We start from the raw sequence: 118,801 nt of genomic DNA on the forward strand, positions 1-118,801 counted from the left end.
AGCCATAGTAGTGGTGGTACTCTAGTTGTGTAATTTGGTTCTGAGAATTTGTGAGTCAAGTTTATTTTTATAGCGCTTTTAACAATAGACATTGTTCCAAAGCAGCTTTACAGAATTTGAATGACTTGAAACATGAGCTAATTTTATCCCTAATCTATCCCCAATGAGCAAGCCTGTGGCAACAGTGGCAAGGAAAAACTCCTTCAGACGACATGAGGAAGAAACCTCAAGAGGAACCAGACTCAAAAGGGAACCCATCCTCATTTGGGTGATAACAGACAATGTGATTATAACATGTTTAACATTTTTAACATGAAGTCAGTTTCGTTGATGTTATAACTCTTCATTAATGGAAACTTGAGTGCAAAACTGTTCATGACAACTGCAGTCCTAAAGTTAGCAAGTCAACTGTAGTCCTCAGCCATAAAAGCATTACTGTAAGTGTCCAGAGCATCTTCCAAGTGTGACTTTCAACTGTCCATATGGGGCCGTCCTCCACAGGAGCGATGTGATGAGACTCCAACCAGACACAGGGCATCAGGATGGATCATGCAGGTCCGAGGAGCAGAAGAGATCAGCATCTCGAACTCAGGATTGACATGTAACTCAGAGGGACAGATGGGGGGGGGGACACAGGTTGTTAGGTATGCCCAATGTCACCTGATGAGTGGGAACAGTATACATTTTGTGTTGAGTGCAAGCAGGGACTCCGGCAAAACTAACTGTGACAGCATAACTAAAAGGGGAGAGCCAGAAGGTAACACAGGCATGAGGGAGCCCCAGGACATAAAGCAGCCAGCCACTACACTGTCAACAAACTCGAGTGAGCAAGTGAGTGGGGGACTGACAGCATCCATACATCCCAGTTTACCAAAACACTATGTCTGAGGACCCTCCAGATCTATTCCTTTACCTCAAAAGGCTTGACTAAACAGATGTTTTCAGCCTAGACTTAAACGCTGAGACTGTGTCTGATTTCCGAACACTACTTGGAAGGCTGTTCCATAACTGTGGAGCTTTGTAAGAAAAGGCTCTGCCCCCTCATGTAACCTTCACTATATGAGGTACCAGCAGATAGCCTGCACCTTTTGATCTAAGTATACATGGCGGGTCATAGAGGACCAGAAGTTTGCTCAGGTACTGTGGCACGAGACCATTCAGTGCTTTAAAGGTCAATAGTAGTATTTTATAAACAATATGAAATTTAATTGGGAGCCAATGCAGTGTGGATAAGACAGGGGTGATGTGGTCATTTTTTAGTTCTAGTAAGGACTCTTGCTGCTGCATTCTGAACTAACTGGAGCTTGTTTATGCACTTATTGGAACATCCAGACAGTAAGACATTACAATAATCCAACCTGGAGGTAACAAAAGCATGAACTGGCTGCTGCACGTGAAGAAACAGAAAGGCCATCCAGAGTTACTATGTAATCAAAAAACTTACTTCTCGCTGCATGTGGTCCTAGTACAAGTACTTCAGTCTTGTCAGAGTTAAGCAGAATGAAGATAATAAGCATCCAGTGTCTAATGTCCTTCACACATTCCTCAATTCTATTAAGCTGGCGTCTCTCATTTGGTTTTGCAGAAACATACAACTGTGTGTCATCAGCATAACAGTGGAAACTAATACAATGTTTACGAATAATATCACCCAGAGGTAACATATATCAAGAAAAAAGCAGTGGGTCTAAGACAGAACCTTGTGGAACACCAAACTTTACTTCAGTATGTCTAGAAAAATCACCATTTACATGAACATACTGATAGTGATCAGTATAGCTTGTGGTGCTTGTGTGTTGTGGTGAACACTAGATGGGATGTCGAAGTTTGCCATGATCCCCTTGGTAGATCTGACACTTTGGAACAATTGAGAGCATGGGGCAGTATTTGCTTGAAATCCAGAAAAACATGTGTATATGGAAAATAAGTTGGGCATACACAGCAACAGAAATGTACATTGGGTCTCTATAATACTTTATCATTCACAATCTCATCTCATCTCATTATCTCTAGCCGCTTTATCCTGTTCTACAGGGTCGGCAAGCTGGAGCCCATCCCAGCTGACTACGGGCAAAAGGCAGGGTACACCCTGGACAAGTCGCCAGGTCATCACAGGGCTTCATTCACAATCATTTTGGTAATTCATTTTGAAAGTGAACAGAAGACAGTATACAAAAGATGACCATCAATGATATGATTACAACAGGCCAAGCACAGCTGCTTCAAATCACTCAGCAGACTGTTGGATTTCAATACATCACCGTTAAACTCATAAGGGAGTCAGCAAAATAAATAAATAAGAAAAATGCCAGGGTAGTTACTCATTTCCAAAGCTCTTGAAATGTTTCCCAATAAGTTATGTTTCATCTGTCAGCAAGCAGAAAGTCCATGAATGGCTCATGTATCCAAGCACCACGTAAACAACCCTGCTGGTCAGTTGCACGTTAGTTATGTTGCAAACTAGTGTACTAAATAATATGTCAACTGATTACACAGCCATAGAGCTACTGTTACATCCACTTCAACCACAGCTTGGGCGGCATGGTGGTGTAAGTGGTTAGCAACGGTTGCCTCACAGCAAGAAAGTTCTGGGCTCGAACCCAGCGGCTGGCCTTTCTGTGTGGAGTTTGCATGTTCTCCCTGTGTCTGCGTGGGTTTGCTCCGATTTCCCCCACAGTTCAAAGACATGCGGTTAGGTTAATATGGGACGGCCTTGGGCTGAGGTGGCCTTGAGCGAGGCACCTAACTCCCAACTGCTCCCAGGGGCGTTGTTAGCATGGCTGCCCACTGCTCTGGGTATGTGTGTGCGCTCATTGCTCATGTGTGTGTGTTCACTGCTTCAGATGGGTTAAATGCAGAGAGGAAATTTCACAAGTGTGTGATGAATAAAGTTTTGCTTTGCTTCCCAGGCCTTGTCTTGGAGTACCCCTTTTCCTGCACATTTGAATGTTTTCCCTGCTAATTAATAGCCCTTCCGGAGTTGAAGTACTGGATTCAATGAGGTAATTAATAGCCCTTCCTGAGTTGAAGTGAGTTTAGTTCAAAGACATGCGGTTAGGTTAACATGGGGTGGCCTTGGGCTGAAGTGCCCCTGAGCAAGACACCTAACCCCCAACTGCCCCCGGGTACTGTAGCATAGCTGCCCACTGCTCTGGGTATGTGTGTGTGCTCATTGCTCACATGTGTGTGTTCACTGCTTCAGATGGGTGAAATGCAGAGGAGGAATTTCACTGTGCTTAAGTGTATATGTGATAAAGTGTATTCTTTCTTTCTGTTCTTCTTATTAGAACAGCAAAAATTATTTAAAAAAGAAAACCCATCCATTTATCCTGTGCAGGGTTGCAGGCAAGCTGGAGCCTATCCCAGCTGACTATGGCAAGTCACCACAGGGCTGACACATAGACAAACAACAATTCACACCTACAGTCAATTTAGAGCCACCAATTAACCTAACCACATGTCTTTAGATTCTGTGTGTGTGTGTGTGTGGGGGGGGGAACCAGAGGAAACCCACACAGAAAGGCCCCCGTCGGCCACTAGGTTCAAACCCAGAACTTTCTTGCTATGAGGCAACAGTGCTAACCACTACACTACCGTGCTACCTTCTTCTTCTTCTGGCTGCTCCCGATTAGGGGTCACCACAGTGGATCTTTCGTCTCCATTGCTCCCTGTCTTCTGCATCCTTCTCTACCACACCTGCCACTTTCATGTCTTCTCTCACCACATCCATGTATCTCCTCTTTGGCCTTCCTCGTTTTCGTGTGCCTGGCAGCTCCATCCTCAACATTCTCCTTCCAACATGCTCTGCATCTCTTCTCAGGATGTGCCCATACCATCTCAGTCTCATCTCTCTTAGCTTAATTCCCAAGCTCTCCACATGTGCTGTCCCTCTGATGTGCTCGTTCCTTATCCTGTCCAACCTTGTCACGTCACTCCCATCACAAACCTTAACATCCTCAACTCTGCCACCTCCAACTTTGCCTCCTGTTTCTTCGTTAAGCGTACGGTCTCCAATCCATACATCACAGCTGGTCTCACTACTGTCTTATACATCTTACCTTTCACTTTTGCTGGGACTTTCCGATCACAAATGACTCCCGAAATCCTTCTCCAACTGCCCCACCCTGCCTGCACTCTCTTTCTCACCTCACTATCGCAGCCCCCATTTTCCTGCACAGCTGACCCCAGGTACTTGAATTCACCAACTTTCTTTACATCTACTCCTTGCATCTTCACTACACTCTCATCCCCATTCTCACTGAAGCACATGTATTCTGTTTTGCTACTGTTCACCTTCATTCCTCTTCGTTCCACTGCATACCTCCATCTCTCCAAACCCAACTCAACCTCCTTTCTACTTTCACCACATATCACAATATCATCCACAAACATCATCCATCTATTATCTGTAGCCTCTTATCCTGTTCTACAGGGTCGCAGGCAAGCTGGAGCCTATCCCAGCTGACTATATGACGAGAGGCGGGGTACACCCTGTACAAGTCACCAGGTCACAAACAACCATTCACACTCACATTCACACCTACAGTCAACTTAGAGCCACCAATTAGCCTAATCTGCATGTCTTTGGGGGAAACCGGAGCACTCGGAGGAAACCCATGCAGACACGGGGAGAACATGCAAACTCCACACAGAAAGGCCCTCGCCGGCCGCTGGGCTCGAACCCAGGACCTTCTTGCTGTGAGGCGACAGTGCTAACACCACTACACCACTGTACCACCCCTGCAAACATCATGTTCCATTGTTATTCATGTTCCAACACTACCCATCCATCCATTATCTGTAGCTGCTTATCCTGTTCTACAGTGTCGCAGGCAAGCTGGGGCCTATCCCAGCTGACTATGGGCAAGAGGCAGGGTACACCCTGGACAAGTCGCCAGGTCATTGCAGGGTTGACACACAGAGACAAACAACCATTTGCACTCACATTCACACCTACGGTCAATTTTTAGAGCCACCAATTAGCCTAACCTGCATATCTTTGGATCGTGGGGGAAACCGGAGCACCCGGAGGAAACCCACGCAGACACAGGGAGAAAACGCAAACTCCACACAGAAAGGCCCTCGCCAGCCGCTGGGCTTGAACCCAGGACCTTCTTGCTGTGAGGCGACAGTGCTAACACCACTACACCACCGTGCCACCCCCGCAAACATCATGTTCCATTGTTATTCATGTTCCAACACTACCGTGCTGCCTAAAAAGTAAATGTATCTAAATAATACAACCCCGATTCCAAAAAAGTTGGGACAAAGTACAAATTGTAAATAAAAACGGAATGCAATGATGTGGAAGTTTCAAAATTCCATATTTTATTCAGAATAGAACGTAGATGACATATCAAATGTTTAAACTGAGAAAATGTATCATTTAAAGAGAAAAATTAGGTGATTTTAAATTTCATGACAACAACACATCTCAAAAAAGTTGGGACAAGGCCATGTTTACCACTGTGAGACATCCCCTTTTCTCTTTACAACAGTCTGTAAACGTCTGGGGACTGAGGAGACAAGTTGCTCAAGTTTAGGGATAGGAATGTTAACCCATTCTTGTCTAATGTAGGATTCTAGTTGCTCAACTGTCTCAGGTCTTTTTTGTCGTATCTTCCGTTTTATGATGTGCCAAATGTTTTCTATGGGTGAAAGATCTGGACTGCAGTCTGGCCAGTTCAGTACCCGGACCCTTCTTCTACACAGCCATGATGCTGTAATTGATGCAGTATGTGCTTTGGCATTGTCATGTTGGAAAATGCAAGGTCTTCCCTGAAAGAGACGTCATCTGGATGGGAGCATATGTTGCTCTAGAACCTGGATATACCTTTCAGCATTGATGGTGTCTTTCCAGATGTGTAAGCTGCCCATGCCACACGCACTAATGCAACCCCATACCATCAGAGATGCAGGCTTCTGAACTGAGCGCTGATAACAACTTGGGTCGTCCTTCTCCTCTTTAGTCCGAATGACACGGCGTCCCTGATTTCCATCAAGAACTTCAAATTTTGATTCGTCTGACCACAGAACAGTTTTCCACTTTGCCACAGTCCATTTTAAATGAGCCTTGGCCCAGAGAAGACGTCTGCGCTTCTGGATCATGTTTAGATACGGCTTCTTCTTTGAACTATAGAGTTTTAGCTGGCAGCGGCGGATGGCACGGTGAATTGTGTTCACAGATAATGTTCTCTGGAAATATTCCTGAGCCCATTTTGTGATTTCCAATACAGAAGCATGCCTGTATGTGATGCAGTGCCGTCTAAGGGCCCGAAGATCACGGGCACCCAGTATGGATTTCCGGCCTTGACCCTTACGCACAAAGATTCTTCCAGATTCTCTGAATCTTTTGATGATATTATGCACTGTAGATGATGATATGTTCAAACTCTTTGCAATTTTACACTGTCGAACTCCTTTCTGATATTGCTCCACTATTTGTCTGCGCAGAATTAGGGGGATTAGTGATCCTCTTCCCATCTTTACTTCTGAGAGCCGCTGCCACTCCAAGATGCTCTTTTTATACCCAGTCATGTTAATGACCTATTGCCAATTGACCTAATGAGTTGCGATTTGGTCCTCCAGCTGTTCCTTTTTTGTACCTTTAACTTTTCCAGCCTCTTATTGCCCCGTCCCAACTTTTCTGAGATCTGTTGCTGTCATTCATTCATTCATTCATTCATTCATTATCTCTAGCCGCTTTATCCTTCTACAGGGTCGCAGGCAAGCTGGAGCCTATCCCAGCTGACTACGGGCGAAAGGCGGGGTACACCCTGGACAAGTCGCCAGGTCATCACAGGGCCGACACATAGACACAGACAACCATTCACACTCACATTCACACCTACGGTCAATTTAGAGTCACCAGTTAACCTAACCTGCATGTCTTTGGACTGTGGGGGAAACCGGAGCACCCGGAGGAAACCCACGCGGACACAGGGAGAACATGCAAACTCCGTACAGAAAGGCCCTCACCGGCCACGGGGCTCGAACCCAGGACCTTCTTGCTGTGAGGCGACAGCGCTAACCACTACACCACCGTGCCGCCTTGTTGCTGTCATGAAATTCCAAAATGTCTCACTTTCGACATTTGATATGTTGTCTATGTTCTATTGTGAATACAATATCAGTTTTTGAGATTTGTAAATTATTGCATTCCGTTTTTATTTACAATTTGTACTTTGTCCCAACTTTTTTGGAATCGGGGTTGTCATTTACACTCTACAGATAAACAGTAGGTGGCGCCTACCTGTATCAAATATAAACAGCTATTACATTAAACACATTACAGGACACCCTGTAGAACAGGATAAGCAGCTACAGATACTGTAATGGATGGATGGATGGATGGATGGATGGATGGACTGGTTACAGTACAAGAATGTTTGAAGCACAGCAAGTGAAAGTAGCGTTATTATTTCGTTGCTTAATGTATGGTTAGTTTTAAATAGTTTTGAATTTTGTCACTCATTAAGAGATCTAAAAAAAGAGAGAGAGAAATCTAATCAATTTTATTTCATGGCAGAAGACCAGCCCACCTACTCTAAACACGCTGTCCAATAACAGCGCGTTTCTTCAAGTAACGCTGTTCTGATTGGATAGAACACGTGTCAGTCAAAGGAGGAGCCCAAGCCTCCTGCTGACCCCGCAAACCCTGGGGGAGCCGAGTGTTTAGGGGGTTTAAAAGAAATATACGCCGGAGTAAAGCTAACTTTTGTGTGTGTGAGGATAACTGATTTAGAGAGTTTTTATTACTTTGGGAAAGGAGCGTTAGGATTTTTGTATTTTCGGAGGAGTTTTCTGTTCTTTTTGGGTGTCGTGGTGAAGGATGGATGAAATGCGGCCTAGCGGCGGAGCGGCTGGTCACCTCGGGCTCGCCTCGCTCTTTCCGCCGGGGCTGCAGGCCATATACACGGAGTGTCGGCGCCTGTATCCCGATCAGCCAAACCCACTACAAGTCACTGCCATTGTTAAGTACTGGTAAGCCTTTCTGATATGGAAAATGTTTAGTAAAATAAACACCGTGTCATGAGAGTAAATAAGCAGGTGGCTGCGTGATACAGCAATCTCTTTATTCTTGATGGAGCTGTGGAGCTAACCAGGACGAGTGTTTACTTCATTTAAACCAATGTCCAGTCGTGTTGGGTCCAAAACTACTTCTCTACGCAGTTTATCTACTTGTACAAGTCTAAGAGAGGTTCTGTCTGTTCTGAACACTGTTGATAGTTGGTATTGTGCACGGCTGTTTGGTTACGGGTTGTTTTACAATCAGGGTCCGCAAGCTAAAAATCACATTTAACACTTATTATCTTCAATATCAAAAGGCTTGACTGGATAAACTCGGTTGTTTATTGCAGCCCTGTGATAGCTCTATTTACCAGGCAAAAAAAACTTTGGTGATAACGTTATTTTTGGTGAATGTATGGCAATGTGTGTCATATTTAGCAAAATTACTCGTGTCATTTAGAAAAAGTTCTTTTTTGACCACAGGTAGCTCCAAAAGGGATGCACTTACATCATTCTTTATACCATAAAACACATATTTGGTTCCATATCATTGGAAACATGGTTAAGTTTTAATGTTGAATGCCAGTAAGTTTTCAGACTATTTTGATCAAATTAGTATGTAATTGTGTCCAAAAAAAAAAAAAGTCCTCTCCGAGACAGCTAATTTTTCAATATAAAATAACATGCACTGCCGTTCAAAAGTTTGGGGTCACCCAGACAATTTTGTGTTTTCCATGAAAAGTCACACTTTTTTTTTATTTCCCACCATAAGTTGTAAAATGAATAGAAAATATAGTCAAGGCATTTTTCTGGCCATTTTGAGCATTTAATCGACCCCACAAATGTGATGCTCCAGAAACTCAGGTGGGGTTTACATTAGACCGTATCAGCGGATCATCAGATTAACGTTTTTAAAACGATTCACGTGCACACAGCAACGCCAATACACGATTCACGTGCACGCAGCAACGCCAATACGCGGATACGCTAATCACATGACTAGACGGCACGCAAGTTGAAATGTGTAAATTTCTCCTCAGCGGCTCGGCTCCGCAGGCATCCTGCGCTCCAAATCACTCCGCCCTGAACAGCGAGTGCCCTCTGGAGGGTGCGCACTCCGGCCCTGCGCAGCTCACAGAGCGCGCGAGTGAAGCGCACGAGCAGTGATTCGGGACTGAGCCGCTGTGTGTGTCATCCCAGTGCATATCGGGCATGCGCAAGTCACTTGCCACTTGCAAGTGGAAGGATGGCAAGCCTAAAGACAATCATAACTACACAATGGGCAGTATTTGCATCAGTATTTGCAGTATTTTCATACTTTTATACTCTTTAATGAAAGGTGATACAAGGCGGAAGTCCGTGCTGTTTTTCAGCAGTCGCGTCACATGACCAACGCCAGCGAATCAGGAAGGTGGATGTCACAGTGACGTTGTCCAATGACGACGTCAGCTAGAGCTCAGCACAGCGTATCCGCGTATCCTCAATGTTTACACAGCACCGGACCAGATACGAACTGGGTTGAATACGTGGACCCTGGCGGATTCCCGTTTCCCGGCGTTTTAATGTGAACGGACAGTGCATCCGCGAAGAAAACGAGACAGATACAGTCTAATGTAAACTTGGCCTTAATCTGCTCAAAGGAAGGTCAGTTTTATAGCTTCTCTAAAGAGCTCAACTGTTTTCAGCTGTGCTAACATGATTGTACAAGGGTTTTCTAATCATCCATTAGCCTTCTGAGGCAATCAGTGTGTTTTACATGCACATCCAAATCGAGCTAAGGGTCCCAGCAGGGGTGCCAGAGAAATCCAATCCTACATGCACACAAGGAAATCGAGCTATTGTGTGAGGTACATTGTGCACCCGAGCCACAGGTGGCGCTACACGCCCCATCGTGTTTGTACACTTCCGGTTGTCGTCATGAAGAGCTATTCAAGAGTATAAACAAAGTTATCAGTTCCGTGTTTGTTTGTTCTCCTTGTTCCTCCTGACCTCTTCTGCTGCTCGCTACTACTAATGTTGTCATGCCGACCGAGGCTGTTGTGTTTCCCGCTTGTGGTCTCGTCACTTCCGGAAGGGGCAGTGCTGAAGTAAGTAGCTCGACTACGTAGCTCGATAGGGTTTACATGCACTAAGTAGCTCGGCTACAATCGCATAATCTAGGTCGTGTAGCTCGATTACGAGAAATCCAGTTCGGTTCAGTTTCAGCCGAGCTAAGGTGTTTCCATGGCATTTAGAACTTCGATTTCAGTCAAGCTACGGCAGAAATTCGATTTTCTGTATGTGCATGTAAACGCACTGAATGAGCAAACACATTGTACCATTAGAACACTGGAGTGATAGTTGCTGGAAATGGGCCTCTATACACCTATGGAGATATTGCACCAAAAACCAGACATTTGCAGCTAGAATAGTCATTTACCACATTAGCGATGTATAGAGTGGATTTCTGATTAGTTTAAAGTGATCTTCATTGAAAAGAACAGTGCTTTGCTTTCACAAATAAGGACATTTCACAGTGACCCCAAACTTTTGTACGGTAGTGTATCTAAAATTATTTTCATCCTAAAATGTGATCAAGATATTGGGACATAAATATTAGAGACAACTAACACAAAGCTTACAGCCTTGTATTTAAAAGCACTATGGAAGTAGTGGATTCTGAATTGTCAAAAAAAAGTCCTCTCCGAGAATCACTTCATTTGTTTCTCCCATCTTATAGCAGATTACACAAAACTACCATACACACGTCAAAAAATTACCTGAAATCTGTTCTTTAACTTGTCCTTCACTTAAAAACTGGTACGAGAACCAGTTTGAATCAATTTGAATTTTGGACCCCTGTGACACAAACTTTGTACCCTGATTGTAAAACGACCCATAGCCTTGTTTTACCCTTTTATTATGTAAACACAGGTTAGGCGGGCCAGATCCACTGGACTACATTAGCATGTACAGGAACGTGGGATGTCCTGCTCTGGATGTACAAGAACACTGGCACTATGTGAGTCTTGGACTGAGTGATCTGTACGGAGACAACAGAGTTCATGAGTGAGTGCAAAAAAAAACTTCATCTACCCTCCTGAGATACATATAGATACATGAGAGAACGGAGCAGAGTCGATGAAGTACTCTAATAACAACAAAAATAATTTCGAAGTCAGTATAAAGGTTTTTTTTTTGCTCCCAAATAATGTTTCATAAACATGTTTCAGGTAAAGCATATTATAAAAGCACAACCCCAATTCCAGAAAAGTTAGGAAGCTGTGTAACAAAATAAAAACAGAATGTGAAAATTTGCAAGTCATGCAAACTCTACATTTGTGTAGGTAATCGTACAGGGCCGAGTAAAATCTCATCTCATTATCTCAAGCCGCTTTATCCTGTTCTACAGGGTCGCAGGCAAGCTGGAGCCTATCCCAGCTGACTACGGGCGAAAGGCGGGGTACACCCTGGACAAGTCACCAGGTCATCACAGGGCTGACACATAGACACAGACAACCATTCACACTCACATTCACACCTACGCTCAATTTAGCCCCTGTTTACATTAGACCGTATCAGCGGATCATCAGATTAACGTTTTTAAAACGATTAGTGTGCACACAGCAACACCAATACACGATTTGCGTGCACACACCAATACACGATTTGCGTGCACACAGCAATACCAATACACAGATACGCTCGGCTCCGCAGGCATCCTGCGCTCCAAATCACTCCGCCCTGAACAGCGAGTGCCCTCTGGAGGGTGCGCACTCCGGCCCTGCGCAGCTCACAGAGCGCGCGAGTGAAGTGCACAAGCAGTGATTCAGGACTGAGCCGCTGTGTGTGAGATCCCAGCGCACAGCACTTACCACTTGCAAGTGGAAGGATGGCAAGCCTAAAGACAATCATAACTACACAATGGGCAGTATTTGCATCAGTATTTGCAGTATTTTCATACTTTTATACTCTTTAATGAAAGGTGATACAAGGCGGAAGTCCGCGCCGTTTTTCAGCAGTCGCGTCACATGACCAACGCCAGCGAATCAGGAAAGTGGATGTCACAGTGACGTTGTCCAATGAGACGCCAGCTAGAGCTCAGCACAGCGTATCCGCGTATTCTGAATGTTTACACAGCACCGGAGCTGACACGATCTGGATTGAATACGTGGACGCTGGCGGATTCCCGTTTCCCGGCGTTTCCAGGCGGTTTAATGTAAACGGACAGTGCATCCGTGAAGAAAACGAGACAGATACGGTCTAATGTAAACGTAGCCTTAGAGTCACCAGTTAACCTAACCTGCATGTCTTTGGACTGTGGGGGAAACCGGAGCACCCGGAGGAAACCCACGGGGAGAACATGCAAACTCCGCACAGAAAGGCCCTCGCCGGCCACGGGGCTCGAACCCGGACCTTCTTGCTGTGAGACAACAGCGCTAACCACCACACCACCGTGCCGCCGCCGAGTAAAATTTAAGGATTAATTTCATGAGTGATTTTCGAAGTTTTGAAAATTTCAAAACTGTGAAATTGATCCTTAATTTTATGAGGAACCATACAATTACTTGTTTATAATATATTGGGCGGTGTAGTGGTTAGCACTGTCGCCTCTCAGCAAGAAGGTCCCGGGTTCAAACCCAGCGGCCGGCGAGGGCTTTTCTGTGTGGAGTTTGCATGTTCTCCCCGTGTCTGTGTAGGTTTTCTCTACAATCCAAAGACCTGCGGTTAGGTTAATATGGGACGACCTTGGGCTGAGGTGCCCTTGAGCGAGGCACCGAACTCCCAACTGCTCCCCGGGTGCTGTTAGCATGGCTGCCCACTGCTCTGGGTATGTGTGTGTTCACTGCTTCAGATGGGTTAAATGCAGAGAGGAAATTTCATAAGTGTGTGATGAATAAAAGTTGTGCTTTTTTTTTTTTTTTTTCATACTTCGGAAGCCATTCAAGTTCATAATATTTGTCATTCACGTTTTCTGAACCAATCAGGGCGCAAGACTATCTTGCATGTTCGAATCAGTTTCTAAAGCGTCTTTCGTCACGACATGAGGATTTTGAAAGTGGTTTACAAAATTTTACTGGAACGTCTTTACAAAAGCTGATTGCTAAATGCAAGAAAACTCTGTGCTTGATCTAAAAGGAGAATTTGCTAATTTTTGTAACCATAACCAAGCAACGAACTAGCCAATAGCATTTCAGAAATACGGGCCAGTGTTAAGGAAAAAAGCCCTCCTTGATTGGTCAATCAGAATTGAATAATTTGGCCCTATGTATTATAACATAGTACAAAGACAACATGTCAAATGTTGAAACTGAGAAATTGAAAAATGTATGCTCATTTTGAATTTGATGTCAGCAACATGTTTCAGAAAAGTTGGGATGGGGCAACAAAAGATTGGAAAAGTTGCGTAATACAAAAAAAAACAAAAAGCAAAACCCTTACTTGGTAAATTGATACCAGGTCAGTAACATGATTGGTTAAGTGTATCCCGGAGAGGCTGTCTCTCTTAGAAGTAAAGATGGGGTTCACCGCTCTGTGCAGCAATTTAAGAATACATAACGTTCCTCAGTGTAAAATTGCAAAGAATTTGGGGATCACATCTATGGTACATAATATTAAAAGATTCAGAGAATCTGGAGAAATCTCTGTATGCAAGAGACAAGGCTGAACATGGACATTGGACACCTGTGATCTTCAAGCCCTCAGGCAACCCTGCATTTAAAGCAGACACGTGTCCTTAGGGGAAATCACTGTATGGGCTCAGGAACACTTCAGAAAACCGTTGTCTGTGAAAAGTTCATTGCTGTATCCATAAATGCAAGTTGAAACCATATACGAGCGCAAGTCAAAAAGTTCTAAGACAAATTGAAGAAGAAAAATCTTTATTTATGAAAATAACAAAGCTATTTCTTTACGTATCCTTCATTTAAGTCTGAAGACTTTTGCAAGCGGTGTTTCCATTGGCGAATTCCTCCTTTGTAGAATTCTGGGGGATGTTTTTCACACTTTTTTTTTTTTTTTGAAATTATAACATCTGTCTTAGAACTTTTGGACTTACACTCATATAAACAATATCCAGGGACACTGCCACCTTCTCTGGGTCCGAGCTCTTTTACGATGGACTGAGGCGAAGTGGAAAATTGTCCTGAGGTCTGACGAATCAAAAGCAGAAATTCTTTTTAGAAATCGTGAACACCACATCCTTCAGGTTAAAGAGGAGAGGGACCATCCGGCTTATCAGTGCACGGTTCAAAAGTCAGCATCTGTGATGGTATGGGGGCGCATTAGTGCACATGACTTGGGTAGTTTGTACATCTGGGAAGGCATCATTAATGCCGAACGATATATACATGTTTCAGAGCAATATGCTGCCGTCCAAACAATCTTTTTCAGGGAATGCCTTCCTCCTTTCAGCAAGACAATGCCAAACCACTTTCCATACATCTTAAAACTGCATGGCTCCCTAGAAAGAGTCTGGGTGCTAAACTGGCCTGCCTGCAGTCCAGACCTGTCTCCCATTTAAAACCTTTGGTGCATTCTGAAGCGCAAAATATGACAAAAGAGACCCTGAGCTGTTAAGTAACTGATTGATTGATTGTAGGTCAGGCAAGAATGGGACAACATTTCTCTTTCAGAACTACAGCAACTAGTCTCAGTCCCCAAAACATTTCCAGAGTGTTAAAAGTAGAGGTGATGGAACACTGTGGTAAACATGTCCCTGTCCAAACTTTTCTTGAAATGTTATCAAATTCAAAACGAGTATACATTTTCTCAAAAAACAATTAAATTTCTAATTTTCAACATTTGATGTCTTTGTACTGTGTTCAAATAAATATAGGGTTTCCAAGACTTTACAAATGATCACATTCTGTTTTCATTTACTGTTTACACAGTGTCCCAACTTCTTTGGAATTGGGGTTGTATATAGATGTACATTGTTCTGTTTCATGTCATTTTATTGCAAAACCGTATTGCATCTGACTGTGGGTTGTTTTTTTTTTTTTTTTTAAATGTGTTCATTTTCATAGATTCACTGGCCAAGAAGGTCCAAGTGGATTTGGCTTCGAGCTTACGTTTCGGCTGAAGAGGGAGCCTGGGGAGACAGCCCCCCCGACCTGGCCAGCTGAGCTTATGCAAGGTTTGGCTCGGTACGTCTTTCAATCAGGTATGAAACTGGATTATCATAGAAGGCTTAGCACGGACTGCGTTTCTTCGTTTTCTTAGAAATGCTACCTGTTCCAACTAATTGCACCAAACCTAGGTGAATGAGGCTAAATTGTACATCTGTAAAACACTTCTAGCCAGTCCCCTTTAGACTTAGACAACCTTTGTCATTCAGTATGCAACAAGTGTACACCGAATGAAATTTTGTTGCAATTTGGCTCAGCACAGAATTAAATATGAAGAGTATTAAATTTAAATTATGCAGCAGCAAAAATGTATTTAAAAAGTGCAATAGTATAAAGTGACCTGTGGAATTAGGAAATGTTCAAGTTATAAATAGAAGTTTGGATTTGGAGTTCAACAATCTGGTGACCTGGGGGGAAAAAACTGTTACAGAACCTGGTGGTCCTGCACCAAATGCTGTGGAACCTCTTTCCAGAGCCGAGAACAGTCCATAGTGAGGGTGTGAGGGGTCACTGATGTTACTGGCTCGAAACATGCAGCACCTTGGTGCAATGTCCTGAATGGAGGGAAGAGAAGTCCCAATGATTTTCTCTGCTGTCCTCACCACTCTCCTCACATTCTTCCAGTCAGAAGCACTGCAGCCTCCACACCACACAGAGATGCAGCTGATTAGAACGCTCTCTATGGTGCTTCTGTAGAATGTAGTGAGGATGGGCAGGGGCAGGTGGGATCTCCTCATTCTACGCAGGAAGTGCAGACATTCTTTACCAGTGACGCAGTGTTCACAGACCAGGTGAAGTTATCTGTGATGTGCACCCCCAGGAACTTGGTGCTATTGACCACCTCCACGGCTGTGTTGTTAAGTGGGATGGCTCAAAGAGAAATTAAGTCCCTCAAAATATTTTGATGGAAAAATGCACCATACTAGAGTAGTATTTCTTTATAAATATTCTTTTCAGTAGCAGGGAGCAGAACTAGGAGCCCTTAATGTTTAAAGAAGAAGAAGCCTTTTTATTTGTCACATGCACACTCAAGCACAGTGAAATTCATCCTCTGCATTTAACCCATCTGAAGCAGTGAGCACATGCATGTCCACACATACCCAAAGCAGTGGGCAGCCATGCTACAGTGCCCGGGGAGCAGTTGAGGGTTAAGTGGCTTGTCCAAGGCTGCCTCAGATTAACCTAACTACATGTCTTTGAACTTGGTAGTGTTTAAAGGCTTTAAACACTACCAAGAAGATGCATGGCCTGGCCAAAAAAAGTCACCATTTGGATTTAAATAATCAAAAATATAGACGAGCCTTTGATTTGATAATTACTGCAGTGTTTAATGTGTTTTAGCTGGCTACACTTCTTTTAACCCTAACTGATGCAGGGAGTAGCTTCTTATTTTTTAAACAAACATGTCGAAATATGTTTCCTGTGCCCATGGAAAAGATGTTGCTGTGTTTCAGAAGGGTCAAATAATTGGCCTGTATCAAGAAAACAACTTGCTGAAATGACTGGAATTGGGATAAGAACTGTCCAATGCGTTATTAAAACCTAGAAGGACAGTGCTGAACCGTTAACGTGGGGGGGAGAGAATGTGGTTGGAAAAAGATCCTGACTGACCATGATCAGAGATCACTTAAATGCTTGGGAAAGTTGAATTGTGTAGTTTATATATAAAAAAAAAACCCAGTAGAACTCACAGCTATGTTTTAATAGTTAAATTAAGAGTATTTCCACATTCACAATGTGGTGAGAACTCGCAGGATTGTGACTAAACAGCTATGTGGCCATAAGAGAGCCATTTGATAGTGAGATTAATCAGGAGAAAAGGCTTCAGTTTGCTAGGGAACATAAAGATTCGACTCTAGAGCAATAGAAAAAGGTCATGTGGTTTGAGCAGTCCAGATTTACTGTGTTCCAGAGTGATGGGTGTGTCAGGGTAAGAAGGAAAGCACACAAACCAATGCACCCGTCATGCATAGTGGCCACTGTAAAGCCTCTGGAGGCAGTGCTATGATCTGGGGTTGCTTCAGTTGGTCAGGCCTAAGCTGAATAATGTTATGTGGCAATAAAATGAAGTCAGCTGACGACCTGAATGGACTGAATGACCAGGTTATCCCATCAATGGTCTTTTTCTTTCCTGATGACACGGGCATAAAATTAGGGCTCGGATTATGAAACAGTGGTTCAGGAGGCACGAGGAACCATTTTCACACATGAATTGGCGGCCACAGAGTCCTGACCTTAACCCCATTTGAGAATCTTTAGGATGTGCTGGAGAAGACTTTACACAGTGGTTCGGCTCTCCCATCAGCACAAGGTCTCTGTGAAAAAGTTAATACAACTTTGGACTGAAATGTTGTGACGTTACCCAAGTGTACTGAAACAATGCCATGGCGGATTCACGCTGTAATCAAAGCTAAAGGCGGGCCAAGCAAATGAGTGTGCAACTTTTTTTTGGCAGGACAAAGTATGATTACAATGAAACAAAAATGTCAGTTATGGAGGGAATTGAGATGTATTTCAGATTCATTTGATTCCAGTTCACATCTATGTAAATTATAGATTACTTGTTCTGTTATGACTGAGCACTGCATTATCTGTTCATTAACATTTAATGAAAAGTGAATTGGTTGGCTTTAAACACCCTGTTGGAGCCTGTGAGAGTAATTTCTGACTCTTGTATACAAAATTAAGCACTTGTATTGCTTTTATATTGGTGGAGAATGGAGGTGGTACAGTTCTCAGTCTTTTTTGAGGATGGACTCATTCTTTGATTGGCTTTATCAAATCCGTGTCACCTACTGGAGATGTGTATGGAGCTGTTTTTATAATCCCAGTCCGATTACTTTATCATGGTATAATGTTATGTCCCTTCAGTTTCTCAAGGAATATACATACCATATTTTGATTCCTTAATGAACAAATGCATCACACTTAGCTTCATTTATTGTTTATCTTGTTTTGCATTGCTTGTGATGGGCATGGTTATCTCCCACATATGATGTGAAGGATCAGAATCAATGAGATCAGGTTTTTTTTAAATCCAGAAAGACCAACATGTTAACCAGTAACAATCCAGAAGCTATATTTATAAAAAAAAAAAAACCCAGGCAAGATGCTTACCAGTTCTGTAGATGGGGAGACGTGTGTTCTAATAACTCCTGAATATTTATTAAGTTACTGAATGACTATCATAAGCAGTAGTGCCCCCCCCCATCTATTTATTTATTTAAAGTTGATGTTAGATTCAATGTGTTTGTAGCACATGGATTTGGATTTTCATTAGTGCTTCACCACTACAAATGTGTTTGGATAATTTGTCTCTAACACTGTCACATGAATTTGTTTGCTAACTGACCAATGATAAACTTGTGGGCAAGGATAAAGTTTAAAAAAAAAAAAAAAAAGGTTGCTGAAATGGTCACATTGAGTAGATAATGTGTTTTGTGTGGGGGCTTGGGTTAAGAAAATGCTTAGCATAGGAATAAATTATAGGATTGTTCATACTCGTAATGCATCAAAATATGCCATGTCCATATTACCATATTATTGGTGATTTTTGGATGAAATGTCTTCTGCATAAAACTCTGAACTGTATCCAAACCGTTTAAATGTGTTATCCTTTTTTGGGATACAGAAAACACATTCTGCAGCGGTGACCACATTTCATGGCACAGTCCGCTAGACAACAGCGAATCCCGAATCCAGCACATGCTGCTCACAGAGGACCCGCAGATGCAACCTGTACAAACCCCCTTTGGGCTGGTCAGCTTCCTTCAAGTAAGGCACAACAAAAATTACATTGTGCTTTCATTGTTCTTACACACTAGTGCTATCCATTATTTTTACAACTGTTCAGTGCAAGAATACAATGCTTCAGTAAAGGCAAAAGAATTATTTAAGCCTCCATCCAGCATTAGTATACTGGAATATTAACCCTTACCTGACCTCTTCTTCAAACTGGTTGTCAAAGATGTGGTGGTGGTGGTGGTATTATTTTAAGGTAAACTTACTGTGTCTAGTTGGCAAAGCTTATTTACAGATCAGTTTGACATTTTGTTTTTCAGTGGCTTGGTTCCATCTGATTGTGTGTGTGTGTTGAATAAGGAAGTATTTTCATGTGATTAGTTTGAACCAGGGCTTTGAACCGGTTCAAGGAACGAAAACGAAAACCGGGAACTTTTTCTATTTCACATGGAACAGAAACGAAACCAGAAACTTTATTTTTTATGTTCCGGAACAGAAACGCTTATTAAAAATAATGGTAACCGGTTAATACCGGTTTTTATTTCGTTCCTCAAAGTTTCCGTAGCCTACAAATAAAAAAGCCATTCTTCTCCTGCGCAAGTTTCTATGACCCGCTGGGGTTCACTTCCTGTGTGACGTTCGCTGACTGAATGGAGAGAGTGGGAGGGTGGACTACTATCACGTCTCCATGTGATAATAAGTGCATTACTGAGCGTCTAAGCAAAGAAGAGCCTGAACGTTGCAACCTCCCTACTGGCTGTTTGTAAAAATGTATCAGTTGTTGCCCTTCCCACGGGAATCATCGCGGGCTCGAGAGACGAGACCTGACGAGTTAGTTCGTTGGTAGCAGAACAAAATGTCTGGACACAAATCGGGTTTTCAGAAAAGGAAAGAAAATAAACGGAGGGTTGAAAATACAAAAAAGGAGGCAGAAAATGCAAAACGAGTTTTAAGGTAGGACAAATGGTTACTTTTTAAGGCAGCCCGCCGTGGCTGCAGGCTTTCAGTTGTCATTGAATGGTTACTTTTCTGAGGCAGCCCGCCGTGGCTGCCTGCAGGCTTATTTATTATAGCCCATTTGGTTAAAATGGTTAATATAAAATGTTAGTTATGTGATGGTTGTCCTGATTTAGACTGGGTTTTTTTTGGGGGGGGGGATGTTGCACCCGGGTCCAGATTAGGGCAGAACCGGCCCTGGCTACATTTCAGGTGTAGTTTGTTTTCTGTATGTATGTACTTGCATAGATGTGTACTTGGTCTTCCAATATGGCGCCTAACAAAATCTCGCGGCGCGGTGACATCATGCGGTAGCCCTCTATAGGGCCTGACTAGCCTTTGGTAACGCACTAAACGAATTATCTTTCATTTTTGGCACTTTTTCTGTTTGTGTAGATGGGAAGACATACTGAGAATCTAAATCGCCAACATTTGAAATAATTGTTTTGAATTATTTCTTGTCTTATTTAATGAAGGTTGTAATAGAATTAGCCTACATTTGGCTTAAGCTGGATGAGACAGAGACATAACTTTATAGCCATTTGTTAAACAGCTGACAGGGAACGTAATTAACCGTTCCGGGAATGAAATTTTTTTGTTCTAACCGGTTCGGGAACGTCTATTTAATGGTGGAACCGGAAACGTTAAAATTCCGTTTCTGTTCGGAACGAACCAATAGGAAAAAAATTCTGGTTCAAAGCCCTGGTTTGAACTAATACTTTATAATCGGTGTACAATACATTGGGCAGATTCTCACCTTCTGTGAAGTTGAGTATGGGATTTAAAAAAAAAACACTTAAGAGGGGTGGCTTTTTCTACCGGTATCAGCCTAATATAACAAATGACCTTGCAGATGTTTATATTCAAACGAACAACTGTATGGTTATTGCTGCGGGATATTTTTGATGTACCACGGAACCTATCCCAGGAACACTGTACACAAGGCAAGATTATATACCCTGGAATGGACACCAGTCTGTGTACCAATATGTTTTTATGTAAATATTTTCTTGAAGTTATTAACTATGTTCTTTTGTGTTTTGAAGATCGTGGGGGTGTGCACAGAAGAGCTGCAGGCAGCACAGCAGTGGAACGGTCAGGGGATTTTGGACCTGCTGCGTGGCGTGCGTGTGTGAGTATTCTCAAAAACCAGGCCCAGTGTAAAGTAAGGATAAACCTTTGGCCCTTTTGTACTGCATGGTACCAGCTCGACTCTACTCACCTTTTCTGGTTTTCCATCAGGCCAGAATTGTTGATGGTACCTAGCCCTTTTTTTTGGGGGGGGGGGGGGTGTATTGCTTCTGTCGAGGTTCCAAGTGAGCTGAGGCGAAAAAGCTGATGTGAAAACACTGCGGACTATTGATTGGTCAGAGAAATCCTTGTGCAAGATGGGATGAACGTGGGTTTGTGTCTCTGCGCGGCATACTTTATTTGGGGAAAGTTTTGCTGCAGGTAACTGATTTAAAATTATCCAGCGTGCACTGATTTTTGTCTAACCCTCTGTTGGGGAAAGCCAGGGAGTGTATGTGCACTCTGCTTTTGATCTCTGCAGTCAGTAAGCATTTTGAAGCAAGCCTCAGACTGAAGGCTCCTGCCTTCATAAACCATTCGAGACCATAACTTGTAGTAAGCTAGATGGAATCCTGCTTCGGGCTGAGTAATGCCATGCCATGATTTTTGATTTATTACAAAACTTTGATCAACCTGTAACATTACCGCATAATGGTTTTTACCAATGGAGTTAGGTAAACTCTCCGTACAGGGTGGCTAATTTTAAACGAGTTAGTAAAACTTTACCCAAATGAAATGTGCAGAGTAGGGATACAAACCTGCGTTCTGTGATTGAAAGCCCTGTGCCTTCACCATTTTAGTATTTATAGTGCTGCTTTTTATGCTGTTACCAGTATGTCCTAACTGTTTGGATGGCACCTTTTTGTTGTGGGGTGGGTGTTTTTGAGATTTTTTTTTATTATTTTAAATAAGCGCATTAGAAACATGAGTTGTGGCAACTCCAGCTTGATATAATGGTGTTTGCCTGCTCGTGCACACTAGTAGTAGCAATACTAATGTTCCCATGTCGCGTTGAAGATGACGTCACAGCGGTTTCATACGGCATTGCTATGATGGCCAGCTCTTGTGGAAAACGAACTCCTGATACCAAAAGCGAGTGGAGTTGTCAAGGCAGTACCATGCAGTGGAAAAAAGCCAAGTGGTTTTTGAATGAGCACTGGATTTAATGTGAAGAAACATGACCACTGCCTGTGAAGTGTTGGTCAAACTGAATGTTGCAAGTATTGGAATTATTGCTGGATAGTTTGCAGACTTTAATTTTGTGTTGACAGTGTGTTGTCTTTTCTCTGGGTAAATGGGTCACTGACCCTGAGATGCCTTTTTTTATTTATTTATTTTTAAAACCCCTCCTTGTTCATTGACACTGTAAATGGGCTTCTCCACCTCCTGTTCTGTTTGCAGTGCTGGAGGTCCGTGGTTAATCACTGACATGAGGAGAGGGGAGACTATATTTGACATTGATCCTCACTTACAAGTAAGGCTTTATTTTGTTAGTCAGTCCTTTCTTCTTATTCTGTGTTGTCTTTCACCGATGGGTGATCCAGGTTTTAAATGTGGAATATTCTTCTGAAAAGAGGACACTTTTTATTGGTAAAATAGTTGGGTGCCCTAAGAGCTTTTCCATGCTGGTTAACTGAAATCAAATAAAAAAAAAAACAAACACTTTAACAGCTTGTTTATTTGCCCTGTCTGTAATTTCTCAAATATTTAATACTTCCTATGTTTATTAAAATTCTCAAATAATTTATGTGATGGGGGCGGCACAGTGGTGTAGTGGTTAGCGTTGTTGCCTCACAGCAAGAAGGTCCGGGTTCGAGCCCCGTGGCCGGCGAGGGCCTTTCTGTGTGGAGTTTGCATGTTCTCCCCGTGTCCGCGTGGGTTTCCTCCGGGTGCTCCGGTTTCCCCCACAGTCCAAAGACATGCAGGTTAGGTTAACTGGTGACTCTAAATTGACCGTAGGTGTGAATGTGAGTGTGAATGGTTGTCTGTGTCTATGTGTCAGCCCTGTGATGACCTGGCGACTTGTCCAGGGTGTACCCCGCCTTTCGCCCGTAGTCAGCTGGGATAGGCTCCAGCTTGCCTGCGACCCTGTAGAACAGGATAAAGCGGCTAGAGATGATATGAGATTTATGTGATGGTAAATGAGACATACAGAGTGCACTCAATGATTATTTGATTATTATATGCTCTGGGGCTGTTTTGCTGCCAGTGGAACTGGTTCATTGCACAAAGTGGATGGAATAATGAAGAAGGAGGACTACCTCAGAATTCTTCAGCATAAACCATCAGAAACTTGGGAGTTACAACAGGACAATGAACCCAAACACTCATCAGAGCTGGTTGTGGAGGATAAAGCAGGCTAACATTGAGCTTAAAACAAGCCCTGACTTCAACCTTATTGAAAATATATGGACTGTGCTTGTAAGTTGAGTCCATGCCAAGGAAAAAAAAAAAAAGAATTCTACCATGAAGTCGTGAAATATCTAACCAGAATATTTTTGACCCTGTGTTGATTTCAGAAAACCAAAAGAAAGTTAAAACATGGGCACCAAATTCTAGTGTGGGTTTTTTGTTTGTTTTTAATTAAAGATGTATGCCGTACATTCTGCCACAGAAAAACAGTTCAAAGAAATTACTGAAAGCCCAAATGTTGCCATGACGTTCATATCCAAGATATGTCACTGTATGTAAACTTCTGACCACAACTATAGCTTTATCCCACTGAAAAAAATAAGAATCAACTTTTTAATTGAAATAAAATTATTCAGAGAAAAACGTATTCCTCAGCAAGAAAATTATTTTCAATAAAGTGCCATTAATATTGGCACCCTTGCATTTAATACTTTGTACAACCTCTGTCAGTAAATCAATACTGAGTCTCCTATAACATAAGGTTGGAGATGCAGAGCAGGGCATCTGAGACTGTTCCTCTTTACACAATCTCTCCAAATCATCCAGGGTCCGAGGCCCTCTCTTGTGCTGCTCCTCTTCAGCTCACCCCACAGATTTTCAATGACGTTCAGGTCAGGGGACTGAGATGGCCAGGGCAGAAGCTTCATTCTGTGGTCAGCTAACCATTTTTGTGTTGATTTGGACATATGCTTTAGATCAGGGGTTTTCAAAGTGTGGGAGAGTCAGCCCCCCCCTCGGAGAGCAAATAAACAACAGCACCCCCCCCTTACAATTTTTGTTGTTGCTATACTTAATGTCCCATTCGTATTTTTAAAAAAAATGGTTGTTGTACACATTATTTTTTTCTTTTTCACATTTTAAACATCTGCGCTTTTTAAAACATCTTGTTTTACACATTTTAAACATCCCATAGCATTGTTAGCTAGCATCTCTTGGCAGACAACACACTGTGGCAGTGGAGCATCTTCAGATCCAGTCCATGAAAATCCAAACTTTAAATAATCGTGGTCATACTTCCTTCTTTTTCCAGTCCCCCCAGGATTCCGCGGGCCTTTTTTGTGATTGTTGCGGGCTAAAATGTCTGTTGTGGGGGTTTTCCAAAAAATTGCGATGAAAGTTGCGGTGTTTTTTAGGTTTTTGTTGCGATTACATTGCGGAAGTGAAAGTTGTGAGAAATTGTTGCAATTTTCTCTTTTTGTGATTAAAATTGAGTATGTTAAATATTAAGTTATTACTGAAAAACTATTGATTAAAAAAAACAGAGAAATGGTCCTATAAACAACTTTACCAATATAAAAGATTACCAGGACTACAAAAATACAGAAAAATAGGCTTTACTTATCCAAATGCACCTGTTGATTCAAAAGTTAAAGTGCAGAGAACCTCACAGCACAACATGAAGTTACCTTAAAATATAATATAAATGCCTCAGCTTTTATGTAAGAAAAAAAAAACCTATTAATACTACTGTGTGCAGGCAGTCTCTCCTGAAGACTAAATTAAACAATAATTATAAACTAATAAAATAAATGGCTCAGGCTTCATAGAAGAAAAAAACAATTTGAACAGAATCTCACAGTATGATGCTGAAACTACCTAAACAATGGAAAATAAAATACCATTTTGGCAAAAATGTTGGCATCCATTAACTTCTTGTATTAAATAAAAAAAAATAAAGTGCACACAGTCCTTCACTGTAAACATAACACACTTTCAGTGTTGCCAGATACTGCTGACGTTTTCCAGTCCAGTATGTTCAAAACCCACCAAAATGCACTTGAAATCGTTCAATCTGGCAACACGACGCGCATGCTGCTTCTCTTGAACACACGGAAGTAAGGCGGAAGGTAGTTTGTCGACGTCACCTCAAGATGACGCCAACGATTGGTCAAATTTGCGGGAAAGCTGCGGTGATTGGATATAATTGCAACACCGCCCTGAATTCGCGGGGATTGGTTGAATTTGCGCTGAAGTTGCAAATCGCAACATCCTGGAGGCTCTGTTTTTTTTGCTTGGCCCAGACTTTGTCTCCTCACTCACTGTAGCTTTAGGTACTAAAAACCGATCCATTTTGTCTCTCACGTTGCGCCCCCCCTGAAGAACTCTGGCGTGCCCCACACTTTGAAAAGCCCTGCTTTAGATCATTTGTCCTGCTGAAAGATCCAATGATGACCAGTTTTAGTTTCCTGGCAGAGGCAGCCAGATTTCAATTTAAAATATCCTGGGATTTCATGGGGCAAAATAAACTTGGGTCCTCTTCCAGGTGAGTTTGTAACAGTTCCAGTTACTGTTCCCTTTTTTTATTATTGCTTTAACAGTAGAAATGGACATTTTAGGCAAGTAGCCTTTTTTATTTATAGAATATATAAACTGACCGTCCCCTGACTTAGGAAGGTCACACACTTTTTTCCCTCACTTGGTTTGTGTGTTCTCTTATCTTTCCCATGTTGATAGATGGTGGTGGGAATTTGGTTTGTCGCCATATTTGTTCCCCAGTTAATCAGGAAGTCATGGATTACAGCTTGAAGGCTGCTACACACTCCAACTCGGTGTACAGTTTAAATGGGAAACGTGCTTCAGTTACATTGTGTTCACTATAATTTCCAGGGGTGGCAGTAATAGTGGCACATGTTTTTGTTGAAAATAATTATTTCTTGAGGGATTTTTTTTTTCCCAGTGCAAGATGAAGCTACTTTATCAAAAGGTGGCTCCCCCACCCCCTTTTTAATTTAAAGGGTGCCAATACTCATGGAGGTGTGTATAAAATCTTGACGGGCAGTTTTACATTCCATCCTTGCTTCCTTTGACCACATGGACCTGGAATTGCAAGGTTTCAGATCCATTAGAACTCTGACATATTTTTAAAGAATTTGTGGAACTCAAGATGGGTAATGGTAAAAGAAAATCTTGCTTTGGTTGAATATAAAATTGAATTGACTAAAGGGTCTTAAAATAGCAATACAACCAAACCATGCCCACAGGAGAGGCTTTAAGCATACTTGTCGTTTTTGCCAACAAATGAACAGAAAAAAATACTATGTGAAACTCTTTTTAAAATGGTTCTATTCAATCAACAAAACACTTCATGTGTAGCTAGTCTGTATCATTTGGTTGATAATAGGGATGGCCGTACATTGGCACTGCCAGTAAGCATGACCTGAATGGTACTATTAGGGTGTATTCAGACCAGGATAGTTCGATAGTTCACTTGCTTTGGTCCGAACCAAATTTTTTTTTTTATTTTGGTGCAGTTCGCTTTCACACTGTACATTTTAGTAAGCGGACCAAAATCTGTCAACAAAGCCACGCGCCCTGAGGTCGTTCAGCTATTGGTCAGAGACGACACGCGCACAAAGCGTTAAGTTCAAAAGTAGTCACGGAGGCTAGCGCTGATGAGCGCACATCATGTTGTGACAGTTCTGGCTCTTCACGCAAGTCGCTAGTACCGCCACTTTTTGAAAGAATGTCCCTGATTTTAATGTAGGTCTGACAGAGTTTCTTCACTTTTAGCAGACATTGTTCTGGGGAGCGCATGAACCCCTTCTCCTTCATTTTCTCACTGAATACAGCAAACACGTCGGCATTTTTGTGTGTTCTCTCCAAAAGCTCAGATATGTGGACATCTGCCCATATATCCACAAGGGTACACGTTTCTTCCTTGGCCCACGTTTGCCCCCTACTCATTTTTTGTACTCTGTAGTCTAGCCTACCACTGGTCTGAATGACTGTTGTAAGGTTCCCTTGACAACCGAAACAGTGTTTGTGCTTTGCGGTGGCGTGTCAAGACTCTGTTTCCCATAATGCTCGACAAACGACGGAAGCTCCCGAGGTACAAAAAAGCAAAACTGTCGGATTAGGTCCAGTCTGCTTTCACACCTCCAAAAGGTCCGCACCAGGGTTCCTTTGGTCCGGACCGAGTCCGACCTTGCAGCTCGGTCTCGGTCCGCTTGTTTGGTCCGGACCAGAGTTCGGTGGTTTGTATTCAGACCAACCCAAAAGGTCCGGACCAAGGGAAATTTGGTTCGGACCAAACAACGTAGGTGTGAATACGCCCTTAGTGTCTCAGTTGGGCATTTCAGTTCCTATTATTTTTATTATTATTAGTAGTAGTACTCTCTGCATTAGGGCTATGATTAACCTTTTTTTTTGGTAACAGATTTATCTATTTTTGCCTAGTCGCATTGTTTTAAAACTATACCGAATACCAAGAAATGTGTACTTAAGCATTTCTTTCTGTAATTTCTAAGGCCAAGTTTACATTAGACCGTATCTGTCTCGTTTTCTTCGCGGATGCACTGTCCGTTTACATTAAACCGCCTGGAAACGGGAATCCGCCAGGGTCCACATATTCAATCCAGATCGTGTCAGCTCCGGTGCTGTGTAAACATTGAGAATATGCGGATACGCTGTGCTGAGCTCTAGCTGGCGTCGTCATTGGACAACGTCACTGTGACATCCACCTTCCTGATTCGCTGTCGTTGGTCATGTGACGCGACTGCTAAAAACGGCGCGGACTTCCGCCTTGTATCACCTTTCATTAAAGAGTATAAAAGTATGAAAATACTGCAAATACTGATGCAAATACTGCCCATTGTGTAGTTATGATTGTCTTTAGGCTTGCCATCCTTCCACTTGCAAGTGGTAAGTGATGTGCGCTGGGATCACACACACAGCGGCTCAGTCCCAAACACTGCTAGTGTGCTTCACTCACGCGCTCTGTGAGCTGCGCAGGGCCGGAGTGCGCACCCTCCAGAGGGCACTCGCTGTTCTGGGCGGAGTGATTTGGAGCGCAGGATGCCTGCGGAGCCGAGCGTATCCGTGTATTGGTGTTGCTGTGTGCACGCAAATTGTGTATTGGTGTTGCTGTGTGCACACTAATCGTTTTAAAAACGTTAATCTGATGATCCGCTGATACGGTCTAATGTAAACATGGGCTAACTAGTACTACACCAGAGCTCTTAACAGGTCATTAACCACGATAGCTTGTGCCTGATGTTTATCGGAATCTATCACACAAGAATCTTAACTGCTTTTGATTCCCCTGCACACACCCACACCTCCTCAAATCAGACACCCAAATAAGTGCAAGGACACACTATTCTGAGTTATCCCCCCCCCCCCCCCCCCCCAGTGTTTCCAATAGTCTCATCTACTGGGTTGAGGGTCTTACCTGTATTGCAAACCCTGACTTGTTCACTTCCAAGCAGTCAAATTCCCACTGTTCAAGGGGAACTCTCTCTCTAAAACTGAAATACTGAAGCTGAATTAATTTCATTGAACCCATCCATTTTTCAAGTGATCAAGAAAATATTGGAAGGTATGACTGACGTGTTTTCTTGTTGCCCAGGTATGCCTTTAAAAAAAAAGTTAATGGCTCTTGTAGGATATAATGAGGAAAGTACTGGTCGTACATCTGCTGGCCTAATTCTTCGGTCAGAAAGAACGCAGCTGTTCTAGAGGTTGTATCTTGCCATTTATTAATTGTCTCTGTGCATATATACACATCTGTGTCAAAGGTTCTGAAGTTGTGTTGTGACAAAAGTTGTGGTTTCTGAGACAAAGAAAGAAAAAGGGAAAATACTTAACATGAGAATGCTAAAGTTATTCCCATAAACATGTCCTATTTAACACTATTTGAAGGTAATAATTGCAAGAAATGTACTGAACACACAGTAATAAAGATATGGTGATTAACAGTACTAAAATGTCATAAAACAACATAGGAAAATCGTACTGCCTTATCTCCATTATGTGCAAACATAAAACACGGTGTAGGATTGCTAACAATATTGCTGAGTCCCAGAACATGCTAGACATTTCAAACGGCAAAGAAAGATTGTCTGGCTGAAATAGACCCCTTCGCATGTTTGTAAACAAACCGACCGTTGGCAGGATGCGCGCGCAGCCTGGACCCAGAAACAATGGCGCTGCCCATAGACCGGCATTATGAGCTGTCAGATTATGCCAAACAATTGTCGTTACAAGATCGAGAATGCTACATAAATAAGTTAACGCTAACAAGTGGACATCGCCTACCGGATCCGTATTTAATTAAAGAGTGGACGAACGATGTTAGTAAGTTCCCTGGTATACAACGGCCAGATATATACTCGTACCTTATTGACAAGACTTCAGTGTACACCCACGAAAAACTTCGTGCCTACAAGTCTTTAGACGCATATGATTATGTGCAGGCATGTACAACTTGATTAACAATGGGACATTTATATTCATTTTGTTTTAATCAAATTATGCCAGTGACGTGATGGCAATGTGGCTTTAGCTACAACAGCAAATACCAACACTAAACAGCAATTTGCAGGAGGTAATGGCATGAAAGGAATGATGGTGTAAAGAGCGCAGCTAAGAGAAATCAGAGCTGCGTAAAAAGCGAGAGGCAGAGAGCAGAAATGAAACTGAACGGGGCGGGAGCTAGGTTACAGCAGTCAACGTAAGTTGGCATTTGGAGTGAGGGCACACAATTTTACCTTTCCATCCTTGCTTTAAAATTGTGATTTTCGGCAAACACAAATAATGATGGCACAAAATCTGGACTGCTTGAGTCAAGCGAGACCTCTCCTACAAACAAAATTGCATGCAAAGCTAAGTTAACATGCTAACAATATTCATTCCATTGTGTAACTATGACCCAGCTAATCAGACAAACGTTACCAAAGTATTTTGCTACATCAATAAACGAAGACTAGAAAGAATAAAAAAGAAAGATTTAATAAATAGCCTGATCTTACCTGTGATGAAGTGGGCGCTGCAAACCCGTGCATTTTTGATAGTGCTTTCATCCCAGTGTTGTAGTTAGAGTTGGATAAACCAACTATGGCTTGTAGTCATAGACGTCGGTGACTTTTTTTTTTTTTGGAATGGGTGAGATCCTGCTGGAATTCTGAACATTTTAACCCCATCACTGCTACGATTCTGACACCCGAAAACACAACAACTAGGCATTTCTGAGTCTTTTTTGGGTCCAGGCTGCGTGCGCAATTTCCGCTTACGTATGAATGACGTTTACTGTGAAGGGGTCTATACAAACTTAGAAATGGCTGTACCAACAAAAAGTCTAACAAGGAAAATAAGGGCACTTACATTTACATTCACGCACAACAGCACCGAGAGACCTTCAAACGAGACATGAGACTCCGAGAATGCGACGGCATGAAAGAGAAACGTCCGTGCCTGTTTATATATCGCAGCTCCTTAAAGGGGCGGTGCCGCATTTTCTTAAAGGCAAAGTATTTTACATAGAACAACAGGAATTTACACAGAAGAAGGCAGGGAATTTTGTACAGCTCTGAATGTCTACCCTTGGTCTGAGCCCTGGGTTTTGCTGTGAAGGCTACATTTGACGTTCAAAAGGATAAACCAACATGAGGACGAGAGAGCTGACTGTGGGGGGGAAAACAAGCCATTTTGAAGTTGAGAGAACCGATTAGAGCTATTGTGCAAGCATTGGCCATAGCCCAGAAAAAAAGTACATCACTGGTGTACTAACAACCAGACTTCGAACAGGTCTGCTAAGGAAAACAGCAGTTGATGATAAACATTGATCAGAGGTGGGTAGAGTAGCCAAAAATTGTACTCAAGTAAGAGTATTGTTACTTTAGAACAGGGCTTTGAACCAGAATTGTTTTCCTATTGGTTCGTTCCGAACAGAAACGGAATTTTAACGTTTCCGGTTTTGGGTTCCACCATTAAATAGACGTTCCCGAACCTGTTAGAACAAAAAAATTTCGTTCCCGGAACGGTTAATTACGTTCCCTGTCAGCTGTTTAACAAATGGCTATAAAATTATGTCTCTGTCTCATCCAGCTTAAGCCAAATGTAGGCTAATTCTATTACAACCTTCATTAAATAAGACAAGAAATAATTCAAAACAATTATTTCAAATGTTGGCGATGTGGATTCTCAGTATGTCTTCCCATCTACACAAACAGAAAAAGTGCCAAAAATGAAAGATAATTCGTTTAGTGTGTTACCAAAGGCTAGTCAGGCCCTATGCATTGATAGGCTAACAGAGGTTAACGTCATTTAATGTTCGCGAGCCTCTCATTAACGTGGACAAATATATTGATATCGTGTTTGAAATTGACGTTTTTGAATAACGATAGACTGCAATATTTACCTCTTATTTAAGATGTGGAGACGTGATAGTAGTCCACCCTCCCGCTCTCTCCATTCAGTCAGCGAACGTCACACAGGAAGTGAACCCCAGCGGGTCATAGAAACTTGCGCAGAAGAATGACTTATTTGTAGGCTACGGAAACTTTGAGGAACGAAATAAAAACCGGTATTAACCGGTTACCATTATTTTTAATAAGCGTTTCTGTTCCGGAACATAAAAAATAAAAGTTTCTGGTTTCGTTTCTGTTCCATGTGAAATAGAAAAAGTTCCCGGTTTTCGTTCCTTGAACCGGTTCAAAGCCCTGCTTTAGAATAATATTACTCAAGTAAAAAGTAGTCGTCCACTTAATTACTTGAGTAAGAGTAAAAAGTACCAAGTGAAAAAACTCCTCAAGTACTGAGTAACTGCTGAGTAACTTTTGTTTATTGATCAGGATGTCATAACAGGCAGAGATTTCATATATATTTCACACAAACTGTGTGTGTAGTTCTGTGTATTAACAAGAAGCTCAAGGCAGTCTGCACATAAAACCATAACACTGTGTGCACATTCACTCCGTGAAGTGACTGTTCAGCTTTAACAGCAGCTGAACATCACACGTAATATCTCCTCGTATGAAAAAGACTGGAAATAATCCTGTAAGGTGCAATCAACGATGTTAATCCTTTCATCTCCCAAAAAGTTGTTTACTGGATCCATCTCGCAGAGGAGTTAGCAAGTGGAAGTAACAAGCAAAAAGGTTGCTAACTAGCTGCCAGTGCCCAGCTTGACTGGGTGGTGGTGGTGGGGATTGCTCGCAAGCGGTCAAGCTAATGCCCTTCCTTTTGTGAACAAGCACTTGTAGACAAAACATCTCGCAGAAAAAAAAAAACCCACCTAAAGTCTTCACAAATCCCTCTAATCCACAACAAATACAGTAGCTTGAAAATGGAGATTTCACAAACGATATGTTACGCGTTTTGTTATTAAATAAGTTTTCACCAGTCTTCCATTCCCAGTTTTTGACCAGAGCCGTGTACAACTGTAACGCTATTGAGGAGCTGACATTAGGCGAGCAACCTTATTTTCATGAGCATTTTTTTTTTTTTTTTTGGTTTCACATCAATAAAGAGTGATTGTTAGGAAGATTTTTTTTTTTTTTTGTAGCTTTATTTTTTGGTTCTCGTGTGTGTGTGTGTGTGTGTGTGTGTTATCTTGCTGTCTGAGGCCGCAGTGCGTCAATACATTTCCACAAAACAATGTATTTTACAGTTATTTATGATGTTACAACAGGGCTAACGTCTGCCTACGAAGACAGCCAAAAGCACATAGCCTACTTACCGCAATGTGTTTCCTCAAATTCGGCGTTGAGTTTTTATAAGCTGAAACGTCCACTGGTTTGGGGAGACACGTGACACCGCATAACCATAACTATTTTTTTGTTGTTTGGAGAGTGAACATGGTTTGTATGTGTGGCCAGAGGTGTGCCTCTTCAGCTTGATGAGAAACGCTGGCCGCTGTCTCTGCCACTTTTCTTCTGCTTCCATGCTCTTTTCCACCTGGACTGCTCTTGCCGCGGGAATTTTGCGTGTGGGCGCGCGTGGCGGCTTGGCTCTGTTTGATTGGTGAAACGGAGTTAAACCATAGCTCCTCCCACTATGGCTCTGGCTGCTACATTTGATCGGTGAGATGTGGTCATGTGACAGAGCCTCTGCTGGAAGTCTTGACAAAACAAACAGGCCACGCATCACACGGCTCAATAAAAATAAAGTAGCGAGTAATGAGCAGAATATAGCCCACTGTAACGGAGTAAAAGTACCGCTTCTTCTTCACAAATATACTCAAGTAAAAAGTATGCTGCATTAAAACTACTCTTACAAGTACAATTCATCCAAAAAGTTACTCAAGTAAATGTAACGGAGTAAATGTAGCGCGTTACTACCCACCTCTGACACTGATAGCTGTGAAGTCTGACATCACCAACTCTCACAGGGCAAGGGTGACAGTATCACAAGCCACTATTCAGACAAGACTTAGAGCAGAAATATAGAGGCCATACCACAAGATGTAAACCACTTGTTAGCAGTAAGAATCAAAGACAAGATTGGAATTTGCAAAGAAATGCAGAGATGAGACAAAAGTTCTAGAACCAAGATTAATCTCTACCAAAGTATGGAGAAATAAAGAATTGATTCAATCCAAATCATCTGTGATCATCAGTTAAGCACAGTGGAAGTAGTTTCATGGGTTAGGCTTCCATGGCTGCTTCTGGAACAGGCTCATGAATTTTTATTGCTGTAACTCATGATGGTAGCAGCAGAATGAATTCAGAAGTCTACAGAAACATTGTCTGCTCACTTACAAAGAAATGCATCCAATCTAATGGAACATCTTGTAGCAAGACAATGACGCAAAACACACTGCCAACGCAAAAAGGACTTCATCAGGGGAATGAAGTGGAAAATTTTTTAGACTGGCCAAGTCAATCACAAGACCTTTACCTGTCTGAGCATGCAGCATATCTCCCGAAGAGGAGACTGGAGGGGGATCTCCCCCAAAATAAATAAATAAAATTAATGAATGGAAAGAAGCTACAGTAAAAGCCTGGAAAAGCATCACAAAAGGAGAATGCAACAGTTTGGTGATTCAGTTGGTTACCAGCTTGGAGTTATTGCAAGCAATGGATAAGCAACCAAAAGGTTGTGTTTACATTAGTTTAACCCCATCTGTTCTGATACTTATGCTCACCTCTAAAACTCTGATTGTCTGCAGCCAAGTTGCTTCAAACGTCTAGATCAAGTTTATTTGTATAGCGCTTTTAACAATGACAAACATTGTCGCAAAGCAGCTTTACAGAATGAACGACTTAAAATGAGCTAATTTTATCCCTAATCTATCCCCAATGAGCACGCCTGTGGCGACGGTGGCAAGGAAAAACTCCCTCAGACGACATGAGGAAGAAACCTCGAGAGTAACCAGACTCAAAAGGGAACTCCTCCCCATCCAGGCAACAACAGACAACATGACTATAATGTTAACAGTCCTAACAAAGTCAGCTTCGTTGATGCTATAAACCCTCCGCCAATGGAAACCCGAGTGCAAAACCGTTCACGACAACTGCAGTCCCCAGCCGCAAGAGTCCAGAGCGTCCTCCAGGCGCAACCCCCAACTGTCCACGTGGGGCCGCCCTCCACAGGAGCAATGCGATGATACTCCAACCAGACACAGGGCACCAGGATGGATCAAGCAAGTCCGAGGAGCAGAAGAGGTCAGCATCTCGATCCCAGGACCAACATGTAACTCAGAGGGACAGATTTGGGGGGGGGGGGGAGAAAACAGGTTGTTAGGTATGCCCAATGTCGCCTGAATAAGTAGGAACAGTATACAGTGGGGCAAAAAAGTATTTAGTCAGTCACCAATTGTGCAAGTTCTCCCACTTAAAAAGATGAGAGGCCTGTAATTTATCATAGTTATACCTCAACTATGAGAGGCAAAATGAGAAAAAAAATCCAGAAAATCACTGATTTTTAAAGAATTTATTTGCAAATTATGGTGGAAAATAAGTATTTGGTCAATAACAAGTTTCTCAATACTTTGTTATATACCCTTTGTTGGCAATGATGGAGGTCAAACGTTTTCTGTAAGTCTTCACAAGGTTTTCACACACTGTTGCTGGTATTTTGGCCCATTCCTCCATGCAGATCTCCTCCTAGAGCAGTGATGTTTTGGGGCTGTCGCTGGGCAACACGGACTTTCAACTCCCTCCAAAGATATTTTCTATGGGGTTGAGATCTGGAGACTGGCTAGGCCACTCCAGGACCTTGAAATGCTTCTTACGAAGCCACTCCTTCGTTGCCCGGGCGGTGTGTTTGGGATCATTGTCATGCTGAAAGACCCAGCCACGTTTCATCTTCAATGCCCTTGCTGATGGAAGGAGGTTTTCACTCAATCTCATGATATATATGGCCCCATTCATTCTTTCCTTTACACGGATCAGTCGTCCTGGTCCCTTTGCAGAAAAACAGCCCCAAAGCATGATGTTTCCACCCCCATGCTTCACAGTAGGTATGGTGTTCTTTGGATGCAACTCAGCATTCTTTCTCCTCCAAACACAAGTTGAGTTTTTACCAAAAAGTTCTATTTTGGTTTCATCTGACCATATGACATTCTCCCAATCCTCTTCTGGATCATCCAGATGCTCCCTAGCAGACTTCAGACGGGCCTGGACATGTACTGGCTTAAGCAGTGGGACACGTCTGGCACTGTAGGATTTGAGTCCCTGGCGGTGTAGTGTGTTACTGATGGTAGCCTTTGTTACTTTGGTCCCAGCTCTCTGCAGGTCATTCACTAGGCCCCCCCGTGTGGTTCTGGGATTTTTGCTCACCGTTCTTGTGATCATTTTGACCCCACGGGGTGAGATCTTGCGTGGAGCCCCAGATCGAGGGAGGTTATCAGTGGTGTTCTATGTCTTCCATTTTCTAATAATTGCTCCCACAGTTGATTTCTTCACACCAAGCTGCTTACCTATTGCAGATTCAGTCTTCCCAGCCTGGTGCAGGTCTACAATTTTGTTTCTGGTGTCCTTTGGCAGCTCTTTGGTCTTGGCCATAGTGGAGTTTGGAGTGTGACTGTTTGAGGTTGTGGACAGGTGTCTTTTATACTGATAACGAGTTCAAACAGGTGCCATTAATACAGGTAACGAGTGGAGGACAGAGGAGCCTCTTAAAGAAGTTGTTACAGGTCTGTGAGAGCCAGAAATCTTGCTTGTTTGTAGGTGACCAAATACTTATTTTACCGAGGAATTTGCCAATTAATTCATTAAAAATCCTACAATGTGATTTTCCTGGATTCTTTCCCCCCATTCTGTCTCTCATAGTTGAAGTGTACCTATGATGAAAATTACAGGCCTCTCATCTTTTTAAGTGGGAGAACTTGCACAGTTGATGGCTGACTAAATACTTTTTTTTGCCCCACTGTACATATTGCACTGAGTACAAGCAGGGACTCCGGCAACTAACTCTGACAGCATAACTGAAAGGGGAGAGCCAGAAGGTAACACAGGCATGAGGGAGCCCCGGGACATAAAGCAGCAGCCACTACACCGTCAACAAACTTGAATGAGCAAGCCAGTGGAGGACTGACAGCATCCATACATCCCAGTTTACCAAAACACTCTGTTTGAGGACCCTCCAGATCTATACCTTTACCTCATAAACACCATTAACAAAAGGCTTGACTAAACAGGTGTGTTTTCAGCCTAGACTTAAACACAGAGACTGTGTCTGATTCCTGAACACTACTTGAAAGGCTGTTCCATAACTGTGGAACTAGATGTAAATATCAGGAAATTAAAGCTAAAATTCTGATCCATCATCTTTTGATCTCAAACAATGTCTGCAGCAAGAATGGCTGTTCCAATACTTCTGGAGGGGACTGTGTTGTGCACGTCCATTGTAGTTTTGATAAACACCACTGGCTTGGAAAACAGGTTTAACGACTTGTTACTTGTTTAACTAATTTATTTAAATACCTTTGCTTGTGGCATCCTATTGCCCAGCGTTGCTATAATGCACATTCTGATCCACATAAATGCATTAATGTAGGATAATTATGAAGAAAATGTGCAAACACAATGAGATTGTAAAGGAGTTTTAAGTGCTAAAACATTCTTCTTGTGAACTAATCCTTCATTTCAGACATTTTCGATCTAATTAAAATAGTATAATCTTTTCTGATAGCAAAGGAAAGATTTGATAAATATGATCATAAATGTCTGAAAGTTGGACAACTCAACAGAATACTTGCCAGTTAAAGGGCCAACCTAGAACATTGCATGTTTCTCACAGTGGCTACAAAGGAATAATGAATTAATTTATTCATCAAAACGCAAGATGTCATGATGCCAACAGTGGGGTAAAGTGTTCCTGTACTTTGGAGGACTTTGTCATCTTTCTTTTAACATTCTCCATTCTTTTCCATCAAACTGTGGGGGGGGATTTTTTTTTTTTTCTAAATGGACATATTTTGCAAGTCTACACTGCATGCAGTAGACCAAACTGTTTTTAGGAAAAGTAATCCCAACCATAACTACGGCAGTGTTTTTATAGATTTGCCTTTCTATAGTCATTAAACTTGCAACTGTCAGTTTATTTGTATGCTTTTGTCCATGTCAATGTCTGCCCATGTACAAACCCAAATCGGAAAAAGATGGGATGGTATGTTCAAAGAACAGTGATTCGTAAGTAAACTTTGACCTGTATTGGACTTGAAACAATAACGGCACATTTGACTTTTTCTTCCCCCGAAATAATCATTTACTTCAAGTTTGATTCTTGCAACACATTAAAAAGTTGGGGTGGAAAGCACATGTAAAAGATGTTTAGGGTCTGAAGACACCAAGTGGTGAAGCCTTTCAGGCTCCCATTTGGCATGCAGACAGGTTTGAAGGTGTGCAACAGTATGGTGTGTTTAAAAAAAAAATCACCACATATTTTCTGTTAGGGACTGGGGGGACGGGCACCCTCTTCTTCTACAGCCATGTCTTTGTAATGTGTGCAGAATGTGGTTTTGCATTGTCTTGTTGAAATATCCCTGGAAAATGTCATTTTGAAGGCAGCATATGTTGCTCCAAAATCTCAATGCAAGTTACCGAGGGCACTATGCCGAGAGCACTAACACAATCCCATACCATGACAGACCCTGGCTTTTGGACTTGTTGCTGCTAACAGTTTGGTCTCCTTTTTTTTTTTTTTTTTTTTGTCTTTTGGTACAGAGCACATGGTGTGTCCTTTCTTCCAAAAATAAAAATCTGCAATATGGAGTCATCTGACCCCAAGACACATTTCTACTATGTCATGGTCCATTCCAGATGCCTCTGAGTCCAGAGAAGTCAACGGGGCTTTTGGAGCCGGTTAACATAAGGCTTCCTTTTTCTACAGTAAAGTTTTAACTGGCATTTGTGGATGTAGCTGTGTTGTAGTGCTTGACAAAGGTTTGCCAAAGTCATCCTGAGCCCTTGTGGTTATATCAGCTATAGATGAATGATAGTTCTTGATGCAGTGCTGTGTGAGGGATCAGAGATCATGGGTGTAGCTTAGGCTTGTGCCCTTGCCCTTTGTGCACTGAAATTCCTCCAGAGTTCTTGAGTCATTTAACAATATGCACCGTAGATGGTGAAATATCCAAATCCCTTCCTTTCTTTTGAGCGTTTTGTTTTAAAAACACTTCAATGTTTAGCATTGAACATTTGTGACTAACAAAGGTTAAATGTTAACACGGTCCGCTGTCGTCATATGTTGGGTAAAGTCTAAAGATTTTGACATTTAAGATTTTTTTTTAGAGACATGAATTATTTTATACCTCAAGATTGCGGTCTAGTATGTTATAGAGCTTCAGTATGTGTCAAGATTTCTGTTTGTGGGCTGTTATCTTTGAGCAAAGTTCTGTGTTCCAAGGGTTAACAGGTGAAACTATGGAATGTGTTTTTGTCAGCCACAAAGGCGCATTAGCCTGCTACAAGTATTTTTCCTAAGCTCACTGAAATTATTTAATCTGAATTTATTAAACTCTGCTTAGGGGTTTTTCTGTCACTGGGCCATTAGCTGAGCCTAGGAACAATTTCACTTAAAATATTTAGAGGTGTGTAACCACGACTGTGTGATTTTTTTTTATATATATATATATATATATATATATATATATATATATATATATATATATATATATATATATATATATATGAGAGTGATTCCACGCTTATGGGGACATGAACTTATTTTTAAAAAGTCACCTAAAACCATTTCTTTTTTTACCATCAGGTCACAAAACATGTAATCTTTAAAGGCGTCGTGCGGTAATTTCAGCAATCAGGCTATATCATGTGTCAAAATGTCGGGTTTGGTGGGTTATTCAAGCCCCTCGGTTTCCCGCGATCTCAGTGTCACGATGCGCGCGCTACAAGCATTTAAAGTTGACGCGCACAGCCAAATTTAGGCAGCCAGCCGTTAACTAGGTCAACTTATGTGTGACGTCATACCAGTAACCTCCCTTGGGTGATGCTGGCCTGTCGCCATGTTTTCTCTATAGCGTGCGTTTACCAGAGTTGTTTACATTGCGGATTTTGTGGATTTATTCAGTTTGTGGATAGTTTTGAACACTCAAAACACTATGAAATGATGTATTAATATTCTGTGATACAAAATGCCTAATCGGTGTATTGTGTTTGGCTGTAACAACGAACACTGAACACTATTTGTGACTGTTATCAATGGATCTGATTTCAAGGTCATGGCTAGGTATTTGATAGAAAAAAAATTTTTTTTAAAACACATTGTGGCATCGGGGGCGTGGTCAAGCGCCGGTCTGTGACAGGAGGGCGGAGCCAGGGAAGATGAGTGGCAGAATCATTACACCTGACGGTAATTAACCTGTGTTTTGTGTGTTTTCCCAGTAACCGCGCCCTATTTAAGGAGGCAGAGGGAGAGCAGAGAAGAGCTCATCCCGGGACAAGAACACAGTGTGTGTTTCGCTATCAGATTAAAACTGGCGGTTATACTGAAAAGTCTGGCAATAAAAAGCCTATTTGCATCTGAAGCGTTGTCCTGCCGTCCTCTGTGCTCCACGCACACTTCAGAGAGCTCTACAGTGGTGCCAAAACCCGGGACAAGGTGGAGCACCAACCTCGCAGCCCCATGGAATCCTCCCCGTTCGCGGACCTGGTCCACGCCCTCGCCACGGCTCAGCAAAGCCAGCACCAGGCGCTCGTCACGCTCCGAAAGGAGCAAGAGCGGCGCTTCGAGGCCCTGGTGCTGGCCCAGCAGGAAGATCGCGAGGCGTTCCGGCATCTCCTCGCGTCGGCGGGGTCCACCAGCGCCCCGGCCGCGGGCCCGTCTCCCCTCACCGTGACCAAGATGGGCCCGCAGGACGACCCCGAGGCGTTTCTCACATTGTTCGAGCAGGTCGCCGAAGCCTCGGGGTGGCCGATGGAGCAGCGCGCCTCCTCCCCCTCCTGATGGGAGAGGCGCAGCTGGCCGCGCTATAACTCCCCGCCGGCTGGCCTACGCGGACCTTCGCCGGGCCGTCCTCCAGCGCGTGGGGCGCACGCCAGAACAACAGCGCCAGCGCTTCCGAGCGCTGGAGGACGGCCCGGCGAAGGTCCGCGTAGGCCAGCCGGCGGGGAGTTATAGCGCGGCCAGCTGCGCGTCTCCCATCAGGAGGGGGAGGAGGCGCGCTGCTCCATCGGCCACCCCGAGGCTTCGGCGACCTGCTCGAACAATGTGAGAAACGCCTCGGGGTCGTCCTGCGGGCCCATCTTGGTCACGGTGAGGGGAGACGGGCCCGCGCGCTGGTGGACCCCGCCGACGTGAGGAGATGCCGGAATGCCTCGCGATCTTCCTGCTGGGCCAGCACCAGGGCTTCGAAGCGCCGCTCTTGCTCCTTTCGGAGCGTGACGAGCGCCTGGTGCTGGCTTTGCTGAGCCGTGGCGAGGGCGTGGACCAGGTCCGCGAACGGGGAGGATTCCATGGGGCTGCGAGGTTGGTGCTCCACCTTGTCCCGGGTTTTGGCACCACTGTAGGGCTCTCTGAAGTGTGGGTGGCGCACACAGGACGGCAGGACAACGCTTCAGATGCAAATAGGCTTTTTATTGCCAGACTTTTCAGTATAACCGCCAGTTTTAATCTGATAGCGAAACACACACTGTGTTCTTGTCCCGGGATGAGCTCTTCTCTGCCTCCTTAAATAGGGCGCGGTTACTGGGAAAACACACAAAACACAGGTTAATTACCGTCAGTTGTAGTGATTTCTGCCACTCACCTTACCTGGCTCCGCCCTCCTGTCACAGACCGGCGCTTGACCACGCCCCCGCTGCCACACACACGTTTTAAGTGTTTCTATGTATCAATCATTAATTGTACAAAATGATTTTCATACATTTATGTATTTGTCATATCTTTCTTTGTCACATGAAGTGTTGTCTTGATAACACAATTTTAGCAAATGGATGACAGAAGATTAATTGAAAGATTTATGCCACAGAGCTGCCTTTAACTAATAATTATCACTTATTACTGACGATTGTACGTTTACTAAACAATACAATACAAAGCTCAATACTCCCAGCCTATAACATACTGAATATCAAGTTAAAATCAACCGCAATAAAAGGAAAATGATGAAAACTGGAATATCAAGGGGTCTACTGTATCAGAAGGCCCACTGCATTTCGCGAGATCGCAAGCTGTCAAGTTGCTAGAATTCAATCTTTCTACCTATACTTTCACCCCCTACAGCTATCAGTATTACACATAATCATAGATTAATCACACAGCATTCTAATTCAAGTGAAAATGGTCTTTAAAAATACACATAAGTAGTGATTTAGTCAGAGAAACAACCAAAACAAGTCTTCAAGTCGCCGGTCTTCATTCTCGTCTTCGTTTCTGTCGTCATCAGAACTGTCCTCATTTTCTTCTGAAGATGAGCGCTCAGGTTCAAATCTGTAAGGCTGGATACCACCAGGACATTCAGCTGTCAAAATCTCTACTTGTGGGCCATTTTCTTCTTCTGTATCGGTAAAATCAAAGCTAATTTCCTCAGCATCGCTCCTATTTTCTGGTGTGTCCGTCATTGCAACTGCACCGAGTGGTTACTGGTATGACGTCACGCAGCTGTTCCATTGACCGAGAGGGGGCGCTGCGAACACGGAAAATTTCAAGTGATGGGCATGATCAAATAAGGACCGATTACAACCGCGGGAAGCTTTTGAAAAATCGACGGTCAATTTATTTCGAATCTCGAAAGCATTCTGGTGCAGAATAATGCGACTTTTATCACCACTGCGTGACGCCTTTAATGAATCTCATCTCATCTCATTATCTGTAGCCGCTTTATCCTTCTACAGGGTCGCAGGCAAGCTGGAGCCTATCCCAGCTGACTACAGGCGAAAGGCGGGGTACACCCTGGACAAGTCGCCAGGTCATCACAGGGCTGACACATAGACACAGACAACCATTCACACTCACATTCACACCTACGGTCAATTTAGAGTCACCAGTTAACCTAACCTGCATGTCTTTGGACTGTGGGGGAAACCGGAGCACCCGGAGGAAACCCACGCGGACACAGGGAGAACATGCAAACTCCACACAGAAAGGCCCTCGCCGGCCACGGGGCTCGAACCCAGGACCTTCTTGCTGTGAGGCGACAGCGCTAACCACTACACCACCGTGCCGCCCTTGCCTTTAATGAATGATATGTTAAAAGATAAGTTTAATTTTCTGAGATGTAATAAAAACATAATTTATATGCCAAAGTCAAGCCTATGAGTTCCAAAATGATGTCTGTTACATTACGTCTGTTACAAATTAATTACAATCTAGCTATATACCATGTTAATCTTATTGAAAGAATGTGTATGTTTATTAATTATATTTGCTAAAACATCACCTTCCTATGTTTCAAAAAGTAATTCTACATTGTTAAAATTGAGAATATATATGTCCACAACACTTCTGTTACGTTCTGACTTTGGCATATAAATATGTTTTTATTACATCTCAGAAAATTAAAGTTATCTTTTAACATATCATTCATTAAAGATTACATGTTTTGTGACCTGATGGTAAAAAAAGAAATGGTTTTAGGTGAATTTTTAAAAATAAGTTCATGTCCCCATTTCAGTACCCATAAGCGTGGAATCACTCATATATATATATATATATATATAATTCCCCCCCCCCCCCCCACTGATTCGTAATTGTAGAAGCACTTAACATAAACACGGACGCCTATTGTGTAGTTAAAAGCTTGATGTCCTGTGGTGGGAGTTATAAGCAGCCCTGTGTATTTTCAAACTTGGCAGGAGTGTAAGCCAATGGGAAGCCTGTGTTGGGCAGTCAATCAGTCTGTGTTCCAAGAAAAGTCCTTTTACAATCTATACTACTAAAGGAAAGCTGTCGGTCTCTGTTCACCTATGCAAATCGACACGACTGGACACACGTACTCCATACTTTGCACATGGATTGGTGATACTCCAGAGGGGCCCAAGATAACATTTTTTTGACTTTCCAAAACATGGGATTAGTGCTAATCCAGCATGCTACTCATTTCCTGTAGGCTACATGCTTGTGCTCATGCTAACACACTGCGTGCAGCCTCGGTGGGAAATCCCCTCCCTGACTTGCCTGACCTCACAATTGGCACTCCTCACCAGAGAGTTCCTCTAGGGCTGAGTCTACGTCACTGAAAAGATGTGGGGAGCGATTTTACGTCATTTTCACAGAACACAGTGAAAATGTGTCCGCTCAACTCCCTACTGGGCCATTCAGAGGAAATCAGGTTCCTGGGCAATAATGACTAGTGAGTTAGCTGCCATTTTGTTTTGGGGCGGTTCTCAGGAGGTCCCTTGCACTAGGACCGTGTTTAGTCACTGTTGTAAGTTGAAGAATTTCAGTGTATTCCAGTAACACCCAAATGCTGGCATTGGTCCTATGCAATAAAGGTGTTTTCAGGGTAATTTCTTTCATGTTAAGTGTATTTTTTGGCAACTTTTGAGGCTTAGACTTCCACTACAGAAGCTTCCTGTGAATGCCTCCAGGTGTTTTTATAGCTTTGCCCAAAAACGCCCCTTTCTTAGGGGAAAACATTGATTTTAGTATCCAAATATCTGCTTACCTTGACGTATGCTTGCCAGTTGAGTATTTTTTATTTTTGGTGATGTACAACCCCAATTCCAAAAAAGTTGGGACAAAGTACAAATTATAAATAAAAACGGAATGCAATAATTTACAAATCTCAAAAACTGATATTGTATTCACAATAGAACATGGACAACATATCAAATGTCGAAAGTGAGACATTTTGAAATTTCATGCCAAATATTGGCTCATTTGAAATTTCATGACAGCAACACATCAAAAAAGTTGGGATGGGGCAATAAGAGGCTGGAAAAGTTAAAGGTACAAAAAAGGAACAGCTGGAGGACCAAATTGCAACTCATTAAGTCAACTGGCAATAGGTCATTAACATGACTGGGTATAAAAAGAGCATCTTGGAGTGGCAGCGGCTCTCAGAAGTAAAGATGGGAAGAGGATCACCAATCCCCCTAATTCTGCACCGACAAATAGTGGAGCAATATCAGAAAGGAGTTCGACAGTGTAAAATTGCAAAGAGTTTGAACATATCATCTACAGTGCATAATATCAAGAGATTTAGAGAATCTGGAAGAATCTCTGTGCGTAAGGGTCAAGGCCGGAAAACCATACTGGGTGCCCGTGATCTTCGGGCCCTTAGACGGCACTGCATCACATACAGGCATGCTTCTGTATTGGAAATCACAAAATGGGCTCAGGAATATTTCCACAGAACATTATCTGTGAACACAATTCACCGTGCCATCCGCTGTTGCCAGCTAAAACTCTATAGTTCAAAGAAGCCGCCGTATCTAAACATGATCCAGAAGCGCAGACGTCTTCTCTGGGCCAAGGCTCATTTAAAATGGACTGTGGCAAAGTGGAAAACTGTTCTGTGGTCAGACGAATCAAAATTTGAAGTTCTTTATGGAAATCAGGGACGCCGTGTCATTTGGACTAAAGAGGAGAAGGACGACTCAAGTTGTTATCAGCGCTCAGTTCAGAAGCCTGCATCTCTGATGGTATGGGGTTGCATTAGTGCATGTGGCATGGGCAGCTTACACATCTGGAAAGACACCATCAATGCTGAAAGGTATATCCAGGTTCTAGAGCAACATATGCTCCCATCCAGATGACGTCTCTTTCAGGGAAGACCTTGCATTTTCCAACATGACAATGCCAAAGCACATACTGCATCAATTACAGCATCATGGCTGCATAGAAGAAGGGTCCGGGTACTGAACTGGTCAGCCTGCAGTCCAGATCTTTCACCCATAGAACACATTTGGCGCATCATAAAACGGAAGATACGACAAAAAAGACCTAAGACAGTTGAGCAACTAGAATCCTACATTAGGCAAGAATGGGTTAACATTCCTATCCCTAAACTTGAGCAACTTGTCTCCTCAGTCCCCAGACGTTTACAGACTGTTGTAAAGAGAAAAGGGGATGTCTCACAGTGGTAAACATGGCCTTGTCCCAACTTTTTTTGAGATGATGTTGTCATGAAATTTAAAATCACCTAATTTTTCTCTTTAAATGATACATTTTCTCAGTTTAAACATTTGATATGCCATCTATGTTCTATTCTGAATAAAATATGGAATTTTGAAACTTCCACATCATTGCATTCCGTTTTTATTTACAATTTGTACTTTGTCCCAACTTTTTTGGAATCGGGGTTGTACTGAAAAGCTTCAATTCACACATTTTGTTGACAAACTGGAGATCCTCGGCCCATGTTAGCTTCTCAAAGACTAGGCCTTACCTGGATACTGATTTTGTACCAAGTCATGATTCATCACCCTGCTTCAAATCACATTATTTAATTTCCTCATTACTAGCCCTAAATTGTCCCCGTCCTAACTTTTTTTGGAATGTGTTGCAGGCCTGAAACGCAGGAATGGATGTATATTAATAACAAATGAAATGAAAAGAAGTTGATGAGAAAATATGAAATATCTTGGGTTCATACTGTCTGCAGTGAAATATACAAGTCAAAGTAAATTTAGAAAATACTTGTTTTCCATACCACACCAACTTTTTTTTTTTTTAAATAATAATTTGGGGTTGTATTTTTGACATGCCATGTATGTGATTTCTTCAATCCAAGCAGGAGAGGGTGGATAAAGGCATTGAAACAGACGGCTCTAACCTGAGTGGTGTCAGTGCCAAGTGTGCATGGGATGACCTGAGCCGACCTCCCGAGGATGAGGATGATAGCCGCAGCATCTGCATTGGATCACAGCCACGCAGGCTGTCTGAGAAAGGTGAGTGACTTGATATATGGGAAGTATTTATCATAATCTAAGATCAAAACCATTTTACTGATCTGTAATTGTAATGGCAGATCTCTGTACTTAAGAGAATATGGTAATGCATCAACCTGATTTTTGATGACCCTTGACTGTATGATGGCCGTACAAAGGGCGTGCGTGTGAACGTGTTCCACCACAGGGAACCTGATCACAAGTGCAAGGCAACGTAGCTCATAAACACGACCACTGGACAACGAAGTTTGTATCTTTATTTGCATAAGAGAGATGGGTTTTTATCCAGCACTTTTTATTTAATTAAAATAATGTGGGATTATGTACTAACACTGTAGCAGCCGTTGGCATTATGAACGACAGCAGAGAGTCTCTGATGGGTGCAGATATGTCTTAAGGCCAATTTATGCTGACAACGCAGTCCTCGCAGATGGTGTCGCAGATGGCGTCTGCGTAGCGCGCGCCCCCCCCCCCCCCCCCCCCCCCCCCCCCCCCACCTTCGCAGACGCTCTGCGCGCACCTCCCAAAAATTGTGACCGCCGCAGAAGCCTCGCAGACAAGAGGGCTCTGATTGGTCCACTCTACATCCGCTGTACACGCACTTCCGCTTCCCTACTTTCCCGGTTTGGTTTGTTTTCACGACCGCCATTTTTAAAAACACGAGCGAAGATGGAGCAGCATGAAGAGCGGTTGATCGAGGAAGTGAGGAAGTACGTACATCTATACGACTCCAGTTCTAGTCATTATAAGTAACCGGAGGATAAACACTCCACTAACCACACCCAACAACTACTCCTAGCGACTTCGCGCCCCCTTGCGTTGTAGCGGTGAATAACATCGCGCACGCCTATTACTCCCCGCTCAACGATAAATTACAACTGTCTGCGAAAAGCTATCTGCGTAAGCCTTGTCGCAAGAGCATGCAGAGGCCTTTATTCCTCTTGAACACGAGTATAGTATCGAACACCAGACATACACCGACCACCATAAAAACTGAAGAAAACAAAACATGTAACCTGGTTGTAAACAAATGCACAATTGTCATGCTTACAGACTGTGCTCTGAACTTTACACACCTTGCTCTGCTCAACCAAGGGTGCAAACCTCTACAAGTTCACCTAACCTGCATCATTAACCTCTGCATTCAGTCTCTTGCTAAACCACAGTTCAACCAATGCACTGAACACAAACAAAACACTGAATAAACAGCACACGCACTTTAAATTGTGCATGAATGACCTCAGGATGACAGACAGCAAACTTTAACACACCGTGCTGAACTGCTGATGGAGGCACATGGTGAATATACTGTAAACATAGCAGTGAGCGTCTGGAGCATAACAAATACAGCTTTCTTGGCTGACTGCTCCACCCGTAACGTGAATAATGAGTGACTGCTCTGGCTGCCACTTCCAAACACGTTTTACACTCATCGGAAGCTCTGCTTTTAGGCAGTGGTGAAATATATCTTTTATTGCTTGTAATGTGGTGTTTTTATTTTTGGTCGCATTTGACAAAATGACATCACACTTGAGTGGTTAAGTTTGTTTGTATTTCATATTCAGACACCGAACAGATCAGGGAAGCCCTGAGGAAAGGACTGGAGATAAACAGCAAGTCAGTCTTACCCCCCATTAACAGTCAGAGACACCATCAAGACCGGCCACTGTGAGTACCTTAATTTTTAACACTGAATTTTAAGAAACTCGTCCCAAAAAGAGAATCCTCTCCTGCATCTGTATGCGTCTGTTGATGCTGAGTTGTGTTGAGGTATGAAGGGCAGTTGTTTACGTCTTCCTTCAGTGAAGATATCCGACTGATCTAAAGGAAAGAATTTGGTGTTGGATGTGGCACCTGAATTTCCACTCCTTGATTTGCGTACAGTGAAATTGACAGGGGACTTTGCCCAGAGATGATGTTCTGAGGAAAGAGCTTTACAGTTGAGAGTTGAGTGTTAAGACATGGATTGTATTTTTTTTTTTTAATACAACCATATGTTATGTGAATAATTCTCATCTCATTATCTCTAGCCGCTTTATCCTTCTACAGGGTCGCAGGCAAGCTGGAGCCTATCCCAGCTGACTACGGGCGAAAGGCGGGGTACACCCTGGACAAGTCTCCAGGTCATCACAGGGCTGACACATAGACACAGACAACCATTCACACTCACATTCACACCTACGGTCAACTTAGAGTCACCAGTTAACCTAACCTGCATGTCTTTGGACTGTGGGGGAAACCGGAGCACCCGGAGGAAACCCACGCGGACACGGGGAGAACATGCAAACTCCTCACAGAAAGGCCCTCGTCGGCCATGGGGCTCGAACCCAGACCTTCTTGCTGTGAGGCGACAGCGCTAACCACTACACCACCGTGCCGCTATGTGAATAATTGTTTTATTAAATATTTTCAATGTAAAATTTCTTTGTAAAATTACCATTGTTGACTGTGTTCATTAAATTGTGCCCCGAAATTGAGACTTTCCTTTAAAATTAAATTTTCTTTTCCCTCTCCTCATATTTCCCAAACTTGTATTCATTACTCATTAGTAGACGTTTCTGATGGTGCCCATTTAGTGGCCTGTTTGCATTTGCTATAATCTCTTACAAGACAGCTGGTTAGAACAAATTTCAAACCACATTGAATCATTCAGATTGTTAAAGGTGTTTTGCCCACATGGACGACAAACATCAGCGAAAATGATCATGTTGGAAGCAAATTGCATTTTGTGTATAAATTTGTGTCCGTGTCAGAATGAGCAAACAATGGTTTTGGCTCGTTGGCATTGCTGTTAGCTCGAAACGACTACTATTCATAATACTCATCCAAGTTAATTAAAATCCTTGCATTTATAATTAATGGGCTACAGCATGACAACATGGCTGCTGGCATTTACATGTTGATTTAAGCTAGACAAGTTTGAACCAGTTCCTCTCTCACATATTCCAAGGTATTTCTGCTTCAGAAATTCTTCATAGAGCTACGGCCTTGTTAGTTAGCTGTTGTCGTATGTTGTGTAAAGTCTAAAGACATACATCTTAACGGCAAAAATCTTAGAATCCGCAAGGATGCCTTCAGGTGTGTGTTTTTATAGCTTTGCTCAAAAATACCCCTTTCTTGGGGTAAGACATTCATTTTGGTATCCAAATATCTCTGCTTACCTTGGTGTCTGCTTGCCTATTTAATTTTCAGAGATGCCTACTAGTACGGATTGGCCGTATTTTGTACGGAAAGGTTACGTAAATACGATGTTACGGCAAACAGTGTTATTCTGTACGGAATTATTATAAAGTCTTAAATTCCAGTGGGTTGTTTTTAAATGTCCAAGCGACTTTTTCAATCCATGCGCGATTCACGGCTAGGCTATTTATTTTTACGACAACCACACATGCTGTGTGTGACATGCGCAGATTCCGCACATTTGTTCGCGCTATTTTCGATACGGTAGAATGGCCGTGCATTACACCCAGTCAAAAGGGCAATGGATACGCGCACTGCAAACTGTGTAGAACTGACATTAACATCACTCATGGTGGTCGCGATGACTGCACGCGGCATGTCAACTACAAAAAACATATGGAGTATGCTGAAATGGCGAGTCAGGCAGAAAGTAAATCTGGGGGTATCCAGTAGTTTTTACGAAATCTGTGGATGAAAAGACACGGAACGTGACACGCGGTGATGGTTGACCTATGCTTGGAGTTGAACTTGCCAATTAGTGCCATGAAATGTGAGTTAAACTTATTCAGTTTCTTTTTACATGTCTGATTTTTATTCACTGAAATATCAAACACTGGCTGTACTTCTTTAATTCAAAGTCTTTTCAGTGTTGCAAGTGCAAATGTACATGTAGTATGATCAAAAACAGAATTTTATGATTAGTGCTGTTGGGATTGTGGCAAAAAATTGATCATTCCACTGTTTTAAATACAGTTATGTCATTTTATTCAATGTCTCTTCTGAAGCATTATGCTGAAGTATTTATATATTGGGACATTAAGATAATGTCGGACTCTCTTTGGCATGAAATAAGAGATTTTTTTTTTAATTTTATTAGAATCCGTTAACAGGTAGAACATTTTGCCAGGCAATATAATATAATACTTTTGAGGAGTTACATTCAATACCAATGATTGGTAGTCAACCGTAATGTCTGCAAACAGGGAACACTATTGTATTTATAAAAATGTGATGTATTGTACGCTCTAGAAATTTGTTGAGTGGAAATTCAGTTGAGATGGCTGCTCGCGTTTTGTTTATTCAATTCACACAAAACAGTTCTTTTTAATAATTTAAATGTTAAACATATTGGTATATACACCTCTTTATAATGGAAATGCGCATAAATTAATGTTACTGAAAGTCATTCCAAAATACTGAAAAATGTTTTCAAGAATACTGAAATTCAGAATTTGGGGTAGGCATCTCTGCATTTTATTTTTGGTGATGCACTGACCAGCTACAACTCCTCGCTGATGATACCCAAGCTTATGATTGAAGTTTCTTTCAAGTTTAAGTGTTTTTTTTTTTTTTTGTTTTGTTTTTTTTTTTGGGGGGGGTGTCACTTAAATTGGTCAGATTTATTTGGTGCGTTTTGTTAACTCTTCATTGAAACACATAGATTAACTAACTTGCGAAAATGGAGTTGGCATTAGCCAGTGACACTAACTACAGTTGCGTTTGTAGTTACTGGTTCTGGCATCTGGTTGATATCGGAATTCTTCTTTATCCTTGTTGAATTTTGTACTTGTTTTAAAAAAAAAACATTGGTTAAATTATAATCAATCATCACTACATCTGGTATGCAGTGAGTAAACTATTATTAGTGCTATATAAAAGTTTATATTCACTGCAATAGTACTGCAGAGTCCAGAAAGACATAATAACTTTCACTGTGCCTCGTCTTAAACACTGAGCAGTGCCAGAAACCAAAGTACCTAATAAATTGTAAGAGAAGTGTAAATGTCGACAGTTTAAGTGAATTATAGGTGCAGCTTTTGGTTCGAGTGACTCTGTAGGGCTGGGAGAATGGCTACATGGTACAGAAATTAGTTGAGAGGTTTTTATAAAATCTTGTTTGTAGTGTTAACAGAGTAGAGGGTTTTTTTTTTTTTTTCCCCCTCTCTTTCCCCTCTCCATCTAAAGCCCCTTTTACACAGCCTGTTCAAGGTGGGAATAGGGATGGCGAAAACTAAAAAAAGAATCTTGACCAACCACCGAGCCTCATTAGCCGGTTAAAGTCGGTTAACCTATGAGTTTAACAGGGATGCAAACGGCGCGCCTTTTGGCGGATGCCGCCTTTTTCACGGCTGAATCGTGCAGATCCAATTGTGGGTTTTTTTTGTTTTGGTTTGGTTTTTTTTGGGGGGGGCGTTGGAGTGTCTGAATAATTTCAATGGCATTTGCTTATTTAGTAATTTTAATACAGAATTTACTCTGATTAAATTATTCAGACACTCCAACGCCCCCCCTAAAAAAAAAAATCGGATCTGCATGATTCAGCCGTGAAAAAGGCGGCATCTGCGCCTTTAGTTTGTGTGGAGAGAGATGATCTGCAATAACATGCATTGTTGGCTACAGACCGAAACATACTTTCAGAATGCACTGGCCAAGGCAGGACTAAACTCCATGTGCCTTCTAATAATAATTAAAAAAAAAAAAACAGAATAGTAATTTGTAAGCTAAAAAGCCTGTGTCTACACTTCTCTCGCCGAGTGGCAGCTGTTTTCAACTGGGGCGGGAGGGTGGGACATGACTGAATGGGTGTTTCTGATTTGTCAGCTGTCGTCCTTACACCGCATGGCATGCCCCAAGCATTTACAACACAGAATTCCAGGTTCTCCGCTCCAAAATCGGCAGCTTCAAAACGTTTTTTTTTTTAAACCGACAACCAAAAAAAATTTAACCGGTTGACGTTGATTCGGTCAACCAATGGTCAAACGGTCATCGGTTAACATCCCTAGGTGGGAATCTTGCACTTTTATTCTGTCTTGCATGCTGTATAAAATATCTGAACGGGGAGGGGTCTGTGGTGTTCCGCCTCTGTGTCCGAACAGTCAATAGTAAGGGGCGGAATTGACATCTGTGTAAAAGGGACAGCCGACATTGAGGAACAGGGATGTGAAATTTTTGACCTTGACATTCTTCTTTCCAAGACCAACACAAACTGAAACATCTGTGGTGCCTAAGGTCTGCACACATTTCTGCCTCAGATCGTGTCCTACTTCACTTTCTCCTCCAGCGTATTTTTGATTGCACTGCCTACAAAAGCACCAACACGCCTTTCACCTGCTGTTATTGTCTTGAAAGCTGCACTGGTATGCTTGGGATATTTTTATATTTTTGACACGTAGTGCGTTCTATCACCCAAGCCGGCTTGCATGTCCCACCTCTGGTTGCAGTACACTGACACACCGTGTAAAAATGCATGGTTTATAGTGAACCAAAGGCAAACTTTATTTGGTTCACTATAAACAACCTAAGCTGGAATATTGAGGGATTTTACAGCAATATCACAATGTGTAAAAAGGACTTAAAGGGTACTGGTACAGCATTTAAACATGATCTATATCGATAGTACAAGCCTTAATTATAATGATGCACACAAGTGCAGCCACCTGATTTAGCCATCATAAGTAGCTTTAAGTGCTTAAGTCCAAAAACATGTCAAGCTTTTTGCACATAGGCAGCCAGTATGGTGCCCAGGATATGACAAATTATTGATGGCCAGGTACTGGAACTTAAGTTTAGCTGATGTAAACATGCTTGTTATCCAGGATTTAGTCAGATGAGTGTTTATCTTCAAGTCAGTATGGACAGAAACCAGAGAAACCGGATATCCGCATGAGCCTCGGAAAAAGGACACTCCGCATCTGGGAAATTATTTCAGTGGCGAATCATGAGATTCTAATGATATCAGTGGGGATTTGTAAGTGCAAAGGCAGGAAAAAGGGTTCAGCAGCTATCTGGTGCTGATATGGAAAGTGTCAAGCAGAAAACTGACTTTGAATGTGTTTGTAAAGAGGATGAACTTTTATGCAACATACAGGCACACTTTCATTGAATTGTTTCACGGATAAACCCAGTTGAGAAATGTATGTTGCACACAAGCCTGCATTGAAAATGGCATGTCCATGAAATGCTCGAAAAACTGTATGTCCGATCGTCCGAGACAACTAGAGTATGTACAAGGACGAGTAAAACTTTAATGGTAATCGTCCGACCGGACGACAAAAGTTAGTGCTGGCAACCTAAGCAACTGCTCTGTGATGCAGACCTGAACTGTCACAGATTTTTGTTATTATTCTGCAAAGTGAGTCACGCATTGTGACTGCTGACTCCTTGTCAAAGTTCACCTGTGTCTATCAAATCTTGTTTTCCTGGACTAGTTCCCATATAAAATTAATCCTATCAAGCGTCAGAGAAATTGACTGTATGCTCACTCTGTACTAAGAGAGTGGGGAACCAATCTAAAGTTGTGTGTTTTGTTTCACGGGAAATGCATTTAAGCTTTATTCATCAACACTATGTAAAAGTACAAAAAAATTTGAGGAAACCATTCAGATCTCCTCCTTGTTTTTGGTTATAGTTTGTCGAAGTATGTGCGAGTGTACTGGAAAAGCTCAGCTCAGAGGGGTCCACGTAATTCTACCAATTGGCTAAAGGTGACAAAGGTCAAGGACATCGTGTGCCAGCAGCGCAGTTGAAGCAGGAACATGTCGAACTTGGAACTTTTAGATCATGATTGGAGTCAATAATAAACGATATCGCTGAATAATATTCCTTACCTCTCTAACCTGAGTGTATGTGGTTTATATATAAATTATTATTATTTTTTTTAAATTGCTTCTGGTTTCATATATTTCGTAATGATATTTTTATTTTCTAAATATTTATCAACATACCACCTTTGTGGCACGGGAGCCTGTGATTGGTGGACAGCTGACAAAGGGTGTCTCCCACTGGTTGTAAACCATGACATATAAAAATTGTAAATGCATACAGGATCCACTGATTGGCAGTTCACATACTGAAGCCAAGCGGAGATGCCTAGCGTCTGGTGCTGTTGTCTGAAGAAAACTACAGCTAAAAAAGCTTTACTACCAGATTACTTGGACAAAGTCAGAAAAAAGCAAAGGATAGATATATGCAGAAATTAGTTTATTAGCGGTTATGATCCCTACAAAATTCCTCGAAACGACTGGAGTGACGGTGCAGATTTGTGGCCTAGCGTTAGCTACATGTTGGAATATACCTTCTTTTTTTTCCTGAAAAGTCCTGACACGGAAGAACAGTTTATATTTAAAAAAACCTACAAAAGCAAGAAAACCTTTTGTGTTAAAGGCCTCAGAAAATCAGCTTTTGGGAACAGAATGTTGCAAAAGCCAAAGCATCTACTGTCAAAGGACTCCTAGCTGAAGGGCTGGATGGTAAACTATTCCCGCCCTTCCATGTCTCCTCAACCCCAAGGATATGTAGTTACAGAGCTATCTGCACTCTGCCATTTATACAGTGATGCTTATTATTGTTAAAACAATATTTGGAGTGTTTATTTGTAAAATAACAAAATATCTTTCTCTAGACTTTCAAACGATATTGTAAGACTTAATTTTATCTAATAGTGGATGGTAAAATAATTACAAACACTAACAATCGGCACATTCCAGTTGTAGCTGTAGTCGTACAGTAACTCTAATCACCCCTGTAATAATTCCAAGAAACTCTTAGGTGGTGTTTACATTAGACCGTATCAGCGGATCATCAGATTAACGTTTTTAAAACAATTCGCGTGCACACAGCAACGCCAATACACGGATACGCTCGGCTCCGCAGGCATCCTGCGCTCCAAATCACTCCGCCCTGAACAGCGAGTGCCCTCTGGAGGGTGCGCACTCCGGCCCTGTGCAGCTCAGAGCGCGCGAGTGAAGCGCACGAGCAGTGATTCGGGACAAATAGCAGGAAGTGAAAGTCCGCGCCATTTTTCAGCAGTCGCGTCACATGACCAACGCCAGCGAATCAGGAAGGTGGATGTCACAGTGACGTTGTCCAATGACGACGTCAGCTAGAGCTCAGCACAGCGTATCCTCGTTCCTCAATGTTTACACAGCACCGGATCAGATACGTAATGGATTGAATACGTGGGCCCTGGCGGATTCAAGTTGTTCTGCCTGTGGAGTCGTTTCCCGGCGTTTTAATGTGAACGGACAGTGCATCCGCGACGAAAACGAGACGGATACGGTCTAATGTAAACACCACCTTAATGTTCAGTTCCCTCTTCATTTATTCTCTATTCAAAGGCACAGCTGCGTCACACAGGTTGACCAGTGTGTAACGGACAATAAAAAATTTTATCCAAAATAGTTTTTCCTGCCTTAGTCAAATTATTTCCATTTCACGTGTGTGCAGCTGTTGTAAAGTTCAGAGTGTTTTGTGTAGAACTCTCTCGAACTGTAGGTTCATTACTATGGTTCCATGGTGACATTTTGTACAGGACTGTGTTCCTTTGATAACAGAAACAAAGCTCCAGCGTTATTATACTCATTCAAAACTCTCCACAGCTTAATGTACCCTAAATTATTAATTCCTCTGCTACTAGAACTTCTTTCTTTCTGAATGTGTCTGCATATATTGGTGATACGGTTTTGCGGCTTTATAATTATGCTTCACCTATTTAAAAAAAAAAAAAAAAATCAACTGCATTCTGTCCTCTCCAAAATAAAATAAAGCTCTGAGCAAGTGGCATTCTTTTTCGGGCAAGTATGTTTCGGGTGCTGCTTGCCCAATGGGCAAGTAAGGCTGGGAGATTTTTTTTTTTCGAGGAAGGCCATACTAGCAGTAAAGCCTATTTTTATTTATTTATTGTCTGTGTGAATACAGGTATAGACATGCAATGTGCCACAGTAGTTTACCATATGGTCTAAATATAGGCTGGTGACAGCTTGAAGTCGAGTGCAAGTTTATAGTGGAGTGAAGGTCCATACATAACCGAGAATATGGTCATGCATTGACCTGAATTTTGATGGCTCCTGCAACTGTAGAGTACTCCGTTGTAAGTGCAAGGCAACACATCTCAAACACTTGACAACCAGACAATGAAATTTGTGGGGGGTTTTGGCATAAGTGAGCTGGGTTTTTATCCAGTGCTGTTGCTTGCTTTTTAAAAAGTAATGTGGAATGATGAACGTTTTACATGCCATCGGGAGCTCCACTTTTAGGCAATGCCCATCAGCTTGCATGGCCTGAATCCCTTTTCCATGGATGGTGTTGGAATATTGTTGGCACAGCATCGAGTTTGAGTCTAATGTGACCTGCATAGCCCAAGAGCTCAGCCTGTACCGTAAATTCCTTTCAAAGCAAACGGGTACAAAACGGTCCTCGCAAACAGTTTCTAAAATGTGACCTGTTCCCAAGTTGTGTAGCCATTGTTTAGCAAGTCATTCACCTTGCTTAGTTGTCTGCAATGGAACACAATGTTTTCCCTTATCACGTTTATTTTTGCAACCCTAGACTTTGCACCCTGCCATTTTTCAATATTGTTTTGTACATCTGGCTACGCTGTGGTGTCGGGAGCAGCGAGAGCCAGTCAAGATACAGGAAACCCATCAACCATTCTGTCATTGCTGACCTTTGATACCGCCCACAGAATGGCAGTATGGCTATGCCCTTAAGTGAGCAGGAATACAAAAGAATTTTAAAGCACTGCTTTGTGTGACAACACAGGGGAGTCAAAATGCATTTTTGTAATATCTCTAGCCCATGTTTATTTTTCGCTGCAGGTACCCTTTAATTTTGTCTAAGCGTTCACTTCTTGCTGTTGCTGCAAAGGCTGTGATAGTTCTTTTTAAAGCTTTTCTAATATCTGTTCTGTGTTAATTCTCCTTGTAGTTAGCGGAGGTGTTTGACAGTCTATTCCAGTTCCTTGATCTCATTGCAGTCGTGCTTGGTTCAACACCTTGCGCAACAGGGGGTTGGGGTAATCTCAGCCTCCTATTGTGTTCTGCCCATCTTGTCCTGCTCATCACCTTGTCCGGTCATCATAAGCAGAGGTTCCTCTGTATCTTTATTTAGCCATGCCAGACATATACGTACTGCAGCAGAGTATGGGTATGCTTGGCATTTAAAAAGCCTAGTAGTTGGGTTTTTTTTTTTAAACCCATTTTTCAAACCCAGTGGGTCTTGCCAGCAGGAACCACAGAAGTGAAGTCAATCTAATGCATTCTTTATAAGGGTGTTTTGGCATCTATAATGCATGTACTGTATACAGAATCTAGAATACTATATAGGGAAAACGCATGCATCTAAATGTATACATTTTTGGATTATACGTGAGCAAATTTTATTACCGTTTGTGTTAATTTAAACACTTTTGGTGTTGTAGTTACTATAGCACATGCATGTTCAATTTTAGGACTGATTTTGTCAAGCTTTTAACCAAAGCTGCTTCATAAAATACTATAGAAGAGGACTGGTGTAGTTGGCTTGGTGGTATTCTAGGTGGACTGAGCCATTAATTTTAATAACCTAAAAAAAAAAGTGTACACAAGTTTTGTATGAAGCCCCATTCATGACACAAAAAGCCGTGTGTGTTTTTTTTTTTTTTTGTTTTTTTTAAAGAGAGAGCTAGCTACGGTAGCTCTGGAAAAAAAAAATTGAGACTACTGCAAAATTAAGTTCCTCTGGTTTCATTATAGGTATGCATTTGAGGAACATGAACACTTGTTTGATTCCATAAACAATTGACATTTTCCCCCAAATTCCACATGCAAATATTGTCACTTGGAGCATTTAATTGCAGAAAATGACAACTGGTTAAAATGGCAAAAAAGATGAAGTGGTTTTAGACTTTGAATAATGCATAGAAATCAAGATCATGTTCAGTTTAAAACACAGTACTAATGTCTGAACTTGAGGAGTTCACAAATCAATATTTGGTGGAATAACTGACATTTAACTACAGCTTTCATGTGTCTTGGCATTCTCTCCACCAGTCTTTCACGTTGCTCTTGGGTGACTTCATGCCACTCCAAGTGCAAAAATCCAAACAGTTCAGCTTTGTTTGATGTCTTGTGACCATCCATCATCTTGATCACGTTCCAGAAGTTTTCAATGGGGCTGGAGATTGGGCTGGCCATGACCGGGTCTTCATTTTGTGGTTCTACACCTTGATTGACCTGGCTGTGTGGCATGGAGCATTGTCCTGCTGGAAAACCCAGTCCTCAGAGGTGGGAGCATTTTGTCAGAACAAAAGGAAGCAAGTTTTCTTCCAGGATAGCCTTGTACATGGCTTGATTCATGTGTCCTTCACTAAATAAATAAATATAAAAAATAATAATAATCTGCCCGATTCGAGCCTTGCTGAAGCGCATCCCCCGGATAATTACCAAATCACCTCCACCAAATTCCAGAATGGGTGCGAGACACTGTTGCTTGTAGGACTTTCCAGGTCTCTATTTAACCATTAGATGACCAGGTGATGGGACAAGCTGAAAATCGGACTCTTCAGAGAAGAGGACCGTAGTCCTCTACGGTCCAATCCTTATGGTCTTTAGCAAACCTCAGCCTGGCTCTTCGCTTCTCATTGATGAAGGGCCCCCTTCCCCTAGCTTTGCATGACAACCCTGCCTGGAGGAACCTGTTTTGAACCGTTCTTGCCATGCGCTTGACTCCAGCTGCCATTTGCCATTCTTTTTGTCGGTCACTTGATGTCATCCTACGACTGAGGTGACATTCGAAGGAGTTGACCATCGTCCCAGTCAGTGTAGAGTCGTTTTCGCCCTCTGCCAGTCTGTAACTTTGACCTTGTTCTTGTGAACTGCCGTCTTTGAAATTTTGAGGATGGCCGCAACCCGACGCTTGCTGTATTCCTCTGCCAGTAAAGCCAGAATTGAATCTTTCTTTTTCTCATGTTTCATTTTAAAACTCTTTGGCATGATTAATAGATTTTTGTATTCCAATTAAAGGTACTACTAGCACTGATTTTGCCATCCAAACTCGTCCTATTGCAAGAGGATGATCACAGTGGTGGTTTTTAATGTTTCCTTGTTAAATAAGATTTGGTTCAGGTGATTCCCAATCAGTACCTCATTTTAAGTAAAATGAGATGTGCTTGTGTTGGAATTCCAGAACAGACACTGGAATGAAATGGCTGCCATACATAGAGATGTGTGGGGTTTTTTTTTTAGTTTGTTTGTTTTTAAAGTGGTCTCTTAATTTCTAATTTTACTTAAATTGTGGCATGTCTTAATTTGTTCTCTCGTAGTTAAAGGGCTGATGACACGTTTTTGACATCTTTGGCGATGTTTTATAACATAAAAAGTAATTCCCGATGATCCATATATTAATTCACGAAGGCGCCTATTTTACAAGTTATGATAAACGCGGCTATTTGGGCAAATTTGACGGGGCTGCAGCACCCAGGAGACGAATGAGGAGGAGGAGCTATATGACGTCAGCGAAAGAATCTTCCTCCTCACTTACCAGTTTGTTGTTGATGCGACAGGTGTTCAGTTTGTCATTATTATTATTATTATTATTATTATTATTATACATTATTTTATATTATGCCTTCGCGTTGTGTTGCCGGCTTTTGCTCCAAAACCCACAAGGATGGGGTAAGTTTATTCAAGTTTCCCAGAGATCCCGAGCTGCATGCGAAGTGGGTGAAGCAAGTCAGGCGCACTCGTGACAAGTGGGAGCCCTCACCAACATCCGTCCTGTGCTCTGAACACTTCGATTTGGATTGTTTTGACACCCTTCCCAGCTTAAAGGAATCTCTTGGGTGTGCAGTTCAGCACAAACGTGTGTTACTACCATCAGCAGTGCCTACAGTATTCCGGAGAGCGTCTACTAGTAGCTATGCCGGATCCAGCAGTCGCCTGGGACAAGGCGACTCCTCCAAAGACAGTCCTCCTGTCAGAACATGTGTTGAGAAACGACATAAGATAAAGGTACGTAGAACTATAGAGTGCTCCGACATGATGCTAAAAATAGTAACCATGCGGTCTGCGCGGCCATCTTGGAAGTGACTCGCTCCAGAGCGCTCATAGAGTACACATTCATGATAATCATAAATGTAATCATAAAGTCGGCGTGATATCAGTCATGTATTTGCTTGTGAAAGCTTGCGGCTTTCATGTAACTGCCGCCTAGCAACGAGAGGCAAAGGGTAAAGAGGGTAGGCTATCATAGATTCTATTCGGAAGAGATCAACACATGATTGCTTAAAAATTAGGTATTTTAACAATTTGCATCTGTTTTGTGATTATCGTGACACTTGTGTGTTTTATAGAACTGTATGTCTTATCAGCACATCGAGGATCTTCCACCGGAGGCTTTAGCAAGTACTCGTAGCAACACTACACTTTACCCTTTGCCATGCATTGTTAGGGAATGGTAGCAAGTACCCCGATGACCGACTTCAAGAATATGTAGAAAAAATTTAGAAATGATACTTTCCAAAAGTCATTTGAGCTTAGTGTATTGCATTTCCATTTATATTGTAGGTTCTTGCTGATGTTTTTGCGGAGTATGACGCAGCTGCTGAATCAGAAGCTGCAGAGTTTGTATGTACTAGTTGTGAACATTCACATTATTATCAATCTCATTTATTTAAAATCAGATAAAATCATGCCACCATGATCACTGCTTAAAGTACCAGTATTTGGTTGTTCTTTTGTTCAGAGGAAGAGCTAGCACTAGAGAGTTCACCGGCATTTTCATGCGCCATTTCCATTGAGTAGAACCAGAGTAGAACAGCCAGTGAACCGCAGCGTGTTCTTCCGCTGACGTCACAGCATGGCCGCGAGCCACGGACCCAGTTTTCTTGCGCTGTGCAATTAAAAGTTGGATATTCGCGTAACAACAGCTTCTTTTCATGTAATTATAACAGAAATCTAACATGTTTGCCATGTTGTATAGTTTATTTAAGAAATTGCATAGAGTCATGTTCGTGTCATCAGCACTTTAAATCTTGGAAATCTTTAAAGCAAGAGCAAATGATTAAAAACATGGCTGGGCTCAACATTTAACTTTTAAATCTGCTTGTCCAGACAGACAAGCAGCAATATTTTTCACTTGTCCTGACTATAACCTTTTTATTACTATGCATTTACTAGTTCAATAAAAGGAAAATGATTGACTTTATTAAAAAGCAGGTATAGCTGTTAAGCTTTGATTTAATTTGGTGTCACTGAAAAATTATAACTAACAATAGACAAAAACTGTCCAATGCCCCATGATGGTGCATGTTTTATAACCCATTACCTGATATGCAATTTTAAGTTAGACTCCCCCAAATTCAAAGCTTCTGGAGGAAATGAAGTTAAACCTTGATTTAATCCAGTAAAACTTTCAGTGTAAATTAACATTTTACACTTTAAAGAAATGAAACCGAAAGAAGAAAAGTTGGACATAAGGGTGACAATCATGTTGCGAATGAAAACAAACTGTGAGTTCGGCACTGTCGTAAAATTTGCATGAGATAGTTTACGCCATTTGAGATTGTTAATGTGAACCATATAAAAGAAAAATACAGTGAAATGAAGATTCACCACAGACTTATTTTATTGAGGTATTTGATCGCCATGTCTCCGAACTTGATGAATTAATAGTCTAATCTACAATTGGATATTACTACATGGGTTTTGGTTTTTTATTTATTTTTATTATTATTTTTTTTTATAAACACGCACACCTGCTCTACTCTGCTTCCCTGGAATTTCATAAACAAGAACATGGCCGGATCACTGAGGGGATTGAACTGGGTTTTGTTGGAACCTTTTGTAACCCTTGAATAATTCCTATAAAAATGATTTTCAACAAATCTTCAACTTGTCCCATTGGACAGGCAGATGTGGATTTGACGTGTCTGGACAGTCGGACTACCGCTAACGTCAAGCCCAGCATGGCTATGTTTGACTAAAACAAGGCCACATTTTACTAAATCATTATTTATATATTTCCCCCCAAAAAAATGTCGTGAGCAGTGGTCTGTAGTTTTGTAGTCTTTGCAACAAGAGGTCAATCAAGAAACTTGATAACTAAATATTTAATAGACTTTAAAATGCAGCAAAACCAACTCAAATACTCAATGCCAGATGGCTAAAAGCAGCTTTGGATAAAAAGCTTTCCAAGCATCAAAGACCTACAGTAAGTACAGTTGTTTCCTTTTAACATTAAGTCTGAAAGCTTTACCTTTTTCACTGATTGACCAGATGTCACACCAACAATCGGGCCTTAAATATCATAATGCTTTGTGGGGTGCTGAAAGCATTTCTTCCCTGGAAAATGGGGGGGGGTGTTGTCTCTTCTTGGTGGCTTTAAAAAAAAAAAAAGATGGAAATTGATTTTCCTCTCAACAGTAATGGTAAATGCATTAATTTCTCTTCACTGTGGTACAAATTTACCCCTAATTTCTCTTCAGACCAGTGAGACATTTGCAGAGCAAGCGGGCCTCAAGCTAAGAGCCAACCAATCGAGAAAGGGGGAAAAAAGCACTTCTGAAGAATGTTCCCTAGTGGAGATTTTCATTAATAAATGGTGCCATCTTCAGTATCTGCAGGTTCCAAAACAAATATGCACACAGTGCATTGTGGTCTATGTGGCACAGTATATATTATACATTTGTCAGTTGCAAAGATGAACAAAATGGTTTTGATGTCAAAGGGGCAGTTCTGTAGTATGGCGTTGGTTCCCTTTGATTCTGCTTCCCCTCAATCTGAATAATTAAAGTCTACTCTGTGCTAAAGACTGTGTGTCTGAATTACTTAGGATCATGAATGGGATGGTGCGGCAGTTTCCCTACACCATGACCCCGCGGTGCTCTAAAGCTAGGTTACCTTGGCAAACTGATGGTTTTTAAAACAAGCAACACAAACTGATGTGCAAGCAGTGGAAACAGTTCACCTTTTCAAATGTAAAAATGCTGTATATGTAGCAATTTGAGGTTTCTCCTAGGTGGTGTTTACATTAGACCGTATCCGTCTCGTTTTCGTCGCGGATGCACTGTCCGTTCACATTAAAACGCCGGGAAACGACTCCACAGGCGGAACAACTTGAATCCGTCAGGGCCCACGTATTCAATCCGTTACGTATCTGATCCAGTGCTGTGTAAACATTGAGGAACGAGGATACGCTGTGCTGAGCTCTAGCTGACGTCGTCATTGGACAACGTCACTGTGACATCCACCTTCCTGATTCGCTGGCGTTGGTCATGCCACGTTGGTCATGTGACGCGACTGCTGAAAAACGGCGCGGACTTTCACTTCCTGCTATTTGTCCCGAATCACTGCTCGTGCGCTTTACTCGCGCGCTCTGTGAGCTGCGCAGGGCCGGAGTGCGCACCCTCCAGAGGGCACTCGCTGTTCAGGGCGGAGTGATTTGGAGCGCAGGATGCCTGCGGAGCCGAGCGTATCCGTGTATTGGCGTTGCTGTGTGCACGCGAATCGTTTTAAAAGCGTTAATCTGATGATCCGCTGATACGGTCTAATGTAAACGCCACCCTATTTGGTGGTGATTTTTGCTTTATAGCCAATGCAACATTAGGGTCATTTTACAATGTTTTATGTAAACTGAAAAGAGCTTTCATCTTCGAATTGGTCTGTGGTGAAGTAACCTTGACTTTAGTTTATGGAACCTGGGCTGCTTCTCTAATGTGCTGTCAAATATACAGCTATTCTAATAAACTGTAAGCTACACATGTGCAGTTTGCCATGCTGGCAGTTGATTGACTTGCTTCCATGCAAATGTGAGGATACTAATCAGTTTATCTTATTATAGGCAAGCAAAAAAAAAGACTATTGCTTTATGCCTAAAAATCTTTAGAGCAGTCTATCTTTGTGACAGCAGAAAATAGGAGCAAATTAAATATGCAAAATTATTCATTCCTTCTCCCTTCATCTCTCTCTTCCTCTCTCTGCTCACGCCCCTCCTTTCACCCTCATCAGAAGCCGTAAGGACAGCCTGGAAAGTGAGGGCTCCTCTGCTATTGTTCCTCATGAACTGGTGAGGACACGACAGCTGGAAAGTGTGCACCTCAAGTTCAATCAGGAGTCTGGAACTCTGCTCCCACTGTGCCTTAGGTAATGTACAGACTTTTTAATCTCTCCTGCAGGCATGCTTTCTTTCCCATCTCGCACCCATGCAGAATTAAGCGCACAATAGTACTTCATCGCAGTACAGTACATTTGGGCCCTTCCTCATCCCCTTGGGAATGGCTGGTGTATAGGGAAGTGCACTTATTATGCACTACTTTTTTATTTAATGTCCTGTTATTTTGAGAACAGTTTCCTTTACCCTGACAGGGTTCTAAAAATAGTATAGCTGTTAACCGATGTCCTTAGCCAGGAAATCTTTTTAGGCTGGTTCCAGCAAGCCCAAGTGTTGGCATCAAAAGGTTTTTAATAGAAGATCGGAGTTTGAAGCATAATCTCATTTTGTTTAGAAGAAATCAAAGTCCATGCTTTTATTTAAGCCTGACCGTGACCCATGAGAATTTCATCTCCATAGCAATGAAGACACTAGTGGCTGTCATTACTAAATGAGATCCCCCCCCCCCCCCCCCCCCCCCCTTCTGTCTTCAATAGAGGTCGCCTCCTTCATGGGAGGCACTTCACATATAAAAGTATCAATGGTGACACGGCAATCACATTTGTATCCACTGGAGTGGAGGGTGCCTTTGCAACAGAAGAGCATCCCTATGCTGCTCATGGGCCATGGCTACAGGTAATGAATATCTGGTACTATGGTACACATCTGAGTGGCGTGCTCACTGAACAGCTATAACGGTGTACGTGTCTGTCTCTATTTATTTATTTATTTATTTATTTATTTTATTTTTGCTTAGATCCTTCTCACTGAAGAGTTTGTGGAGCACATGCTAGGTGACCTTCAGAATCTGAGTATTCGTGACGAGGTAGATAAGCACTGAATGCATAATGACCTGTTTTTAAAAGGAATTTATGAATCGCTGTTCTGAAACACATCTGTATTTTTTTTTTTTTTTTTTTTCCAGTCCAAGCTACCAAAGGAATACAGCTGGCCTGATAAGAAGCTGAAGATTTCTATTCTGCCAGATACAGTGTTTGACAGCCCGCTGCAATAAGACTGACAAGCTGCGTCTCCCCCACGTCTCTAGAGAAATGCTGAGCTGCAGGGGCTCTATAGAGACTCGTGCTTATACGCAGTTGGAGGAAATGGACACGTAGACACTTGACTCCTTCTCCGAGAGCTGTTGGCACAAGACACCGACTATGCCTTTTTTTTTTTTTCACCAAGTATTAACTCCATCATAGCATTTACCCTTCAAATGTTTCTGCTGAATGCATTTTGTCCCGATACCTTCATTTCATTTTCAAAAGTCTACCTGTGTGCCTGTATCCTGTGTGTAATATAGAAGGTTTTTGAATACTTTTTTTGAATATTCAAGATGGTTGTACTGTAAAAGGGCTGTCTGTGGTGTGCATTAACCCAGACTGATATTTGCATCAGGTTGAAGGATGACTTGTTTAAATGTAAACAGTAATACTTATTGATTTTATGGGAGAACAAACGGGGAGGCGCTAATACTTTAAAATAGCGTTAGAAAATGATTGTGCATAAGAGGTTGGATGAAACCATGTTTACATGTTTTAAGGGTTGGGCATAGCAAATTCATAGCCCTGCCAAATATTCCCAAACTTTTTTTTTTTCTTTGCCACAAGGAAGTACTGACGTAAATCTGCTTGATTTTAATGCTTTCTTTTTCAAAGCATTATCTTAAAATGTTCATGGTGTGTGAACAATATGGATTATGCCAAAAGTGTACTTCCTCAAAGTCAAATTAGTTCTACTGCTCGAACGATATACTGCTAATCTAAACATGAATGTTTTGTAAATTATTAGTACGTTACTGCATTATTCAAAAAAACGTGCACCTTCATCACGAAGCCTCGCTAAGAAATGTTTACTGGCTGAAGTAAACTTTTTACCAGTGACACTATAACAAACTGCTTTTCATGAGGTCAAGCTGTAATTACTTTACTGATTTATACCGTAAGTTATTAGTGTTTCACTTGCTGTCAAATTAAATACACTAGTGCCAACACTATCTTGATGCAAGTTGCTAATCTATACCAAAGCCAGTATTTAATTTCCATTCTCATGTATTGGATGTAGATCAAAAGCCCATTTTGTTATGATGGTTGTCCCCTTGATTTCTTTAACCATTTAAAATGCAACGGTTAACATTTCCACCCATCATTCCTGTTACATTGTTATTTTATGGATGTAAGCTAAAAGGTGTTTGTGGGTACAGGAGTGTGTTCATTAACTGCATTAGTTCCTTTTTTTTTAAACCGAAATTCAAACTTAAACCACAAGGTTTTTTTTTTCTTTTCTTTTTTTAAGAGATGTTTTATGTAGGTTTTTTTCTTTTTTTATATATATATACTTTCAAATCACTAAACTGCCTGTTTTCTTACCATTAAAGTTTATTTCCATAAATATTGTATATTCATATTGGCATTTTCAACTATGTAAAACACCCATTAGGTGTCGTGTAAAGAATGTGATTTTTGTGCGATTTTAAAGTCTACAGTCAAATTTGAAGATGTACAATACAGGTACAGCTCAAAAAAAGAAACTTAGAATATTATGAAAGGTCAATGTTTTCTATCAGTTATGTTAAAAAGTGAAAGTTTTAATATATTCTAGACTCATTAGGTGGTGTAGTGGTTAGCACTGTTGCCTGACAGCAAGAAAGTTCTGGGTTTGAGCCCAGTGGCCAACAGGGGGGGCTTTCTGTGTGGTGTTTGCATGTTCTCTCCTCTGTCTGTATGGGTTTCCTCTGGGTGCTCTGGTTTCCCCCCACAGTCCAAAGACATGCAGGTTAGGTTAATTGGCTTTAAATTGACCGTGAGTGTGAATTGTTGTCTCTATGGTGGGGTTTACATTAGACCATATCAGCGGATCATCAGATTAACGTTTTTAAAACGATTAGCGTGCACATAGCAACACCAATACACGGATACGCTCGGCTCCGCAGTCATCCTGCGCTCCAAATCACTCCGCCCTGAACAGCGAGTGCCCTCTGGAGGGTGTGCACTCTGGCCCTGCGCAGCTCACAGAGCGCACGAGTGAAGTGCACGAGCAGTGATTCGGGACTGAGCCGCTGTGTGTGTGATCCCAGCGCATATCACTTACCACTTGCAAGTGGAAGGATGGCAAGCCTAAAGACAATCATAACTACACAATGGGCAGTATTTGCATCAGTATTTGCAGTATTTTCATACTTTTATACTCTTTAACGAAAGGTGATACAAGGCGGAAGTCCGCGCCATTTTTCAGCAGTCGCGTCACATGACCAACGCCAGCGAATCAGGAAGGTGGATGTCACAGTGACGTTGTCCAATGACGACGCCAGCTAGAGCTCAGCACAGCATATCCGCGTATCTCAATGTTTACACAGCACCGGACCAGACACGATCTAGATTGAATACGTGGACCCTGGCGGATTCCCGTTTCCCGGCGTTTCCAGGCGTTTTAATGTAAACGGACAGTGCATCCGTGAAGAAAACGAGACAGATACGGTCTAATATAAACTTGGCCTATGTGTCAGCCCTGTGCTGATCTGGTGAATTGTCCAGACCTTGCCTCTTGCTCATAGTCAGCTGGGATAGGCTCCACCTTGCCCACAACCCTGCACAGGATAAGCAGTTATGGATAATGGATGGATGCTGCTGCCCCCCCTCACACGTTCACTCAAGTTTGTTGATGGTAGAGTGGCTGGCTGCTTTATGTCCCAGGGCTCCCTCATGTCTGTGTTACCTTCTGGCTCTCCCTCTTAGTTATGCTTTCATGGTTAGTCTTGCCAGTGTCCCCACTTGCACTCAGCACACAATGTATACTGTTCTTAACCATTAGGTGACAACGGGCATACCTAAGGATCTGTGTTTTCTCCCTGTCTGTCTCTCGCTGTCAAGTTACACATCAGTTCAGAGATACTAGTGATGCTGGCCTGTCCTGCTCTTCAGACCTGCCTGATCAATCCTGATGCCCTGCTTCTGGCTAGAGTCTCATCACATTGCTTCCCTGGAGGATAACCCCATATGGACAGTTGAAATATACACTTAGAAGATGGCTCTGGACACTTAGTTTTGCGATGATGGTTTAGGACTATAATTGACACAACTTTAGGACTGCAGTTGTCATGAACAGTCTTGCACTCAAGTCGCCATCAATGAACAGTTTGATAACTTCAACAAAACAGACTTCATACCAAAACTATAAGGAATTTCCTGGTTACACAATTGCACTTTGTGACAATATAGGACACAGTTATACTGGTAGAAGCAAGTTATTTATAATCTATCTGTTATCTCCCCAAATGAGGATTGGTTTCCTTTTGAGTCTGGTTCCTCTCAAGGTTTCTTTTTTTGTGCTAACCGAGGGGGCTTCATCTTGCCACCATCGCCTTAGGCTTATTAGGGATAAAATTAGTTCATGTGTTTCAAGTCGGGCAGCACGGTGGTGTAGTGGTTAGCATTGTCGCCTCACAACAAGAAGGTTCTGGGTTCAAGCCCAGTGGCCGATGGAGGCCTTTCTGTGTGGAGTTTGCATGTTCTCCCCATGTCTGCGTGGGTTTCCTCCGGGTGCTCCGGTTTCCCCTACAGTCCAAAGACATGCAGGTTAGGTTAACTGGTGACTCTAAATTGACCATAGGTGTGAATGGTTGGTTGTCTCTATGTGTCAGCCCTGCGATGACCTGACAGCTTGTCCAGGGTGTACCCCGCCTTTCGCCCGTAGTCAGCTGGGATAGGCTCCAGCTTGTCCGTGACCCTGCACAGGATAAGCGGTTACAGACAGTGGATGGATGTTTCAACTCTTTATTTTTCTATAAAGCTGCTTTGTGACAATGTCTGTTGCTAAAAGCATTATACAAATAAACTGACTTGATTTGACGTCTTCTCCAGCACTTCTCCAAAGACTTTCAATGGGGTTAAGGTCAGGACTCTGTGGTGGACATTTCATATATAAAAATGTTTCCTCATGCTCCCTGAACCACTCTCACAATATGAGCCCTGATTTTATGCCCATGCCATCAGGGAAGAAAAAATCCATTGATGGGATAACCTGGTCATTCAGTCCATTCAGGTCATCAGCTGACTTCATTTTATTACCACATAACATTGTTCAGCTTAGACCTGACCAACTGAAGCAACCCCAGATCATAGCACTGCCTCCAGAGGCTTTACAGTGGCCACTATGCATGATGGGTGCATCGATTCACGCGCTTCCCTTCTTACCCTGACACACCCATCACTTTGGAATACAGTAAATCTGGACTTCTCAAACCACATGACCTTCTTCCATTGCTCCAGAGTCCAATTTTTATGCTTCCTAGCAAATTGAAATCTTTTCTTCTGACTGGCCTCATTAACAAGTAGCTTTCTTATGGACACACAGCTGTTTAGTCACAATCCTGTGAGTTCTCATCACACTGTACATGTGGAAATGCTCTTAATTTCATTATAAACATAGCCATGAGTTCTACTGTCAATTTTTTTACAATTCAACTTCAAGTGTTTAAGTGATCTCTGATCATGGTCAGTCAAGATTTTTCTTCTGACCACATTTCTTGTGTGAAGTTGACGGTTCACTGCTGTCCTTCCAGATTTTAATAATGTGATCTCCTTAGTTGTTTTCTTTGATTGATGTAGGCCAATAATTTGACCTTTCTGAAACACAGTAACATCTTTTCCATGAGCACAAGATATGACATGGTTGTTTAAGAAATGAGAAGCTACTCACTGCATCAGTTAGGGTTAAAAGAATTGTTGAACATATTAATCCCTGTGGGGTGGCACGGTGGTGTAGTGGTTAGCGCTGTCGCCTCACAATTAGAAGGTCTGGGTTCCAGCCCCGTGGCCGGCGAGGGCCTTTCTGTGCGGAGTTTGCATGTTCTCCCCGTGTCCGCGTGGGTTTCCTCCGGGTGCTCCGGTTTCCCCCGCACTCCAAAGACATGCAGGTTAGGTTAACTGGTGACTCTAAATTGACCGTAGGTGTGAATGTGAGTGTGAATGGTTGTCTGTGTCTATGTGTCAGCCCTGTGATGACCTGGCGACTTGTCCAGGGTGTACCCCGCCTTTCGCCCGTAGTCAGCTGGGATAGGCTCCAGCTTGCCTGCGACCCTGTAGAAGGATAAAGCGGCTAGAGATAATGAAATGAGATTAATCCCTGTAGTAATTATCCAAAGGCTCTTCTTCTTCCAGTACTAGACGCTGTCAATCTTGACCATTATGTCTAGGCGTGCACAATAGTTAAAAAACATCATCGTGCAGAATAAAAATTTATTGACTTAAAAAACAAATTTGTACAGATAAAATCAATAAAAGCGTGGCAGCCTCATGGATGGAGTTCAGTGCCTCCTGGAAAGCCTCGACAGATGGTGCTGTGACAACGGCCTCCGGCAGCTGGTTCCACTCAACAACTGTTCTGGGAAGGAAAGAGAATTTGTGAGCATCAGATGTAACTTGAATTTGCCTGAGTGATCTTGAATTAGTTGTTCTGGACTGGCGTTTTAGTGGCTCTGGGTGGATATCGACCACAGCACTGTTGCTTAAGATTTTGTACAGAAGAATTAGCCTGGGGCGGCACGGTGGTGTAGTGGTTAGCGCTGTCGCCTCACAGCAAGAAGGTCCGGGTTCGAGCCCCGTGGCCGGCGAGGGCCTTTCTGTGCGGAGTTTGCATGTTCTCCCCGTGTCCGTGTGGGTTTCCTCCGGGTGCTCCGGTTTCCCCCACAGTCCAAAGACATGCAGGTTAGGTTAACTGGTGACTCTAAATTGACCGTAGGTGTGAATGTGAGTGTGAATGGTTGTCTGTGTCTTTGTGTCAGCCCTGTGATGACCTGGCGACTTGTCCAGGGTGTACCCCACCTTTCGCCCGTAGTCAGCTGGGATAGGCTCCAGCTTGCCTGCGACCCTGTAGAAGGATAAAGCGGCTAGAGATAATGAGATGAGATGAGAATTAGCCTGACATGTTTTCTTCTGGTCTGTAGCGTTTGCCATCCAAGGGATTCGATCATCTTGGATACGCTGGAAATGTTATGGTACTGTGAGGTTACCCATCTGGCTGCCCTTCTCTGAACCATCTCAATGCGATAAATATCTTGCTGGTAGTGAGGGTCCCAGACTGAGTATGAGTATTCCAGCTTTGGGCGGACAAGCGTATGAAACGCCTGTATTTTGATGGCAGTGTTTGAGGTCCTGATATTCCTGCGTAGGAAGGCCAAGGTGGAGTTTGCAGACTTTGTGACGTGTCCATTCCATTTGAGGTCTCTGCTGATGTCGACCCCAAGGTATTTGGCTGATGTCATAGTGCTTAAGGTCTGCCCATGTAGTTGGTATGCTGGGAAGAAGAAGAAACCTTTATTTGTCACATGCACACTTTCAAGCACAGTGAAATTCATCCTCTGTATTTAATCCATCTGAAGCAGTGAATACACACACACTCAGAGCAGTGGGCAGCGCCTGGGAGCAGTCAGGGGTTAGGTACCTTGCTCAAGGGCACCTCAGCCCAAGGCCACCCCACATCAACCTAACTGCATGCCTTTTGGATTGTGGGGGAAACCAGAGCACCTGGAGGAAACCCACGCAGACAAGGGGAGAACATGCAAACTCCACACAGAAAGGCCCTCGCCGGTTCGAACCCGGAACCTTCTTGCTGTGAGGCAATTGTGCTAACCACTACACCCAATCTTGTCTTGATCTTGAGAAGACTAGGACCTGGCATTTCTGCAGATGAAACTCCATCTGCCAGTCTCTTTCCCACTGTTCTAGGTGTTTAAGATCTTGAAGAGATTGCGCATCACTGACTGACTCATTGAGTCTGTATATAATTGTATCGTCTGCAAACAGGCGTACTTCAGAGGAGACATCATCAAGTAGGTCGTTTATACTGTATATTATATACCAAGAAGCGTTTGCTTTTGTAAATCCAAATGGCGAGCCAAGCAGTGTACAGAGGATTTCGACGTGACGTCACAGGTCACGTGACGCCCCGGTGTCCGCCATTTTGAAGGTCAAGCTAGCTAATGTCAACAACATAGTAGCTGGTATGTTACTGTAGCAATGTTTACGTTCAGTCATTTGGATGACTGTTAAAACCTTTCAGTCTCAAGTTTTTCCTTTACTGTATTTACTAGTTTACTGAGCTAGCGCGCTCAGGCAGGCTGGGAGCTAGCGCGCTAGCTCGGGCAGGCTGGGAGCTAGCGCGCTAGCTCAGTAAACTAGTAAATACAGTAAAGGAAAAACTTGAGACTGAAAGGTTTTAACAGTCATCCAAATGACTGAACGTAAACATTGCTACAGTAACATACCAGCTACTATGTTGTTGACATTAGCTAGTGCTAACAGCTAGCTGCTAGTACACTGCTACAACACAGACACCGACCCTAATAATACAGTTCTTGGTCATTGCCTGGTAACAGCAAATTTATAACGGGCCATGTCTCAACAGACTAAGAAGTTATTTCAATGACATTTAATAACATTTTGTTTATCCTGAGGACCGAAAGTAAATGAAAATGTGAATAAACCTTAGCTGTAATAAGATGGCGACCACCGGCTCCAGGGACGACCCGCTGATGTAGGCATGTTACCCAGCCTGGTTTTTAACGACATAGGTATACAGATCATGTGGGCCGAAGTCAGGTAAAGACGAGGGCTTCGTGTACTTCCGTACGTCAGTGAACAATCCTGGTGGAAGCAGGTAAACATCGTTCTCTAAGCCTGCTAACCTCAATTTTTGCAAATACCTCTCCCTCTGCTCGCCCTGTAAATGCCCTACGTCGCTAGATAGTGAAGTTGTTTTCTGCATCTCGCTCCTTTTTCTTTTATGTTTTTTCCCTGGTATTTCCCACACGCCTGACTGCAGGTCAGGAAGATCACCCGCGCTGCAGCGCTGCAAAGCCAGAAAAAGATAGCCTGGTAACGTGTACGGATCACGTACACCAGCATCATTGATTTTCTGGTGATATCGCTTCTTAAGGCCAATTTATGCTGACAACCCAGTCCTCGCAGACGGTGTTGCAGACAGTGTCTGTGTAGCCCCCCCACCTTCGCAGACGCTCTGCGCGCACCTCCCAAAAATTGTGACCACCACAGAAGCCTCGCAGACAGCGCCGCAGACAAGAGGGCTCTGATTGGTCCACTCTACCCGCTGTACACGCACTTCCGCTTCCCTACTTTACCGGTATGGTTTGTTTTCACGACCGGCATTTTTAAAAACACGAGCGAAGATGGAGCAGCATGAAGAGCGGTTGATTGAGGAAGTGAGGAAGTACGTACATCTATACGACTCCAGTTCTAGTCATTATTAAAAAAAAAAGTTCTAGTCATTAAGTAACCGGAGGATAAACACTCCACTAACCACACCCACCAACTACTCCTAGCGACTTCGCGCCCCCTTGCGTTGTGCCGGTGAATAACATCGTGCACGCCTATACCCCCGCTCAACAATAAATTACAACTGTCTGCGAAAAGCTATCTGCGAAAGCCTTGTCGCAAGAGCATGCAGAGGCCTTTACTCGCGTCATCTAGGCCGGATAAAATACTCGACAATGAGACTTCGTCATGATCAACACGTGTATCGCTACCGGTAGTCGCCATATTTGTGACCGTCAAAATGGCGGCATAAATATTGTCGCTATGGAAACAATGACGTAGGCCGAAATCCTCTACAGTACATGTACAAGCTGTTTATAACAGCAGTGGGGTCCAGCGACAGTTTTACAGCCACCATGGAATTTCCCCTTTAAATAAACAGCGTCGTTGTTCGCGCTGCCAACGTTTCATGGCAGAGTTCAAACTGAAAATTCTAACGGATAAAATGAATAAATTGTTGATAAAGAGATGGTTCACAACGTAAAGCTCCTTACGTCTCTTCGTTCCTGAAAAGCTGCTCTCTTGGGAACAGCTGGGCTGGTTAATTCAGAAGTTGCCCTTTTAAGTAAGACTCCGCCTCTCGTCCAGACGCCCCGCCTCTTTCTATGAATCAAGTCCGTGATGGATCACGTGACCAAGGAAAGGAGGGGGTGTAAATGTGAACTGTATCCTGAGTTGCAGTCTTGTGCCTGCCTGCCTTCCTCTCAGCGAGGATTTGCTTGGAAGAAAAGGAAAAAATATATATATATATAGATAGCTAGATAACAACAACAACATGGAATACAGACCGGAATACGGCGGAGATCCAGCGGATCGCTGATGGACTCTGACTTTAAAGGCTGCTCATGGTGTTCGCTCAGTCAGTGCTGTATTTCTGCTTCGGACGGCTCCAGCTTCATAAAGGAGTGTATCCACATGAGGAGAAGGAAAATAAAACACATACGCCGCTTTAAAAACCCAGGAAAACAAGATGGCTGGTGACAGAAAACGATAGCCAGGGCGAAACGCTATTGTCCCCCTTTAAGAGCAAGAAGTGTGTCTGGTGTAAACGACGTGTATAAATATTTCAGAGCGATCGCTTCAACAGGAACAAATAATGCTTGACGTGAACGCTGTTCGCTGTTTTTAAGTGAAATGACCGCGAGACGCCGCTATCAGCTGAGAGCAGGTGGAGCACTGTGACTAAACATGGACGGGCAGGACATTTCGGAAAACACTTTAACATTTAACGACTGTAGATAGCGAGAGAATAGCTTTACACGGCGGAGTTTGATCAAGAGATTTGCGCGTGCGGGCGCGCATGCGTCTCAGAGAGAGGGAGAGGGAGCGAGCGCGCGCACGCACGCACGCACGAGCTCAGTGTAAATGTTTCATCACGCACGTGAACGTTCTTAAACGTTTATTATTATTATTTATAATAATAATATTTTGCTTTCTGTGTATATTGTTCGGTTTTGGAGCACGGAAAGGCGCTTAGTTGTCGTTTTACGGTCTCAAAACCTCACGCACACGCCTACTACTACTACATTTAGATTTAAACAAGCAAACTACTGTTTATTCTCCTACTGATGTTTTTAAAAGTGTTCCTCGGCGCACTATAGAGAGGCCTGTAGTTTTAGAGAGTCATACACCGCAAATTGGATGTATAATTTATCCATGATTTATCACACACAGGACACTGAGCTCTGCTGTTTCAGGACTGGAGATATTTTGAGCTAGCTCGACTCACTTTGTCCATTATTAGATGCACCGTGTACAGTTTTAGAGAGAGAGAGTGTGTGTGTGTGGGGACTATGCAGTTATTCATCATCCGACTTCAACTTCCAGACCCGATTTGTATGTCAAAGTCACATGTGAGAGAGCTGTTGTGAAGCATAGTGCAGTTAAAATCCAGGCTTTAAAAGGTTTAAACAACTTCAGACTGTTAAACCCTGTCCTTGTATCTGTATCCGACTATAAAATTGACTGGGATTTAGTGGTAATTAATATAACCTGCGCACTTTGAGCCTCTTCAGACTCCAAACTAATGTTTCTGGTCAGGACAGAGGGATCTCATAACCTCCTGGAGAGCTAGGACTCCGGTTTGGTTTCTTGTAAGCCACACTCAGTAACAGGTCCTCTGTGGTGATCCGATTGCAACACGTTCACATCCCTGATTTGTGGCTCAGCTGTGGAATTTGATTGCTGACAAGCTGACGACGAAGGGCGGAAGAGGAGCTCCCTGGACTGTCCATGGAGACTCTTGACCAGCTGTTTATGCGCACTTGTAGCCTAATGCTGGTGTGGACAAGCAGAGTAAGAGTCACGCGCTTATTTTTACGAGAATGACTGACTGAAACGGCACACCGACTTACTGGTGACTTATTTTAAACAGTTTAATAGGCTCTCGACTGTAAAACTGGCCTGCATGTCTTCTTCCCAAGCAGCTGAGATGGCCGAGGCCTGGAAGAACTGTTTCGAGGAGGAGCTCATCTGTCCCATCTGCCTGCATGTGTTTGTGGACCCTGTGCAGCTGCCTTGTAAGCACAACTTCTGCCACGGCTGCATTAGCGAGGCCTGGGCCAAAGACGTGGGCATTCTTCGGTGTCCGGAGTGCAATCAGCCGTACAAACAGAAGCCCAGCCTCGAAAAGAACATCAAGCTGATCAATATCGTGGAGAAGTTCAACGCCCTGAATACCGAGAAAGAGCCAGCCGTCCTGCAGTGCATCCTGTGCAGACGGGGACCTGCGCTTCCGGCGCAGAAAGTTTGCCTGCGCTGCAATGCGCCCTGCTGCCAGTCGCACATTCAGACACACCTTCAGCAACCTTCTTCAAATGCTGGGCATCTGCTGGTAGATGTCGAAGACGTGCGGGCCTGGAGCTGCCCCCAGCACGATGAATACAGATTGTATCACTGCGAGACCGAGCAGGTGGCTGTGTGTCGGTACTGCTGCTTCTCTAGATGTGCAGTCGGCCATGGACATGGTGTCTGCGACGTGGAGCTGCGTCAGAATGATATCAGGGTGAGTGGGAGATGAGTCTTCTCTGGGTATCTTTTGGCTTGCATGCAAAATAGCCCAGTCTAAATGTTGGCCTGAGCTGTGAGTTCATGGAAGGAGGGCAAATTTTCTGACCAAACACTGCCAAAACAAAACTTTTTTTTCCATTCTTTAGTCTTCTGAGAAAAATAAATAACTTAAACAGTGTTAAAGTAAGCCAGGACAGTAGTTTTGTTGGGGACACTAGGCACAAACACCCTGAACAGGACACCTGTCCATTGCAGGGGTTCACATGCACACTTATGCCGCTTTTCCACTATCAACGCAGCTGAGTCGGGCTGAGCCGTGCCGTGCTGAGTGGGGCTGTTGGAGTTGCATTTCGACTACAACCTCGCTGAACCGTGCTGGCTGGAAGTGGGTGGACACATTGGGTGGAGTTAGCAAAAGTGGGTAGACGTCACGTGATATCGTTAGGCGGCGCAAACAGTGACATCAGTGACCTTTTTAAGCGGTAGTCTCACGACCCGGATAGTAAACAATAAACATGGAGGACATGGAGTCGTTAGTGTTGCTGGTCTTGGTGCTGTGGCTTGTTGTCACCGATAACGCCAACAGATACTGGCAAGAGCGTATAGATGAGGCGAGGCGCATAAGGCTTCAGAAATTCTCGTAATTTGTAATTCTTCTTCTTCCGGGTTTACGGTGTTTACAGATCCCAGCGTGCTCGCGGGGCGTGTGTGGGCATGTGAGGACACTCCTCCTCACCAATCAGTGCACAGGGGAGTGTCTGCTCATGCTCCTAGCCCCACTCGGCTCGGTTTGGCTCGCTTCAGCCCCACTCCAAAACCGTGCGAGTTTTGGGTGCTGAGTAAGGCTGAAGTGAGCTGAGTCGTGCTGCTCTGAGGTAGTCGAAACGCGAGCCGTGTCGGGCTGAAGTGAGCTGAAAAAGGGTAGTGGAAAAGGGCCATTACATACCTAGGGGCAGGTTTTTGGGAGGTAGGACTCGGGAGGAAACCAGAGTACCAGGAAGAAAGCCGTGCACAGTAGCTCTACACAGGTAGTAATTTGAGCTTTGGATTGCATTGGGAAACTTGGAGCTCTGAAGCAGCAGTGCTACCACTCTGTCACAGTGGCACCCCTTCCAGTAATCTTTTATCCGTTTTATAATAAGTTATGTTATTCTATCCACATTCACTGGATATGAGCAATCGCACGCTCTGATTGGCTATTGGCACTGTGATACTACTAGGCTATCGGCTCATATACCATGAGTAGAGAAAAACAAAATGGCAGTGTGTTGCTGAACCAACCGAGGCTGATATGAAAACTCTTACCCAAAAACAACCCCCCCCCAAAAAAAAATACACAAAAAGCAACAAAATATGGAATAAAAGTATTTTAATGGTAAGAACATTATTTTTTTATTTTTCAAGAATTATTATAGCATTTTTCACAAATTGCAACTGTCATTTCGCCAGTTTGTTTACATTCTAAGCAGAAATTATTTTGTCGGATGTTTTGTGTAAAATTTTTATTTATCAACTTTGCTCAGTTTCTCAAAATCCAGTGAATGTGGATAGAATAAAAGTTATTCCACTCAGTCTCGTTGTACATGGCTTATAGCCAATTCGGTGCTACGCGTCTCATCGGCTATCAGCTCATGTACGACTCGATTTTCATGAAATAACTGTTAAATATATTATAAAATTATACACACTAGAAAACATAAGTTAACTAAGATTGTAGTTTCACACTTGAGGTGCAGATATTTTTTTTAAAACCTTGATGGCCGAGTTGCTCTAATCGTTGTTGGTCTACTGTGGCCTTTAACCCACAGTAGCCTAGCCTGACAATAAGCAATACCGGACAATGTGCAATATCTCTCCTGCTCCCCCCCCCCCTTTCCTCCCCCCCCCTTTTTTTGCTCCCTCCTCTCTCCCCCTTCCTCTCTTCCCCATATCTTTATTCTTTTTATATTTGTATATGTAAATACTTAGGCCCCATCCACACGAGTACGCGGCCTCACCCAATACGCTGTCGTTTTGAAAAAAAAATCTCCGTAAACACGGCGTCATTTTGATTCACTGGAAACGACCCAAAACGCTGTAGTACATATGCCAGGCCTGTATGTGACGCTGTGACGGCGTCACACCAATACACTAAAACCGGAAGAGAAGCCATGGAGCATGCGTATAAAGGTCACGCGCTGTTTACAAAACAAGCTCATAACACGAGAAGTTTTGTTGCTCCTCACAGTAATATAAAAGCAGAAGGTTTTGTTGTAGCAGCCGTAATAGACTGAGTTGTTTCTGCAGTACGAGCACAAGCCTGTAGTCCGTCGTTGTTGTTATGACGCATCTAGCGGCGGCAGCTGAGGTTAAAGGTTAGAGAGGCGGGGCTTATACGTCATCGTTTCTGAAAAAATCCGCTTCGCCATCCAGACGACTCCGGGCTATCCAGCGTTTTGGGATTTTCCCACTCTGGGACCCGTTTTCAAAAAATACTGCTTTCACACCTCGAAAAAGCCAGCTCCATCTGGACGTGAGGCCGAAACGATAAAGTATTTATGCGGATTCGACAAAAACGTACTCGTGTGGACAGGGCCTTTAATTTATTTTAATTTATCTAGAAGTTTTTCTCTCTTTCTTTTCTCTGTTTATCTGTGATGATGCTGCTGGAATCTTAATTTCCCTGAGGGAACCCTCCCAAAGGGATCATTAAAGTTTTATCTAATCTAACACCCCCCCCCCCCCCCCTTTTTTTTTTAAATAAGTACCAAATACAAGATGGATTCGGTATACAGGGGATAGTATACAAATGGAACAATAGCAAAAGAGCCACGGGTATATCACATTAGACAAAAATATTATAAAACGTACAGATCAAGTGTTTGTTAGTCTTTTGTTAATCAAATTAGAAAATAGTTTGATATTGCTCAACATCCTTCAGGCCTACTGTGACCTTCCATACTTCCTCTTTGTTAGGGTGTCATCACAAGAACAACAACAACGATAACGCATTTAATATATTCTGTTTTCGTCTGGATCTCCCATTACTCCTTACTTCATACTGTCAGGTACTAAATAATGGCTCGTACACCCTGTATACTGCATGGGCACACTTCTGGTAATGCGCTCTTAGAATCTGATTGGCCCACTAACAGGAAGCAGAATTTTCTGTATGAAGGTGTGCGCTACTCTCTGTCAGAAGTGGTGATAAAGCAAAGTTAAACAAAAAGCGAGCATGAACAGCACTGTCCATGTTGGCCCTTTTTGTTTCAGTGTTTTACAGTGAGGTGTTAAGTACCGAATCAGCTGGAGCTGACAGTCCAACATCCTATGAAATGATACGACTATTCGAAATTGTGCCTTCAGTTGTTTAATCATATAGATCTAATTAAAATAAGTCCAAATGAAATGTATATGAAACTTACCAGTGTTCCTTTTTAAATCAGTCGTTACTGAATCATTTCAGAGCTCAATACAACCATTTATATTTGACACGTTTTTGGGTTTGGTAATACAAAAACATATGCACTTATTGCCGACATCTATATGTTCACACATTTACAGTTTAACATATCATATACGTAAGAGAGTCCATGGAGATGTATCTCATTATCTGTAGCCGCTTTATCCTGTTCTACAGGGTCGCAGGCAAGCTGGAGCCTATCCCAGCTGACTACGGGTGAGAGGCGGGGTACACCCTGGACAAGTCGCCAGGTCATCACAGGGCTGACACATAGACACAGACAACCATTCACACTCACATTCACACCTACGGTCAATTTAGAGTCACCAGTTAACCTAACCTGCATGTCTTTGGACTGTGGGGGAAACCGGAGCACCCGGAGGAAACCCACGCGGACACGGGGAGAACATGCAAACTCCGCACAGAAAGACCCTCGCCGGCCACGGGGCTCGAACCCGGACCTTCTTGCAGTGAGGCGACAGCGCTAACCACTACACCACCGTGCCGCCCTCCATGGAGATGTATATAATATACAATGTGTGTGTTATTCTGCCCATTGTCTTCTGTCTTAATTCGGTTACAGTTTTGTTTAAAAATCATCTCAGCAGGGATATGGCACTGTTGAAAATTATTTTGTATTGGCTTTTCCGTATTTTGTAATTAACTATGTATGATAACCCATTAAAGTTCTTTTACGTTTTCCCTTATCCATTCATGTGACAGATGGGTAGCGGTGAAAAGTAGCTAAGACACATGAAAGTGTATGAGGAAGACTACATGATGGTTCAGCAGCTGCTTTACAAAGAATAATGTGCTATTGTGAGGTGAGCTGCTGCCGGTCTTGGCAGCCTTGACTTCTGGATGCGTGGAGGAATGCTTTTCAGATGGGCAATGTGTCATGGGTCCGAAGGCAGCCAAGGCTCAGCAAACTGGGGTGGGATGAGTTGGGGGGTGAGCTTGTGCTGCTCACAGCTGCTGTTGGAAGGCACACACATCCTTCTGTTCTGTCTTCAGCAACCACACGTACGTGTGTGTGTGTATAAAAATGCACACGCTACTGTACCAGCGAAAAGTTTGTGCACCCCTACTCATTCAAAGGTTTTTCTGTATTTTGACTGTTCTCTACATTTGTAGAACAATACTGAAGACATCAAAACTGAAATATTTGAACATGTATGAAATTATGTGGTAAACAATAAATTGTTAAAGTTTCATATTTTAGATTCTTCAAAGTAGCCACCATTTGCCTTGATGACGCTTTACACACTATTGGCATTATCTTAACCAGTTTCATGAGGTAGTCACCTGGAATGCTTTTCAATTAACAGATGTGCCTCATCAAAAGTTAATTAGTGCAATTTCTTGCCTTTTTAATGCATTTGAGATCAAACAGTAGATAGTAATTAATAAAAATACAGTAAATAGCCCTATTCCACAACTGTAATAATCCATATTATGTCAAGAACCGCTCAACTAAGTAAAGTAATGACAGTCCAAGCGCTTGACTGGTAGTGTGTGTGTGTGATATCTATATATTATTATATGATGTTCGTCTTTTGGGGTGGAAGATGACCATGACTTCAATTTGGTGGGTCTGGAGGTGACTGATGAGGCCAATCCGAGCTTTGAAGGGTACATCCATATGTCGACATTCCACGTGCCAAGGTTGAGTACCTTCTCTATCATTTTGTTGCATTTTGACTGCCGAGTGGTATCCCCGCCAGGCATGGTGTGCTGGCCAGGGTGAGGTGAAGCAAGGCTATGTTTGGGGCACCTTTTCTAGCCCCTTCCTCCCTGGAGGTGAGCAGAGTGAATCCTAAACAGGGTTGCTCAGACACCCGGGGGCTGCCGAACTCCGCTGCTGCTTTGTGCACGGACACACACACGTGCGTGTGCATGCGTGCAGTCAGGTATTTGGTCAGTGATGAAATTTTCATCATTTTGCCTCTGTATACCACAATGGATTTAAAATGAAGCAATCAAGATGAAGTGTAGAATTTTAGCTTTAATTCAAGTTGTTTTAACAAAAATGTTGCATTGACTATTTAGGAATTCTAGCCATTTTTTTGCATCGCCCCTCCATTTTCACAGACTCAAAAGTAATTGGACTGATAAAAACAAAGCTGACCCATCAGAGAGATGGCAGAAACTTTAGGAGTGGCTTAATCAACAATTAAAAATAAAGATCTTAAAGAATGCACTGGCTAGCTTAGCAACACCAAAAGACCTGGACGTCCATGGAAGAAAACTGAAGTGGATGATCACGGAACTCTTTCCTTGGTGAGAAAAGTGTCTTCACAACATCTAGCCAAGTCAAGAACATTCTCAAGGAGGTAGGCCTATCATTGTCAAAGTCTACAATCAAAAGATGTCTTCATGGATGTTAATACAGAGGGTTTACCTCAAGATGCAAAACATTGGTAACACTCAAGAAAAGAATGGCCAGATTGGACTTTGCTAGAAAGCCTGCCCAGAACAAGATTCTTTGGACAGAAGAAACTAAGATTAACTTGAACCAGAATGATGGGAAGAGAAGATTATGGAGAAGGGAGGGAAGGGCTCATGATACAAAGCCTACTACATCATCTGTTTAGCATAGCAGACATGAGCAGGTCTTTGAGGATCCTTCTGTAAGTCACTTTTGTGACGTTGGCATCCTCAATAAAGATCATTTTAAAAAATAATAAATGTATGGCTACTAATGGAACTGGATTGCTGGTGTTCATTGATGTGACTGCTGATAGAAGTAACAGGATGAATTCTGAAGTGTATACAGAGCTCTGCTTTCTGCTCAGATTCTGTCACGTTCTGCAAAACTGATAAGATGGGACTTCACAGTACAGCTGGATAATGCCCCAAAACGTACCGCTAAAGCAACTCGAGCTTCTTGAGGCTTTTTAAATGGCTGAGTCAATCAAATTGAGCATGTTTTCTCTTGGTGAAGACAAAACTGAAGGCAGAAAGACCCACAAACAAACAGCAGATGAAGGAGGTTACAGTAAAGGCCAAGCAAAGCATCTCAAGGGAGGAAACTCAGCACTTGTCTATGGGTTCCAGACTTCAGGTGGACACTGACTACAAAGCATTTGAATCCAAGTATTAAAAATGATTCTCCATCTATCCATAGCTGCTTATCCTGTCCTACAGGGTCGCAGGCAAGCTGGAGCCTATCCCAGCTGACTATGGGTGAAAGGCGGGGTACACCCTGGACAAGTCGCCAGGTCATCACAGGGCTGACACATAGACACAGACAACCATTCACACTCACATTCACACCTACGGTCAATTTAGAGTCACCAGTTAACCTAACCTGCATGTCTTTGGGGGAAACCCATGAGGAGAGCATGCCAACTCCATACAGAAAGGCCCTTGTCGGCCACTGGGCTCGAACCCAGGACCTTCTTGCTGTGAGGCGCCAGTGCTAACCACTACACCACCGTGCCGCCCTAAAAATGATTCTTATATTTGTAATTGTTAGTTTGCCCAATTATTTTTGATCCTGTGAAAATGGAGAGACCTTTTTGAAGGCTGTAATTCCTGAACACAATATTGTTGTTAAACCCTTTGATTAATTCAGAAAGTCTGCACTTCAATCTCCTCTTGATGGCTTCATTTCAAATCCACTGTGGTGTACAGAGGTCAAAATTGTCACTGTACAAACAGTGTTGGGAGTAACGCATTACTGTAATGCATTGCTTTTTGCAGTAACGCGGTAATGTAAGGCATTACAGAAAAAAATCTGGTAATATTTTACTTGGTACAAATGTCAGTAACGCGCGTTACAATGCATTTTTAACCTGGAATGAAGTGGTGGGCTTTTTTTTTTTCCTTCATACAAATTCGCCAAAATCACCGCGAGATCAGCAGAGGCAAAACGTCCGCGCAAAATGTTTTGCTTCCTTTTCCTTTAGGCTAGTCAGACAGGAGAGAGCGATGAGTGAACCTGCAGCTGATCTAATGTCGGATAGCACATTCTCCAGATGGGCACACGCCCATTACTTTAAGTTTGTGAAAAATAAGGATGTGAAGAACATCGTAGTCAAATGCACTTTGTGTGCTAAACCTAAAGAACTGTCCACTTCCCGAAATAGCACCAGTAATTTAACTAAGCATTTCCAGAGGTGCCATAGTAGCATGAAGTTGGCAAGGAAGCAAGCGGAGGATGAGAGTGGCGATAAAATCACAAAGCAGCCAAAATTAACGTTCTGCCGCTCTGAGATGCTCCTTCAGCCTCAAGAGGTTAGGAGACTTGTGGCGGAGTATGTTGTTGAAGATACGCTGACAGTTTGTTTACATTTTTGTCCTGTATAACTGAGTTTTTTTTTTTTTTTTTTTTGTTTGTCTGTTTGTTTTTCTGGTCGGAAGTCAGACTAAAGTGATTGAGCTGCCTTTCCTTCAAGGGCTAATAGGCCTAAGCACTTCAATATCATTAAAAGCACTTTGATTTTGTTATTTCTAATTCCATTTTTTCGAAATGTGACTGGGTAGCCTCATATAGCTAATAGTCATTGTCTAGCTGTGATTTAAAAGGCTTGCGGGTTTTTTCCAGGCCAGTTTTATTGTAGGCTACGATTTGCCGTAATATGTTCATTTTTGTTAAATTTCTGAAATGGAGTCATATCCCTTAGGGCTAATATTTTATATATATAAATTTTTTTTTTTTAATGAAGCATAAGCTATGCTTAATGCTGTAAACTTGAAAACAAATGCATAGAAATGCTAATTTTGTATCGTGTCATATCTTTAGACATTACAATACAATACAGTTCAATTAATGTTAATATGAATAGGCCTAAAGTTACAGTATTTCTATCACAATTTGCCAGACTTTCACCTTTTGTCTGTTCTTGCGATGATTGTTCCTTGTATTGTGCCATGAGCCATCACTGTGGCTATTATATTCTAGTGTTTTTAACCATAAGCCGAGCTCAGTCAGATACCACATCACCTTCCACTGGATGTGTGATGAGCTAATTGAGCGTCTTGAGCTACATTTAGATTGCCAAATCCATACTTCCAGTTATTTTGGTGAGAGTAACTTAAAAGTAATGCAATAGTAGTGTAATGCCTTACATTTTAAATACAGTAATATTGTAATGTAACTAATTACTTTAAAATGACAGTAACAAGTAATAAATAACGCAAAACAGTTTTGAAGTAACTTGCCCAACACTGTGTACAAATACTTATGGACTCTAATTTATAGTGCGTGAGGGAGAGACCCAAGTATTGTACAGTTGTAGGGGATAAGAGTGTGAGTTCCAGGCAAAGGCAGGAAGTTCCTCCCTCAAACACAAGTGCCTTCTCATTCTTGTTATGGATGACCTCATATGAGAGCCCCTGGAGGAAGTGGGGTTTGTGTTGCTGAACCCTTGCCCTTGTCATATTTCTTTGTTCCCCATCTTCTTGTTTTTCAATTCTGCTTGTTTTGCATGTGGTTGCAGGAGGAAGACTGCCAAGATAACAGGAAAGATGATTTAAAACCTTGTGGGTGATGTTGACGTTTTACTCTTAACATGGGCAGTTGAAATACATGGTACTGTAAGACATAATTCTGATGCTGGGTGGGGAGCCAGTTCAGCATAAAATTTGATCGTCTGTCAACAGAGCCATTATCATATTTTAATAGAATTTCCAAAAGCTTGAGAAATATGATTTATGCTTCACAGAATTGTTTCAGTGGCGTTAATGAAATCTGCAGACAAACAAGTCCAAACAGCATTGTACTTGTCTTGGTAAACACTATGCAGGATTGAATAGATTTCAAATACCTCAAAACTTGAAGACTCGCAGTTATTTATGAAGGGGGTAACCATTGGTAAAACGGCAGAACATCTGATTGTTTTGGTGGGTGTGGGAAGGTAGAACATGTTGCACTTCCTTGCATTTCCTTGGTAACTTTGCTGAAGTGAATTTTAATCCTCTTTAACCCTCGCCACAGAGGTTTTGCAAGCATGTTCATAGCTGCTTAGTAATGGTTAGCATGCCGATCACAACTATTTTGTTCAACATTCAGCCAATTTAGAAATGCCTGTATTGTCCTTTTATTGCATGTTATGACTTTAACCGACTATTGTACATTATGGACATTTAGATATTAGTTTGGCTGTAAATTAGACTGCTTCCTTTTGTCATGGTTGATATAAACATCATCTCATTATCTGTAGCCGCTTTATCCTTCTACAGGGTCGCAGGCAAGCTGGAGCCTATCCCAGCTGACTACAGGCGAAAGGCGGGGTACACCCTGGACAAGTCGCCAGGTCATCACAGGGCTGACACATAGACACAGACAACCATTCACACTCACATTCACACCTACGGTCAATTTATGGCCCTTTTCCACTACCCTTTTTCAGCTCACTTCAGCCCGACACGGCTCGCGTTTCGACTACCTCAGAACAGCACGACTCAGCTCGCTTCAGCCCTGCTTAGCACCCAAAACTCGCACAGTTTTGGAGTAGGGCTGAAGCAAGCCAAACCGAGCCGAGTGGGGCTGGGGGTGTGAGGAGACACTCCCCTATGCACTGATTGGTGAGGAGGAGTGTCCTCACATGCCCACACACGCCCCGCGAGCACGCTGGGATCTGTAAACACCGTAAACCCGGAAGAAGAATAATTACGAATTACGAGAATTTCTGAAGCCTTATGCGCCTCGCCTCATCTATACGCTCTTGCCAGTATCTGTTGGCGTTGTCGGTGACAAAAAGCCACAGCACCAAGACCAGCAACACTAACGACTCCATGTCCTCCATGTTTATTGTTTACTATCCGGGTCGTGAGACTACCGCTTAAAAGGTCACTGATGTCACTGTTTGCGCCGCTTAACGACATCACGTGACGTCCACCCACTTTTGCTAACTCCACCCAATGTGTCCACCCACTTCCAGCCAGCACGGTTCAGCGCGGTTGTAGTCGAAATGCAACTCCAACAGCCCCACTCAGCTCGACTCAGCCCAACTCAGCACAGCACGGCTCAGCCCAACTCAGCCGCGTTTGTAGTGAAAAAGCGGCATTAGAGTCACCAGTTAACCTAACCTGCATGTCTTTGGACTGTGGGGGAAACCGGAGCACCCGGAGGAAACCCACGCAGACACGGGGAGAACATGCAAACTCCACACAGAAAGGCCCTCGCTGGCCACGGGGCTCGAACCCGGACCTTCTTGCTGTGAGGAGACAGCGCTAACCACTACACCACCGTGCCGCCCCCGTAAACAACATTAGACTGAAAAATAAATTACTGAATTGGCCACCACAGAAAGCAAGTTAATAGATAAATATGAATTGAGGAAACCTGAGGCCACCATTATTGCAATTGATTATATTTAATTAATTGATGACCCCAACATTGTCATCATGATGAAATACAATATACATGCTGTGAACCATACTGCTCACATCATCTCATATCCGCAGTGAAACGCTGCTAAATTCACTGATAATATACAGAATTTATGACGTCTGGAACAAAGAATGTGTGAAAGTGTGGTATCATCTTGAGGTCTTCGTTGTGCCTCAGAGCAAGTGAGCCTTGTAATAAGATTTCTTTCAACTTTTTCTACCCGTTTCCTTAGAATGAAAGGCAAAATAGTGTAAGAAAATAAGGATGAGGCGAAGGCGCATTGAACACAAACCCACACGGAGAGAAAGTCTGAGCATTCAAGCTCATCAGCCATGCAAACAGTGGCCTGTGGCAAGTCAAGGTACATAAATAGTTGTACATTGACAAAGTTGTTGCTGTTATTTTAACAGTCCACCACAGTGTATAGGAGTTGTACAGCACTTAAGGAGTCAAAATTAATTGGACAAACTAATATACTCAAGGGGCGGCACGGTGGTGTAGTGGTTAGCGCTGTCGCCTCACAGCAAGAAAGTCCGGGTTCGAGCCCCATGGCCGGCGAGGGCCTTTCTGTATGGAGTTTGCATGTTCTCCCCGTGTCCGCGTGGGTTTCCTCCGGGTGCTCTGGTTTTCCCCACAGTCCAAAGACATGCAGGTTAGGTTAACTGGTGACTCTAAATTGACCGTAGGTGTGAATGTGAGTGTGAATGGGTGTCTGTGTCTGTGTCAGCCCTGTGATGACCTGGCGACTTGTCCAGGGTGTACCCCGCCTTTCGCCCGTAGTCAGCTGGGATAGGCTCCAGCCCCTGTAGAACAGGATAAAGCGGCTAGAGATAATGAGATGAGATAATATACTCAAGTCATTTTTAATACTTTGTTGCAAATACTTTGTGGTTGATGACTGAAATCTGGAACCCATGGCCATCACTAGGCGCTGGGTTTCTTCCATGGTCACGCTCTGCCAGGCCTTTACTGCAGCTGTTTTTCTGTTTCTGCCTTCTTAGGGTGTTTTGCCTTCAGCAAATGAATTGTGTGCTCAATTGGATTCAGGTCAAGTGATTTGACTTACAATTGCAGAACGTTCCACTTATTTGTGTTTAAAAAAAGAAGAAAAAATCTTGGGTTGCTTTCGATGTGTGCTTCAGATCGTTGTCTATCGGCACTGATGCACCGCCCAGTGACTTTTGAAGCATTTGGCTGAACCTAAATACACGTCAGAATTAATCCTGTTGCATTTGTCAGTCTGATCTTCCTGTTTTTGAGGCTTACATCTTGAGGTCTACATCTTGGGATAAACACTGTGTATTTACTCTGGTGGAGTCTTCTCTCATTTTATCTCCCTGATGGGTGTGTTTTTGATTTTTCAGCCTAATGATGGCTTGCTTCACTGCCAGTGACGGCTCTTTGGGTTTCGTATTGAGAGTTAACAGCAACAGATTCTAAATGGAAATGCCACACTTGAAATCAACTCTAGACCTTTCATCTGCGTACTTGTAAGTGAAGTGAGGCATTAACGCACACCTGGCCATGGTACAGCTGAGCAGTCAATTGTCTAATTACTTTTGGTCCCTTTAAAAAGCAGGGACCATGTATTAAAAGCTTGCTGTAATTCCTGCCGTCTCATCTCATCTCATTCAGAGCGTTTACATGCACATCCAAATCGAGCTACTGTCGGTAATCGAGCTAAGGGTCCCAGCAGGGGTGCCAGAGAAATCCAATCCTACATGCACACAAGGAAATCGAGCTATTGTGTGAGGTACATTGTGCACCCGAGCCACAGGTGGCGCTATACGCCCCATCGTGTTGCTACACTTCTGGTTGTTGTCATGAAGAGCTATTCAAGAGTATAAACAAAGTTATCAGTTCCGTGTTCACAAGAAGAACGACGACGAGGACAGCAACATCAAGATATATATTCAACTCCTTAAGCTGAATGAGCATGAACTCTGTCTCCTCATTGCTCCAGAAGTGCACGTTTCTACTACTGTTGTCATGCCGACCGAGGCTGTTGTGTTTCTCGCTTGTGGTCTCGTCACTTCCGGAAGGGGCAGTGCTGAAGTAAGTAGCTCGACTACGTAGCTCGATAGGGTTTACATGCATTAAGTAGCTCGGCTACAATTGCATAATCTAGGTCGCGTAGCTCGATTACGAGAAATCCAGTTCGGTTCGATTTCAGCCGAGCTAAGGTGTTTCCATGGCATTTAGAACTTCGATTTCAGTCGAGCTACGGCAGAAATTCGATTATCTCTAGCCGCTTTATCCTGTTCTACAGGGTCGCAGGCAAGCTGGAGCCTATCCCAGCTGACTACAGGTGCAAGGCGGGGTACACCCTGGACAAGTCGCCAGGTCATCACAGGGCTGAGACACAGACAACCATTCACACTCACATTCACACCTACGGTCAATTTAGAGTCACCAGTTAACCTAACCTGCATGTCTTTGGACTGTGGGGGAAACCGGAGCACCCGGAGGAAACCCACAGGGAGAACATGCAAACTCTGCACAGAAAGGCCCTCGCCGGCCACGGGGCTCGAACCCAGACCTTCTTGCTGTGAGGCGACAGCGCTAACCACTACACCACCGTGCCGCCTAATTCCTGCCGTGTATACCTCAAACTAAAGGTTTCCATTTTGAGCTTGAATTCGTTATATAATACTGTGGTATCCACCTAAAATACTTAACTTTATCGCTGTCCAAATATTTATGGGCCTGACTGTGTCTGTGTGTCTGCCCTTCACTTCCCATGCACTGGAACAGTGTGTGAAGAGAGCTTAGATATTCATTGCTTAATCTACTCACTCGGCACATCCCATTCTAATCTTATAAGAGAGTGTCAATCAGTGCTAAGTGCAATGTCATATTTTTAGCATGCCCTATATTTTCCGGTCTAATTCATGTGGTCAGTTCTTTTGCCTGATGTCGCCTTCATCTCGATAGCCACATGTTGGTTTCGTTGACTTCTTCAGTGTGATCTCATGGAACCTGATTTGAGAATCCAATCCGTGATAATACAGTAGAACTTTCCATTTTGATTCTCCTCTAAAAGCTTTTGTAAAGCAATGAATACACAGCATGCCTGTCAGAGAATGTAGTCAGTTGAGTTCACTGATCGATGGGATTCTTCCCACAGGCCTGCTGTGAAGAGGAAGAGTCTGAAATGTGTTGACCTTTCCTTTAATACTGCATTGGGCTCTGGACATGTTTTGAGCAGGGAGTCATGGTTACTATTCATTAAAGAACAGTCGTCAAGTATCTAATTTTTCACGTCCCGTAACATCTCGTTATGAATGAATGCAGTATAGAGTGTACAGAAAAAGTGTTCATTCCCACTGTAAACTCGCACTCCTTGTTCAGAGCTTTGCATTGTATTGATGCATGACCTTTTGTCTTTGCCTGCAATGTAAGTGGGCCGTTTTGAGTCACAGGGCTCTCTCTCTCTCTCTCTCTCTCTCTCTCTCTCTCTCTCTCTCTCTCTCTCTCTCTGACAAATTGCAGAAATAAATCAACTCACTCTCAGCATTTAGCTGTGAAATTCACAGGCACCCCTCACACACTCATAGCAACCAGATTATTCTGGTCTGCGCCTGAATTCCCACGTACTTCAGCTTTAAGAGCTTAAAAACTCCACAAAAAGCCTTTTCATTGCATCACTGCAATTAAAAAGCTTATATTTATCATAAAAAAACAGCTTTTACTGTTGGTTGCGTTAAATAGTCTTTTAGATGTTACCTTAAGCCGTGTGAACAAAAGGAGTGCATAGAGCGCGTCTGCACATCTGTGAGGTTTTGAAATGGGAGAAAGTGGGACAGATGGAAATACGGTATATGGGTACACTCGTCTCAACGCTCGCAGCCTATTCTAACTGTAGAATAATATTCAGACTTCTTTTAGAAACATGCTGCTATGTGTGTTCACAGGAGAGCTGTAATTTGCTGTACTTCCCGTCACAATCAGAGCATATTTGTCATGTTCTGGGGTTTAGGCATTGTTGAGCTCCTGCATCTAGACTTCCTGTGCTCACTTTATGGTTATTGAGTAACCCACTGACTAATTCTGGTTCTGATACCACAGATGGCACCAGGCTTCGCTTGAGGTAAAGGACCGCAGAGGTCTGGTTTTGTCTTTTACTAAGCATTAAAATAATCTTGATAAGATGCTGTCTCTCGTTTCCTTAGAAATATTTTTTGTGAAAAGTTTCATGTACGTTTCAAAATAAAAAGGTCTTTCTTAGAGACCGTTTCCAGAGGCTTGATTGCTGGAGGCCCCGAGAATCTGTGTTCTCTCACTGCCTGGAAAACTAGTGACCCTACAGCCATCTCGCCAGCACGCACACGCTATAGTGCGCAGCCTGAACACTCTGCACAACGAATAATTTGCTATTGACACGGAGTGCAAACAAAAGAGAGAAAAAGCACAAGATGCAACCGTTTCTTTCCTTCTCTCGCTCTCTGTTCATGCTGATTAATGTAAACGTACATGAGCACAAGACTTGTTGTCTTGAAGGCTGCCTTCCCTTTTCCTGACCGTGGCTAGCCATCGCATGTATGGCAGATATCAGATTTCAAACTGAATTGGAACTTTGAGTACTATGTTGTGGGTTCTATGAGTGTTTTAGGAGCAACGTTTTCTCCTCCAGTCATGCTGGCAAGTCTGGGAGAGAATAGAGGGGATTATAAAAACCAGGCTTTGATTTGGTGGGGGGATGGGAAATGTTTGGGGGTTAGTGTCTTCTTCCAGATCCAATTTAAAACTTGTTCAGCCGTGTAATGATAAGGGGCAGAATCAAATGGACAAATATGCCTGTATGCTCAAAAACAGTATTTTGGATTAATTAGTCTCTTTGTTGGCAGCGTTTTGTTTTCCTCATTTGCTGTAATATGGTTGCTTGGATTGGTTGTCATAGAGATGCTAAAACAGACAGCAGGATATTAGAGGTTGCTCTGCAGAGGTGCCTGAAACTACGGTTTGTTTGGTTCTGTGGGCCTTCTCTTGAGACCTGACCCTTTTCCATGCAGGTTATTCCCACTTAAAATCCTTCCCCATGAAAATACCTTCAGAATTAATTGCAACCCCAAATCACGAAAAAGTTGGGATGGTATGTTGAAATTAACCCATTGACGCCGGATGCTGCGTCACGCAACATTGCCCCTAGCGCCGGTTGTTGCATAACGCAACATTGCCCCAAATGCCGGTTGTTGCATAACGCAGCATTGTTGATTTGTCATTATTTTCAAGATTCATCTATGTGTTAACAAATGTGTTCGTGTTAATGCTGAATGAGCATGATCCAATAAAAGCAGAGAATTTTATCTTTTAAATGCAACTTATTTCATGTCTTTATGTGCTTCAGAGGCTGAGATATATTGAATTTTTCATAGGCGTTTTCAATTAATTATTTTTATTTCAGAAAACCCTCAGGCAGATGGGGACCTTTTTCTAAAAACTGGCTTAGGCATTTGCAGATGTTTTTTTGCAGGCGTTTCAGGCGTCAATGGGTTAAAACCGAAAATGATTTGCAAATAATCTTTGGCCTGTATTGCACTCAAAACAATACAACAGCACATTATTTGATGTGTTTTTTACCTCAATTTTTTTTTTTTCCCCAAAATGAACACTTGTTTCAATTTTGATTCTTGCAACACGTTTCCAAAAAAGTCAGGATGATAAAGTATTCACTACTTTGTAATGTTGCCATTCTTTCTCACGATATGTAAAAGATGTTTAAGGACTGAAGACACCAAGTGATGAAGAATTTCAGGTGTTGTTTTGTCCCATTATTCCTGTAAAAAGGTCTTGAGGCATGCAACGTTACAAGGTCGTCGTCATATTTTTAGATTCAAAATTTACCACACGTTCTCTATTGAGGTCTTTCACCTGACGTCACAGGGTCACGTGACGCCCCGGTGTCCGCCATTTTGAAGGTCAAGCTAGCTAATGTCAACAACATAGTAGCTGGTATGTTACTGTAGCAATGTTTACGTTCAGTCATTTGGATGACTGTTAAAACCTTTCAGTCTCAAGTTTTTCCTTTACTGTATTTACTAGTTTACTGTAATTATGATCCGGCAGCTATTTACACCGGATCCAGTGTAAATAGCTGCCGGAGCGCGCTCCGGAACCTCGGCCAGAGCACTCCGGGAGCAAGTCAGAGCGCTCTCCGGCAGCTATTTACACTGGATCCGGTGTAAAGAGCTGCCGGATCATAATTACAGTAAACTAGTAAATACAGTAAAGGGAAAAACTTGAGACTGAAAGGTTTTAACAGTCATCCAAATGACTGAACGTAAACATTTGCTACAGTAACATACTAGCTGCTATGTTGTTGACATTAGCTAGTGCTAACAGCTAGCTGCTAGTACACTGCTACAACTACACCGACCCTAATAATACAGTTCTTGGTCATTGCCTGGTAACAGCAAATTTATAACGGGCCATGTCTCAACAGACTAAGAAGTTATTTCAATGACATTTAATAACATTTTGTTTATCCTGAGGACCGAAAGTAAATGAAAATGTGAACAAACCTTAGCTGTAATAAGATGGCGACCACCGGCTCCAGGGACGACCCGCTGATGTAGGCATGTTACCCAGCCTGACACAAAATATTTGTAGGCATCCAAACTCTTATACGCTTTCAGATCAATACCTGTGTATGGCGATGGGTTTTTAACGACATAGGTATACAGATCATGTGGGCTGAAGTCAGGTAAAGACGAGGGCTTCGTGTACTTCCATACGTCAGTGAACAATCCTGGTGGAAGCAGGTAAACGTCGTTCTCTAATGGCCCTTTTCCACTACCCTTTTTCAGCTAATGGCCCTTTTCCACTACCCTTTTTCAGCTCACTTCAGCTCGCTTCAGCCTGACACGGCTCGCGTTTCGACTACCAAAAACCAGCACGACTCAGCTCGCTTCAGCCCTGCTTAGCCCCTAAAACTCGCACGGTTTTGGAGTAGGGCTGAAGCGAGCCGAGTGAGGCTGGGGGCGTGAGCAGACACTCCCCTGTGCACTGATTGGTGAGGAGGAGTGTCCTCACATGCCCACACACGCCCCGCGAGCACGCTGGGATCTGTAAACACCGCAAACCCGGAAGGAGAAGAATTACGAGAATTTCTGAAGCCTTATGCGCCTCGCCTCATCTATACGCTCTTGCCAGTATCTGTCCGCGTTGTCGGTGACAACAAGCCACAGCACCAAGATCAGCAACACTAACGACTTCATGTCCTCCATGTTTATTGTTTACTATTCGGGTCGTGAGACTACCGCTTAAAAGCTCACTGATGTCACTGTTTGCGCTGCTTAACGACATCACCTGACGTCCACCCACTTTCGCTAACTCCACCCAATGTGTCCACCCACTTCCAGCCAGCACGGTTCAGCGCGGTTGTAGTCGAAATGCAACTCCAACAGCCCCGCTCAGCCCGACTCAGCACGGCACGGCTCAGCCCGACTCAGCCGCGTTTGTAGTGGAAAAGCGGCATAAGCCTGCTAACCTCAATTTTTGCAAATACCTCTCCCTCTGCTCGCCCTGTAAATGCCCTACGTCGCTGGATAGTGAAGGTGTTTTCTGCATCTCGCTCCTTTTTCTTTTATGTTTCTCGTTTGTCGCCTTCCTCGCATTCAAACTGATTCGAGCCGTGACGTCCAAAATGGCAGCCTAATGATGCATCACATGACTTGGTCACGTGGGTGAAAAACCTCAATTGGGGACAGAGGGGACAGGCACCCTCTTCTTCTATAGCCATGCCTTTATAATGTGTGCAGAATGCAGGGCTCGACATTAAGGACTGCCCGATTGCCCAGGGAAAGTGAAACATGCATTCGGGCAAGTGGGTTATGTCCCAGACATGCCCGACTGGACAAGTTGGATGAGCATATATTACAAACTAGCACCACAAAAATTAGGCTTTTTGATCCTTTATTTCAGTTCCTAAAAGCGTCCCTCACTACGTATCCGCCATTATGTCTTGGCTGTTGTCTTAGTCTCGGTTTCATTTACTGCTTTGCAAGTTATTTTATATACCCCCACTGCTGGTACATGTACTGTTTATAGACCCCTTGTGCATGACGTCACGCATCACGTGATAATTACAGCTGGGGTCAGACAGACACCGTCTTTCATGCAAGCAAGGCTTAATCTGTCTTCAATATGGTTAATTTTTGTGCTGTTTTTGCTCGTTCAAACAGAGAAATAGATAAAAGGCATTACCGTCTCCCCACTATCAAGAAAAATGTTAACAAATAGAAGCAAATGCTTCAAGAACAACAAGGAAATGAGTGGTTAAAGAATACGAAGAGAGGTGCTAAGCCTGAAAACTCCAGAGAAATTCACGAATGTATTTAAAATGTATTTTACAAAAACAGTCAGAAGGGAGTATGGAAGAGTTTGCTTAAGAATCTCTTTTCTGCTCGCATTTGAGTCAGCTCCTTCATGAAAGTGATTTTCTTAAATGTGAAGCAGCTTCCTTATTCGACACAGAAAACCCGGATTGGTTTCAAACAACTCCGACATAAAAAAATAAATAAAAAAAACCCTCTGACATGCATGATATATCCTGAACAGAACAGATTAAGAGCAGAGAGAGCTGGAGCTTTGTTTCTATTATTAGAGGAACACAGTCCTGCGCAAAATATTTATATATCGGGTTTAAAAAAATTTTTTTATATACATCATCCACCTCTAGGTTTGTGTGGGGGTTTTTTTTTAACAAACAAAAAATGCTGAGTCATGACAGACCGGCTTCACTGATTCATTTACAGGTTGCCAGGTCTGTATAAAACACCCACAACCTACACACTAAATTTTAAGCTCAAACATTATCCTGTCTGTCATGACGCAGCACGGTGGCTTTTTTTTTTTTATTTTAATAAACCTAGGAGGTGGATAATGTAACAAAAAAAAAAGATGTATAAATATTCTCAAACACAGTACTGTTAAAGTCTTGGCACCCTGTTTTCTTCATACAAACTGGTTATAGATTTCTATTTTATGATTTCTACATTGAGTAATGAACCTACAGTCTGAGAGAGTTCTACACAAACACACTGAACTTTACAACAGCTGCATGCATGTGACATGGAAATAAATCGACTAAGGCAGGAAAAACTATTTTGGATGAAATTGTTATTGTCTGGAGCAGCACGGTGGTGTAGTGGTCAGCACTGTCGCCTCACAGCAAGAAGGTCCGGGTTCGAGCCCCGTGGCCGGCGAGGGCCTTTCTGTGCAGAGTTTGCATGTTCTCCCCGTGTCCGCGTGGGTTTCCTCCAGGTGCTCCGGTTTCCCCCACAGTCCAAAGACATGCAGGTTAGGTTAATTGGTGGCTCTGAATTGACCGTAGGTGTGAATGTGAGTGTGAATGGTTGTCTGTGTCTATGTGTCAGCCCTGTGATGACCTGGCGACTTGTCCAGGGTGTACCCCGCCTTTCGCCCGTAGTCAGCTGGGATAGGCTCCAGCTTACCTGTGACCCTGTAGAACAGGATAAAGCGGCTACAGAAAATGGATGGATGATGTTGTCCGTTACAAGTGTAAAAAAAAAAAAAAAACAGTCTTCAACTCAATGTGTGATCTTCATTTTATGTTGCAATTCACTACTTTTTTTTTTGAAAACCATAGAAAAGTAGTACTTGTAAAATACGGAGCAAGTGATAATATTGGGGGGGCAAGTGGAAATTAACCCCCACTTGCCCCCCAGAGCAAGTGGGTTTAAAAGTTAATGTCGAGCCCTGGAATGTGGTTTTGCATTGTGTCTTTTTTTGAAATGGGCATCCCTGGAAAAGTTGTCGTTGTCTTTAAGGCAGCTCCGAAATCTTGGTGTACTTTTCTGCATTAATGCTGATATCCCAGAAGTTATGTTTGCCAAGGGCACTGATACAACCACGTATCATGACAGAAAACCTTTTAACTGGTATTTGTGGATGTAATGCCATATTGTAGTGCTTGACAGAGGTTGCCAAAGTAATCCTGAGCCCGTGTGGTTATATCAGCTATAGAGGAATGATGGTTCTTGATGCAGTGCCGTCTGAGGGATTGGAGCTCATGGGTGTTCAGCTTAGGCTTGGGCCCTTGCCCTTTATGCACCAAAATTCCTCCAGATTCCTTGAATTGTTAAATACTATGCACAGTAGAGGGTGAAATATCCAAATCCCTTCCTGTGTGTGTTTTTTTTTTTTTTTTTTTTTTGAGGAGCATTTATTGAAATGTTTTAAAATAATTTGTTCATGCATTTGTTGACAAATTGGAGATCCTTGGCCCATGTTTTGCTCCTCCAAAACAAGGCCTTTCCTGGATACTGATTTTGTACCAAATCATGATTAGTCACCTGTTGACATCACCTGTTTCAAATCTCATTATTTAATTGTTTTACCTCATTACTAGCCCTAAACTGCCCCGTCCCAGTTATTTCATTTATTTATTTATTTATTTATTTAATTTGTTTGTTTGTGGAATGTGTTGCAGGCCTGAAATGCAGGAATGGATGTATATTAAGAAATGAAATAAGAAAATATATTAAATGTCCTGGATTTACACTGTGTGCAATGAAATACAAGTCAAAGTAAATTTAGAAATCACTGCTTTCTTTTAATAGTGGCGCTCCATACTGAAGAGAATATGGTTATGCGTTGACCTGATTTTTGATTAATTTTGTGACTGTGTGACGTCCGTACGTATGTGTACCACCACAGGGAACCTGATCTTAAGTGCAACGCAACACATCTCAAACACTTGACCACCAGGCAATGCAATTCTTATGTTTGTTTACATCAGATAGATGGGTTTTAATCCCATGCTTTTATTTTTAATTTACTTTTTAAAAAAATAACGTTTGGATTATTTACTAACACATTTTGCAGAAATTATGGATGAGAAATATTGTTTTCCATAGCAGGCAACGTATCTTTGCATTATATGAGGTTGGGTGGGATGTTATTGGTGGGTGGGTGTTCATTTTTATTTATTTTAATTAAACCTGAACGATTTCTTCCTCTGTACACTCGAATAAACATAATTATTGTATAGTTCATCAACTTAATTTTTGATAATCTAAAACTTCCATAGATCAATATCAATTAGTTCTTATGTCCAATAATATTTGATCGTAACTATATAGTAATGATGTAAAGTGAAAACGCTGGTTCACTGCTGTCCACCAGGCACCCAGCAGAGTCACACCATAATAAATGGTGTTGTTGTTGTTTCTGGCTCATGGCATGCGGTGTCAAAGAAAGTAATAAATATATATTCGTAACTGCGATGCGTATCTCATTATTGGTATCACTGTCCCAAAACAACGCAGTGATTTGACATGAAATACACGACATTACACAATTCGATGGTTCATAGGCTGTAATTATTCTATTCAGGTTGATTTTGTGCCCTTGCAAATATTTTGCTCATACACTCATCGGGATCTCTGCTTTTAGGTGGTGCCTAAGTACGTTTTACATTTTTCTGAGACGTCCCAACTTTTTTCTTATTTGGGGTTGTATTTGTCCAGTCTAAATATGCTGGTTTACCTCATCCCATATTTTGCACCTATTGTACATGTATTGCATATACCAAAATAATCAAATGGCTTTGAAATATAATTGTTCATTATTAATAACAGGGTTATCCAGTCTCTATACAGGGGAAATAAAATGGGTTCTCATTGTCTTTCAGCACATGCTAATGAAGCAGCAGGATCGTATTGATGATCGAGTGCAGGACATCGAAGAACTGTTGTACAAGCTGGAGTCAGACAAACGGCAGGTGGAGGTAATAATATTAAGTATATAGATATCCCCACACCATCTTTCTTTCCTTCTCGATTCGTTCCCTCACATCTGTTTATCCCTACACATCGCATGTTATACGTTTTCTGTATAAAATGGTCAGTTGGTGGTAAAGCTTGTTGCCTTTTGGGATTCGTTATGTTTACCTCGGTCTTGCTTGGGGGGGGGAAATGTAAGTGTGTACCTGCTGCCCCCACCCACCCCCCCTTTTTTTTTTTTACAAATTCAAACTAAGATGAAGTTCTAACCCAGAGTACCAGTGCACAAACGAGAGTTTTGACCAAATCTCAGAGTTTAAACACAGCCTTTAAACAAAGTTTTTTGTTTCTTTACCAGATATTTAAAACTTGTTTAGTGCTGTAAATGTTCTAATAAGAGCAGTCTTAGGCATGTTGTGTATATGTGATAAGCAATCTCCTCTGAAGGTACTGGAATGGCAAAACCACTTCTTTTGTTTTTGCTATACACTGACATTTAGGTTTGAGATGGAAAATATTAATATGCGGTGATTGATCAGAATTTCAGCTTTCATTTCCTGATTATTTACATCTAGATGTTTTAAACAGCTTAGAACATGGCACATTTAGTGGCAGACCACCCAGTTTTCTAGTTAGCGAACTTATTGGAGCAGAGTCTTAAAGTAAATAACACGTATTTATTTTTTTCGCGGTCCAAATCCTGCGCTCTGATTGGCTGGCGAGCGGGTCCGTATCCTACGGTACGGACCCTGGTTATGGACCTCTGGCGACTCACTCGTTTGCAACAACAAACATGGTAGCATTTTTTGTCAGCATTTATCTTTTTTTTTTTTTTTTTTAAATAAGATTTATTTAAAAGATTATCAAAAATCTTATAAATTTTGCCAGCATTTCTCAGGAGAATAGCATTAATTTTACAGCATGGATAGCGATAACGACAGTCTTCACAGCGAAAGCGAGTTTTACTACCCTGAGGAAGAAGAAATAAAAGAAAACATTTCAGGGGAAAGCTAAAACCTGTAATTTGCTAACACCGAGCAAAAACATGGCTGAATCCTGAATGACTCATTTGTATAAATAGGGGACTACATAGGTAGCAAAATGTAGGTTTTTTTTTTTTCCCTGTCATGGAAGTGCACTTGTATACCGAGGAGGAAGCCATTTGCATTACAGCCGTGAATGAGGATTCAAAATGGCGGCTCGGCTTGGTTTTCCCTTTCGGGCGCTCTCGTTTTCTGTTAGGATATGGTAAAGAGAAAAATAAATATATTATTTACCAGCTTAAGGTCGGTCCTTATGGTGAAATACTGTGACCTTGGCCTTCAAGACCTCGGTCACGGTATTTCACGATACGGACCTCCCAGCTGGTAAATATATAGTTGCATCTCTTGCTTGCAATAAACCGTATCAAGCTGGCTACCCACTGACATGACTAAACTCTTGCATTCTTCTTTTGTGATGCTTTTCCAGGCTTGTAGAGCAGCTTCGTTCCGTTATTTTGTTTGTTCTGGTGGGTTTCTCCCTTCAGTCTCTTCTTCAGGAGGTGAACTGTAATGGGTTAAGGCCCGATAATTGACTTGGCCAGTCTAAACACCTTCCACTTTTTCCCCCGATGAAGCTCTTTGTTGTGCTGACAGTATGTTTTGGCTCATTGTCATGCTGCATGATGAAGTTCCTTATAATTAGATTGGATGAATTTCTCTGTAAGTTGGCAGACAGACTCTCTTTCTGTAGAATTCTGAATTCATTCTGCTGTAATCATCATGAGTTACATCAGTAAACCTCACCAGTTCCAGAAGCAGCCATGCAAGCCCAAGTCATGACAGTCCACTTCCACCATGCTTATGATGAGCTTGTATATTTTGGATCATGAGTAGATCCTTTCTTTCTCCATTCTTTGGCCTTTCCGTCATTTTGGTAGAGGTTAATCTTGGTTCCAGGACTTTTGTGGCTCATTTCTATATTTCTTTACAAATTCCAATCTGGTCTTCTGATTCTTACTGCTAATGAGTGGTTTACATCTTGTGGTATGGCCTCTATATTTCTGCTCTCAAAGGCTTCTTTGAACAGTGGATTGTGATACCTTCACCCCTGCCATGTAGATGTCACGGACTACTGTTTTGGGGGCTTTCTTCAAAGTTCTCACAATGTTTCTCAACTGCTGTTCCTTGGCCGACCTGTTCGATGTCTGATTTTTTGAGAACATGAGACAATGGATCAGAATTTCAGCTTTCATTTCCTGATATTTGCATCCGAGTTAGTTAGATGTAAATGATGCTTCACAAGATCTTCTATGATTTGTACATCAGTGGTTTTTCTTTTTCAGGACATTCCAAATTTTTGTGTGGGCAATGCTGAATGCTTATGCAATGACTGATTTTTCCCCTCTTCAAAATGACTTGCTTTTCTCCCATGGACAGCTCTCTGTTCTTCATGTTGGTTTATCCTTTTTAACAACAAATGCAGTCTTCACAGGTGAAACTTGGGGCTCAAAACAAAAATGAACATTCAGACCTGTTAAATGTTTAAGCAATCAATCTAACAGGGCACACCTGGGTAAAAAGAAGCACCAGTCAATCACATCTTCCAATATTTTTGATCACTTGAGAAATGGGTGGGTTCAAACAAAAGATGCCGTGTCCTGGATGTTTTGACGTTTTTAGATGTAAGTATAATTTACATCTAGCTGTAATTTAGATGTAAATATCAGTAAATGAAAGCTGAAATTCTGATCTATTGTCTCGTGTTCATCTTTTGATCGCAAACCCAAGTGTCTTCAGTGAAATTAAAAAAAATCTCCTTGATTTTTTTTAAATTTATTTATTTAAAAAATAAATAAATAAATAAATAAACTGCAACCCTGCTATAACAAACTGCTTGAGGGACGTTCATATAGTTTGTGATGCCGAAAAGTCCATAATACTGAAATGGACCCACTTGTCACACCAAACACTCATGTTGTATGCAAAATTTTAGGCACATTCTCCTTATGAATTTCTCCTTCTGAGTCACTATCACAGTTCATTGACTGACCGAGTTAAAGGATCACAAACGGAGGTGGTGATTTCTTCGTCCGTTATGGAAATGGAGGTTACCGGTGTATCGTTGTCAGTGTCCACCCACTGACTTACTGTTTTTATACATCACCATTCAGTTCATTCATGTGTTGCAAATCACTGATGTCATTTATGTTGCGCCACGGGGCTGGGTAGGGGGTATAAAAACACCACTGGTACACTTTTTAACTAGGTGTTAAGTTTAGTGGAATCGGCACTCAATTCGTCCTTTTATCAATCCTTTGATCACCGTTCTCGATAGTTGTTAATGATCAACACCTAAGCTAGGCTAGTTAAGCTTTTGTTTTATGGCGTTAACACACATCATTAACTTGACTGTGGACTCAATTACTTATTGTTTGTCTGTGGTGGGAAGAGGAATGCATGGCTCCGTGTGTAATGTAAGCAGGTGAATGACTGATGTAATCGCACGAAGAGTGTTTGTAAATAAACAATCAGGCAAACAGTTCAGAAACGTAAGACAAAGGCAGAGTCTTGAAACGGGCAATGGTCAAGCGAGACGCAAACAGAATGGCGGAGGTAATGTAAATGAGTGTATCATTTTACAGTGCTTTGAAAGTTTTTAATAAAGTTTATTTTAAAAAGCAAAGACGAAAGGCCGAGTCCAAATACCCAAAATCAAGTCAAAACCAGAAAGGCAATGTACAGATACTAGACTTGGTAACGTCAGACACTAGGTACAGAGCATATACTTCAAGTCTGTGTGTTTTTTATAGAATCATTATAAGCGTGTGCTATGATTTACGCTCTAATTTGGAACCGGTGCATAGCAATTAGTCCTAATGGAACTGCGTGTGCACTCCGAGCACCAGTGCGAATTGTCACTAAAGGCAGGGGACACCAACTTAATTAATTTATATGTGAAAGTTCGTAGTTAGAGTTCATTATAGCAGGGTTGCAGGGTATGTGCATGTTTACTGCTCTTTTTATAGAAGCTTTTTTTTTTTAGTGCTAACATAGGAGTCGGTGGCACGGTGCTGCAGTGGTCAGCCTCACAGCAAGAAGGTTCTGGGTTCGAACCTTGCAGCCAACTGGGTCCTTTCTGTCCGGAGTTTGCCTGTTCTCATGCCTGCATGGGTTTCCTCTGGGTGCTCTGGTTTCTTCCCACAGTCCAAAGATGTATGGATTAGGTCAACTGGCTATTCTAAATTGCCCGTGTGTTTGCACGCGCGAGTGTGAATGGTCTGTCTGACTCTCTGTCTTGGCCCTGCGATGGATTAGCAACCCATCCAGACTGTATCCTGCCTCTCGCCCAATGTCAGCTGGGATTGGCTTCAGCTTCCCCCACAATGGATGAACGGTATAGAAAATGAACGAATGTAGGATTCGTAAAGACCTTAGACAAAACTTGTATGAAAATAGGTTGCGCAGTACTGTCCATGTTTTTGTTACAGCCTTTTGTATATGTTGTGTGCAGGATAAGGTGGATCAGCTGAAACAAGAGGTGCGCCTGCAATATCAGAAAATGCAACAGCTCCTGGAGGAGGACCTGGGGAAGGCTCTGAATGTGCTGGAGAAATCACGATCGAAGTTTTGCCAGGAAAATTCCAGACAGGTCCTGCAGCTCAACGAGCGGCGCCAAGAGGCCAAGAAGATACTCAGCTCTGTCCAGGTCTTGTTTGACAAGGCAGAGAATATCAACTTCATGAAGGTGAGGCATCTTTCTTTTCTTTCACTCAACCCCCACCTTCTTTTTTTTCCCTTTATCGGTCTCTCTCGCTTGCGCTGTGCTGTAAATCTCCCCCGCAGACGCCAACGCCCACATGCTCACATTCAGTCACATAAACGCACAGTGTGAAATGTGGCCATACCTGTGAGAAATACTTCAGCGCAGTGCTTGTTGAAAGATTTTTCCATGCTTGTAGACAATGAGGCGATAAGAAAACAGCTTACAGACCATTTTCCTTTAATGTTTCTTTGTTTCTTTCCATTTCCAGAACACAAAACCTGTCAAAATCCTCCTGGATAGGTAAGATGGTCTCTAGATAATTGTGAAATGCCAAGAATTTTGGGTTTAGGACATGATGATAAAAGCTTGAATGCGCTTTTTGTCCCCCCCCCTTCCCAGAGCTCAGACATCTATAGACAGTGCACTACCTCCCTACAATGCAGGTCATCTTAACTCCAAAGTCTTTCTTGCTGAGATTTCTAAAAAGGAGAAGAACCTACGCAAAATGCTGGAAGGTATATCGCTGCTGCAAATCAACTTTTTAGAAACCCCTTTGAGCTGTGAGTTCTGTTCTGATCTTGTATGTCCTGTGTCCAGCACCCTTCGCCGCTCCTGCACACTTTTTCCAGAGTGTTCCTGTCTACCAATGCAGAGTGAGTAGCTCAGGATCAGAAAAGCGCAAGCACTCGACCGCGTTTCCAGAGAGCAGCGCAAACTTCATGGAATCCTCGTCAGGTCCTGTGAACAAGCAGCAGTTCCTGGCTCCAAGTACGAGCGCTGATGAAGGGCCATCTGTGCCCTCCTGCAGCTCTGCTCGACACATTGTGAGCCTCAACAGCGGTGGCGCAGAAGTGAGCGATGCTCAGCCTGTCCATCATTCCAGCTCAGTGTTCAGTCCCGCCCACTACCCCAACCCCGGATCCACCCAACAGGCTATGCTGCCGCAATACAATGGCCGTAAAATCCTCATGTGTACAGTGGACAACTGCTACTGCTCCAGCATGCCCTCTGTGTCTGGACACCATGGCCACCCTTCCTACCCACGCTCACCCTCTTTTGCCTGGGCACAGGAGTTCTCGCACCCAATGCCCCCTCCAGCTCCCTCTATGTCCCAGCCAATGCAGAACATCTCAGTGCGTGGCAACTGGATTGGCACCTCACAGAGCCACAGGCACCCTGACTTCTACAGCCTCTATGGAGAGCCTTCTACTAAGCACTATGTCACCAGTTAACCATCCTTTTTCCATTCCTTCTTTCTTTCTCTTGCTGCTTTTGCTTTCTCTGTTTATTTTGTCTCAAGTGAAAACTACCATTGCATTCAAATGGCACTTTCTCATTTTATATTCATCGAGGTAAGCCTTGTAGCCCTCACAACCACATACAGTACCACTCGAAAGTTTAGACACACCTACTCATTCGTAAGTTTTTCTGTATTTTGACTATTTTCTACGTTGTAGAACAATACCAAAGACATCAAAACTATGAAATAACGTGGAACATGTATGGAATTATGTGGTAAACAAAGAAAGCGTGTTTAAAAAAACAGTTTAATATTTTAGATTCTTCAAAGTAGCCACCGTTTACCTTGACGCTTTGCACACTATTGGCATTATCTTAACCAGCTTCATGAGGTCGTCACCTGGAATGCTTTTTAATTAAAGGAAAACTGAAGTCATTTTTAAACTTGCTTTTATTTTTTAATTAATGTTTATTCAATTATGTTTTCGGTTTTAGCAACCTTACTGGTATATTGTGACTTGTATTGGCAACTAATTGCAGTTAAATATTATACTTATCGGCCTATTCGGTTTTTAGCCATGTTGAATTTAGTTCGTTTGGTCCACGGCAGGCGTCGCTTATCCGTGCGATCTTCATGAGACTTGTGCGAGACTTCAGAATGTGAAGTGTCAGCCAGGTGTCAGTGCTGCCATTTTGAAAACTGTTTTCCAAACGAAATATTGCTCAAAAACGAGTATAAATGACGATTACTGCCTACTTTTTTCAAACTTTCCTGATTTGCTATCAAAACAAAACTTCCGGTTTAATTACGTCAACATTCGAAAGAGGGCGTGCGCGTCTTTTGACAACGTTAGCAGATGTTGGTCACTTTGATTTCCGCTGTACGTTTTACTTCCGTCCTACGAGGTCTCGCACAGGTCTTAACGAATCTCATTTACGGCCATTGCTTTGACATATGGACTGATGTATTACAGAGCATATTTCAAACACTCATAACTTGCTATAGCAGTGACAAAATGGCTGTCAGAAATGCATTCCTATATTTAAAGATTTTTTGGGGGGGGCCTTTTCCACCCCTATTATTGGACAGGACAGTGCAGAGACAGGAAATGAGCGGGAGAGAGAGACGGGGAGGGATCGGGAAACGACCCCGGGCCGGAACCGAGCCCGGGTCCCCTGATCCACGGCATGGCGCCCCATCCACCCAAGCCACGACGCCCCCTGCATTCCTATGTGTAATAAAATGAGAAATAGAATTTTGATGATAAACTTGCCTTCAGTTCTTTTTTTTTTTTTAACAAGTGTCTCGTCAAAAGTTAATTAGCGCAATTTTTTGCCTTCTTGATGGGTTTGAGATCAAATGGTAAATGATAATGTAGTAAATATCCCTCTTCCGCAACTGTAGTAATCCATATGTCAAGAACCGCTCAACTAAGTAAAGAGAAACAACATCCATCATTACTTTAACATAAGTGTCTTTTAGTCAGTAAAAAGAGAGAAAACTGATTGAATTAGGTGTGTCTAAACTTTTTAATTGTACTGTATCTTCCTTCTCAAGTCTATAAAATCCCTGTCTGTCTGCCACTGTTGTGGAATTTTTTTTTTTTTTTTTTAAAGGGAATTTGTGGCTGTGCATTTAAAATTGAAAACAGGCCTGGAATAATTGCAGATGCTGCTGACCCGCAGCAGATAATATTAGGCTTTGTTCAGGGCCAGCTTCAAGCCCTTCCTCTGCTCCATTTTCCAGCCTTTAGGGTGTCTGAGGAGGAGGATGCATCTTTAGATCATTACATTGGTCTGCTGTTCACTATGTAACTAGGAGAGACAACTCCCTTCTCTTTTCTGTTAACAGAAATGGCTGGTAGGGCAAGGGTTGCTGGTTATTATAGGAAAGATGGGTAAAAAAAAAAATAAAGTTTAAGATTACGGTTGTTTTCATTACTCACTTCAACCACACCATGTGACTGTGTGTCTGGTTGCCCAAGGTCTAAACTATGTGAAATGTGGTTGGCTGGGACTGAGCTCTTACATAAATGCCTCAAAGGTGACAGGATTTAGTATCATGTTTACAGTTACATATTAATGATAAATACATATTTTATGATTTAACTGGCAGTAGAAAAATGTCTCAGCTCTGTTTTGGAAGAATCACCCCAAAGGACTCAAACCGGCGTAATTTCAAACTCAAATACCAGCTATAATCCTGAAAGGCTCCAAGAGCACCTCTCACATGTTCCACTTAAACTGCACTTCCACTAAGCTTTCCTGGATTCTGCTTTCTGTTGGCTATGGTAACTTCCTGAATCAAAGCACATTTAAGGCATGTCCACGACAATCAGCAAACACAAACAATATTTAATCATGGATCAGTTATATAGATGTGATACCCTTCTTGTTTTTAGAGTCTTCTCCAGTGTAACACAGTGGGTTTGTGTGATCGCTGCACAGTGCTGATTGTCAGAAACATGCTGAATATCTGTTGATTTCCTGTTTGGGACTTGAAGCAGTCCAAAAAAAAAAAAAAGTTTTTTTTCCATGATCTCCAAGGGTCTATCCTGAGCCTGAATAGAAAAGTTATTGACATTTTTCCACATATTTTTTACAAGAAAACAATGGACTACTGAACCTCTATAATTTGCTTCATTGTGCTTCAAAAGACTATTAAATGTTGGTTTTAAAACACATACAGTACAGTCTTTTTGTACATATTTTGTGCAACACAAAAGTGTGGCTCTAATCTAAAAAAAAAAAATAAACGGCAGTTAATGGAGCCAGGTTTGTGTGTGTGTGTGTGTTTATGGGTCTGATGTCAAAATTCAAAAATGAATTCTTTTTAGCACAGATATAATGATGGACTAGAGAAGTACAGACACACAGGATTTTTGAAGTATTGTCATGTACGCCTCTATCTATGTAGAAACCATTGTGGGTTTTAAAATATTACATTTGGGTAACGGTGATTTAAGCTCGGTGTAGTTCTGTTCACTAAATCTTTTTTTTTTTTTAAAATAATAAACCCCTTGGACAAAAATGGTTAAATGTGTCCTATATTAGTTCTCCTACACATAACGTACTCCCCTTGCCTTAACAGCTCCAGTATTATCTGGTCAGTATACCACTAGTGTCTTGAAATCCTGTGAGTTCCTGTGAATTTTATGCCACTATTCTACAGATTGGGTGCACAATTCAGCTACAGATTATGAATACCTAATTTTAGTGTTTTCCCTGCTGTTCCAGATAATCCCACAAATTTTCTATAAGATCCCAGTGTTCTATCGTGCTTGTTGAACAAGTTGCACACAGATTTTGCCCCGCGCCTCCTACAGTTATCATCCTGGAACGTGGGAGTGTTGGTGGTGTTCTGCTTGAATATGAAGCACAAAATACAGCCTCAGAGTCTGGCCAACAAACTGACCCTCTGCTTTTATGTTCGTTACATTCATCTAAGTGCTCAACCTATTGACACTGTACAAAAAGGCACTGCTGTTGGTGGATATGACTAATTTGTTTGTTGGGGAGCTTAAATATTCATAATCGTAGTGCGGTGATGGATGACTGTTTTGTTAACTGTCCTTTAACCCTGTATTCCATCTACCTCGAGAAAGCTTTTTCAGAATGTCATCTGTCTTACTTCACTTTAGACTCACTATCCGCTCCCTTTAATCTTGAGGTATTTCCTTGACTACAACCCATTACTTTGTGTTCAGAGATATTCATAGGTCTATTTATGTTAACTCTTTCTAAACAGAAAATTAAACGCTTATTGGCTAAAGGAAGAATGCTCTTATGCAGTTGCTGAAATATGCGTTTTAAAGACGGTGTGTTGTCTATACAGACGCAAGATAAAATTATAGACCCCTAATCATACTCTGAATTGGTGATCTCTCTAAAGCCTTGACTCATTCGAAGAGGTTGGGGAGTTATGTTTGAGAAACAGTTAATCATTTGTCAGGCTGTTTAATCATTTGTTTATGGCTTTGAGAATATATGGTTACTGTTTGTTGAGCTTTATGAGGTGTGACTGGAATAGCTGTTCTTCCTGTAAAAAATAAATAAAAATAAGAGCTTTTGCTCAACATCATACCTACAACATAGCGGGTGCCAGTGAAAATCCTTGCCTCAAAATGCACCACAATAATGGTGATGGGTCATCTCAAATCCCACAGACGTGTTGACTTGTTATAGCGCTCCTGTGCTGTGAATTTTGGGAGCGGTGACGACGATTACAGGCTGCCTTGTGATCCGTCACATCATGGGACACAGCCCTGTTACAGCACAGTGGAATTTTGGGGGTGGGAGAGATGCAGCACTTGGAGGATGGAGAAGGGAGGAGAAAGGGAAAGTCATCAGTCTCCAAGAGAAGCTCATTATTTATTTATGGAGTGTAACGTTCCTGCCCTTCTCCTCCCACTGCCCTTCGCATCCGCACTCATTACACACACACGCACACAGCAACGCCAACACACTGTGACCAATTAGAGATGTGAACAAATTCATCTTGTTTCTTTTTGTCTCTTCTCTGCTTGCTGTGGGTGGACACACCATATGCTCGAAGTATTCCACAATGGGTTTGTTTTTCATAGCTCCACTGTCCCATGATGCTAATCGTGCTGGCTGCTCAAGCAGACCGACTACAGCCCGTGGGAGGACTCTGGCCTCCAGAAGAATTGATTGCAAAACACAGCCGTGGCTCCTCTTTGCATGTGATCACTGGTCATATTTCACAAGGTTTGGAGAGAACAGATAATGTCCGTTAGGACCCCTAAAACCTCTGCTACCCTGAGTCCAGATCAAACTACGTAAACGATTGCCTTTTTTTTTCTTTTCAGGTTTGGGTGTAGATGTGTTTATTGAGAGCATGAGAGAAACCTAGAGGAAGAGAGATAAAGATAAATGTGTAGCTGTATTGGTAGAACAGCGGCAAGGCCTTTTGCCTTGTTCCTGCCATCACAAGCAGTGGATGGCTCTTTGCTGGCCAGTGCACCGTAGCCCAAATTTACTCAATAAGCAAATCTTGCTTCAGTGTTCTAGTCCTGCTTTGGGCTGGATGAAGTGTCACATGTGACGGCTGATCAGATTAAAGAGAATTTGCTATGAGCTCTCCCCTCCTTTAACATGCATTATTAAACCATGTCTGCAACTGTATGCAACCTTCTTTTCCAACTCGGCTAGCTCTTTGGGGGAGGGCCGTTGTTTTTTTTAATGGTAGCTCTCTGGAAGGATGTATTGTTTGAAGCATGCTATATAGTAGTTTAAGATCTATTGGTTATCTGATGGATGACTGGAAGATGACAGGCTGCGGTGTATATGGTGCAAGCGGACGTTGCCTTTTTACATTTTTGCCCGTGTGAACTCAGTGTTCACGCAATGCATATGGTAGACAGGGACAATGATACGTTATTATTAATTGTATCGCTGGATTTGTGAATGTTAAGATTTTGCAGAATCCAGAAAGACCAATTTCATTTTATACACATTCCACCACAACTGTCTCATGTTCTCTCTTTTGCACTTTTTTTTTTAAAAGTCATAGCTCAGGGACCATCTTTGTTGATTTAATATGACTGAACCCTAAATGTACCGGTCATGTAAAATAAAATATGACTAAGTAGCAAAAAACACCTGGTGCTTCCATTGCTATCACCCTGCACTTTAAATCTTTGCCTGTTATTTAGTTATTCCATCCATTCATCCATTATCTGTAACCACTTATCCTGTGCAGGGTTGCGGGCAAGCTGGAGCCTATCCCAGCTGACTATGGGCAAGAGGCGGGGTACACCCTGGACAAGTCGCCAGGGCTGTCACAAAGACAACCATTCATACCTACGGTCAATTTAGAGCCACCAATTAGCCTAATCTGTATGTCTTTGGGGGAAACCGGAGCACCCGGAGGAAACCCACACAGACACGGGGAGAACATGCAAACTCCACACAGAAAGGCCCTCGCCGGCCGCTGGGCTCGAACCCAGGACCTTCTTGCTGTGAGGCGACGGTGCTAACCACTACACCACCGTGCCGCCCTTATTTAGTTATTCAGTAAATATTATTCAGTAACTGCACTTAAATTAAGAAATTACTGGTCCTGTGAGTTTAAATGGATAAAAACAATCTTCTGATGCACTGTGCAGGAAAGTATGAATCCCCAGAAAAGTCTGCCTGGAATTATCCTGACACAGAGATAGCTAAAGGCACTGGCTTCTTACAGCAGCCAAACACAAGAGCACTATGCTGCTAGCATGCTGGCTAATGTCTTCTTTTTCTCCTCTCTCTTCTTACACCCTTCAACCTCACTGCCTCACTGTGACTAAGCAAAGAGGAAGAAGAAACATTTGTGAACACACCCACCCCTCCCAATTCTAATATGCTGTCAGTCCCTTACATGCCCAGTAATATATTTACCATGTAGAATTATAATTTTTGCCATCCAGCACAATATGACTCCAATCCCTAAATCCAAGCAGGATAATCCAAAATCCCTCTTAAGCTCTGGAAATAGCAAGCTGCAGGGGCATGTGGGTAATTTCTTGGACACGGGAGCTGTGCTCCCGAGTTCGAAGAAAACCAGGTGGTAATAGTAGGACAGTCATGTTAGAGCTCATAACCCCTTTGATGGTTTCAAGTCCTTTATAACCAGATGTTATTTCATCCCTTTTTAAAATGTATTTATCATTAAACCTTAATAAAGGTCATTAATTTGAGTTAACTTTAGATTTGAGTTGCATATCAGATTGAATCAAATCAATTTTGGACACCATATTACTCTTAAAAGTAAACTCTTTGGGATTTTAAAAAAAAATAATACTTTTAAGGGGCGGCACGGTGGTGTAGTGGTTAGCGCTGTCGCCTCACAGTAAGAAGGTCCGGGTTCGAGCCCCGTGGCCGGCGAGGGCCTTTCTGTGTGGAATTTGCATGTTCTCCCCGTGTCCGCGTGGGTTTCCTCCGGGTGCTCCGGTTTCCCCCACAGTCCAAAGACATGCAGGTTAGGTTAACTGGTGACTCTAAATTGACCGTAGGTGTGAATGTGAGTGTGAATGGTTGTCTGTGTCTATGTGTCAGCCCTGTGATGACCTGGCGACTTGTCCAGGGTGTACCCCGCCGTTCGCCCGTAGTCAGCTGGGATAGGCTCCAGCTTGCCTGTGACCCTGTAGAACAGGATAAAGCGGCTAGAGATAATAAGATGAGATGAATACTTTTAAGGAAAGATTTTTTTTAGTAATTTTTTAAACGTATTTTAAAATAAATGACTTTCTAATTAAACATTTGACCACAATGTCCAGTGTAACCATCATGCTTCTGATTAACCTGTACTAACTGCAAGAATAGTGAAATAGGACCATTATAGCACACATAATGAGCAGCTTTGCATCTTCTGCAGTGGTAAAGTTCATAGATAACGTTGCAGCTTTGTTTCAAAGGTGGAGAATCATTATACTAAATTCCCAAACCTCTACGTTAATAATTTTGGAGGGTGGTGAGAAGGGCGCAGATAACAAATAAGGCAGCTAGAGCAGCAGTTTTCCCCATCCTCTAGTTGCTCATTACAGGAATATGAAAACAGCAATTCTCTGCAATATTTGTAGGCCTGACTCATCTCGCACTCTGTATGTGTCTTTGATTAGACTGGGGTTTTTGGAAACTGAACTGTGATGTGACATAGTGTGGAGCGGGTAAATGCGTAGAGCTCAGAGGTAGCTAATGCAAACAGCAGCTGCACAACAGCTGAGAGGCTGTCTCCCAGCGGAGCAGCAGCGCTAAAACACACCTTCATGGGGCCCCTGCGCCGGGGCATGTGCGCACATACACACAGAGCTGTCATAGAAACACAGCTGTCAAATACAGCTAGCTGCACCCCTCTGAACATACACATCAAATACACAGCAATGTGGTGACGCACTGACAAGTTGACACCAAAGCATACTCACAGGCACACAAACAGGATGTGATTAATCATGCATTAAGCTGACCCCAGAAAGAATGAAATAAATCTGTTAGTTTATATATACTATAACTTTTTCCAGACAGGCTTCCCTTCACTTTGTTTCCAGGATGTATCATCATGACTCAGTCCAGGTCAGTGAATTAACACTGACTGACTACATAAAATAAGCAGTAAACCAGATAACAGAATTATTCAGATTTTATCCTGTGTTAAATCAATATACAAGAAGAAATAAGAAACTTATTCATGCAGATGAATCAGAATAAGATATAATAAATCTGTACATCTGTATGTGGTCATATACTGAGAACTCTGAGTGTGAGTCTCAGTAGACTAATTATCTTTTCTGTTCCCTGATGTTAGACTCTGGAAAGTCGGCACAGGTTTCCTTGGCTACACAAACTTTGTCTCAATTCCTTGAACAAGCATTGTTTCTCACAGCCTGACACAGAATGAAGAAAGAGTTAGCAGTTGCCATGCTAACCATACTAATGCATTGAGATTATATATCTCCATCCATTATCTGTAGCCGCTTATCCTGTTCTACAGGGTCGCAGGCAAGCTGGAGCCTATCCCAGCTGACTATGGGCGAGAGGCGGGGTACACCCTGGACAAGTCGCCAGGTTATCGCAGGGTTGACAGAGGCAAACAACCATTCACGCCTACGGTCAATTTAGAGCCACCAATTAGCCTAACCTGCATGGCTTTGGACCACCAATTAACTTAACCTGCAAGTCTTTGGAAACCAGAGCACCCGGAGGAAACCCACGCAGACACAGGAAGAACAAGTAAACTCCACACAGAAAGGCCCTCACCGGCCACTGGGCTCGAACCCAGGACCTTCTTGCTGTGAGGCGACAGTGCTAACCACTGTGCTGCCATATATATATATATATATATATATATATATATATATATATATATACACAAACACACCCCAGCCACTGACAGGTAAAGTGAATTACATTGATTGCATTGGTACAGTGGCACCTGTCAAGGGGTAGGATATATTAGGCAGCAAGCAAACAGTCAGTTCTCGAAGTTGGTGTGTTGGAAGAAGGAAAAATGGGAAGCGTAAGGATCTGAGTGACTTTGACAAGGGCCAAATTGTGGGCAGCCAAGGCCTAGCATATATAGCTAGCTAGTGCAAGAAAAAAACTTAAGAAACCCCTGCAAAATTATCAGCTTCTCTGGTTTTACTATTTATAGATGTGTTTGGGGAACATGAACATTTTTGTTTTATTCCATAAACTACTGACAACATTTCCCCCAAATTCCACATACAAATGTTGTCACTTTGACCATTTAATTGCAGAAAATGACAACTGGTCAAAATAACAAAAAATATGAAGTGGTTTCAGACCTTGAATAATGCATAGAAATCAAGATCATATTCAATTTTAAACAACAAAATACTAATGTTTGAACTTGGGATGAGTTCAGAAATCAATATTTGATGGAATAACTCCAACATTTAATCACAGCTTTTGTGTCTTGGCATGCTCTCTACCAGTCTTTCACGTTGTTCTTCGGTGACGTTATGCCATGCCTGGTGCAAAAATCCAAACAGCTCAGCTTTGTTTGATGGTTTGTGACCATCCATCTTCCTCTTGATCACATTCCAGAGGTTTTCATTGGGGTTCAGGTCTGGAGATTGGGCTGGCCATGACAGGGTCTTGATCTTGTGGTCCTCCATCCACACCTTGATTGACCTTGCTGTGTGGCATGGAGCATTGTCCTGCTGGAAAACCCAATCCTCAGAGTTAGGGAACATTGTCAGAGCAGAAGGAAGCAAGTTTTCTTCCAGGATAACCTTATTCATGGCTTGATTCTTGTGTCCTTCACAAACAAAAATCTGCCCCATTCCAGCCTTGGTGAAGCACCCCCAGATCATCACCAGTCCCACACCAAGTTCCATAATGGGTGCGAGACACTGTGGCTTGTAGGCCTCGCCAGTTCTCCATCTAACCATTAGATGACCAGGTGATGGGAAAAGCTGAAAATTGGACTCATCAGAGAAGATGACCTGACTCCAGTCCTCCACGGTCCGATCCTTATGGTCTTTAGCAAACCTCAGTCTGGCTCTTTGCTATTCATTGATGAAGGACTTTTTTCTAGCTTTGCATGACTTCAGTCCCACCCGGAGGAGCCTGTTTCCAACCATCCTTACAATGCACATAACCCCAGCTGCCATTTGCCATTCTTTTTGTAGGTCACTTGATGTCATCCTACAGTTGTTGGGTGACATTTGAAGGAGTTGACAATCATCCCAGTCAGTGGAGAGTCGTTTTCACCCTCTTCCAGTCTGTAACTTTGTTGTCCCCAATATCTGCTGTTTGACCTTGTTCTTATGAACTGCTGTCTTTGAAATTTTGAGGACGGAAGCAACCTGACGCTCATTGTATCCCTCTGCCTGTAAAGCCAGAATTGAACCCTTCTTTTTCTCACTCAAAACTTTTCTTTTTAACTCTTTTGGCTTGGTGAATATATATTTTTGTATTCCAATTAAATTTAATGTACTACTAACACTGTTTTTGCCATCCAAACTGGTCCTATTGCAAGAAGATAATGATGACCACAGCGGTGGTTTTTATACTTTTCCTAGTTAAATAAGATTTGGATCAGGTGATCACCTAATCAGTACCTCATTAAGTAAAATAAGATGTGCTTGTGTTGCAATTCCAGCACAGACACTGGAATGAAATGGCTGCCATACATAGAGATGCTGATTTAAGAAAAAAATGAAGTGATCTCTTAATTTTGTCCAGTATGATGTATGTATCTATCTATCTCTCTCTCCCATATATATATATATATATATATATATATATATATATATATATATCCATCCATTATCCATAACCGCTTATCCTGTGCAGAGTCGCGGGCAAGCTGGAGCCTATCCCAGGTGACTATGGGCGAGAGGCTGGGTACACCCTGGACAAGTCACCAGGTCGTCGCAGGGCTGACACATAAAGACAAACAACCATTCACACCTACCGTCAATTTAGAGCAGTGGCGGCTGCTGGTTTTTAAAACAGGGGAAGCCCATTTTACGCATTCATCGTAAAACCTGTAGGCCGGATATCAAAGCATAGAAAAGTGTGGCCCATTAGCACAGTGAACTAGACAACCCTACCTAGTGGCAGAAAGTATTTTTGCTTGTACATTTCATGTTATAGTCTGGCTTGCCAGGCTAGTGCCTCATATCCTTAATCAAAAATATCAAACATCCAAAAATCACTGGCTATTCAACGAAGAGCCTTGAACATCATACCCTGATATGCAACACAGAGTCTTTAACACAACACCCAGCTGTGCAACACATCCTTGAACATCTTCTGCAACACAGTCTGGAAATTCATAACCAGGTAGGCTATGCAACACACAGAACCTTGAATATTATACCCAGGTATAACCTATAACACAGAGCCCACCATTCTCTTAACATTACTGAACAATATACATACTTCAGATTCATGAACATGAACACTATTTATACACAAATTCTGCCCTCCGCTCCTTTTCCAGAAAATGGTCTGTGACCCTGTCATACCAGCTGGTTGTGCTTTCCAGAGACTTCACCAATTTCTGTTAGCAGCTAGCACTGCAGATCCCAATAAGGCTCAAGCTAGCCTACAACCAGATTGAACTACAAATGAAATAAACGAGTGAATTCACGAATGATCAAACTGATAGAATGGATGAAAGTTAACGGAGCACAACGAGTAATATTTACATTTATTTACAGAGTAATGTACAGAGACATCAATGAGAAGAACCGTTTATATGAAAAGAAATTTGGACAACACTTTGGCACACGACTACACTTTCTCGACATCCGCTACGGACTGACTGATCATACTTCCGTGTTCCTCGCCGAAGTACCGCCCTCCTCATGTCTTTCAAACACTACCTCCAATAATCCTTCATCAGCCCGGCTTCTTGTCCCTCCCACTGTCTCGTTTAGTCCCAGAGAAGCCCGGCTTCCCTGGAAGTGACGATTTTGTTGATTTTAACCAATAACAACTAGCCGAAATTGGCTGTTCAGAGCCGTCTCATAGACTGCAATGGATACCCGACTGCCAGTCAGTGTTGCCAGATACTGCTGACGTTTTCCATCCCAAAATATATTCAAAACCCGCCAAAATGCACTTAAAACCGCCCAATCTGGCAACACTGCTGCCAGCCCATAGAGCCCATTGAAATAAGAAAGGTTACAGCCTGGCAGCAAAGGTGATTCTCGTAGCGAACTGCAAGTTCGTCAGACATCACTCAAATAAATTACAGGATAGTTATGAACATAAATACAATCTTGGGCATATATTATGTTATGCAAGTTATTGTTTTAATGAGAATTCAACGTCGTAGACGCTGCAGTTTGGGGAGAGAATTTTAGGGGAAGCTCGGCTTCCCTTGTTGTCTCTGAGAAATCGCCCCTGATTTAGAGCCATCAATTAGCCTAACCTGCATGTATTTGGACTGTGGGAGAAACCGGAGCACCCAGAGGAAACCCACACAGACACGGGGAGAACATGCAAACCCCACACAGAAAGGCCCCCGTCAGCCACTGGGCTTGAACCCAGGACCTTCTTGCTGTGAGGCAACAGTGCTAACCACTACACCACCGTGCAATCAATCAATCAATTAACTAACAAACACACATACAGACCAAACTAAAAAGCTTTTGCTCTTTTATTGCACGAGAATGATTAAATTTCTGCTGAATATACTGTATCTAAGTATATTTGAAGGAGTTAAAAAACAACACTGGCATTTTGATGGAATGAGTTTATTTAGAGACATGTTTAAGGCCCGGACAGCACAGTGGTGCAGTGGGTTAACTCTGTTGCCTCATAGCAAAACGGTTCTTGGTTTGAAACTTGTAGCCAACTGGGGTCTTTGTGAGTGGAGTTTGCATGTTCTCCCAGTGTCTGTGTGGGTTTCCTCCCACAGTTCAAAGACATGTGAATTAGGTCAACTAGCTACTCTAAATTGTACACAAATGTGTGTGTGAATGGTTGTTCATCTCTGTGTTAATCTTGTGATAGATTGATATCCTGCCCTGGGTGTACTCTGCCTCTTACTTGAAGTCAGCTGTGACTGGCTCCAGCTTCCCCTGTGACCCTGACAGATAGGTGGTATAGAGAATGGATTTTAGACCCATCTTTTAACATCTTTCTGAAAAAGACCTGTAATACCCTTTGTCACAATTGTCCATAAATTTCATGGAGAATTTTTGCTCAGTTACCAAGCACATGTTCATTGCAGTGTGACCGAGCGGAACCTGTACACAGCACTCAGAAGGAGCAGGTCATCAGCCATGCACCAAATATCACAGCAGTGGAAGAGGTTTCAATAGGAACATGAGTTTTGATCGTGGTGACATTGGGGCCACCCTCTGAGTGAAGGACAGTACATATTAAATGAGCTGCATTGCCAACCTGATCACCTCTTTTCACTTAATGGCTTAGAGAGCACACTATATGGCCAAAAGTATGTGAACCTTTCTCAGACTGTTGCCACAAAGTTAGAGGCACACAATTTTACAAAATGTCTTCGTATATTGT

At 42.5% G+C, this 118,801-nt stretch overlaps 2 protein-coding genes and 1 long non-coding RNA gene across 5 annotated transcripts; 2 read left to right on the forward strand and 1 right to left on the reverse strand.

Annotated features, from left to right (window-relative positions):
- Positions 1-7,628: 7,628 nt before the first annotated feature.
- Positions 7,629-66,832, forward strand: sufu (suppressor of fused homolog (Drosophila)). Of its 2 annotated transcripts, none has more exons than XM_060925661.1 (12): positions 7,629-7,983; positions 10,924-11,058; positions 15,018-15,154; positions 18,751-18,893; positions 20,903-20,988; positions 22,329-22,401; positions 46,198-46,354; positions 47,920-48,022; positions 64,297-64,431; positions 64,936-65,074; positions 65,196-65,264; positions 65,364-66,832. In XM_060925661.1, the coding sequence occupies exons 1-12, from the start codon at positions 7,832-7,834 to the stop codon at positions 65,451-65,453; spliced, it is 1,419 nt and encodes a 472-aa protein (XP_060781644.1). In that variant the 5' UTR covers positions 7,629-7,831; the 3' UTR covers positions 65,454-66,832. The 2 variants fall into 2 exon arrangements, with proteins under 2 accessions (XP_060781644.1, XP_060781645.1); XM_060925662.1 differs by having other exon boundaries at positions 46,201-46,354.
- Positions 66,833-70,663: 3,831 nt separating this feature from the next.
- LOC132889305 (uncharacterized) lies at positions 70,664-75,117 on the reverse strand. Of its 2 annotated transcripts, none has more exons than XR_009655050.1 (2): positions 74,265-75,117; positions 70,664-70,817 (listed from the first exon to the last, which is right to left on the reverse strand). It is a non-coding gene; the product is annotated as an uncharacterized LOC132889305 (long non-coding RNA). The 2 variants fall into 2 exon arrangements; XR_009655051.1 differs by having other exon boundaries at positions 70,664-71,734.
- On the forward strand, positions 74,403-108,323 carry trim8a (tripartite motif containing 8a). Its single transcript, XM_060925663.1, has 6 exons — positions 74,403-76,774; positions 99,217-99,312; positions 103,802-104,035; positions 104,322-104,353; positions 104,453-104,568; positions 104,651-108,323. Exons 1-6 carry the CDS (start codon positions 76,178-76,180, stop codon positions 105,283-105,285), a joined length of 1,710 nt encoding a protein of 569 aa, XP_060781646.1. The 5' UTR covers positions 74,403-76,177; the 3' UTR covers positions 105,286-108,323.
- Positions 108,324-118,801: the final 10,478 nt, after the last annotated feature.

The sequence above is a fragment of the Neoarius graeffei genome, chromosome 7 (genome assembly GCF_027579695.1).
Source record: "Neoarius graeffei isolate fNeoGra1 chromosome 7, fNeoGra1.pri, whole genome shotgun sequence".
Classification (NCBI taxonomy): Eukaryota; Metazoa; Chordata; class Actinopteri; order Siluriformes; family Ariidae; genus Neoarius; species Neoarius graeffei.

Coding starts and splice junctions, on each gene's coding strand:
- sufu (XM_060925661.1), top strand. CDS start 7,832: ATGGATGAAATGCGGCCTAGCGGCGGAGCGGCTGGTCACCTCGGGCTC. Junction 64,432..64,935: donor CTGCTCCCACTGTGCCTTAG/GTAATGTACAGA, acceptor TGTCTTCAATAG/AGGTCGCCTCCTTCATGGGA. Junction 65,075..65,195: donor CTCATGGGCCATGGCTACAG/GTAATGAATATC, acceptor ATTTTTGCTTAG/ATCCTTCTCACTGAAGAGTT.
- trim8a (XM_060925663.1), top strand. CDS start 76,178: ATGTCTTCTTCCCAAGCAGCTGAGATGGCCGAGGCCTGGAAGAACTGT. Junction 76,775..99,216: donor TGCGTCAGAATGATATCAGG/GTGAGTGGGAGA, acceptor ATTGTCTTTCAG/CACATGCTAATGAAGCAGCA. Junction 99,313..103,801: donor CAGACAAACGGCAGGTGGAG/GTAATAATATTA, acceptor TGTTGTGTGCAG/GATAAGGTGGATCAGCTGAA.